The sequence below is a fragment of the Sminthopsis crassicaudata genome, chromosome 1 (genome assembly GCF_048593235.1).
Source record: "Sminthopsis crassicaudata isolate SCR6 chromosome 1, ASM4859323v1, whole genome shotgun sequence".
Lineage (NCBI taxonomy): Eukaryota > Metazoa > Chordata > Mammalia > Dasyuromorphia > Dasyuridae > Sminthopsis > Sminthopsis crassicaudata.
This window is the reverse complement of record NC_133617.1, coordinates 18182317-18304212: the sequence shown is the minus strand read 5'-3', so window position 1 is coordinate 18304212 and position 121896 is coordinate 18182317. Positions and strand designations below refer to the sequence as shown.

Below are 121896 nucleotides of genomic sequence, written 5' to 3'. Positions count from 1 at the left end.
AACATCATGTCCCAGTTCTCACTCCCACTTCACTCCTATTCTTATCCCCATCACCATTATAATTATTCCAGTTATAATCCCCATTTCCACTATCCATCATCCCATTTTCAATCCCATTATCTCAGTTCTCAACTCAAGACCACTCCCATCATTTTTCCATCTGTTTCATTATCACAGTTATCATCTTCATCCCCATCACCTTATCTCATCTTCTGCCTTTCACCTCAGTTCCCATCCCCATTCCATCCCCTCCAGTTTCCATTTCCTAGCTCTCCATCCCCATTCCATCCACATGAATCAATCATCCCTATCAATCATCCCTACTACTATAACCCCAACCCCTGTATCACCACCATCACAACCACCATCACAACAACATAAACTAATATTTATTGAGTACCTGCTCACATTGTCCATTCACCAACCAGAATGTACAGAGGACACAGTCCTTGCCCCCTGAAGTTCCCTGGCCCTTAAGCAAAGCCATTGGCTGTGTCCGTACCATGTTGGCAAGTGGACATTGGGACGTGGGATTGGTAAAAGTAGGACCAGGCTGGGCTCTGGAGCTGGCAAGACCTCCATGGAGGCCACAGTTCTTTGCCTTCTAGTCACAAATTTCCTTCCTGAGCTAGAAAAGAACAAATAAATAGGATGAGAGTCTGACCAAGGCCACAGCAGGGGTGGAAAGTGCCTCCCTGTATCTGACTGGGGGACAGAGTTCCCTTTCTCCATTGGCCACACCATACTGACCAGTAGAACTCCATGGGAGTGAGAGGAGGCTGAGGATGGGCTCTTCCAGGGCCAAAGGGGCTGGGACCTCTGCTGAAAACCGTTTGCCTTCTTTTCCTTGCCTGAACTTCCCCGCTGTGCTTAATGTGAATACGGGTCAGGGTTCATAAGTGAACAAGAAAGGGTCATGGGCTCAGAGGGTTTACAGCTGCACGGTCATCCAGCCCACTCTTAACCTGAGAATGGGAAGTGATTTGGCCAATGTCACTTGAAAGTACCAGAGCCAGGAGGTAACCCCAGATTCTTTAGCTCCGGCTCTCTCCACCGTACCATGGTCTGACCTTCCACACAGCTCGGCCAGAGATACCACTCGGCACTTTCAGTGCCCTCCAATGCACAGCATTGCAGGATCTCTCTTTGTCCAGACCTCTCTGGAGTCAGGGCTAGGAAACTAAGAAGCGCCTCATGGAAGCTTCCTTTGGAAATGCTGGTGAACCCTGGGCCAGCACAAAGAGGGTGCCAAGAGGAAGGCTATCCAGGGAAGAGCTAGGGCCAGGCAGGAGTCAGCAGGTCAGAAGCCCTCTGTCCTTTCCATGCCAATCGGCCATGGCGGGTGCTTGAGTTCCTGGCCGGGCTCTCCCCGAGGCTCCTAGACCCCATTAGAGCGGGGCATCTTCTGTCCTCCAGTTATGAGGGTAGCTCTGTCTCTGAACAGGGGCAGCAGAAGTGCCCAGATGGTCCAATGGCACCACCACATCCTCCGAGTGGGCATTCTTGTTCAGCTCAACAACTCGGGGTACCACCGTGGACCAGCGATCTGAAGGAGGAACACGCACAGAGACAGGGTTCACTGGAATGGGAAGAACAGATCTCTCCAAAAAGGAAAATGAAGGGATCTGCCCTTGGGGGACCAGGGAAGAAGGGGGCAGAAAGCTAGACCAGATGCCAGAGGGAGGCAAAGTCATTGACTCCGAGACTACCGAATGTTAGAGGTGGAAGGACACTGAATGTAAGTTTAAGAGCATAGAATGTAAGAACCTTGAACTTGGAATATCAGAGTTAGAGGGATCTTAAAGCTTAGAAGGTTAGGACAGCTAGAAAGGCCCCTAGAGCATATGACTTAGAATATTAGAGCTGGATGGTACCTTAGAACATAATGTCAAGGCTTAGAACTGAGAAGGTTAAAACATAGAATGTTATGTATACATATATTGTATTTAATTTATACTTTAACATATTTAACATATTGGTCAACCTGCCATCTGGTGGGGCAAGGAGGGGAAAAATTAGAACAAAAGGTTTGTCAATTGTCAATGTTGTAAAATTACCTGTGCATATATCTGGCAAATAAAAACTATTAAATAGATTTTAAAAAACATAGAATGTTAGGCCTGAGAGGGGCCTTAGAACAGGGGATGTCAGGGCTGAAAGGGAGCTGAGAACAGGGGATGTCAGGGCTGAAAGGGAGCTGAGAACAGGGGATGTCAGGGCTGGAAGAGAGCTGAGAAGTAAGAATGATAGATCTTGGTGATCCTTTATCCTGGGTGTTCCCCCCATTTTTTTCCTAGATTCCTTTTGCCAAAGCTGATGAAGCTTACATGCCCTCTTCTCAGCATCATGTTTTTAAATGTATAAAAATATAAATGTATAAAACAGAATACAGATAATTTAGTCAGGGAAAATAATGCTGTAAATTTCTTCCTATCCAACTTGGATGGAAGTAGGTACTCAATAATAATATATATTTATTAGTAGTATTTATTAGTATTAATATTTATTATCAGTTTATGATGTTGATAATGTTGGTGATGCTGGTGGTGATATGGGGATTGGGGCAGTAGGGATGATTGGTAAGGGGGATCACATGGGTAGGATGGGGATGGGGAGCTAGGATAAAGGAAATGGAAACTGGAGGTGATGAAATGAGAATGAAACACCTGAAATCTATCCGTGAACTACTCAGGTGAAGGTCTGTGCACCCCAGGTTAAGAACCCTGGATCTGACCCCTAGTCAGTGGGAAAGGAAAGACCAGAATTGCAGAGGCAGGACACTTAAGCAGAAGAAGCCCCCCGCCTCTTCTTTCCCTCCCCACCCTCGTCTCCCCTCCTTCTCCTCCTGATTCCCTTCTCCTCACCTCGTCGGAGGCGGCCCACGGTGTGCGAAAAGCCATAGTACTGATAAGTCTCGTTCTTGCCTGGATCCTCATTAATAATTCCCAGATTTTGGTTCCAGTGAGACCAGTTCACTTCATCAACCCTAGGAGGACAAAACAGAATGAAAGAGTGGGTGTCTGCTTGTCTCCCCACCCTCCATGTCCATCCAAAAGCCACTTGGTTCCTCCCTGGGACCAATATCCAATATAGATAATTCTCCCAAGACCCTATTGAAGTGAATTCTGAAAGTCTCCTGAGTCTATCGCTCTCCCGAATCTGTTCCTAATTTACCGCTCCTGATTTTACCTTTTCATCTTGCCTGTAATCTCTTCTCTTAAATAAAGGGACTTTCTGACATCCTTGTGTATTTGTCCCACTTGAATTGTCAAGATTTGTCTGATATCATCACTATTAAACAGCATTTCAAGGTGAGTAAAGCTCTTTGCAAAGAATATCTCATTTTATCTTCACAATGGGAGGGAAGGTGGGGCACGAATTTAGGGTTCATTTTACAGAGAAAGAAACTAAGGCAAACGTGAAATGACTTGCCAACAGTTACACAGCTGTATTTGAATCCAGGCCTTTCTGACTCCAGGTGGACATTCTATCCACTGCACCACCAACTTGCCCCCAATAATAAAGGTTTATTGATTGTTTATTAATTGATTGAAGAAGGTCTCAATGGAATGGGAGAGACCACATATAAACAACTATATGGAAACCAGATCCATGTGGTAGCAAATTTAGGAATAGGCCTAGGACATTGAGGGGGTAATACAACTGAGGAGGAAAGGCTTCTCTCAGGTGAGACTTGGAGGCAGAGACAAGGAGAGAGGGTGCTCCTGGGATGGGGCACAGCCAAGGAAAACACCTGGAGCTGAGAAATGGAATGTCATCTTTAAGAAATTGTATCTAAGGATCCCACGAGGGTATGTGGAAAGAAGTAAGGTATGAGAAGACTAAAAAGATAGAGAGGGATTGGTAGAAAGGGGCCATATTGAAGAGCTTTCAAAGCTCCCATTCTCAGGGAATAAAAGGCAAGGCTGGCTCTTTTTTTTTTTTTTTTTTTTTTTGCTGAGACAATTTGGGTTAAGTGACTTGCCTAGAGTCACACAGCTGAGATCACATTTGAACTCAAATCCTCCTGACTTCAAGGCTATCTGTGCTCTATCCACTGCACCACCTAGCTGCCCCAAGACCTGGTTCTTTTAGAGCTGGAAGGATTTGGAAGTCTATTTTCCTCATTTCACAAACAAGGAATCTGAAGCCAGCGAGTTGGTGACTTGCCCACACAGGGAAGTGAATCCATGCCCATCTTCCCACTAGCCACACTTCCACTCAGCTACAAATCTACAATTCTTTCCCTAAGCACAATATCTCTTCTAGGTTCCCTAATCCCAGCTAAGAAGTGGTGGACTACAGGTACAAAGTGGAGCATACATGGTCAAACATAACTGACACATTGTTGTAATTTGTAATAAACTACACTAATGATCAGGTTGGGCAGCTAGGTGGCGCCATAGTGGATTGAGCATGCAGCTCAGGAAGTCTTGAGTTCAAATCTAGCCTCAGACACAGACAGTTACTTCGTGACCTCAGACAAGTCATTTCACCCTGTTTGCCTCAGTTTCCTCATTTATAAAATGAGCCAGAGAAGGCAAAGGCAAACTCCACCAGTATCTCTGCTAAGAAAACCCCAAGGAGTGCCTGAAGAATGATACACAATTCAACTGAACCAAAAAATCCCCTCAATCCTCAAGATAATATAAGCCTCCCTACGTCAGTCAACAGATCCAACAATTCAGTAAGCATGTAGTAAGTACCAGCTGTATGCATGTTCTGGAAGAATAAGAGAAAGGGCTCAAAGACAACTGGCTGTCCAGGTGCATAGTAAGCACTTAACAAACATTCATTGACTGATTCGGAGAAAATTACTTGAGGGGCGCAGTTTATCATGGGATCAATTCAAGGGACAAATTTATGAATCTCCAGACCTTTTTTGGAGACGAGAAAGGACTCCATTAGTTATGTAGACTTCAAAACTTTTGATACTGTAGGGAAGGTCGATCCTTGGGGACAGAGAGGCAGGGAGGAGAGCAAGCTCACTCTTCTCTCCAATAGAAAGCAGAAATGGGTAGAAAGCATCACGCAGAGCATCATGGTGACTCGGCCCACGGATGTGCAATGCAGATTTTCCCAGTCTCCCTCTAGGCTGCCCTGGCAGCAGAGGAGTAGAACAGTTACCTAAAACACCACCTCCGGTCTGGTGTACCATCCGAGCTCTTGCCCACAGTGACCATCTCCCCAGAGCGGAAGGCCTTCCTCACAAACACCGGGAAAGAACGCTCAATGTCCAAGATGGTGGTGGCCCACTTTGAAGGAGGAGAAACAAAAGGAACCATCAGGTCATTATTGAATGGAAGCATCCTTATTGTCCTGGCTTTAATATGCTTAGTTAAACCAGCCCTCCACCCATCAGCTCTACTTGGAAAAAACAAATCAAGGCCAGAAAGAAATGAAAGTGAGGTCCCATAAGACAGCCACACACAGACAAGGTCCCAATGAACAAGAACCGTAAGATTTATGGCTATACAAGCCTTTAACCAAGAGAATGGGGACCTCAGAAGACCTTTATTACACAGAATCAGAATGTCAGAGCTAGAAGGAGCCTCAGAAAACAGAACAGTGAAGCTCTTAGAACATAGAAATATACATCTGGAAAGAACCTTAGGACATAGAATGTAGAATGCAAGAGCTGGAGGGAACTTTATGATAAAGAGCTTAGAACGTTAGAGCTTAAAGAGACTCAAGAATACAGAATAGTAGATGGCCTAGAAACAGATACTGAATGTTAGAACTGAAAGGGATCCTAGAACATAAGTCAGATCTAGAAAAGCCTTCAGAACTTAGGATAGGATATTGGAATTGAAAAAGGCCTTGGAGACTATTTGGTCCAAATCTCTTGATTTACAAACTAGAAAATGAAGCCCAGAGAAAAATGACTCACCCCTAGTGAGGTCTTCTGCCTTCAAATAAGAGGCCTCTTTCCACAGCATCAGGATGGAAGTCATTAGAATTCATAGGGTAGAATTGGGTTTTGTTGAGAGTTAGGGGTTCCTACCTAACAGGAGAAACACCTAAATACACTGGGCCACCTGATCAGTTTAGAAGAGGATACTTGCAGAGAATATTAAGGGAAGGATGGTTGCCTGGGAGCAAAAGATATGACAGCTATGATAATCCACACTTCCACCTTCCACAGTGCTTCTAGCTGAGGAAGATCTTTCCATAGAACATAGACCAGAGAACGGGAGAGCTAGAAGACTTAGAACATAAACCAGAGAATGGGAGAGCTGAAATGTTCTAAGGAACATTGACCAGAGAATGGGAAAGTTAAAGACTCCTTAAAATGAGACAGCTGAAGACAGCTGAAGACTCCTTAGAACATAAACCATAGAATGGAAAAGCTAAAAGACTTAGACTATAGACCAGAGAATGGGAGAGCTAAAAACTCCTTAGAACAAAGACCAGAGAATGAAAACACTGAATATTTCTTAGAACATAAACCATAAAATGGGAAAGCTAGAATATGGACCAGAGAATGAAAACAATGAAAACTTCTTATAACATAAACCATAGAATGGGAAATCTAGAAGACTTAGACTATAGACCAGAAAATGAGAGAGATGAAGATGCTTTAGAACAGAACAGAGAATGAGAGAGTTTTAGATTTCTTAGAATATAGACCAGAGAGTGAGAGAGCTGAAGACTCCTTAAAACAGAATAGAAAATGAGAATTGTAGACTCTTTAGAACAAAGACCACAGAATGAGAAAGCTCTTAAAAACTCCTTAACGGCTGAGATGGTTCTAGTTCTCCAGAACCCTAGGTTCCCCTGAGACATTCCCTTAGAGACATCTTTTCCACTTCTAAATCATATTTCTCTCTTCCCTTTCCTGGGTTCAGGGCAGTGTCCCAGGCACTCCCCAGATCCAGATCCTCAGATACCCAAAACCTGTCTCCCAAAACTTTTAGGATCCACTTCTCCTAACTCCCAGGTTCCAGATCTCCTCAGGCCCAGAACTTTAGACTCTCCAGGCCCCAATCTCCTGACCCCCAAATCCCAAGACTTGAGCTCCAATAGTTGTCCCCACCTGGAGCTTCCAGATGTGCTTGCTCTCCTTGGACACCTGGCCCACTGTCTCCCCCATCAGCGCAATCAACATGTTCAGCAGTAACACAAAAGTAAGGATGATATAAGTGACCAGCAGGATGATGAAGACTACAGGGTACTTGGCGCTGCTCAGCATCTCCAGATCCCCCATGCCTATGGTCAGCTTGAAGAGGTCCAGGAGGAAGGTGCTGAAGGTGTGACTGTCCCGGCAGGACGGGTAGCTGGGGACCGTGCAGTTGGACTGTTCCTTGTTGCAGACGGCACTGCTGGGACACGGATTCAGCAGTGAGACCAGGGCTGAGGGAACAATGAGCAAGAATCAGTGACTAAGGCTCCAGTGGACCTTCTGGATCGTTCCCAAGGGTTTCTGGAGCTCCCAAATACCCACAATTCTCAAGAAAAAGTAGGGAGACCTCAGCCCTGGGCTCCTAACTAAAATTCTCGAGCCAGTCAAGAGAATAATTTCACCGGGTAGATCATGTAACTGGATGGCACTGACTTAAAGGGCACAGATTTAGAACTGGAACGGACCTTAGAGTTCATTTCATTCAGTCCCAACATTACTGCACAAAGGGCTTGAAATCAAGAAGACTGAGACATTTACTGTGTGATCTTAGACCAAGTTACTGAATTTCAGTTTCCCATCAATACAATGAAAGAATTAAGGCTTGAGGTCCCTTATCTCTGAATCCATGATACTATGACATCCAGGTTACAGATTAAAAATCATTCTACAGATGGGGAAACTGAGGCACAGAGGGGTTAAATAATTTGCCCAGGGTCACACAGACAGTAAACAGGCAGAGCCAGAATTTGAAAACAGATCCTCTGATTCCAAATTTAGTGCCCATTCACTTATACCACACCAACTGGCAGATGAGCCAGTCCACAAAGAATTCCCTTGGACTCCCTGTGGTCCCCATCCTTCAAATCACAGCTGGCAACCCAGAGCTTACCTGAAGCATAGCCAATCATGAAGAGGAGATAGACCAGCAGGAAACGGAAAAGGTCTTTGAACAGGATCTGGAGCCAGGATATGAAGGGAAAGAAAGAAGCCTTAAAATTCATCTCCCTCTTCCCCAATTGTACTCTCTCTTACATTGTTCCATTCGATGAGTTAACCAGTGATGGATAATAAGAACTATAGTTCTTATTATCAACCTCACTTGAGGATTGGGGAAACCAAGGCTCACGCAAGCTAATGTGTTCAGGGCCACATAGATAGGAGGAGGATGGATTATCTGAGGAAGGATTCAAACCCAGGCTTTCCAAGCTCCACATTGAATGTCCTTGGCACTCCCCCTCCCCCTCTCCCCCATCAATATGAATTCTAAACTAGCTTGTGACCTCTCAACTAGCTTGCTAAAAACAAACCCATCCAGTTCTTACAATCAATCATAATCAGGTCAGTTTTCCTAGTCTGTCTTGTTAAAATAGAAAGATGTGGAGCTAGAGGTCTCAATCATTCCTCAAAGTTAGTTCTCCAATCTCTGAGACTGTCTTGATTAGCATATCTTTAGATAACTAAACTCCTCCCTGGTTCCTCCCCTTATTCCCTAGATCAGTGGTCCTCAGATTTTTTAAATAGGGACCAGTTCCCTGTCCCTCAGACTGTGGGAGGCCGGACTATAGTAAAAACAAAAGCTCACCCTCTGTCTCCGCCCCTCAGCCCATTTGCCATAACCCAGCGGGCCACATAAACGTCCTCAGCAGGCCGCATCATAGTTTGAGAACCCCTCCCCTAGATCCTGCTCCAGCTCCATCCTTCCCCTGAGATTTTAAAAGTCATTCCCCCACAAAAGCACGCTGCTTAACCACTATGCTTATATGTTTCTTTTGGTCGTATTTAGTTAAGTCCGTGAACTATTTCATGTAATAAATAGCAGACCTTTGTAACCTGTAATAAATGTCTCTGACTTGATTGTTTCAAGTTAAATTGAATCGTTATTCTATGATACTATTTTTATAATATTCTTTCACGATCCTGCTCTCCCAAAGCTACTTCATATTTTAACCTGCTATTATCACCTCCACATGGCTACTCTAGGTTCCAGCTTACCTTCTGGATCATGATGCTATAAGTCCCTGTCAGTTTCAACCCTCGAGTGAAATAGAGGGCATTCATCCAACCCAGGACCAGGGCAAAGACCATCACTGCCAGGTAGGCTTCAATGCCTGCCAGGTACAATGCAGCGGAGACAATCACCAGCACCGAATAAATAAAGCTGGGGGGAAATTGGAGGGAAGAGGATTATAAGAAGATCCTGGACAAAGAGCACTGTGCGTCTATGCCTGGGACATGTTCCTGATCCAAGGAAATAAATCACTCAGACTTAAGAGCTAAAGAGGGTTTGGAGATCTCCTAATCTGACTCCTTCTCTTGTGGGGAAATTGAGGCTCAGAGAGGGGAATTTACTTGCCTAGAGTCGCAGAGCTAGCCAATCTCAAAGCTGGGATTTGAACTCAGCTCTTTTGCCCAAGTCTAAGGAACCAACTCAGATATCTGGGCAATGGAGGATCAAGCTTTAACTCAGGTGAAACTCTGATTACAGCTCCTTTCTTCCCTTTAAGAAATTAGCCATACTCCCAAATGTCCCCTCCTCGTTCACCAGAATGCAAATCTAGTTTCCAATTTCTCATGAAATTAGAAGGCAGTGAGGGAGCCTGGATAGGAGGCATCCTTGACTTTTCAGAAGTCATAAGAGCTGCTATTCCTATGGAAGCAGCTAGGTGGTACTATAGTAAATAAAGCACTGAGCCTGGAGAAAGACCCTCAAAAGTTCAACATTCTATTGGTGGAGGCAACAAGTCAATACAACCACCGTATGGGGAACCGGTGGTCAGAAGGAGTCTCAGAATCCTGCAGGATCCAACACAAAACATCCTCTGGGCCTCTGTTTCTTTTTGTCTTGGTATCCCCAATGCCCTGCACAAAGTAGTATTATTTGGATTGAACTGGAGCAGAGGATACTGTATTTTATCTATATTTTATCCTAATTCTTTGGAAATTGAATATGGTGATTCTCTGCCAACCAGAATACTGGATTAAGCAGTGTTCCCCATCTATGCTGCAAAACAGAGATCATTATACTCCCAAGGATGTCCATTCTGAAACTTACTAGAGCAGCTGGAAGGAACCATCAATGAATAAGGAATTCACCCCTGGACACTTCTTCATGAAGAGGTCTTTGATCTGTGGAAGGGAATTAAAGGCAGTTAGTCAATAAGAAGATTTATTACCATGTGGAAAGGGACCTGTACGTGCCAAAATGTTTGTGGCAGGTCTTTTTGTAGTGGCTAGAAAGATGAATGATGTCCATCCATTGGAGAATGGTTGGGTAAATTATGGTATATGAAGGTTATGGAATATTATTGCTCTGTAAGAAATGACCAGCAGGAGGAATACAGAGAGGCTTAGAGAGACTTACATCAACTGATGCTGAGTGAAATGAATAGAACCAGAAGATCACTGTACACTTCAACAATGATACTGTACAAGAATGTATTCTGATGGAAGTGGAAATCTTCAACATAAAGAAGATCCAACTCACTTCCAGTTGATCAATGATGGACAGAAACAACTACACCCAGAGAAGCAACACTGGGAAGTGAATGTAAACTGTTAGCACTACTGTCTATCTACCCAGGTTACTTATATCTTCGGAATCCAATACTTAACGTGCAACAAGAAAATTGGATTTACACACATAGATTGTATCTAGGTTATACTGTAACACATGTAAAATGTATGGGATTGCCGGTCATCTAGGGGAGGGAGTAGAGTGAGGGAGGGGAAAATTTGGAAAAATGAATACAAGGGATAATGTTATTAAAAAAAATTACTCATGCATATGTACTGTCAAAAAATTATAATTATAAAAATTAATAAAAAAAAAGATTTATTACCATGTGATGAACACTTACTAGCTGTGTGACCTTGGGTAAGTCACTTAACCCTATTTGTCCCAGTCTCCTCATCGTGAAATGTGGAGAAGGAAATGGCAAAGCACTTCAGTACTTCTGCCAAGAAAAGCCCAAATGGGGTAATGAAGAGTCAGAAGAGTGTGTCAGGCACTATGCTAAGTGCCGGGGTCTTAGAAGGAACTTCCATGGGCACAAAGTCCAACCTCCTCATTTTTTTAGATGAAGTAAGTGAAACCCACAGAGATTAAGAGCAGTTGAGATTCCCAGAGTCACGTAGTGAGTATTTAAGGTGGGACTAGAAGCCTGATCTTTCTGAATGTAAATCCAATGTTCTATCAATTACACCACGTTCAATAATAGATAGGGAAAAGGTAGAAGAAGAAAAAGGAGAATTGGAAAAGAGGAAAATTACAAAATTTCAGAACTTGAAGAATGTGAGGGCCATCTAGTCTATGCTATACCTGAATATTTCTTCTGCAACATTCTGGACAACTGGTCGACCACTTATAGTTGGGAAACCCATTATATTTTGCAAAATCTCATAATGGACAGAACTTCATGGTTAACCCATACCTGAAAAATAGTCCCTCCCCTAAAATATTCCAACAAAAGATCATCTAGCTTTTGTCAGAATACCTCTAAAGGGGTCTTATATTTCTGGAGACTGCCAATTCTTCCATACAATTCTTGTTAGTAGTCAACTTTCCCAACATCCAGCGTAGATGTGACTTTCCACACCTTCCATTGTTCCTAGCTCTTTTCTCTTGGGTCAAGCAGAACAAAGCTGGCCCTTCTTCAATGTGACAGTTTTACCCCCCTAAGAAAAAGAATGAGGAAAAGAAGAAGGAAAAGAATAGGAGAAAAAAGAAATGGATAGAAGGGAGAGGGGAAAAGAAGGGGAGGAAGAAGGAAAGAGAAAGAAGAAAAGGAAAGAAGGAGAGGAAAAGGGAGTGTGGGAGGTGAAAGAGAAAATATAAAGGGAGGACAAGAAACAAGATAGGGAGAAGATAAAAGAAGAAGAAATATGGAGAAAGGAGGAGTTGAGGAGAGAAGAGGAATGAAGAGGGAGAACTTTGTACTCACACTTGAGAGAAAGAATATGACTCCAGTAGAAAGGGTGATGATCTCTCCGGCAAGCCGCAGGTGGTCCCCGGTTGTACGGTATGGATATGGGGGCTGGGGAGAGCAGGAGAAAGGCAGACCTATCATCAGACAGCTGCCCCAGCAGCTCTAGCTTTCCCTAGGAACATCGATGTTCCCATGGCTTCTGAAGTTCCTTCCATGATTCCAATTCTCCTTTGCTTTTTCCCTTGCTACTTAACAGCTTGAGCTACCCCAGCTGGTTTTTTGGGCAGGATTGAGGTTAGTTTTAAAAGATCAGAGGTTTAATCCACATGACAGTGGCCTCTTCCAATATTAATGGCAGGACTAGTTGGTTTACCAACAGAACTGGTTGGCCAGTACGACTTGGTTCTTTAACATGACTGGTTGACCAACAAGACTTGGCTGGCCAACAAGTTCCCAGCCCTACCCTGGGGCAGCCTCTAAACTCACAGTGCCCTCCAGGGGCTGATGGTAGGCAGTAAGGGTAAAGATAATCATGGCACACAGATAAGAGACAACACTGATGTAGAAGGAAACAGCTCCAAACTTTCGCCATTTGTCCCGAAGCAGCTCATTGATTGGTTCCACAGCCAGCATCTCGTGGCGGTTCTGGAGAGATGAGGATGGAAAGAGAATCAGGGAAAGGCTGAGACCCTGAGCCATCCCCATTTCCCAGACTGGGGACCAGGCTGGTTACAGCATTCTTGGGATTCTTGAGACACAGGGACCTTCCCTCCCTGGCAGGCCCTTTCTGCTTTTCTTACCCCTTCCCTAAAGTTCTCCAGAGATCTAGTTTGGGACAAGAAAAAAATTCTACACTCCTTACCCGGCCTTCAAGGCCTAACTTCAATGGTCTTTGAGTCCTCTCTCCTACATGTACTGGACACTCCAGCTAAACTGGTCTTCTCAATGGCACACTACAATACTTGAGACCTTCCCATCTCCATTCCTGTGCTAATCTAACCCCCAACTCTGGAATATCCACTACTTTCCTTCTCTTTTCCCTCTCTCCAAATGCTGGATACTTTTCCAGACCAAACTAAAGTTCCCCTTTTTCCATGAGTCAGGAATACCTCCTCCCTCAATTAATCAAGAAGCATCTATTAAGTTCTTCCTATATGCCAGATGTTGTTCTCAGCCCTAAGGAATCAAGGAAAAGCAAGACAATCCCTACCTTCAAAGGGTTTACTATTCCCCCACACACAATTACTCTTTTTTTATTTGTTTGTTTATTTGTTTATTTTTAACACACATTGCTTTATGAATCATGTTGGGAAAGAAAAATCAGAACAGAAGGAAAAAAACCATGGGAGAGGGAAAAAAAAACAGAAAAAAGAGGTGAACATGTGTTGATTTACATTCAATTTCCCTAGTTCTTTTTCTGGATGCAGATGGTATTTGGTATCCAAAGTCTATTGGGATTGCTTTGAAAAGGGGTTTACTTTCTAACGAGCCAAGTCCTGCCTAAGACACTTCCTGATCCTTGCTTCAGGTATCAGAGCTGAAAGCCAGAGGGGCCCTTTGGGGGTGTGGGATAAAGTGAGTAGGGCTGCAGAATTTAGGGATCTCTCACCCCTCATCTTATACTATAGTGCGAGGATGGGCAGGAGAAAGGACAATGTCTCAGAGCTAAGATGTGGCAAGGTCAGGATTTGAACCCAGAACCCCCATAGCCCTCTTCCTCCAGCCTCAGCCCCCAGGGCCAGCATAGTCTCACCTCAATCTTGCTGTTGTACACGAGGATCTCCAGAACTGAGGACTCCTCCCCACAGGTGTCCAGTGAGGACAGGTCGTAGAGGGATGAGTATACCGGTCCGTACGCCCAGTCCTTGAACTTGCGGGACAGATGTCGCGCATCCTCATCCATCACCTCCCGGCGGATGATGTGCTGGAAAATCTGGGAGGGGGAGGAGGGATAGGGGAGGGGAGGGAGATGTTTCCCTGGGACACCTAAGGTCAACCTCCTGCTCACCTTTCCCATACTGCCCTCTGTGTGGGCACGAGCTGGCAGGTACTGAGGGTCACCGGATCCCCCACAATCCCACATGAATGCTGCCCACACACACCACTCCTAGTTCTTATGGCAAGGTTATCGTAATGCTATCAGAGCTTCCTGGTGTTATCGATGATATTAGCTTAAAGTGGTAGAGCATCTAAATACTTCAAATAATACCAATATTATCTCAGAATGTCAGAACTGGAAGGGAACTTAGACCGGAGATGTGAGAGCTGGGAGGGGCCTTAGAACAGGGGATGTCAGAGCTGGGAGGGAGCTTAGAATAGGGGATGTCAGAGCTGGGAGGGGTCTTAGAACAGGGGATGTCAGAGCAGGGAGGGAGCTTAGAACAGGGGATGTTGGGGCTGAGAGGAACTTTAGAACACAAACATACATAAAATGGCAGATGGAGAAAAGATCTTAGCACACATACACCTTTCCACCGAGGTTTCATGGATCCTACAATCTAACTCTGAGGCTGATGGGATTCCTGGACTCAAATCCAACCTAGATGTTTATTAGCCAAGAAACTCTGAGCAGCTCACTTCTTCATTATGAGCCTCGGTTTCCTTATCTGTAAAAGTGGCCTCTAAGTCCCTTCCAGCTCTAACCTTAAAATCCTATCAGACACCCCTGTGATTTCCCAAGCTAAAATTCCCTTCCCTGACCATCACACGCTCATACATGTTGTTTTCCACTATCAGAAAGTAAGTTCTCCAAGGGGAGGGGGTGGTCTCACTTTTGTGTTACATCCTCAACATTTAGCAGTGTTGAACATGTCGTGTGTGATAAGTGCTTCATTCATTCATCCATTCATTCATTCATTCATTCATTCATTCATTCATTCATTCATTCTTCCATTCATCTCTGGCAGCTTAAGGGAAAAGATTTACATCCTTTTGTAAGGTTCCTTGGGTTGACTTTTCGGAACAGCTCAGAATACCAGGAAAAGCCAGAAGGTGGCAGCATTGAACATATAGTAATATAATTCTACATAGAGAAAGATAATTCGAGATAAATATATCATCATATATGAACTGATGAAAGAGTTGGAGTAAGAAATTACAGGGTGAGGGGAGCAAATGAATTGTCAGAGCTGGAGGGGACTGAGAACGGGGGATATCAGGGTGAAAGGGAGCTTAGACCAAGGGATGTCAGGGCTGGGAGTGGGCTTAGAACAGGGGATGTCAGCTGGGAGGGGCTTAGAACAAGGGATGTCAGAGCTGAGAGGGGGCTTAGAACAGGGGATATCAGGGTGGGAGGGAGCTTAGACCAGGGGATGTCATATGACCTCACGTCTTCTTGACTTCTGGCTCAGTCCTCTCCCCACTACACTATCTAGCAACTGTGTGGTCTGGTCTTTTGGGTTCTCTAGCTGTGACCTCTCTCTATATTATGCTCACATCTCTTTTATTTCTGAATACATTCCCTATCCCCTTACCCAGAGAGCCATCCTCTGTGACAAGGACTAAGAACTTGTACGTATACATCTGTACATACATATATGTGCACGCATGTATATGTGTGTATGCGCATATCTCCCTATACCTGCAGAGGAGGTATGTACCATGTGTACATAATGAGGGAAAGTCTTTTACTGTCATTTAATTTGCTCTATTCTGCACTCTGATTGGCAAGTCAAAGCAGCGTGCCGGTGGGGCTTCTGCCCCAGAGTTTTGGTGGATGCTGACCCAAGAAAGCCTCGAGCCTTTGGAGTGGGGCCGTGGGGCAATATACCAAAACCATTCTGCCCCCTCCCCCCCATGCCCCACTCACCCCGATCTTGCCCGTCTTGGCAGCCATCATCAGGGGCGAAAGGCCGTCGTTATTGACCACGGCCTCCAGGTTGCTCTCGGAGAAGAGCTTAGCGCACTTAATGAGCAAAAGGTCGTACATCTTGGTGACGAACTTGGTGTTCTCCCGAGTGTTGTCGGCGATCGCCACCAGGGCGTGCAGCACCGTGTTTCCCCGAGAGTCCTGGCGCCTCATGTCTGCCTTCTTGTGAGGGTTCTCGGTCAGGTAGTTCACTATGTGGGGCTGGTTGGTGCAGGCAGCCAGGGACAAAGGTAGTTCACCTGAAGGGGGGAGGGGAGAGCTCCGGTTTGTGTGTGTGATGAGGGCTGAGCTTCCCTCCCACCCTTCCACTATCCCGGACCCTCCCCAATCGAACCCTTCTTTACCAAAGTAGAAGTAGCCCCCCTCATCTTTGGGCTGGAAAAAGCGCCCTCGAGCCTGGGCATGGACATCAGCCCCCTGGGCCACCAGGAGCTCCACGTAGTGTTTGCAGCGGCGTTCGATGGCGATATGCAGGGCAGTCTGACCTGGGGCCAATGGGGATGTCACCAAGAGCCCGCGGACTTCAGCAGCCTCTCCTCCTCCCCTCATTCCCCACCCCCACAGTGGGGAGCCACAGACCCCAGGAGTGACCTTACAAGTCAAGTCCAATCTCCCGCCCAATTCAGGAATCCTCCGTGGGGTAACCCGGTGGCACACGGCCACCCCAGACTTGGCCAGAATCCCTCCGCTGATGGGAAAAACCCATTACCCTGAATGACCTCTGACTGTTTTTTGTCTATATCTATCTATATATACACATGTATGTATGTATGCATATATATATATGCATTGTGTATGTACATACATATATGACTCCATAAAACATATTGGTTAATTTTTGCTGAACTATTTTCTTCCCCTTCTTTTTTTTTTCAGTCTCTATTTTAGTGTATGATTCACTGGGAAAAAGGAGTGGAAAAATAGAGTAACCCTGTGGGACGTGGCCATCCAGACTTTGCCTGAATCCCTCCGCTGATGGGAAACTCATTACTCTGAACAACCTCTAACTGTTTTCTTTCTTTCTTTCTTTCTTTCTTTCTTTCTTTCTTTCTTTCTTTCTTTCTTTCTTTCTTTCTTTCTTTCTTTCTTTCTTTCTTTCTTTCTTTCTTTCTTTCTTTCTTTCTTCCTTCCTTTCTTTCTTTCTTTCTTTTTATTTATCTATCTATCCAGCTACACTGTCTGTCTATCTATCTATCTATCTATCTATCTATCTATCTATCTATCTATCTATCTATCCAGCTACACTGTCTGTCTATCTATCTATCTATCTATCTATCTATCTATCTATCTATCTATCTATCTATCTATCTATCCAGCTACACTGTCTGTCTATCTATCTATCTATCTATCTATCTATCTATCTATCTATCTATCTATCTATCTATCTATCTATCTATCCAGCTACACTGTCTGTCTATCTATCTATCTATCTATCTATCTATCTATCTATCTATCTATCTATCTATCTATCTATCTATCTATCCAGCTACACTGTCTGTCTGTCTGTCTATCTATCTATCTATATACACCCGTGTGTCTGTATGTATACAGGTGTGTATATATACATGCATGACTCCATGAACATATTGGTTAATTTTGCCGAACTATTTCTTCCCTTTTTTTCATTCTTTATTATAATGTATGATTCATTAAGAAAAGGAGTGGAAAATATATGCAAAAATAAAAGATGTGAACATAACAGACAAAAAACTAGCCATTTTTAATAAGTGCTACCTTATGTTGGACTGAAGTCTGCCTCTCTGCATCATTAATCCACCTATTCATCCGAGCACCTAGCAAGCATTTAGTATACATCAGGCGCTGTCCTGGGTACTAGGTGGGGGTCTATATTCCCCATTCTCTTCTAGATCCCCTACTCTTACCATTTGAAAACATGGTTTTATATGTTCCCAGTGTGTGATGTTGAGGGAATCCCACGAGCAGGCTGGGGAAAGGTCACGGCCTACACCTTTCCGGCATAAGGTCCCAAGGCACAAGCCCAGAGACAGCCCAGTGGCCGTGGTACTGGATGAGTTCCATTCACCCACATTGTAGCATCAGAGATTTGGGTCTAGATGGGGCCTTAGAGGTACCCTTACTGTACCCCTCATCTAACAGATGTGGAAACTGAGTCCCCAAGGTGAGTGAACAACTGAGCCAGGATTGAAACATAGGCCTTTGGATCACAAAACACACCTGTAACTTTCTAGATCCGAGTATCCTGGGATTCACCTAGTCCCTAGCCACTACTCCCTTATATCTATGTGTTCTCCCTCTACTGAAATATAACTTTCTCAAAGATAGCTCTATTTTTGCTTTTCTATTTTTGTCTTCATTATTGCATAATTGGCACTGCCCTGAGCCTCCTTATTCGGGCAGCACTTGGTCAACCCAGAACTCTGATTGGTGATGATCCAGTCTACAATGTAACTGTTACAGCCCATGCCTTTGTATTAATTTTCTTTAGAATCCTACTTGGTACAAAGTATTTAATTTCCTAATTAATTAAAATCATTGTTTTTTATTAATTCATTCACTTATTCATGTACTCATCCATTCATTCATGCCCTCATTCATTCCTACAAATCCTTGCTGCCTCTTTGCTCTTTCTTTCTTTTTTTTTTTTTTTTTTTTTTTGGAAGCTGGGGTTAAGTGACTTGCCCAGGGTCACACAGCTAGGAAGTGTTAAGTGTCTGAGACCACATTTGAATTCGGGTCCTCCTGAATTCAGGGCTGGTGCTCTATCCACTGCGCCACCTAGCTGCCCCTTCTCTGCTCTTTCAACCTTTTCCTTTCTCCTCTTTGGAATCCACTAAGGATAGAGAGCTTAGTTTCACATTGGCCCAGAAAATCTGAGGTTTTAAACGGTCAAGAAAAGTGGTTTGCTGGTCCCGGCCCTCCCACCCCATCCAGCTCGGGGCTCCCTACCTCGGTAGTAGACATCTCGGAAGGGCGAGTTAATGAACTCCCGCATGTTCCCTGTGCGCTCCGCAATGTCCAGGAGCACCGGGATGGTGTCATTGCGTCCACCACTCAGGTTCAGCAGGGCCTTGGGCAGACACGTCTTTCCCGTGGAAGGTTCTACAAAGGCAGATGGGACCGAGGTCAAGCCGTGAGCAGGTGTCCAGAGGTTCTAGTGGGGAGAGGGGCGGTGTGGTAGAACAAAATAAACCCTGCTGAGGATGGGGAGGGGAAAAGAGGGGGGGAGCACCTGGAATCGGGGTCTAGCTCTATCCCTCATTGGCTGTAGGTCCTTCAGCAAGACAATCCAGCCCTTTGAGCCTCACCCAGGCAACCTCATCAAGGGGTGTTGTGTGCTTTGGAAAGCAAGTGCTTTGTAAATACAGGGTATTAATCAGCAGGGAGCCATGGAAAGAGCTCCAGTTGAGAAGTTGAGATCCCTGAGATCTAGTCCACAGATAGAAAGAGATCTCCACAACCCCGACCCAAATAAGAACTCCTACTGGAAATCCAACTTCAGCAAAAGAGCTCCAGGGAAATAGAGCCCACCATTTCTGGGATGTCCCAATCTACTTTGGGGCAACTCATTGGAATACGTGTGTGTGTGTGTGTGTGTGTGTGTGTGTGTGTGTGTGTGTGTGTGTACAGGTGTGCGTTCACACACACACACACACACACACACACACACACACACACACAGAGTCCTGACAACAAACCCAAGCTTGCCTTTTTACAGCCGCACTCACTGGTTGTTCCTGGCTCTGCTCGGGGTGGGGAGGGGGGGTGTGCTGTCAAGCTGAGTCTCGGTTTCTAAGGAGCGTGGGCAGTCCCAGTTATTGCTAAACTGGGAGAAGGTGGAGGACAGGGAATCCCCCCAAAAAAAGGTTAGAGAAGGGAAGAAAGAAGGGAAGGCGCAACGGGAAAGCAGGAAAAGCCCAGCCAGCATCACAGAAGGAAGGGCGTCAGCAGCCCGGAGCTCTGGGTCCATCACCCCCATTCTCATCATGAAGCCCCTTCCCACAGCTCACCCCGAAACTCCTCATCTGTCAGGCGCTTCTTGTGGGTGAGCAGGAAGGAGAGAAGTCCATCCAGGTCAGCAGTGGAGCCCCGGGACACGATGTCAAAAAGAATGGGCCGGTTGAAGACTTTGAGGATGGGGGGTGGATCAGGAGCCGGGGCTTTGGGATTCTGGGGCTCCTTCCTACAAAGGAAAAATGGAGGATTTCCTGAGCCCCCATGGAGGATGTCAGCCGGGTCTCACGGCTCCCACACATAGAGACTCCGCCGCTTTTGGCCTCCACATCAGGAGGTCTGTCCAGGATGGTCTAAGGGAACAGCCAAAGGGGAAGGAATGGGAGACACCTAAAGGGGAAGGAGAGAAAAACAGGAGATCTAAAGGGGGAGAAAGGCAGGATGGGGTAAGCGAGACAAAGATGGAGGCAGAGAGAGATGGACAAAGACTGATAAAGAGATCAAAAGAAAAAGAGAAAGGGAAAGGGAGAAAAAGAGGGAGGAGGGAGGGAGAGAAAAAGAAACAGCATAGAAAGACAGGAGACAGCTAGAGAGACAGATCTAAGGAAGTCAGCAACCCTCATACAAAGTTAGGAAACCCAGATTTTTCCACTACTTATTAACTGTGGCCCCAGGGACAACTGAGTGCACCTCTCTAAGCCTCAGTTTCATTACCTGTAAAGTGGAAAAAAATACACTTATACTACCACAAGCCAGGATCAGTATCATTGAAAAGAAGGAAGAAGGGAGATACAGCCGGGGGCCCTGGCAAAAGCACAAGGTTTGGGTTCGGGAATCCCAGCTCTGTGGGACCTTGAACAAGTCACTTTCCTTTTTGCACTTCAGCTTCTTTCTCTATAAAATGAGGGACTTGGACTAAATGACTGCTGAAGTCTCTTTCACTGTAGGATTATAGAGAGCACAAGATAGAAAAAAAAGAGAATCACACAGGAAGACCTAGACTAAGAAGTGAGAAGGAAGGGAGGGAAGGAAGGAAAGGAGGAGGGAGGGAAGAAAGGAAGAAAAGAAGGAAGGAAGGGAGGAAGGAAGGAAGGAAGGGAGGGAGGGAGGAAGGGAGGAAGGAAAAAAGGAAGGAAGGAAGGGAGGGAGGGAGGGAGGAAGGAAGGAAGGAAGGAAGGAAGAGAAAGAAAAAAGAGAGAGAAAGAAAGAGAGAGAGGGAGAGAGAGAGGAAGGGAGGAAGGAAGGAAGGAAGGGAGGGAGGAAGGGAGGAAGGAAAAAAGGAAGGAAGGAAGGGAGGGAGGGAGGAAGGAAGGAAGGAAGAGAAAGAAGGAAGCAAGGAAGGAAGGAAGGGAGGGAGGGAGGGAGGAAGGAAGGAAGGAAGGAAAGAAGGAAGGAAGGAAGGAAGAGAAAGAAAAAAAGAGAGAGAAAGAAAGAGAGAGAGGGAGAGAGAGAGGAAGGGAGGAAGGAAGGAAGGAAGGAAGGAAGGAAGGAAGGAAGGAAGGAAGGAAGGAAGGAAGGAAGGAAGGAAGGAAGGAAGGAAGGAAGGAAGGAAGGAAGGAAGGAAGGAAGGAAGGAAGAGAGGGAGGGAGGGAGGAAGAAAGAAAGGAAGGAAGGAAGGGAGGAAGGAAGGAAGGAAGGAAGGAAGGAAGGAAGGAAGGGAAAGAAAAAAAGAGAGAGAAAGAAAGAGAGAGAGGGAGAGAGAGAGGAAGGGAGAAAGGAAGGAAGGAAGGGAGGGAGGAAGGGAGGAAGGAAAAAAGGAAGGAAGGAAGGGAGGGAGGGAGGAAGGAAGGAAGGAAGAGAAAGAAGGAAGCAAGGAAGGAAGGAAGGGAGGGAGGGAGGGAGGAAGGAAGGAAGGAAGGAAAGAAGGAAGGAAGGAAGAGAAAGAAAAAAAGAGAGAGAAAGAAAGAGAGAGAGGGAGAGAGAGAGGAAGGGAGGAAGGAAGGAAGGAAGGAAGGAAGGAAGGAAGGAAGGAAGGAAGGAAGGAAGGAAGGAAGGAAGGAAGGAAGGAAGGAAGGAAGGAAGGAAGGAAGGGAGGGAGGGAGGGAAAAAGCATGGTTACTGCAGTAAGAAAGAACAGAGGACAGAAAAGGGAAATAGAGCTAGAGATAATTGGTATAATGATGAAAATGTACTCAACACTAGCAATAATGGCAAAAACAATGCCCATTTTCTCATCTGGTAAAATGTAAGCTCTGTGAGGGCAGAAATGATCTCCTTTTTGTTTCTGTGTCTCACTATGCCAGTACACAGTAGGTGTTTAATAAGTGCTTATTGCTTGGTTTGATCTGACAAGTTAGAGGCTGCAAGCATTACCTCCATTTTTATAGGTGAGGAAATGCCCAGGAAGATAGAGACATGTTAGACCCAAGACTAGGCAGACTCATCCATCACTACCCAGCCTCCTCAGGGACAAAGTAAGCTAGACTGGCTGTGGGGCCTGACATTACTCCCTACACACACACACACACACACACACACACACACACACACACACACACACACACAGAAACATATACATATAATCTCCATACATACAATGCCTATAAATACACATGTACAAACGTACCCATAAACACATACTTAGACATAACACATGTGAACCCACATAAGCTATAAGTACATACATGCATGAAACACACATAAGTGCAGTCCCCACAAAGTGAATGTCCGTATACATATAAACATTCATACACACATTAAACATGTCTATACTCAGCAGTATACAGATCCACCCAAAATGAGGAATAGCAGCTGGTCATGAGTGGGAAGACAGGGTGTCTTTCTCCCACGGGGACACCGCCCCCACACACACAGCCCCCCCCCCCCGGCCTACTCCCCAGTCCATGCCCCACTGAAGCCGAGAGTGGAACTAGCAGGAACAGCCCTGAGCCACCTGGTGTTGGTTCCCAGAAAGCAGTCAGGCAGAGCCGGCCCCGGACCGACACAAAGCTGACCGGGCCACTGGACCCTGGAGCAAAGACCGGCAGGTTAGGAGCCAGAAGAGAGGGGGGGCTCAAGCTTCAGCTTCACTCCCACCTGGCTCTCTAGGCCTCAGTTTCCCCATCTGCTAAATAAGAAACTGTCCTCCCAAAAGTGTCCCCCAGCTGATGACCCAATGGTGAAGGCCGGTCCTGCTCCCAGCCCCCAAACCTCAGACTTGGGGACCTGAGGTCTTTCTAAGAGGCAGCCCTTAGATGTCTCCTTCCCCAACCCCCAGAGTAGCAAAAGCAAACAAGTATCTGTCCCACTCCCACTTCTCCCCTCCCCAAGGGCCCCCCCAGCCTGAAACAAGTGGCCCCTAGCCCAGGGGGCATTCCTGGAGAGCAGTGAAGCAGGCTCCTGAGAGTGTGTGTGTGTGTGTGTGTATATGTGTGTGTGTGTGTGTGTGTGTGTGTGTGTGTGTGTGTGTGTGTGTGTGTGTGTGTGTGTGTAAAACCTAAGCACTAGGCCAGCCCTTCTGCACCGAGCTGGCCCCCAACCTACTGAGGAGGAGAAGCTGGGACATTGAGGGAGAGAAGGGTCCCAGGATGCAAAGCGCCATGCAAGCCTTCATGTAAATGACATGCAAATCATATGCAAATACATGCAGAATGTGGTGCCTCCAAACTGCATCAATTGTTTCTGTGTCAACATAAATGAGCCTGACGGAATGGAGGGACCTTAGACTGGGGAGTCAGGACCCCTGGGCTCTGGACCAGCTTTGTGACTGCCCTGCAGTATAACCTTGGTCAAGGTCCCCTCTCTAAGACTAAGCTTTTCAGTTTAGGTTTTTTCTTGCATGTTTTTTTTTTTAATTTTTAATTACTAAAGTAAAAGGATTGGACTAATAGAGATCCACACTGATTTACTCCTTTAATTAAAACTTACCTGATTTGAAGTCTTTCCCAGCCCTGACATCCCCTGTTCTAAGCCCCCTCCCACTTCTGACACTCCCTGTACTAAGCCCCCCCCCCCCCCCAGCCCTGACATCCCCTGTTCTAAGGCCCCTCCTAGCCCTGATAATCTCGTTCTACGTCCTAAAGGCCCCTCTGGCTCTGCAGGCCCAGAAGCCTTTGGGAAGCTGCCAGCCTCAGAGAGGAGCCGGGGGCTGGGACCCATTGGGTCTCTTCCAGGCCCAGGAGCACACAGGTCTCATTCAGGCTGGAGGCCGACTTGGGCAGGGTGGGCAGCTTCCCAGAGGTGCCGGGGGAGCTCACAAAGCCCAGTCTGTTCTCAGCCCTGGGAGGACCATACCTCGAAAGCCACACGGCCGTTGTCAGGGGTGGGTGGGGACAGGGAGAGGCAAGAGAACGAGCCGCCTCTGTCCTGTTCTGTGTACACACAGGAGGGGGCTCCAGCCCCCTGGGAGTTAACCTCCCAGCTTCTCCTCAGCCTACTACCAGCTTCAGCCTCTGAGAGCGCCGTAGCCTGACCCCACTAGGAGAGACACATTCCTGCCTCGGGACACCAGCTGGGCCTTCCCCCCCACCCCCACCCGGTCAGGGAATCCCCAGCCAAGGGACATTTGGGAAATCCCAAGAATGGTTCACGGACTTTCCCCAATGTCTCCAGATGCTCAACCCCACCCCATCTCAAAGTACCTTCCGTGTACACCTTATGTCTCTCCTATTATTTGTTGTCTCCTTCCTGAGGCAGCTCTTTGTATATGCCAGATTTAGCACAAAGCTTAGTATACAGAAGGCCCTTAATAAATGCTTGTTGACTCAAAGACTGTCTCCCATCTGTTTCTATGTAGCTAAGTACACCCATCTTGTCACCTCCATCAGTCCAGGAGATCTTTAAAGGATGCAAGCTGCTTTACAGACACCAGACATTTACTTATTAAGTGCCTTCTGTGTACCAGGCAGCATACTAAGTGCTAGGGACAGAAGAGAGGTAAAATCCAGTTACCTGGGGCTCAGGGGCTCAGTCTGATGGCAGGGGGGGACCACATCCAGTCAAGCAAGAGAAACTGGAAGTAATTCACAGAGGGCAAGTGCTAGAAGTAAGTAAGAGGGCTGGGAAAGCTTCCTGCAGAAGGGGACATTTGAGCAGAGGTGGGGAAGCAGAATGGTCCAGGTGGGAGGGATGCGGAGCCAAGGGCCCAGGAGAGATGGGGAATAGAGTGAGGGGCTTGGGGATGGAGCCCCAGGAAGGTGATGTCACTAGATTGGGGGGGCAGAGTATGAGATCTTATGGAGGATTTGGAGCTCTAAACCACAGCTTTTCTATTTGATCGTGAAGGCGATAGGGAGCTACTGAAGTTCCTTTAATAGAGGAGTGGGAGGAGATGATATGGATAGATCTGAGATTTAGGAAAACTACTTTGTAGCTGAGAAGATGGGAGTAAGGTCAGTAAGGAAAGACTTGAGATAAAGAGACCAACTAACCTCATGTACTGTAGGTAGGTAGGTAGGAAGGAAGGAAGGAAAAGGAAGGAAGGAAGGAAGGAAGGAAGGAAGGAAGGAAGGAAGGAAGGAAGGAAGGAAGGAAGGAAAGAAGGAAGGAAGGAAGGAAGGAAGGAAGGAAGGAAGGAAGGAAGGAAGGAAGGAAGGAAGGAAGGAAGGAAGGAAGGAAGGAAGGAAGGAAGGAAGGAAGGAAGGAAGGAAGGAAGGAAGGAAGGAAGGAAGGAAGGAAGGAAGGAAGGAAGAAAGGAAGGGGGAAAGGGGAGGGGGAAGGGAGGGGATAGTGTTAGGCTTGGAATCAGGAGGACCTGAGCTCAAATTCCCCCTCAGACATTCGCCAGCTTTGTGATCCTTGGCAAGTCCCTTGCTCTCTCTGGGCCTCAGTATCCCTCTTTGTCAAGTTTAGATGGCTGGACTCAATCAGCCCTAAGAACCTTTCCAGTTCTGAATTGCGGTAACCCCCAGGTTCTCCCCATTGAACCACCTACTGGATGCAACGTGGCCCTCGGCATTCTCACCCAGGGGTCTCCAGAGCAAAGGAGATGGAGCAGCAGCAAAAAGCCCTCCCCCTGCCCAGGATCCTGCCCTCCCTGACTCCTTCCCATGGGGCAATGATGGAGAACATTACTCTCTCACCAAATCCCAGGCCAGAAGTCTAGCTCTGGAAGGGACCTCAGGGGCTGAGTCCGGCCCTTTCCTTTGACAAAAGGGGAAACGAAGTCCCCCGAATCTAAAACTCCAGAGATCAGAGGCCACTTTGCCAAAGTCCCTTATCATCCAAGGGAAGGAGCTAAAGCCAAGGCAGCGAGGTGGCAGAGACCACCCAGAAGGCCCTGGGGCAGGAGGAACACTCACTCCATGATCTTCTTCCGGCGACGCTTGTTGTTGTCACTGGGGTGGTGCCGGTAGGTGCCATAGTCAAAGAGGGAGTCCATAGGGGCCTTCTTGGGGCCGGGCACGACGGAGGACTCGTAAATGGTGGATTCCAGCAGGTCCATGGGGTTGGGCATGCCCTTGCGGAACGCCCCATGGAACTTCATGCGCAGGTTCTGCCGGGCATCCCCCTGGCCCGGCGGACTGCGGCTCGGCTCCCCTCCTGCCGCGGGTGAGCCATCCTCCCCTTCAAACAGGTTGGCCAAGGAGGAAAGGGGGAACGTCTCCGAAGGAGGCCCACTCTCCTCCCCAGGGGGCTCGCCCGCTTCCCCAGGGCTGGCTCTGGGGGGGTCTTCAGGATCCGTCATGTCTGGCACGCAGTCTCTCCCCACCAATGGCTCACTCTACAAGAAAAAGAAGCAAGGTAAGAGGAGGTAGGGTGGGGGCAGAGGGTGGGGGTGGACTTTCCTGGTGAGGGAGGGCCAGACCCAAGGCCACCCAGGGCTTTGGCTGCCAGGCCTGGGACCACCCAGGCCCCCCTGAGAGGGAGCCGGAACTAACGGCCCCCTGCCTGGGCAGCCCATGTCTGCAGACGCTGGGACCAGGCCCGTCGTTGTCTCAAAGGAGCCCTTGTAATTAGAGGGGATTTCAGCCACGGGCCGCGGCCTCTCTAGATGTGGTTGTGCCGACCCAGCCCTTCGAGTGCCAGCGGGCCCGGAACAGGCCCCTCTTTCACAGGGCCTATAAATACCGAATGACCAGGGAAGGGAGCCGGGAGCCACGGAGGGAACGCCAGCATTTAGAGGAGGAGGGGGAGCTCCACCCAGCACCCACTAAAGCCCCCAGATGGGACACTTTCCAAAAAGAGGGAGGAGTGCCCTAAGGGAGAGAGGACAAACCTGGCAGCCAGGGCATGTGTGGGCAAGATGGGGAAGACCCTGAGTAAAATCTGGGGTCAAAAAACCTGGATGGGCCCCTGGAACATGCCCCCAGTCCGGGTTCAAATACTGATTTTTACTAACCAATCTGAGGTGAATTAAAACTTCTCTGAGTCTTAGTTTCCCCAGTTGTAGACAGACTGCATGAGAGGTATCTTGACATAGAGCACAGAGGGCTGAACTTGGAAATGGGAAGACCCAGATTCCAACTCTGCCACAGTCACAGCTCTCTGAGCCTCAGTTTTCCTATCTGTAAGATGGAGGAGGGGGTTTGGGCAAAGTAATCTTTTCCAGCTCTAAGTTACTTCCCGGGGTGAACCTCTATGGTCCTCAGTTTCCTCCTCTGTAAAAACAAGAGGTTGCACTATTTAAATCAATGAATCTATGAAGTTTATGTCTCCTGATAGGTTCTCAAACAGCCTCAGAGAGTGAAGAAGAACCCAGTGAACTGGTTTGGAAGAAATAGAGGTATCTCTAAGTGCCGTAGTAACAATGCTTGACCTGGAATCAAGAGGACCTATGTTCAAATCAGGAAGACATGTGGCCCTGGTCACTTAACCACTTTCTGCCTCAGTTTCCTCAATTATAAAACAGGGATAAAAATTGAATTTATTTCCTAAAGTTGTTGTGATGATCAAATGAAATCTGTCTCTCCTATCATTATGCAATATGCTTTGTATCACTGCTGACATATATGTGTTAAATAAATGCTTATTTGCATTCTTCTGTTAAAAAAAGATAAAAACAGGGGCAGTGAGGTGATACAGTGGATAGAGTAAAGCCTTGAAGTCAGGAGAACCTGAGTTCAAATCTAGCCTCAGACACTTAACTCTTCCTGGCTGTGTGACCCTGGGCAAGTCACTTAACTCCAATTGCCTCAGAAAAAAACAAAAACAAAAACAAAAAAACTGAGCCCTCAGAAGCTGAGAGACTGCGTCAGAGTGTTGAGAGGATAGGAATGGGGGAGACAATCCAGTGAGTGAGTGGGGGCAGGTCCATAGAATCTAGGACTGGCCAGATCCTTCAAAATAACCCAAACTCTTCATTTCACAGATGAAGAAACAAGAGACCTACAGAAGTCAAGACTTGTCCAAGATTTGGGGTTGTTTTTTTGGGGGAGGGGCGGATCTGGATCTGTGAATTTATCAGGGTGAGGCAAAGAGGAAGGGAACAGACTCCCAGTATGGAAATTGCAGCCACACTCACCCATTGGTATCCTTTCTAGGATAAGAGTGGGATGAACCAAGAGTTGCACAATATTGAGAGGTTAATTTGGGGTCAGAAGCCCTGGATTCAAATCCTGACTCTGCTGCCTACTCCCTGAGAGACTGGACAAATTTTCCTGGGCATCTGTTCACTCCTCAGTAAAAATGAGAGGGTTGAATTTATTTTTTTTTTAAATAGAACATAGCTCGATGTAATAATGTGCAGGACGGTTAAGGAAAACCCTGGGAAGGCTTGCCGAACTGTTGCAAAGTGAAGTGAGAAGAACATTATAAACAGTAACATTGTACCCAGTAACAGTAACATTGTACCCAGTAACAGCAATATTATACCAGTAATAGTAACATTGTACCCAGTAACAGCAACATTGTACCCAGTAACAGTAACATTGTACCCAGTAACAATAACATTGTACCCAGTAACAGTAACATTGTACCCAGTAATAGCAACATTGTACCCAGTTTAGCAACACTGTATGGTGTTCAACAGAGAATGCCTCAGTCATCCTCAGCAATGCAACAATCCAAGACACCGCCAAAGGACTCACGAAGGAAAATGGAATCCACACCCAGGGAAAGAGCTGATGGCTCTGAATACAGACCACAGCCTATCATTTTTCACTTATAAAAGTGGGGGAGAGAAGGGGAGTTTCTTTCGATCTCTATCATCTTTCACAACCTGACTCATGTGGAAATACACTCTGCACATGTGTAATCTATATCTAATTGTTTGCCTGATTTTCAAGGAAAGGAAAGGGGAAGAAGGGAGGGAGGGAAGGAAAGAAGAATTTAGAACTCAAATTTTTTTCTAAAAGAATATTAAATTTTTTCCATATAATTGGAAAAAATGAAGTTTTGTGGGGAGGTTTAAAATGAAAACATGAAATTGGATGAGTTCTGAGTTCTCTTCTAGTGCCTGATCTCTGATTCAAGTATTTCACCTGAGCCTCAGTTTCCATATCTGAAAAATGGGGGTTATAAATGCCAGTTGTCCCTATGTCATATGGAAAAAATGAAGTTTTGTGGGGATTTTTTTTTTGTGAAAACATGAAACTGGATGACTTCTGAGTTCTCTTTTAGTGCTCAATCTCTGATCCAAGTCATTTCACCTGAGCTTCAGTTTCCATATCTAAAAAATGGGGGTCATAAATGCCAGCTGTCCCTATGTCATAAAGTTGTCACAAGGATCAAAGGTGACACTTTATAAAGTGCTTGTAATTCGTAAAGTGCTATTAATGGTTCAGCTCTTTTTATTATGGAATTAGAGGAAGGTTAGAGGGCCAGCCTCTGGATCAGAAAGGGTTCAAGTAATTCTTCTGATAGATTTTGCTTGTGCAGTCCTGGGTCAATCGTTCAACCCCTCAGTTCTCTGGACCAGTCTCTAGAACTACAAGTTACAGTTGAATGGCTGATCTGCATCAAGGAAGGGAATTTCCATACTGGGAGTCTATCCTCTTCCCCTCTCCCCAATAAATTCACAGGTCCGGACCCCCCAAAAATCCAGCAACAAAATCTTGGCCAAATCTTGACTTCTGTGGGCCTCTATGAAATGAAATGAAGCGTTTGACTGGATTATTTCAAAGGACCTGGCCAGCCCTCAACCCTATGGGCCTGCCCACATCCTTCCTGGACCATTACTGCCACCCTCATAGCCCACCTGTGGGGGCCCAAGCCAAGATCTGGGCAAGCAGTCCTTTCTGGAAAGAAGGCCTCCTCATGGCTAGGCAGCTTGCCCCTGGGTGTAAATTTCCTGGAGCTTCGAACCATCCCACTTTTGGGTCGTCTAAAAATTCTTTGCTTGTTTTTCTTCATCAGCACAAATACATTCCCCATGTCACTCTCTTCCCCACCAAGAAAATATACACACATACACATAGTCATAAATCAATAATTTGACTTGTTTGCCCTGTGGACAACCAAGGGTAAAAAATTGCTCAGAGCCCCTGGGTCAGAGAAAGTCAATATTCACCCTACGGGTCAAAAGTAGAGAGGAAAGCTCATCCAGGACCGAGTCAGGGTGGGAGCCCTTTAGAGAGGAAATCAGAATATGTTCCCTAACCTGGAAGCACTTTTCCACAGAAAGACAAAGGGAAGGAGGGAAAGAACAAACATTTATCAAGCCCCTACTATGTGCCAGTACTGTGCTAAGTGCTTTACTAATATTATCATTCGATCTTCACACCAAGCCTGTAATATATGTATTATTATTACTATTATTCCCTTTTTATAAATGAAGAAGCGGAGGCAGATAGTAAATTTATCCAGGGTCACAATAATAAGTAATAAGTATCTGAGGTTGGATTTGAACTCAGTTCTTCTTGAATCTTGGATCCACTGGACCACCCAGCCACCAGAATTAACAGGCCAGGAACCACTAGACCTGATGGCCAGTCATTCTGGGAATGGACAAGCCAGTTCTTTGATACACAACCCTCCTCCTTCAGGAAAAGCAAATGGGGATGTCAATCATGTCATTAACAGGAATAACCAGCTAATTACACGTCTCTTCATTTCCTGGCCCGCCAAGGAGAACCCAGAGGGGGCAGTGAGATGTTTAACATAGTCAGAGACTACCCCAGCGGTATAATTTAGATATCCAAGCTCTGAATCCGGGCAAGGCTCCACTCCTGGGTGTGGCCCTTCCCCCTAGATATAAGCCCAAGTTCTCAGGGGCCCTTCATTCACCAGGAAAAACTTCAGTATTCAATATTATATGTATTATTATTCAATTTTTATTCACTTATTCAATATTATATATAAAGTATATTTAGCATAAACTTTAACATATTTAACATGTATTGAACTACTTGCCATCTAGGGGACGGGGTAGAGGGAAGGAGGGGAAAATTTGGAACAGAAGTGTAAATGTTGAAAAATGACCCATGCATATGTTTTATAAATAAAAAGCTATAAAATAATAATAATAATTAATAATCCATGCCATGAAACTCTTCCATATCAATGATATCTTGGGTCTACTCTGTACACATCTTGCAAAGCCCTAGTTATGTACGTGTCATTAGAATAGTAGCTTCTTAATTGCACATGTTTATTTTATTTATATTGGATGACTTGCTGTCTAGGGGAAGAGGTAAAGGAAGGGAGGGAGAAAAAATTTGGAACACGAGGTTTTGGAAGGATGAATATTAAAAATGATCTTTGCATATATTTTGAAAATTAAAAAAAACTATAATTTAAAAAGAAAATAATATAAGCTTCTTGAGGGCAGGCGCCAATTTTGCTTTTTATTTGACCCCCATGCTTAGCATTATGTCTGGTACCTAGTAGATTGTTGATAAATGCTTATTGACTAATAGATTATTTGACTGATGCTTTATAAATTGTAAACTCGTTGTAGGCAGGGGCTAATTTTGGTTTTATTTTGAGTCCCAATTCTCAGCACAGTAACTGGTACATAAGTGACAATTAATCGGTGGCTTGCTTGATCAGATCCTTGATAGAAAGTAAGCTTCTGGGGCAGTAGGTGGCACAGTGGATAGAGCACCAGCCCTGAATTCAGGAGGACCTGAGTTCAAATTTTGGTCTCAGACACTTAACACTTCCTAGCTGTGTGACCCTGGGTAAGTCACTTAACAACCCCAGCCTCAGGGGGGGGGGGAAGTAAGCTTCTTGAGGAAAAAGACTAAATTTTTTTTTATTTTGTTTTCCAGTTCTCAGCAAAATGCCTGGTACATAGATGGCAATAAATTATTTCTTACTTATTGATGGCTTGCTTGATCAGCTCCACAGCTTCTTGAGAGGAGGTGCTCTTTAATTCTTGCCTTGGTATTTCCCAGAACCTAAGTACAGTCAGCCAAGGAAGTCAACAAGCAGAGGAGCTGTTGGAAAGGTCAAAGACTCTTCCATGTGATCCCCAAAGGGGACTCCTTGGATCCCCCCCCCATCTATTCTATCTCAGGACTCACAGTGACATAATCAGGAAGATGAATCTTACCCATTCCAAGCCAAGGAAATTGAGGCTTAGGACAGCTGCTGAGGGAGGGGGGGGGGGGTGTATAGTGCCTAGAGTGCTGGACCAAGAGTCAGGAGACTCATCTTCCTGAGTTCAAATCCAGCCTCAGATACTTACTAGCTGTATGACACTTGGCAAAGTCACGGCACCCTGTTTGCCTCAGTTTCCCCATCTGTAAAATGAGCTGGAGAAGGAAATGACAAATCCCTCCATATCTTTACAAAAAAAAAAAAAAAAAACAACCCACATGGGGTCATCAGAAATCAGCCATGAGAAGAAGAAGAAGAAGAAGAAGAAGAAGAAGAAGAAGAAGAAGAAGAAGAAGAAGAAGAAGAAGAAGAAAAAGAAGAAGAAGAAGAAGAAGAAAAAGAAGAAGAAGAAGAAGAAGAAGAAGAAGAAGAAGAAGAAGAAGAAGAAGAAGAAGAAGAAGAAGAAGAAGAAGAAGAAGAAGAAGAAGAAGAAGAAGAAGAAGAAGAAGAAGAAGAAGAAGAAGAAGAAGAAGAAGAAGAAGAATGAAAAAGTGGTTTGTATAAGCTCCCGGAGCTACCAGTAAAACACAGAATTTGAACCCAGGTTCTCAGTCTGAGAGTCTGTGTTCTATCCCTTCTATCCCTGAGCTTCTGTAATAATGTTCCTTCTCCTTGTTAACTGCTTGATTCTCTGCCCACGTGTAAACACAAACATCCAGTTATTACACACACACACACACACACACACACACACACACACACACACACACACACCCATGCTAAGCTGTCATTTGATTCCAGCATGGAATGTCAAATTACATGGTTGGAAGGCTGGTTTGAACAAGAAATAAGCTGGTAGCCGATCACAGCAGACAGGGCTCCATTTGTAAGAAAAGGATCTTTTCAATGTACGATGAATGAGTCTTTCTTTACCAGTTTCCACATCTATCAATCAATTCAAAAATAGTCATTAAGCTCCTACTACGTGCTGGGTACTGTCCTAAGTTCTGATGAGTCCTCTCCAAGGCCAGATGGGTTTGGCTCATCCAGCTCTTGTGGTAAAGGGTGCAGATGCCACCAATGGGTGCCCTGGGTGCCAGCCAGCCACCACGGGGAAGGACAGCAATTTATTTTTTTTAAATAATTGTGTTACTTTTTTCATGGTTATACATGCTTTGGATCTTTTTTTTTTTTTTTCTGAGACTGGGGTTAAGTGACTTGCCCAGGGTCACACAGCTAGGAAGTGTTAAGTGTCTGAAATCAGATTTGAACTAGGGTCCTGCTGAATTCAGGGCTGGTGCTCTATCCACTGCGCCACCTAGCTGCCCCCCGGATTGCTTTGGATCACTGAACCACTGAGAAGAACCAAGTCTTTCACTTGATCATCACACAATCTCTTACAACTTATTCCTGGTTCTGCTTGTTTCTCTCAGTATTGGTTCATGTAAATCTTTCCAAGACTTTCTAAAATCAGCTTATTCATCATTCTTTTTTTTTATATAGAACAATAATATTCCATTATCTTCACATATCACAACTTGTTCCGCCATTCCCCAGTTGATGGGCATTTATTCCTTTTCCAGTTCTTTGCCACCACAAAAAGGGCTGCTATAAACATTTTTGCACACGTAGGTCCTTTTCCCTCCTTTGTGATTTCCTTGGGATATAGGCCCAGTAGAGACACTGTTGGGTCAAAAGGTGTACACAGTTTGATAGCCCTTTGGGCACAGTTCCAAGTTGCTCTCCAGAATGGTCGGAGGAACAGCAATTTCTCATCCTGGTGCTATTGTTATCCTCTGACTTGGTCCAGTTAAATTCTTGTAGAATGAGCTTGATTTTTCCCATCAGCCTCAGAGATAACAGGGAAACGTGGACAGAGTGATAGACTTGAAGGTAGAAAAGAGCTGGGTTCAAACCTAACCTCATAAACTCATCAGTTATAATAATTGCTAGCATTTATAAAGCACCTACTATGCATTGGATACAGTGCTAAGTGCTTTACAAATATTATCTCATTTAATCCTCACATCGATCCTGAGAGGTAGGTGCTGTTATTATTCCCATTTTACCCTTGAGGAAACCATGGCAAAAGTTAAATGACTTGCCCAAGAGCACACATCTAATCAGTATCTGAGTAAGACTTGACAAAACTCCAGACTCAGTGCTCTGTTCATTGTCTTATCTGATAGCCCCATAAGAAAGTCACTTATTCTGCACCTAAGTTTCCACATCTGTAAGAGTGTGGCAAGATGGCTATAGACCAGACTTTCCAGCCAGAAAGTTCTATTTTTGCCTGTGACACATTTTGGCCATGTGTCCTTGGGAAAGGCAACACTGCCTGATTCTTGACCTTTGACTGAAGTTAGTTGGTGCCTTTGCAGCTCTTTTCAGGATAATGCTTCTAGGTGCTTAAAATAAAACACACAGGATTATAAAAATGATAATCATATTGAGTTGCTTTTATCAAATTATTAAAAAACTGAACCCAGTTTATCAACCCCTGTTCTAAGACTAATTGCAGAAGTGTTGACCTGCACTAGTGAAGTAAGGTCCCTCACGGAGGAGTTCCCCAAATCAAGGAAATGGCAGGCTCAAGCCTTTTCTTCTATTTTAATAATATCTGCAATAAAGGGTGGCTGTGAGAATCGAATAAGAAAATCAACCAGACATTCTTTGGAAACATGAAATCCCCATATACATTTTTGTTATTCAGTCACATTCAATTCTTTGTGACTCTACTTGGGGTTTTCTTGGCAAAGATATTTGAGGGGTTTCCTTCTCCAGCTCATTTTACAGATGAGGAAACGGAGGCAAGCAGCATGAAGTGACTTGTCCAGGTTCACACAGTAAATGTCAAATGTCTGAGGTCACATTTGAACTCGGATCCTCCTGATTTCCTGGGACAATGTTCTATCCACTATAGCGCCACCTAGCTGCCCTATATTAATTTCTTGAAGCAACATTCCAGTCCATCTATTTGTGGATCACAACTTGTTTAGCCATTCCCCAATCTAGGAATATCTACTTGGTTTCCAATTGCCACACAAAAAACCCCTTTGGTGCAGACATACTCCCTCTTTTCATCAATCGATTTGTTATTGTTCTCCTTAGAGTGCATGTTTAATAGTATATTCTCTGGCTCTTAGGACATGCAAGTTTTAGTCGCTTTCTGTGCAATTCAAGTTTGTTTTCCAGAGTGGGTGGAGGAGTCCACAGCTCCACCAACCATGCATTATGCATGATGGATTTTTATTATTATTACATTTTTTTCCTTTATTTTTGTTTACTGTGAATTTCTGGGTGTCTACTATTTTTCTTTCATTTTCCATGGCACCTACTGTGGCCTTCCTTGGTATGTCAACAATTTTCTTTACTTCTTTTTCAGTTTCAACTTCATCTGTTTAGATTGGCTGAGCCAGGAGGATACCCTTATGAAAGCTCTTTTTAGGTGTAACTAAGTTCCAGCCAGAAGTTGATCGTCATTCCTATACTTTTAATCAGTGGGCCAGAGACCTAAATCTTTTTCTGAAACAGCAGTTCTTTTTTTAAAAAAATGCTACCCCATATAAAATTTTTAATGCTTGTTTTTAAAACTTTGAGTTCCAAATTCTGTTCTTTTTTCCTGAAATGGTAAGCAATTTGACATGGGTTTTGCATATGTAAACATATAAAATGAATTTCCATATTAGTCATTTTGTGGAAGAAAACTCAAACCAAAAAATAAAATAAAATGAAGAAAATGAAAAATAGTACATTTTAGTCTGCATTCATATTTATCAGTTCTCTCTTTGGAAATAGAGAGCAATTTTCATCATGAGTCCTTGGATATTGGAGTCCATCTTTATGAGCCTGGAATATAAAGGGCAGTCATTATGATCCAGGGGAAAGAGCATTGGTCTTGGTTCCAAATCTCACCCCTGCTCCTTATAATTACTTTTTTTGGACTCAGTTTCCCCATCTATATAATGAGTTAGTTGGATTAGTTGCCCTCCTCCCAAATCAGATCTAGGATTTGTGAGCAAAAATGTATAGCATGGGGATGAAGTTGTAAAGAGGCCATTTTGTTTGAAGCACACAATGGGTATTTCACAGACTTGTGGGTAGATGGAGGCTGACTGTGGCCATAGTGGAGTAGGCCTAAACTACTGTTTGAAGGACCTTAGAATTTAGGACAAATGTTAAAGTGGAGAACTAGGATTAATAGGTAGAAATTGGAAGAAGGCTAAGGAAAGCTCCTGAGAGCTATCTCCCAGACTGCCTCAGGTTGGGGTGAAAAATCTCCCTCACTGGAGATCTTCAAGTAAACCCTGTGGATGGACCTCCTCATCCTATCAGATGGTTTCTGAGGTCTGTTCACCTCTCACATTCTGTGATTCCATCTTGGCTAAATTACTAAGCCAAGACCCCAAGTTTTCTGATGCCAGGTCCAGTGGACTTTGTGTTCTGGCTGAGTATTTGGATTGTTACTCTCGTAGGGGAGTCACTGGGGCCTTGGAGATGTTTCGGGACAGAAAGAGAAAAAACAAGAATTTTGATCCCTGGATCAGAGGCAGTCAGAGTGGCCAAGAGCTCATTCTTGGCTCGAGAATCAAATCAATCCATATGTTTCTATTAAGTGACTATGTGGTACGCACGTACCTCCATCCCACTTCTTGCTAGCTCAGGTCACCAAGTCTGCTCATGCCCCAGATCCAGAAACCAGCCTAACCAGTCCCCGTGAGAGCAAACCAGGGTCAGGGAAGTGAGATCCCCAGCCTCAAGGCTACTTAAAACGTCAAGAGCTTGTTCCATTTCCCACCTCACTCCAGGGCTGGGGAGTCCTACACCTTTCTAGCCAGAAGGAACTTCAAGGTCATCCACTCTAAAACACTCATTTTACAAAGGAGGAAACTGAGGGAGAAAAGTGACACGGTTCACTCAAGTCTACACAATCATTGGCGAAGCTATGACTGGCTTTCCACTGTAACATCCTGGCTCAAACATCTGGTAAGTCTTTGGAGATACAGAGGGAGAGGGGTCTGTGTCTCAGCTTAGGGTAAGTCTTCCTCAAGTCACAACGGTAATAATTATTATTATCCATATAAGTTTAATATAATATTATATAACTATAATTTTAATGTTATATAGCTATAATAGTGTATGTCATATACTATTATATTATATATTATAGTTATATAATACAGTACACTTATATTATACTAACTATAATATATAATTAATTATGCATTATGCTGTATGATTATAATATTAACATTGATATTAATAACTAATGTTATATAGGTTTTAAGATTTGCAATGTATTATCTCATTTGTTCCTCACAATCATCCTAGGAAGTGTGCCCTTATTATCTCCATTAGGTACAACCAGCCTTAAAGGAAAGGCTTCTTTGCAAAAGGTATCTTTAGTTGGAGCTTGAAAGTCCAATAGTTGATGAGTGGCAGCTTTGGGACTCTCTGTGACCAAGGTGTTCCACAGCATGCTGCTTTATGCATATAAATGTGTCTTGTTTCTATATTAGCAGTGTTCATGTTTTCTCCCATATTGGACTGTGTACTCACAATCAAGGAATTGTTTTTTAACTTTTCTTTGTATCCCAGAATTTAGCACAGTCCTTGGTATACAGTAGACACTTAATAAATGCCTAAACTTGACACAACGTGGTGTAATGGAGAGAAGGCTAAATTGAGAATCCAAGATCGAATCTTGAAGATCAAAAATCCCTGTGTGATCTTGGTCAATTCATTGGAAAATCCATTTCAAGATACATGGGACCTTTGAGACCATGTAGTCCTATCATTTTATTCTAAAGAAACATTAGAATCCGTTACCCTAGAGACATTCATTAAGTCAGAGACAGGAAGGACTCACAGGCCATATTTTGACAGCAAATTCAAGTCTCTTTTCATTTCACCCCACTGCCCCAGCATTCTGGGCTCAGCCACTTCTATCCACATGGCCATTGATCCCTCACTCTTCTCATCTATCAAATGGCCATAATAATATTTGCACTCCCTCACAAAGAAGTTGTAAGACTGAAGTGAGATCAGGAATGTAAAATTTACTTTGCAAACTATCCATCCCTACCATAATCTACTTTATTTTTTTTTTAGTATCAGGCAGCTAGGTGGTGTAGAAGAAAGTTTCTTAAACTGTGGTTCTCAACCCCATATGGAGTCTTGTAACTGAATGTGGGGGGTCATGTAATTATGATTGATTATCAGTCAATGTTTGAGTTGTACATCTATTTTACATACCATTATACCCGGGTTGGAAAAAAGTTTAAGAAGCCCTAGTGTAGAACATGCGAAGAACATGTCTAGAACAAGGAACCTTGTTATGGGAGCCACCTGCTAGTGGCTGCTGGGATTCTAATTCTGAGCAGCAGAAATGTAAGAGACAGTTGTGTTCTCTGACCTCTCTCCTCTTCCTTCTTGCCTCTGATTTATTTTATGCCCAATCTACAAGCAACATCTTCGTCAGTAAAGGCCAATTTGCGATTCCTTCAAGTGTGTTATGATTCACAGCGTTGGGGGCTTTCAGAGAACCCACCCACCCCTTAATGGTAGAGTCCCCTTTAACCCTTTCCACGATTCCTGGGTTTCACACTTAGATATGGTCCTCAACAGGACCTGAATTTGAGAAAACTAGAATTCAAATCCTGCCTCTGACCCAGTAGCTTTGTGATCCTGGATAAATCCCTTAATCTCTCAGTTTACTCATGTGTAAAATGAGTTGAATCTGATTACTAAGCTCCTTTTTGTTCTAAATCTATGATTCTACTTCTTCCTTATTCACCTCAGCTGTGTGAGCCTCAGCCAGATTCCTATTACTGCTATCATTTCAATACTGTATGACTCTTCATAACCCCATTTGGGATATTCTTGGCAAAGATACTGAAGAGCTTTAACATTTCCTTCTCCAGGTCATTTTATAGATGAGGAAACTGAGGCAAATAGGATTAAGTGATGAGCTGGAAAGTACCTAAGACTGGATGAGTTTTCCTGACTCCAAGCCCAGCACTACCTCACTACCTAACTATTCAGCTCTGTATAATACAATGGAATATCCATAGGGTTTTCTTGGCAAAGATCCTGCAGTGGTTTGTCATTTCCTTCTCCAGATCATTTTCTACAGGAGAAAACTGAAACCAAGGGGATTAGGTGCCGTGCCCAGCTAGTAATTGTCTGAGGTTGCATTTGAACTCAGAACTTCCTGACTCTAGCCCCACTGCTCTGTCCATTGAGCCTTGCAACTGCCCTCTGGGCCAGACACTTCATCTCTAAAATGAGGATAACAGAACCTCCATTTCAGGACTATCAAATGAGCTACTCGATGTAAAGCCCTTTGTAAACCTTAAGGAGTTAGAAAAAGTTGAGTGATTATTGTTGATCTTGTTATCGTCAGAACCAGGCCCTTCACAATGTAAGGTAAGGGAGGATGTTGCTGCTTCCCCCTCCTCCACTCTGGCCTAAGCAGAAGCAGTGTGTCCCCCAACAAAGAACTCTCAGGTTTTGTCGATCTCATGCTAATGTTGGCAAGTATTTACGAAATCCCTCTCTCCTGATGATGTGATGGAGAAAAGCTCCTTAAATCAGGGACAAGTTCTGACAAGCCTGGAACCTAAAGGTCCCTGAAGAGAGGAGGATGCCGGAGCTCTGGTCCTTTGCTCTAGGAGGCAGACTCACTAAATTCCTCCAGCCTGCCCACTGCTGGGGGGAGGGGTGATAAGCCTCCCTCCAGAAGGGAGCAGCACACCTGCTCCTATATAACCCAGGTGAGCTCTGAAAGATTATGGGACTTTAGGATTGCTGCCCTGAAGAAAAGCCACGGGATCCTGAATGAGGCAGCAAGAGCTCCTGTACCAGTCAGAACTGGACTGAAATCTCACCTCTGAAATCTCCTAGCTGTGTGCCACAAAAGTGACCTAATTCCCCCTTCTGTAAAACAGGGGCATTAAATCAGATAGTCTTTGGGGTCCCTTCTAGCCTTATCCCTAAGAGCTTATGAGTGAATGATTTAATTTCCCTGAGCTTATTCCCTCATCTGTAAAATAGAGACACTAAATTGAATGAGGTTCCTCCCAGCTCTAGATTTTCTATGATTTTCCAAAAAAGAAAGAAAGTATAGATCAGTGATTTGGACTTCTTACTCCTGAAAAACAGATTGAGTGTAACATTAAAGGGATGGTTAGTGAAAACGCAAAAAGGGAAGCAATGCTCAAGAACCTAAGTATCCAGCATGGCATTGTCAAGACCAATTCATGGAGGAAGAATAGATCCAAAAAGAAAATAAATATTTGTTAGCTGAAAATAATGTGGTTGCTGTTTTAAAATTTTAAAATAATAGATTATGCTAGCTTAAATTCACTGCCTTTTTTGAGAGTATTAAGAGACTGGCAGGTCAGGGGAACGGGCCCCTAATTGGTTCAGTGGATAGATCTAAAGTTAGAAAGAACCGAGTTCAAATTTGGTTTCAGATACTTGCTGGCTGGGAGACCCCAAACAAGTCATTTAACCTTGGTTTACCTTAATCCATCGAAGAAAGAAATGGCAAGCTGCTCCAATATCTTTGCCAAGAAAACCCATGGACAGTATTGACATGCTGTGGTCCAAGGGGTCACAAAGGGCTAGCTATGAATGAAAGACTAAACAACAACAACCTATGAGGAGAAAGCTATAGTTATTATTCACCTGGATTTCAGAACGGCATTTGAAAGTCTCTCATGTACGTCTCATGGAAAACATGAAAAGATGTAGACTTGGCAATAGGATAAATAGATAAATATAGAAGTGGAGAAAGGGTCAGACACAAAGAATAGTCTTTGAAGGTTTAATATACATTTTCCTGACTTTATATCTCTCAGTTCTGATCCCTCTGTGGTCCACTCATTCAGTCCTGTCTTGCCTTATTTGTTTCCTCCCCTCTCAAATCCAATTTCCATATAAGACTCTTCCTAAGGTATATGAGCAACCACACATATGTCACTCCCCTTCTCAAGAATCTTCAGTGGCTCCCTATTATCCCTAGGAAAAAATACAATTTTTTTTTTTTTTTGGTTTGGCACCTAAATCCCCCGCAATCAAAAACCAGTCCACCTTTCCAGATTTATTTCACATTAACACTCCCCTTATGTGAAAGACATTCCAACTAAAGTGGTCTATTTGCTGTTCCCTGTGCATGAACTCTAACCTTTCACTTCACAGCTAACTTCATGCCACCCTGCTCTCCCTTCTCCTTGCTGATCTTTCCTTCAAGACACAACTCAGGTGTCACTCCTAATACTGCCTTTCCTGACTCATCTAACTGTTTTTGGCACTCTCCTCAACACATTAAAATGACTTTGAATTCTGTTATTTTTTGCATCGCCCCACCCCAGCAGAACACACACGGTTTTCATCCCTGTCTTTGTATTCCAAGAGGTTGGCACATCATAGGTGATGAATGAATGAATGAACTAAGAAGGAAGTCTCCTATATGGTACCTCAGGGACTTCTGCTTGGTACTGTGCTATTTAATATATTTCTCTGTGGCTTGGATAAAAGCGGAGATGGCGTGCTGATTAAATATAGCAAAGGCACCAGACTGGGAGGGATGACCAACTCCTTGGATGAGGGAATAAAGAATCTTAAAAAATCATGACAAGTTAAAACAGGGTCTGAATCTAATTAGATTAAATGCAAAAGCGAGATGAAGTCTTACCTTTGGATTTGAAAAAAATCAACTCCACAAGTACAAGATGGTGGCTAAATAGCCATCCATTGGGAAGGATCTAAGCTTTTCAGGGTGCTAGCTCAATCTGGATCAGCTATGTGACATGATCACCAATCAAAGCCATATGATGAGAGACAACACCCAGGAATAAGAAGGTGAGAATCCTCCTATAATCTGCTCTGACCAGACCATATATGGGAGAACTGTGGGCCACTTTTTAGGAAAGGTCAGAGAGTACACAGAGCAATGGTGACCAACCGACCTGGAGTCAGCCCAGGCAAGTCATTTAATCTTGTTTGCCTCAGTTTCCTCACCTGTAAAATAAGCTAGAGAAAAAAAAATGGCCAACCATTCCAGCATTTTTGCCATGAACATTCCAGGTAGGGTCATGAGGGATCAGACATAACTGAAAAATGACTGAACAATAGCTCAGAAGAAGATGACCGGGATTTCAATAAGCGCATCTTAAGTACCTATGTACTCTTATCCTAAAGTCTCTTCTAACTCTGAAGGTCTATATCGTAAGGTCCCCTCCAATGTCCTGTGTTTCATTTAAGTCTCTCTCCTGAGCCCTCTCATCACTTCTCCTGGATTCAGCAACCACTACTGTACATGCAGCTAATTCTCAGTTCTATATAACTGACCCTGGACCCAAGCTCCCAGAATTCCAGTCTCCCATCACCAGCTACTTCAGGTTCATATCTGAAACCAAACTCGTTATTTTTTCTTCTCTTCCCTATTTTTAGGGACCTCCTCCATTTCTGTCCAGGCACCATGCCTGCCTGCCCAGAGTTTCTTTACAATGCTCTAAAACCACCCATATTTAGTTTGTAAAGCCCCTTAAAATCTAGCTCCCTACCTACCTTTTTGGGTTGACTGCACTGCTCCCCTTTAAACACGATTCTAGCCAACATCTAGGATATTTGTTGTTTTCTATATATAACAATCTTATTTCCCACTTCCATGCCTTTGCTCAGGAGTACACACCTGCCTGATATAGAGAAACCAGATTTCCCTTCTCACTTCTGCCTTGGAGAGGGTTCATGTTCTACCTGTGTGCTAACTCTCAAGGAGCTGATCTAAAGCAGGCTAAGGGAACTGACTGGAAGGGAATGAGCAAGATGTCTACCCCAAACTTCCCCTGATGGAATGGGAGGACGAGAATAACTTATTCAAACAGCCATGAAGGCAGCTGAAACAGGTGCTTGCTTGGATACAGAGGACACCCAGTGCATCCTGGGACATCGCTGACCATTCTGATTTTTTGTTCTACCACTAGACTTGGATGACTCAGGAAGAGAGAGGGAAGCTGATGAGGGAAATCATCCTCTCTTAAATCCAGCTCAATCTAAGTCAAGACATCACCCAATTTGTCTCTTCAAAAACAAAGGATAAACAATAACTCGTTCTACTTCTAGTGGTCATTCTAAACTGACCAGGACAAACAAAAACACGTTTGACTTATAATGGCCGTTCTAAACTGACCAGGACAAACTCGTTCAACTTCTGGTGGCCATTCTAAACTGACCAGAACAATGATACGTTTGACTTCTGGTGGCCATTCTACACTGACCAGGATGAACAGTAACTCGTTCAACTTCTGGTGGCCATTCTAAACTGACCAGGATGAACAACACATTCTTTTTCTGGTGGCCATTCTAAAATGACCAGGACAAACAGTGACTCGTTCAACTTCTGGTGGCCATTTTAAATTGAACAGGATGAATAGTGACACGTTTGACTTCTGGTGGCCATTCTAATGAACAATGACATGTTCAACTTCTGGTGGCCATTATAAACTGACCGGGACAAACAAAAATACGTTTGACTTATAATGACCATTCTAAACTGACCAGGATGAACAAACACACTTTCGACTTCTAGTGACCATTCTAAAATGACAATAACACGTTCGACTTCCGATGGCCATTCTAAACTGACCAGGACAAACAAACTGACCAGGACAAACAGTAATGCGTTCTTCTTCTAGTGACCACTCTAAACTGACCTCTTGGATTCCTTGAGCCCCTCTTGTGAAAATTGCTTTGCAAAAATTTTGCATTTTTTTTTTGAGGGGCGAATCCAACTTGCCTTTCTTTTCCCTGAAAGAATGTGGCAAGCTCCTTATAGCCTGGGACTGCCCTATTTGTCTTTGCACTCCCAGCTTCTTCCATATTGCCTGGCACATAAACAGATAAAAAATAATAAATGATGGCATGAGTGAACGAAAGAATGAATAACATCACAGCTACCATCATATGTCTTCGAGCACATTCCTGGGCGGTGTGCTAATTTTTACTAAAGAGATGCCTTAGCTCAGTTATGCTAATGGGAAGAGAGAGGTCAGGTTTCATAGGAAAGGGCAGACATTGAGAATGGAGCACCAAATGGCTCCCTATGCTGAACCCAGGGCCAAGCAAGTTTTTTGAACTGTACAAGTCCTCTCAGAGATGGGACCTCCTGGTGAGGGGACACCCTTTGCCAGTGAAAATCAGCATCTTCTCCGCAGGGTATAGTCTTAGAGGGTTACCTGAAGTGATAAAAAAAAATGTTTTGAGTTCCTGACTCTGAGACCGTCTCTTTGTAAGATCAAAGTTTGGTGATCGACTGATTGATGGCGAAATGGAACGGGGCCATGAGCATTAATACTCAGCTCTCAGAGCCATTTGTTCCTCCCCTTAGAAGGGACTCGGTGACAGCCACCCTTGCCCTTGCCCTTCCTGGGGCATCCTCCTGCCTTTGTTACTTGGGTAGCTGATGAGGAGGAAATGCAGAGGGGAGAGAAGAAGCCAGTAAGTCAACAACAAACATTTCTGGGTCTGAAGAAAGAGGCCGAGTTTGTCACGTCCAAGATGCTTTAAAACTGAAAGGGGAATGGCTGCCCTGGCAGGATGGCAGCCTGGCCCGGGAGCCAGGGATGAGGAGAGCCGGGAGGCTCCATTGGAGGGGCAGGGTGTAGCAGCAACAGGATCACGCCATCCCTGAGCCCAGATTGCCTTTCCTGGGCCTTCAAGCTTATTTACTTAGTGAGGCTCCGTTTCTGGCCGCCCTGGGAGGCTTCCTGCTTGCTTAGACACAGAAGCTGTTTGTCCCCGGCTGCCCGTTACCGAGATCCCTCTGCACCCCGCCCGCAGCCCGACCCTGGACATCCTGTGTTCCCTCCAAATGCCGCTTCCCTCACACAGAGCCCCTGTGTGTGCCCCGGCCCGGCCCGGCCTCTGAGTGCACCTTTGAGAGGGACCAGCCCAACACAAACAGGGCCCTGCCCGGCGCCCAGCTCCAAACTCTCTGAAGCAATGCTGCTATTCTGTGGGAGTGACTCACTGGGATCCCAGCCATCCCAGGTCCGCCACACTGAAAGCTGGGAGCTCAGGGCTGGGCAGAGGCTGACCCAGCCAGGGAGGGAGGCAGGGGGCAGGAAGCTGAAGGAGATGAGGCCATGGGGAGGCCTCTTAGGAGGCTTTACTCCAAATGTCTTTTGCAATGCCCCCCAGCTTCTCTGGGGACCTAAAAAAAGGAGGAGGAGAACAGGAAAGAGGAGGAAAAGAGAAAGAGGAGAAAGAAGAGGATGAAGAAAATGAAGGAGAAAAAGGAGAATAATAAAATGATCATGCTCATGATTATTATGATTATGACAGATACAATTTATCCTGTCCCAGAGACTAAACTTTCAATATAGAAAGTCTTTTCATTTTCCCCTAGGATTTCCTTTGTCATGGATACCAAGTACCTGCTGCCTCCGTACTGAGGCTTCTCTCAGTTCTACCCAGAAAGGCCAGGCAGAAAAAAAAAAAAAAAGCTAATTCCCCTTCTGTAGGAGAGCCCTTCCCTCATGAGCTTTCCCATCTCTCCATCCCCTAGTCTTCTCTTCTTCTTGTCCTCCAGATTCTAGTCCCTCCACACTCTGATTGCCTTCCTCTGAATGATCCCCACCAGGGGAGACAAAGATGTATGAGGGGAAGGAGAAAAGGAGAAAACAAGGGACAGAATTTACCTAATTCCCACTCCTTTCCTCCTTCCCCAGTCCTGTGTCATTGCTCTCAACAGAAGTGGGAAGGAAGGCTTTAGGAGAAGGAGCCATTGAAAGTCAGAGTTAAAGGGGTCTTGTAGGATCACATAATCCAACCCTCAATTTACAGAAAAGGAAACTGAGTTCTCCCTGGATTATTGGAATAGTTTCTTAATCAGTCTCCCTGCCCACCCTTTTCCCCAGAGCTGCCAAAAGATTTTCCTTATACCAGATCTGTTCCCTCTTACTCAATAAACATCTGGGATTCTCCAGGTGCTGTAGAACCAAATACTTATTCCTAGTTGACATTTAAAATCCCCTCTGAAAACCTGTCCATGTCCTGCATCCAGCGGAACAGATCTCGCTGCTCCTCCCATGAGGCACCTTCTCTCAGCTCCAGGCTGTCCTGGAGTCCTGTCCTGGTGGAATGGGCTCCCTCCTCACCGTGCCTCACAGAAACCTACTTTCCTCCAAATTTCAGCCCCTACATGAAGCCTGTCCTGTTCTTCCTGGCTGAGGAGGCCTCCAGCCAATAATGCATCAAATGTATTCTGTATAGACTTAGAAATAACCTATTTCGGGGGCAGCTAGGTGGCGCGTGGATAGAGTACCAGCCTTAAATTCAGGAGGACCTGAGTTCAAATCTGATCTCAGACACTTAACACTTCCTGGCTGTGTGATCCTGGGCAAGTCACTTAACCCCAGCCTCAGAAAAAAAAAGAAAAGAAAAGAAAAAAAGAAATACCTATTTCTCCTCTCCCCTTGTGTTTTCTGAGGCTGTTTCTCAGTCTGTCCCACCCTACACATACCTGGCTGGGATCAGATAAGGCCTTGAGGTCGTAGGCTAGATCAGGGCTTCATAAACTTTTTCCTTTTTCTCTTTTCACCTGAGAAATTTTTATGTGACTCTGAGTTATATATAAAATAGATATGCAAATAAAATATTTCCTGATAATGAACCATGATTTTGCAACTTTTTATAAGACCTCACATGAGATCACAATCCAGAATTTAAGAAGCTTCGGGCTAGAAAACCTTGGGAAAAGCACAATGTATATAGTGGGGCACATTGGGTTTTAGGCTTTCCCCTAGGTCCACCTAGGTCACAGAAGATTTAACATACAGGTGGTCTTGAGCTCAGGCAGAGCAGCTGACTCCCTACATTGTATGATTGGATAGATACCAAAGGGTCCTCCAACCAACAATATCCTACCATGAATGCCTAAAATTCTTCCCCTCCCCATAGCTCCCCACCAACTTACCTCTCCTTCAAATTTCTGGGGCTGCCATGACCCTTCTAGACATTGAAGTTTGAATCTGTCATCCTTGCCTTCTCCTTCACCTTTAACTTCCATACTAGTCAGTCACTAAGTCCTCTCATCTCTATCCCTACAGAGGCCTCCATCGATTGCCTTTTCTCCCCTCACACAGCCATCCTCATGAGTACAGGCCCCATCACCATCTGCCTGGACTACTGCAAGTCTCCCAGGTGTAATTCCATCTTTCTCTTCTCTCTCTTCTCTAATCTATCCACCACACAGATACCAAAATCATCTTCCTAAAGCTCAAATCTAACCAAACCAGTCTCCAGCTCAAGAAAGTTCGGGGACTCTCATCATCTAGGATAAAAACTAAACTTCTCTGTCATTTTAAAAAATCCTTTGCTACCTGCCCCCAGCCTGCCTTTCTTTTGGGGGTATACAATATTCCAGTTCAGTGGTATCACAGAAATGGATCCCTGTGGGCTGCATATTGACTTAGATAATCACAAATTAACATTATCTGTATTTTATTGTAGTTTATTTATTTTGTTCAATATTTCCTGATTATAGTTCATTCCGTTTCAGAATGCATTGGGGAGAACTGTGTTTGTTAGGCTTCTGTTCTAAGCAAATTATGAGATTTACTGGATTTAGAACTTCCATTTTCTGCCTCCAGCCTTTTCATTAGCTTTTCCCTCTACATGGAATGCATCCTTCCTGAAAGCTCTTGTAGCTTCAAAGCTCATCCTGGGTTCCAACTTTTTATGGGGAGTATTTCCTAATTCTCTTAGTTATTAGTGAGCTCTGTGATCCTCCTCAAGGTATAGATTTACAATCTATTTATCTGATCTATTTCTGCCACGGAATATAAGGTCTTCGAGGGCAAAAGACTGTTCTTCATTTTTTTTATCCTACATTTCCAGTGCCGTTCACAGGTAGGAACTTAATAAATAGGTTGGATTGCAATAAAGTAAATTGGATTGGATTGAATTGAGTTGGACTGGGCTAAATCTGGACTGAGTTAGCTAAGAATGAGTTGTTAGACTGGACAGAATGAGGTTGGATTGGGTTGAATCAGATCAGGGTTAGAATTGGCTGGGACGGGATGTATTGGATGCAACTGAGTTGAACTGGATCACATTAGGTTGGGTTAGAATGGATTGGATAGAATTGGGTTGAGTTGGATTAGCTATGGGTAAATTAGAAGACTGGGTTGAGTTGGATTAGACTAGCTTGTATTAGATTGGTGGGTTGGCTTGGCTTAACTAGGGTGATACTTGATTTGGTTGGGTTAGATGAAATTGGCTTGGATTGAGCTAGGATGAGTTAGATTGTATTGATCGGGATTAAACTAGGTTAGAATTAGATTGAAGTGGGTTGATTGGCTTGGGTTAAGCAGTGCTCTTTCTCCACCAGCCTTTGTAAAATGTAAATGCCCCTAGAAGGAAGAATACAAAATAACTCCCAAACCACAATGTGAATAAGTTGCTCAACCGGTTTCACTTATTTAGCTGTATGGCCATGGACAAATCAGATCTCTCTAAACTGTTTTCTCATCACAAAATAGGAACAAGAGCACCTGCAGTCTTTAGTTCACAGAGTTATGATGGAGGTTCATATAAAATGTTGGAATAGGTTTTGGAAACCTTAAAGTAATAAATAAATCAATGCCAGTGATTATTACTGTTACTATTATTATCCCACTTCCCTGAAGTTGTGGCCGTCTCATTAGTCCCACCTCACTGAATGTCCCCACAACTACTCAGGCTAACTGTTTCAAACAAAACTAGGCAGTGACATCACCGACCCCTCACTGGAGAATGATCTGTCTGTGGTCAGTTAACACCAACTCTTCTGTCCACTCCACCCTGTGTGAGACATATACCTAAGACTAGACAGCAGTCCTTTGTCCTCAGGTAGCCTGGAAGGAAAGGGCAGTTCCCGTTACTCACTGCCAGAGTCCTAACAAGTATTTCATTAAGGAACAAATGACCAGACTGCCCTCAGACTCAGTTCAAGGAAACATAAATAATATACCAAGTGTGCTCCTCCCGGCCTCAAAAGGCGCTGCTTTCAAACTTCTATGACCTACAGTAGACATAGACTTCATTTCCTTTTGGGAAATCACCTTCTAGAATAAGGATTCCAGTCCATCCAGTCCACTCTAGGGCACTTCCCAGAAAAGCAGAACTCACCCTCCCAAAGACAGAGTGGCTAAAGCCAAGAGGAAGCTGGGGTCCCAGTCTGGGCTATGCTCCTGACTCACAATGAAACTATAAGCCACAGCCCCATCACGAAGAAGAGACCAGTTCATTCTCACACCTCCCCACTTCATTATGATCTATGGTACAGCTTTGGCCATAATGTCTGGCACAGAACAGGTGCTTAATAAATGTCTTTTTTTTTTTAATTTGGAGTCAGAGGACCTGTGTTTAAATGCTTCCTCTGCCACTTACTACCAATGTGACATGAGACAACTTGTTTTTCTTTTCTGAACTTCTGTTTCTTCTATAAAAAGAGTTGGAATATTAATGACCATAATTTATGATTCCTTCTAGCTCTCATTCTACTAATCTAAAAACAAAACAAAACAAAAAAAAAAAACAAAAAAACAAAAAAAAAACTACTGGACCTGGAGTCATATAAATCTGGATTCAAACCCTGCCTCAAACATTTAAAAATCATGTGACCCTACACAAGTCCTTCATCCCAGCTGCCTCATCTTTCAAATGGGGCCATTAACAGTGATATTGTCTATTTCACAAATGCCATGAAAAGAAAAGAAAATAATGTTTTAGACACTAGGTTATATGTGTCCTGGGCTCCTGAGGGAAAGGTGCCAGCCAGGTCCCTGAGCAAAGGGGAACAAAGGTAGCTCTGAGGCCTCCTGATCCAAGCTATAAGGACCTGACTTTATGACTTCCAAGAAAGATGGTTCCTCAGATGATGAGATCACAGGATGAGGCTGCTAACATCCTTCAAATGTTCTAAGTCAAGGGTAAAGGGCCCTGGAAAAAAATTGTCAGAGCTAGAAGGGGCTAAGAAAATGAATGACAGAAGTAGGATATGTCATGGAACAGAGAGTGTGAGACTACACAGGAGTCATTTGTCCTCAGGTAGCCTGGAAGGAAAGGGAACTTCCCATTATTTAATGACATAGGGAATGTCAGGGTGGGAAGAGCCTTAGAACAGTGACTGTCAGAGCTGGGAGAGGTCTTAGAACACAGAATGTCAGAGCTGAGAGGGATCTCAGAACAGAGAATGTCAGATCTGGGAGGAGTCTTAGAACAGGGAATGTCGGAACTGGAAAGAGCTTTAGAAGAGGGGATGTCAGAGCTGGGAGGGGCCTTAGAACAGGGGATGTCAGAGTTGGGAAAGACCATAGAACAGGGAACTTCAGGACTGGGAGAAAGAAGTCTTAGATACTAAGGTTGAAAAACAGGAAATGTTTTGCCAAGAAGCAAGCAGTTCATACGTAGCAAAGAGCTAAGACTTAAACTGAGAACCTCTGATTCCCAGCCCAGCACTCATCCCACTGTTCCCTGGCTCCCCTCTTGACTGTCCACTTTTCAAGGCAATTTGGGGGCATCCAGACCAACAACTTAAAGCCAACTCATTTGCTACCACAAGACAAACAGGGACAGAGGGCTGCTGGAATGCTACTGGGCTTGTCCAAGGGCCTCCAAAAGCTTAGTACTTTGAAGGGCTCTATTCAATTTCCAATCCTCATTCCAGAAGCTCTGCAGCTTGTAGTCGCCTAAGAGGTTCAAACTCTCCTCTCCAAACTCCAATGGACTCCCCCTAACACTCACAAGGCCTCCTTGAGTCCCCACTCTCTGGTACTCCTATTAATCTGTCCTCCCCATGTTTACCTCTCCTGCCTGGAGTGGAAATGTGGGACTGACCAGCACTGAGGATGCTCTAGTCTCAAGGATGGGATGATGGACAGAAAGGCTCCCAGGGGAGTTCCAGGTTTCAAGCCAAGGAACAGAGTAACTCTGGAAACCACTGCTGCCCATCTGAGACACAGAAAGAATAATAAAAACTTCTGGCATTTTTATAAGCCTTTGAAGCAAAAAAAAAAAAAAATCACTTTAGATAATATTTTATCTTCACAATGACCCTGTCAGGCAGATCTATAATTATTCACATTGAATGAGAGGTCATGTCATCTGCCCAAGATCTCCTAGTAAAGATGGTCTGGACAAGGATTCTCACTTTTGATGATGATAAAGCCTGTGCTTTCCACCCCCAGGTAGGATAATGGAGACAGGAGGATAATAGAGCTGGAAAGGCTTTAGGGGCTGGATAGTCCAATGGTGAGGAAAATGAGACCTGAGAAGCAAGAGTGACTTATCTACACTGGTGGCCACCAGCAGAGGTAGGATTCAAACAGAATTCTTGCTACTGGATCCCTTGTGTGAATGTGTCTCGACCCTTGCATCTTTTGAGTCCGCTGCCCCTAGGTTTCTTCCTCAACATGCTGGACAGATCCCTTATATTCCCCTGAGGTGATTGTGGGCCTGGGCTCAGTATAGCTCACGTGCCTGGACCTTTCATGGGCATGTTGATGACTGGTAGCCTCAGGAACCACAGCAACCTGGTCCTGGGATCTTCCTTAGAAACCCTAATGTGTTTCTTGCTCAGAACAGATGATATTAGGCCTGTCCCCCAACCCAGGCCTAATCCATAGGCTGGAAGGCCATGTAGGTGAATCTCTTCATTTACAGAGGAAAAACTGAGACCAGGGGAGGGGAAATCTAGTCAATTCAACAAGGATTTATTAAAAATCTCCTATGTACCAGATACTGTGTTAGGACCTGGGTTTGTGAAGGCAAAAAACAAAATCTCCTCCTCCTCAAAGAGCTTATATTTTACTAAGGGATACACCACATTCAACACTAGCCAATTCCGTAAGCATTTATTAAGCGCTAATTATGTCCATGGAGGCAACCAGCATGGAATAGAATACCAGGCTTGGAGACACGAAAACCTGAATTCAAATCCAGCCTCAGACATTCACTAGCTGTGTGACCTGAGCAAATAAATCACTTAACTTCAGACACTCACTAGTTGTGTGACTCTGAGTAAGTCGTTTAACCTGCAGGAGAAGGAAATGGCAAACTAATCCTATATCTTGGCAAGAAAATCCCAGGAGAGCATCTGAATGACTGAACAGCAATTATGTCCCAGGCACTGAGAATATAACAGGCAAAAATGACAGTCCCTCTCTTCTAGAAGCTCACATTCTAAGCTCTTTCCAAGAGAAAATGGTTTAACGTTCCGTGTACCTACAAATACAATGTATTCCTGCCAAAAAGAGAACTCACACATGGCAATCGCCCACAAGGTGGTCAGAAAAAGTGATACAAGGACACTCTCAAGGACTCTCTTAAGAACTTTGGTATTGACTGTCTGACAGGAGACACTGACCCAAGACCACCCAACATGGTGTGTTCTCATCAGGAAGAGCTGTGCTTTATGAACAAAGCAGAATTGAATCAGCTCAGAAGAAACATGAGATGAGCAAAGAAGAGGCTTCAAATGTTCCTAGGGATTGTTTGTGTCCGAGCCGTGGTAGACCATTCTGAGCTCATATTGGTCTCATCAGCCACAGTCGGATGTGCGTAACTTTATTCGAACACAGTGGGGTCATTTGGACCTCTTCGAGAAAAAGGACAACAACCAACTTACAAATACAATACAGGGAAAATAGGGCGAGCATGGGGTGTCCCAAACATGGTGAGTCCTTAAAAGTGTTTATTGAGTCACTCCTAAATTTCTGCAGCCTTCTCCAACGTGTCTCCTGTGTTTTGTGTTAAAAGAAAATCAAGGAATCTCTTTGAAGAGCAAATTAAGAGAGAGAGAGGAAGGGGCAGTGGGATAGAGTGCCAGCCATGAAGTCAGCCATGAAATCATCAGGAGCTGAGTTCAAATGTGACTTCAGACACTTAACACTTACTAGCTGTGTGATCCTGGGTAAGTCACTTAACCCCGATTGCCTCAGCAAAAAAAAAAAAAAAAAAAAAGACAACAACTCAAAGTGAAAATCATGGAATTTCAATGAACAAACTTGGCCCAAAGCAGAGCTAAAAGTCATCTCCCACTCCACTTCTCTGAGAGATGGAAGGCTATGGCAATGGAACAATACATAAAGTGTCAGACGTTTCCAATATGTTGGATACACTTTACTGTATTTTTTTAAACTACTCTTTTTTCATTCTTTCTCACAAGAAATAGCATTCAGAAGGGGGAGAGGGAGAAGGTTACATGAGTAAAGGTAGGTGTTTTCAAAACAAAAGATCCAGAATTTATGTTTGAGAGGGAAGAGCATGGAGCTGTTTGGGAATAGAGAATTTGAACCTGGCTCCCTCATTTCTACCATACTTCCTTAAACATTTGGCTATTCTCTATCTGCTTTAAGTGATTTGTATATGTACTCACATATTGTCTCTTCCCCACTCTTCACCCCTGAAATCTTCCTAAGGGAAGGGAAGGGTTTGCCTTCTGCCTTTGCATCCTCAGAGTTTAACCCAGCAGTCCCTCATTTATAAAATGGGGGGAATCAGAAGAAATCATCTCTAAGGCTGCTGAAGAGCTCTAAGGTGCAAGAGCTCTGAGTTTGGGGTCCCATGCCCATGGGCGAGCTCTTTGTGAAGTGAATAAAGCACGCATGTCTGGATGTGCCATCTCTTTACCTACTTAATTTCTCTTTTTATGTTGACCTATAAAAGTTCTCGTTTTCTCCCAGAGACAGAAAGTACTTGGGGACAAGAAGCTTTCATTTGGATCTTTGTACAGAGTCGATCTCACAGTCACTATTGGCAAATACATTAGGTTTCTTGTAAGATTCATAGATCATTCAGGGGTCAAATGACTTGTCCAGAGTCACACAGTTGGAATGTGTCAGAAGATAGGACTAGAATCCAGGGTCTCATAGCCAGGAAGTTAGCAGCCTGTCTACTTTGTAACCATTTTTGATATATGTATCGGTCTTCATTTTGTTTCCCCCTAGAAGAACGTTTAGTTCTATTTGTTTCATTTCATCTCTAGTGCAAAGGTCTGGTACCTAGTGAGTGCTTAATAAATGTTTATTTAATTGACTGGAAATGAGTTGTTTCCCCAGGGCATAGATCCTCTCCTGGATTTGTTTAGGCTTGTTCTTAGTTCTTGTGACTTCAGAGGTTAGGGCAGGGTGCCAAAGAAGGCAAAATGATGTGGGGCCCCTTGCTCCTCTGCTCCTTGGTCCTGTTCCTGATCCTGGACAGCCTTTTCATAAATGCTTCCAGATTGGCGAGGGAAGTGAGGTGGGAAGGGGCAGGGGGGGGCAGCTCAATGTAAATCCACCCTCAGTGCTATAAAAACTGTTTTAGGGGCAGCTAGACAGTGCCGTGGATAGAGCGCTGACCCTGAAGTCAGAAGGACTTGAGTTCAATTCCAATCTGAGAAACTTAACACTTCCTAGCTGTGTGACCTTGGGCAAGTCACTTAACCCCAAATGTCTCAGGAAAAAAAAAAATTTTTTTAAATATACATCTGATTGGTCAGTGGGGTGGGGGATGGGAAGATGGAGAGCTTTTCCTATAAAGGCATACATGTTTACATTGTATTCTGCACACTGAGGGAAGGGATAGCCACCTCCAGTTACTTTCATGTCTGTGAAGGTCACCTCATCCTGGACTTGTCATTCCATCATATAGTGGAAGCTTGGACAGTTCTTAGAACAGAAATTGTCAGATCTGGAAAAGGCCTTAGAACAGGGGATGTCAGGGCTGGAAGGGACCTTAGAATAGGGAATGGCAGAACTAACAGAAACTTTAGAGTCTTTCTAATCCAACCCACCTCTCTCTCTCTCTCTCTGTCTCTCTGTCTCTGTCTCTGTCTCTGTCTCTCTCTCTCTCTCTCTTTCTCTCTCTCTCTCTCTCTCTCTCTCTCTCTCTCTCTCTCTCTCTCTCTCTCTCTCTCTTTCTTTCTGCCTTTTTTGCTAAGGCAAGTAGGGCTAAGTGACTTGCCCAGGGTCACACAGCTAAGGAAGTTTAAGTGTCCTCATGACTTCAGGACTGGTGCTCTATCCACTGCACCACCTAGTTGCCCCCCAACCCACTTTTCTCAAAAATGAGAATAGTAACGTTTGCACTCAAATCCTCCTTAGAGTAGTTTTAGGGGAAAGTCTGTAAGCCCAAAACCTCTGAAATGGAGGAAGCTCTTAGCATTAAGCAAGGCCCAGAGAGGGGAGGAAGGGCTTGTCCACCTCAAGAGCATTGCCCTTCCCAGAAGTCACTGGGAGGAAATTCTATTTTTACCTAATACTATACAAAAGCATTTTAAGAAAAACTCTTGTTTTCCCAAGAGGAAAATTACTAATCCTGATGCAGTATTTGTGAATTTTTCAATGTATTTTTTTTCTTTATCTCCACTTTCTCTTTGTTACTTAGGTCCCTAATTCCCCCCCAAAAATGGAAAAGTTAGAGGTGAATTTCCTATTATTATTCAAATATAGATTATCTTTGTCTGCAGAATTCTAAAAAGGAATTGCCAGCTTCCTTCAGCCCCAAATACCCCTTCTCAACCAGTCATTGAGTCTAGTCATTGGGTCTAGAGGTGTCTCTAGGGTCTCTTTGGGATCATCTTGAGGCCATAAGGGCTTTAGGAAGTAAGTCACCCAGGCCCTGCCCAACCTCCCTGAGCCGGCTAAGTGAGCAGCAGGGTCTAGATCCCAGACCTTCCATCCCCTATCCCGTACAGCCAAACAGGATTTATTGCACAGCCCTATTATGTCCCTTCCCCATGTCCCCCAACAATATCCCACCACCTCAAAGGGATTTTCCTATAATTCCTCCCTCAAGCAAGGGCAGAATTTTCCTCATAGTAAAGCATTTATTAAACTATTCTCCTTCCCCCAGCACCAATTCATAGCCTTTGGGCCCGAGGTAGTCTGGGAGCTAAGATAGAAGGAGTAAAGGATCATGGGTTTATAGAACTGGAAAAAAACTGAGCCCCAAGGCTGTTAATTACCTTGCCCAAGATTATAAGCAAGTGCTAACTTCATTTTGTCCCCATTTTATAGAGGTGGAAACTGAGGTCCAGAGATGTTAATGATTTGCCCAGAATTACGATGATGAACCCAAATTCTGACTTATACATCCAAAGTGCTTTTCCCTCTTTACCTGTACTGCAACAGGTAAGGTCTGCTACGGGGAGAGCGTCCATCCTGCAAACTGGACTCCTTTGAAAATCCGAAAGGGATCCATGAAACTGCTACATGATTTCTAAAAATCTGTCTCTGGGCCCACAGCTTAGAGAAGGATTCTGGTACGACTCCCAGTGATCCCAAGCTGGTGACATCACTAGTGAGGAGAAGATTATGGGCTTGCTCCCAGGCCCCCTGCTTCCACATCAGTGAGCTTTCCACACCACTGACTAACGAGGCCCGGAGGCCCAGGACAATCAGGGGTCGAAGGTTCTCCAGCCTTTTCCCAGAGCCCATCCCGCTGCTGGTCCCCTCCAGGCCCCTCCCCTTTCCCAGCTCCCCTCAGGGGCTCAAACCGGTATCCAAAGAGGCGGCTTCTCTCCCTGACTTCAGGCTCTTTGCTGGTATCTCAGCCTCAGTCGTCGAGGCCCTGCCAAACCTCAGGGGAGGCGGCCGGCCCGGAGCAAGAGAAAAAAGGCTAAGAAAAGGCTCTCTGGCCACCAAAGATGCCTGTGGCTAAGAACTAGGGAGAGGCCGCAGGGAAAGGGACCAGGAGGAGGCTGGGAAATCTGAACAGCTCCCAAACACGGCCCGTTTTCCCTGACTTTTCCAGCGTTTACAGAGATGGTCTTTGGAATGGAAGTCAATAATCACAGTAACTCCCATTTTACAAATGGGGCAACTGAGGTTCTACCAAAGGCAAAACAGAGCACTTAGTAGGCGCTTAGTGCTGGGAGCCAGGCACGGGGCAAAGCCTGGGGATACAAACCCACGCCCTCGGGGCGCTATCCCAGGAGTTCCCCCCCCCCCCCCCCCCCCCCCCCCCCCCCCCCCCCCCGCCGAAGGTCCGTTCCACACAGATAGACCCTACTCGGCTCGAGGAGGGAAGGCTCCAGCGCCTGGCTCCCAGCAAGACTTGCGGCAGAAGCAGCGGAGCCTCGAAGGAACCCAGAAAATTCTAAGCGGCAAGGAGGGGCGCTCCGGGTAGGAGAGAAAGGGGCTAGCCCCACGGCGGGGGGGAGTTAATAAACCAGGAGCCCGGTGGGGGGGCTTCTAGATTCAGAGCCCGGTTATCCACCCCACCCCCTTCCCATTTTCCAAAGAAGGCAGCTGAGAGAACGACCACCCCGGGACTCCAAAGCCACCGTTTTCCGCGCGATACCAAGAAGCCCTGCGCCCGAGGTGCCTCCTGCCCCGGAGAGCGGGACTAGGACGGCCCCAGCCTCCTGCTCCCCACAAAGCTGCCCGGGGGGGGGGGCTCGGGGAAGTTCCCCCGGGGTCCCGAGCTCTCTCCCCACCCGGAGGAGTTCCAGGGAAAACCAATGGGGAGGGAGCCCCCCAGCCTGGAGGAGGGGGGAAGAGCCAGATCCTGTTCTTCGCAGATGGGGAAACTGAGGCCCGGGAAGGCGCAGCCCCAGGGCTGGTGCTAGAACAGGGGCAGCATTTGCACCCAGACCCCTCCGCGCCACGAGGCCAGCCCCCGTTCCTCAGAGCCCTTACCTGCGGCACTCCGGAGGCCCTCCGCGCCGGGGCTGGGGGCAGCAGCTCGCGGGGGTTCAGCGCGCCGCCCCGGCGGAGGAGAGGGGCCACCCCGCCCCCGCCCCGCCCCGCGCAGGCCCCGCCCCCGCCGCGCCGAAACTTTTCTCCTCCAGCCCAGGTCTCCCGGCGCTCCCTCCCACCCTCCCCGCTCCCACCTCCGGGACCGGGCGACCCCCCCCTCCCCCACTGACGGGCGGGGCCGAGAGCCCGGCCCCCGACGCCCAGGAAGCCCGAGGAGGCAGGAGAAGAAGGGAAGGGGGGGCCCGGCGGTGCTGGGGCAGCCCGAGCCAGCCCAGCCGCCCTCCTCTCCTGCCGAGTCCCCGCTGGTGACCTTGGGCCGCCGATCTGCCCTCTCAGCCTCAGTTTCCTCTCTGTGAAAGAAAACCCTGGGACCACAGGATTCCTCCGGGGCCCCTTCCAGCCGAGGCCGCCGTCCATCTGTCCTCTCCTCCTCCCCCTTCTCCCTCCAGGCACTCACCCTCGGGAGAGCTGGGCACAGCCACTTCAGGCCGGGAGGGCGCAGACTGTCTCCTGTCCCTTCCGAGTCCCGAGACTCTCAGCCCGGCCCCTCCCCCCCCTCCCGCCCCCCGCTCTCCCTCCCAGGCTCGGGTTCCAGCCCCGGCCCCGCCCCGTCCCAGCAGGGGTGGGCTCCTCCCGCCAGGTTCCCCCGGCGCCTTCTTCCCGACCGGGGAAGCCGAGGCTCCTCCTCGCCCCTGCCCCCTCTCCCGGGCTCCTTCCTAAATCTCCTCGGCGACTCCTCCATCTGGGGGGAAACTGAGGCACGAGGAGAAGAGGCCCTATTGCTATCTGGGGAAGGGCTGTCCCGAGGAACTGGCGTCAAGCTTGTTGGGAGCACAGAACTGGGAGCTCGAATGGAAGCTGCGAATGAGGCAGATTTAAGTCTGATAGATGGGGGAGGAAGTCCCTTCCTAGTCATTAAAACTGCCCCCCCATGGAGAAGGTTGTACCTCCTCGCTGGAGGGCATCCCCAAATAGACTGAGGTTCCTGACCCTCTGGGATCCTGAAGAAGGGTCCCACAAGGGGTGGCCAGGGTTCCGGCCTACAACAGGTAACAGAGCAGGAACAATCCAGGTCTGCTGCTCCCCACACACTGGGTGTAGCTTGGCCAAATGACTGGCCCTATTCACAGATCACCTCCTCCCCACCCTTCCCCACGCGGATGGAAAACGTGGGCCTCCCAGCCTTCTGGAGGCCACCGTGATCCAGGGAGACCTCAGGCCCGCCTTCGCTGGAAAGGAGAAAGGAGGGGACTTTCCCCGTTGGACATCCTCCTCCCTGGAGCTGAGGAGAAAGTGGGGCCCACAGGATGGCCCGGCTTCGGCCCCCACCTCTGGGAGGGTATCATCCCGTCTGTTTATATATATATAAAGCACGTTGTCTCTTGGGCCGCAGATCTGCCCTCTCAGCCTCAGTTTCCTCTCCGTGAAAGAAAGCCTGGGACCAGGGTTGTCTCTGCCACTAAAACAGGAGCTCCTTGGGAACCAGACCGCTCCAAATTCGAATTTTTATCCAATTAGTCTTTAACAAATGCTTATTGACTGACAATGGGATCCTGGTCCATTCACAGCCTCTTGGAGGAGTCAGAGATTTAGAACTGAAAGGCCTTAGAGGTCCTAGAATCCACCAGGAGCGTTTATTATGTACCTGCTGTGTGCCAGGCTCTGTGCTAGGCCATGGGGATGCCCTGTCCCTAGAAGCATGAATATAAAGTTAATGAGTACTTGTAGGCGCACCAAATAGTTAAATATAAGCTAACTTGGGAGGGAGGAAAGAAGGGAGGGAGGGAGAGAGGGAGGGAGAGAGAGAAGGAGGGAGGGAGAGAGAGAGGGAGGGAGAAAGAGAGGGAGGGAGGGAGAGAGGGAGGGAGAGAGAGAAGGAGGGAGGAAAGACCCTAGCAGTTGGAGGGAACTGGGAAAAGCTTCCTGCAGAAGATGGTAACTGAGCTGTCTTAATGAAGAGGAGGACTCCTCAAGATGGAAGCAAAGAAGGAGCACATTCCGGGTGTGGGAAAAAGCCAGGACAAAGGCAGGGAGGCTAGAGATGTGGCTCAAAGAAATCAGGTGACTTGACTAGGCTCACTGGGTGAGTGTCTGAGGGGCTTCCTGACTCTGAGACCAGCTCTACCTCAAGCTCATCTTTCACGTCCCCCTTCTTGACTTCCAAGTACTTCCCCAGATCTGGTGTTCTATAGTCTGATTTTTAAGGTGCCTCGCTCACCTGGAAAATTAGGAAATTTGACTTGGCCAAGGACTCTTCACCCTTTTATGCATTCTGGACCCCTTTGGCAGTCTGATAAAGCCTTTGGATCTCTCTATGGAATATTTTTTTTATTTATAAAATCAAATATGTAGAATTACAATTATATTGAAATGCAATTATCCAAAATGCCTTACAAACAAGTTAAGGGACCTCTGCTTGAGAACTCTAGAAGAGACGGTCTCTATAGTTGCTTCACAGGCACCTAATTAACTCATAATAATGAAGGTATTCTTAAATAATCAGTATTCAATAAGTAATTCCTGGGGGCAGCTAGGTGGTGCACCAGCCCTGAATTCAGGAGGACCAGAGTTCAAATCTGGTCTCAGACACTTAACACTTCCTAGCTGTGTGACCCTGGGCAAGTCACTTAACCACAATTGCCTCCGCAATAAATAAATAAATAATTCCTAAAGTCAGGGAGAGAAGAGCTAAAATTCATCCTCTGACACTCACTAGCTGTGTGCCTTTGGGCAAATCTCTTAACCCTGTTTGTCTTCATCCACTGGAGAAGGAAATGGCAAACCATTCTAGTATCTGCCAAGAAAACCTTACCCAGGATCAAGAAGAACCAAATGTGATTTTAAAAAGGGGCAGCTAGGTGGTGCAGTGGATAGAACACCAGCCCTGAATACCAGAGGAGTTGAGTTCAAATCTGGTCTCAGACACTTAACACTTCCTAGCTGTGTGACCCTGGATGAGTTAAATTACTTAACCCCAATTGCCTAAGCTAAAAAAAAAAAAAAAAAGGATAAATTGAACAACAATGGTCTCTTCTAGCCCCAAATCTTCTATTCTCCCTCCTTTCCCCCATCTTCTTCATTCATTCTTTGAGGACATAGTCTGTTTCACTTTTTTTCCTCTTCTTCTCCTCAGCACCCAGCACAGTATCTAGCACATCAAAGGCATCCAATAATTATTTGTTGACTAGAACAAATATTTATTCAGTACCCACAGTATGGAGTGCTGAGTGCTGGGGCAGAAATCAAGTCCAGTCAGTCAACCAAAGAACATTTTATTAAGTACCAAGATGGCAGACATTATGCTAAGTGCTGGGAATACTAATTAAAAAAAAAAAAAAAAAATCAGGGGCAGCTAGGTGGCGCAGTGGATGAGCACCAGCCTTGAATTCAGGAGGACTAGAGTTCAAATCTGGTCTCAGACACTAGCTGTGTGACCCTGGGCAAGTCACTTAACCCCAGCCTCAAAAAAAAAAAAAAAAAAAAAAAAAAATTCAGACACCTCCTGAGATCCTTCATGGAGTTTATAATTTGGGGGAGGAGGAAAAGAGACTAGTAAAGACAATAAAATGGAAACTACTACCTGCTACATTTGTAACAGAAGTTTGAAAGTCTTAGCCCGTTTAGGATTCAGAGGGAGCAGCCCAGGGGGCAGCCAGGAGTTTCTATAAAAGGTAGTGTTTTTGTTGATCTTTAAAACAAGAGGAAGAATTCAATGTGTGAAGGAAGAAAAGAACTGGCCCTATTCAGAGATCACCTCCTCCCCACCCCTTCTCACATGGATGGAAAACATGGGCATCAGGAACTATCTTCTTAGGCAGGAGTAAAGGGAGTGATTGATCTAGACAGAACTGTCAAGTTATGCTAGAGCTTTTTTTTCCCCTGAGGCAATTGGGGTTAAGTGACTTGCCCAGGGTCACACAGCTAGGAAGTGTTAAGTGTCTAAAACTACATCTGAACTCAGGTCCTCCTGACTTCAGGGCAGGTGCTCTAGCCACTTCACCCACCCAGTTGCCCCTTGCTAGAGCTTCTTAGTATGAAAAGGGAAGAAACATGAGCTACTGCTAGAAAGGTAGGATGTAACCAAATGACAGGGAGTTTTATGGAAAAGGGGAGTGAGTGCCCCCACTGAAGACCTTCTTTAACACTGGCACTGAGAGCCTTGTGGGAATAGCTATTGGTGCTATCACTGAATAATCTTTAGTAATCTAAAAATTACTTTATTATTAAGTAATAATAATCACTTAATAATCTGATCTGATTTAAGTAACTTTGAAAGTCTGAATGGGACCTAGCTCACTAAACTGGAAGTCCTGGAACAATCTTCCTGCACATACTTGGACAGGAAACCTTGTCTCCAGATCTCCCAGCACCTGGTAGTCCTACATCCCAAACTTCTGTCAGGCAGGGCTGGGAGAAGGTGTTAATCTGGAGTCATTGAATTTTTTGCATTTTGACAGCTAAAGTTTAATAGAGTTGGTTTTCTCTGAAATCCTAAGTATTTTATGCATTTAAAAACATTATCTTGAGGAGGGATTCCTAGGCTTACCCAGAATGCCAAAGGGGTCTATGAAGCAAAAAAAAAAGGCTAAGAACTCCTGCATTGGAGTATATATAAAAAAGATATACCTGTGAATTCACTGGCAAAGGAAAGGTTGGGATCTGCTCAACAATTTAAGAATCTTGGATCGGAGAATTTCTGGATCAAAGATATGGAGCTGAAAGGGAACTTAGAAATCCAATCCAACCTTCCAATTTAACAGACAAAGAAACTGAGATGAGAAGTGACTTCTCGAAGTCCCACAGTTAATGGCTAAGGCTAGATTTGAACTCAGATCTTCCTGATTCCAGATCCAGTATTCAATTCACTGTATATAGTTTAGCTGCCTCTATCTTAATATCAGCGACAGTACCCAGCATTTATATGGTACCTACTCTGTGCTAGCATTTATATGGTACCTATGGTACTAGACAGTATGTTGAGTACCTTACTAATATTATTTCATCTGATCCTCACAACGACCCTGCAACACAGGTCCTATTATTTTTCCCATTTTACACACAGAGAAACTGAGTCAGACAATGGTTAAATGATTTGTGTCTCTGTGTACATTTGAACTCAGGTCTTCCTTACTCTAAGACCTGTAATGTTCTGGTTGATTTTCTGGAGGTCTCTGGACCAGCCTTCATTTCCGTAATCACCACGAGAATAGCCAGACATAAAGTCCAAATTCTTTGTCTCCTTCACAGTCTGTCTTCTTGCCTGGGGCCGGGCTAACTTTCTCTTGGCTTTCAGCTGGGCCTTGGCCTCAGTGGGGGAAGCAGGAGGACAGGCCAGCCACCATGAGGCTGATGAAGATGGAGTGTCTCCATCCTGAAGTCTCTTTTTGGCTGTTTGTCCCAGCTTATATACTCTATTACAATTACATCATTACAGTACATTGAGTATAAACCAATCATTATATCACTAGGGAACCATCATTTGTTGTAAGATTAAATCATTCATAATGAATAAGAGAACTCTCGTGCTAAGCTAGATAATTATTGTCTTATCAATTCCACTGAGTTAACATCTTGTAGGATTAAAACAATCATGCTGAGTTCCTGCCAGCTTTCTATCACTGGACCACCCACCTGCCTCAAGTTGCTGTGGGACTAGGCAAATCCCTTAACCTCTCTGTGTGCCTCAGTTTCCTCATCTGTAAAATGAATTGTAAAATATGGTGTTTTCTGAGGTCCCATCCATTCTTCATCTATAATCCTATGAACCCAGGCCTTTTGACCACGGGTCCACAATTTCAGAGTCCCCTGGGGCATTGCCTAGAGTCACACAGCCAATCTTGACCACCTGAAGCAGAATTTGAATTTGGTCTTTCCAATTTTGAGGCAAATTTTCTTTTTTTTTTTCTTTTTTAATTTTAAAGCTTTTTTATTTTCAAAACATATGCATGGATAATGTGACAATATATAACCTTGTGTTCCAAATTTTCCCCTTCTTCCCCCCACTCCCTCCTCTAGATGGCAAGCAATCCAATATAAGTTATACATGTTAAAATATATGTTAAATTCAACATATGTAAACATACTTATATAATTCTCTTGCTGCACAAGAGAAATCAAATAAAAAAAGAAAATAAATAGGAAAACAAAATGAAAGTAAACAACAAAAAGAGTGAGAGTGCTATGTTGTGTTCCACACTCAGTTCCCACAGTCCTTTCCTTGGGTACAGATGTCTCTCTTCATCACAGGATCATTGGAACTGGCCTGAATCATCTCATTGTTGAAGAGAGCCATGTCCAAAAGAATTGATCCTCATGTAATCTTCTTGTTGCTGTGTATAATGACCTCCTGGTTCTGCTCACTTCCCTCATCATCATTTCATGTCAGTCTCTCCAGGCCTCTCTGAAATCATCCTGCTATTACAGAATAATAATATTCCATCACATTCATATACCACAATTTATTCAGCCATTCTCCATTTGATGGGCATCCACTCAGTTTCCATTTTCTGGCCACACAAAGAGGGCTGCCACAAACATTTTTGCACATACAGGTCCCTTTCCCTCCTTTAAGATCTCTTTGGGATACAAGCCCAATAGTAACACTGCTGGATTAAAGGATCAAGGCCAATTTTCTCTCTGTTCAAAAGCATATCTCATAAATCTCTTCTTACTCAGCCTCCATTCCATTAAGATTCCATTCTCTTACCCAACATCTCATTTGATCCAAAAAGATTACTCATTCACGTGTAGATGAAATGGTCTCTTTACTACTGGAAAAAACCAACAAAATCCCCCAACTCCCCAGTACGCCCCCTAGCAAGAAGTAGAATCTCATTTCCCTCCCCCCATCCTCACCCAGTCCTCTGCTCTGGTGCTCCCCAGACCTGCCCGGGAGCTTTATTACTAGGGGCTCACACATCTACAACCAAACATTTTGGTCTTGGAGTAGAAGGATATGGCCTGCCTTCTACTTTCCCTCTATCCAGCCACCTACCACCATCTGATAGAACTTGGGATGACAAACCCTGGACAGTGACCCGGACTCCTCAGCATTTTTCTACCCCTCAGCTAGAGGAGGCCCCGATGCAAGGTTGTCCCCCCAAAGTCTCTGGCCAGCTGCCCACCTCAGACACATTTCTCTGGAATCCTCTCACACTTTCTCCCTATAAAGGGCAGAGATTTTGTCTTCAAACGTCCTCCTTAGAATTCCATATTAAAATCTGACTAATAGCCCAAACATAACTATTAATCCCTTTTTTACAACTCAGCCCCACACTATCCATCTCTTTGGGGGTAAAGAATAGCAGAGAGCACTTTAAAGTTTGTAAAGATGTGGTTTAATCTGTATCATCTTAGTCAACCCTCTTCCCATCCCTGTGAGGGGATAATGAGCACATCCCTGTGCTATTACTGTCCCTATGTTATAGATGAAAAAAACATTTCTGTATCCCCAACACTTAACACAGTATCCGGCCCATGGCAATGGCTTAATAAATGCTTGTTCAAAGATATGTATCTTTTTGTGATGACTAAGAAGTGGAAATCAGAGGGCTACCCACTGATTGGGGAATGGCTAAACAAGCTGTAGTGTATGATTGTCCCAGAATATTATTTAGCTATAAGAAATGATAAGCAGGATGACTCCAGATAAACCCAGAAAAGCTTACAATAACTGATGCGATGTGAAGTGGACAGAACTAGGAAAATGTTGTATACAGTAACATACCGTTTGATGAAGAATTGTGAATGACTTGAATAGAGACTAAAGCACATTTGTCACTTTCTTTCTTTTTAATTGTCTTCTTGTATAAAGTGACTAATTAGAAGTGTTTTATATAATCTCACATATATTACCTATTTCTCACAGGAAGTGGGGAGGGAAGGGAGGAATAGAATTTGGAACTCAAAACATTAAATAAAAATGTTTTAAATTTTTAAAAAGAGAAATGTTTGTTTTTAGCAATTTAACAAGGTAAATGGCTTTTCCGAGGTCACACAGCTTATATTTAAAGCAAGATTTGAACCCAAGTCTCCCTGTTGTAAGTACAGAGTGTTATCCACTTCATTGTTTGGGAAGTCTCTCAAATATGGAGCACCTGTAGCTATTATTACAGGCTGGCTCTGGGCAGGTGCTACCTTCCATAAGAAGAGGGAGCCATGCTAGAATGACAGGGAAAGATAATGCACAATGTTGGAGGGGATGTGGGAAACAGGGACACTCATACATTGTTGGTGGAATTGTGAATACATCCAGCCATTCTGGAGAGCAATTTGGAACTATGCCCAAAAAGCTATCAAACTGTGCATACCCTTTGACCCAGCAGTGCTACTCCTGGGCTTATATCCCAAAGAGATCTTAAAGAAGGGAAAGGGATCCACATGTGCAAGAATATTTGTGGTAGCCCTCTTTGTGGTGGCCAGAAACTGGAAACTGAGTGGATGCCCATCAATTGGAGATTGGCTGAATAAATTGTGGTATATGAATATTATGGAATACTATTGTTCTGTAAGACATGACCAACAGGATGATTTCAGAAAGACCTGGAGAGACATATAAACTGATGCTGAGTGAAATGAGCAGGACCAGGAGATTGTTGTATAGTTCAACAACAATACTGTATGATGATCAATTCTGATGGACATGGTCATTTTCAACAATGAAATGAACCAAATCAGTTCCAATAGAGCAGTAATGAACTGACCCATCTACACCCAGCGAAAGAACTCTGGGAGATGACTATGAACCACTACATAGAATCCCTAATCCCTCTATTTTTGTCCGCCTGCATTTTGGATTTCCTTCACAGGCTAATTGTACACTATTTCAAAGTCTGATTCTTTTTGTGTGAGCAAAATAACTGTTTGGACATATATACATATATTGTATTTAATTTATACTTTAATATATTTAACATGTATCTGGGGGGGGGAGGAGGGAAAAAGTTAGAACAAAAGGTTTGGCAATTGTCAATGTTGTAAAATTACCCATGCATATATCTGGTAAATAAAAACTATTAAAATTTTTAAAAATAAAAATAAAAAGAAGAGGGAGCCATGGAAGGCATTTGAGCAGATGAGTGAATATTTTCTACTCTTATGAACACATTTATCCTGTGTCTCAGAAGACCTCAGTTTCTCAGTCTCAATGGGAAAGTTGCCTCCTTAATGAATGAAAAGCATTTATAAAGCTCAATCCAGGCTAAGCAGTGAGGAAAATATACAAGCCAGACAGTCCCTGCCTTGGAGGTTTCTTTTATTCTAACATTTATAGTGGAGTGGTGGCTAGGGCAGAGACCTCTGGCAGCATGAGTCAAGCCACAAGGCACTGGAGCAACATAAATTTCCCAGAAGCTACGGCATGGCTAATTTTATTAAGTGAGATGGTACAGCCAGGGGAAAATGGGATGGGGGACTGGAAGCACAGTCTGATGGGGGCTAGATCTGCTCCACAAGTTTGTCTTCACTGACTCAGGAGTGAATCGGGACCGATGGACCCTGGGATGGGATGCAGGAAAGCATTATCTTGGAAGATTCAGTGGTAAAGAGGAAGGGACGGGCAAAAAAGAGGGCAAAGAGATGTTGCTTTTTAAGCAACAGCTTATTTATTAACGTTTTCAGGGAAATTTATGCCTAAGCACTTTTAAGACTAAAAGGAATGACTCTCTAATAACAGAATCCCAGACAAAGTTCAAGATTTATTCCTAATACAGGAAAGAGGAAGCAGTGATGATGATATAATGGTTAGTCCTTTGAACCAGAAGTCAGAGTTCTGCTACTGACTACCCTTTGTGACCCTGTCAAGTCACTTCTCCCTTGTAGGTCCCAGTTCCCTCATTAAGAAGTAATAGAATTTAGAACTGATAGGGTTTAGAAATTGGCCAACTCTCTTAATTTGACAAAGGGGGAAACTGTACCCAAAGAGAGCTGTGACTTGCCTAGGCCCACCATGGTGAACAAAACAGTGCTTGGAGTCTTGCTCCAAACCTGTTGCACTTTTCTCCCCCCGTCTTCCCCCACACCTCTATCTCCTCACCCCTCACCTGGACTAGTGCTGTAGCCCGCTGCCAGGTCTCCCTAACTCAGTTCTCTCCTTGCTCCAAACGTTTTTCAAAAAGCTGCCAAAGTATGCTTCCTAAAGCACAGGTCTCATCCTGTCACGCTCCCACCCCAACACAATAAATCTCACTGATTCCCCATTCCCTCCAGGATCAGATACAAAGCTTGGAATGTGAAGCTCTCCACAATCTGGCCTTTTTAACATTACTCCTTCTGTATACTCCAGGGTTCAGCTACACTGGCTCATGGGGCATTCCTCACCCATGGCCTCCATCTCCCACCTCCCCAACTCTTTGCAGGTCATTTCTCAAACATGCCTTGTCTCCCGGAATGAACTCTCTTCCTCATCTCCACCCCTTCGTTTCCTGGATTCTTGGACTTAGCTCCACTCCCATGTTCTGCAGAGGTCTTTCTTTCCCTTTCCCCTGAACTCCTAGACCCTTCTGAGATTACTCTTGGTCTGCTTTGTACCTAATTTCCTATACTATTATGTAGAAGTTGCCTCCCCCATTGATTTCAAGCTCATGGAGGGCAGGGACAATTTTTGCCTGGGTACTCCAGCACTTACCACGGTGGCTTGTACACATTAGGCACTTAATAAGTGCTTGTTCTTTGACTGACTTTACATTATACCACACTGAAACCTCTTCAGGATATCACACCAAATGGTCACAAATTTGTAGAATTAGAATTAGGAAGGATCCTGCAACAATGTCAGAGCTGGGGACAGCAGGAGCAGGGGCTTAAAATTACAGGGACTAGATATAAGGGGCAGGTAGGAGATGCTATACTGAGTAGCTGCCAAGCCTGTATTACCAAGTCCTGTTAATTTCACCTTCATGTATATTACCAAGTCCTGTCAATTTCACCTTCATGTGTATCACCAAGTTTTGTCAATTTCACCTTTGTGTCTGTTGCTAGGTCCTGTCAATTTCGCCTTCCTGCTGGGTCTCCTTATGTCCCCTTCCCTCTAACCTCCCTGGGACAAGGCCATATCCACTCACCCTTGGACTATATTGCTGTAGCTGCTGGGGGAATCCTCCTGCCCCAAGGCTCTCTCCACTCTAGTCCATCTTCCACTCTAATCTTTCTGTCCTGCAAGTTTGACCATGTCACTCTCCCCTAACTCCCCTTCCATTCACTTTAAGTGCCCCCCCCAAAAAAAACCCCAAAAAACCAGAAAAACAGCAAACTTCAGTGTCTCCCTATCACCTCCAGAATCAACTATTAAATCTCTTTGGTGTTTAAGATCTTCCCAAACCTGCCCCCTCTCCAGTCTTATACTTTATATTCCCCCCCGCCCCCCATGTACTCCCATGGCGTGATCCAATGACTTCCACCTTTGGACTCTGACCATTTTTCTTGGCTGTCCCTCGTGCCTGGAATGGCCTCCTTCCTCCTCTCTGCCCCTGCCTTCCATCACATCTCAATCAAAATCTTATCTTCTGTAGGAAGCTTTTCTTGAGACTCCTTAATGTCTCTGTGAATTATTTCTCTTCCTTCCAAAGTTATCTCAAACTTGTCTGTCTCAAAGTTTGCTAGAACGTGTTGTGTCCCCCATTAGACTGTGAATTTCTTAAGAGCTCATGCTTTTACCTTTCTTTGTACCTCCATATCTTAGCACAGTATCTGGTACATAGTAGGTGCTTAATAAATGCTTATTGACTAACTTACTGATTGATAGTCTTACCAACTCCTTATTCTATGTCCCAAGCTTGGGGGAAAGAGCATACTGGCCTTTCCAGGAATAACTTGCAATTCTGGATGTTAATTTTTAATTAGAAAAAGGCTCTGGTTCTGGTACCATCTGAGGAGAGTGGGCGTGTGGTTCCAATATGAGATATCTGTGAAGGAGGCAACCAGTGCCAGCCCTTTGGAAAAGCAAACCCTGGCCTGGCCTCACCTCTTCAGAACAAGACTGTCTCCCAGAAGCCCTGGGTGTAAGATTTCTGGCAGAGAAGTGTAATTTGTTTATATTTTTACATTCCTCCAACAGATTTCTCTAGTTGCCTTTGATGCTTTCATTTGCCCCAAGATGTTTCCTGGACTGGAGACCCCGGGAGAGGCTGTTAGCAGCTCCAGAAAAAGTATCCATCAATCATTCTTTAAATAAACCAAGCCAAGTCCAATGTTATAAGGTATCTGCTATAGGTCAGGGGTGGCTAGGTAGAGCAATGGCACATCCGGAGTCAGAAAGATTTATCTTCCCAAGTTCAAATCTGGCCTCAGACGCTTACTTGTATGACCCTGGGCAGGTCACTTATCTCTGCCTCAGTTTCCTCACATGTAAAATGATCTGGAGAAGGAAATGGCAAAGTACTTTAGCACCTTTGACAAGAAAACATTATCTCTCTGGGAAGCAATTTCTTCATCTGTAGTAAGAGGCTCTTGGGGTCCCTTCCAGCTTGAGGAGCAGGCTAGCTGACATCCCCTGGTCTGCCCTGACTCAGGCAGTCACCCCCCAGAGGACCATTCTCCTCCAATGTGGACATTTCCAGAGTCATGCCAGACACAGATCAAGGATTGCTTCATGCTCCCTCATCAGGGAAGATAATTTTTTTCTTAAGGGGAAAAACACACAATAAACCATGGAAATCTTTAAGCTGGTTTTGAAGGGCCTTGAACAAATATGGGCAGAGCTCAAGAGTGGCTCTGATGCATTGCTCAGATTCTCAGCATCCTAGATTTAGAGCTCAGCCAAGTATCAGGAAAGGGTTGGATTTGGAATCCGAGGCTCTGGGCTTCACACTGACCTGTGGAGCTTCTCTATATATGATTACACTGGATGACCTCCCTTCTGACTCTTTACCTGTGAGTCTAATCTAATGGTATTTAATAGACAACATTTATAAATATTTTAGGTTGGGGGAAACCTTTTAATGATAATAATGGCTATGAAAGTTTACAATGCACTTTGTATAGGTTATCTGTAAGGTAGGTACTATTATTATTCCCATTTTACTGATAAGGAAACTGAGATTAGGAGATCAACTTGCCAAGGTCACACACAAGTTATTGTTATTAAATGTCTAAGGCAAGATTCAAATTCAGACCTTGTTGATTTCAAACTACCGAATGCACCTAATTTGGCATCTAGGTGTATCCACCTAGATAGAGCACAGACCATGGAATCTGGAGGACTTGAGTTTGAATTAAGCCTCAGCCACTTAAAAATTATGTGAGTCTAAGCAAATTCCTTTATCTCTCTTTATTAGAAATAAGGACAGTCGAGATACTTACCTCCCAGGATTGTGAGCATCAACTGAGAGAATCTCTGTCAAGTACTTGACAAATCTTAGAGTTCTTTAAATGCTGGCTGAAGTTGTCATCTGACTCAGGCCCCTTCATTTCCCAGAGAGAACAGGCCCACAGAAGTTACAGAGTGACTTATTCACAGGAAATAAATAGCAAATCTGGGGTTAAAATCAAGGTCATGAGTTTATCGAGCAGCTAGCTGACCTAGTGCAGACTGCTGGGCCTGAACTCAGGAAGGTTCATCCTCCTGAGTTCAAATCCAGTCTCAGATATTATGTGAATCTGGGCAAATCACTTAATTCTGTTTGCCTCAGTTTCCTCATCTGACAAAGGAATTGAAGAAAGAGATGGCAAACCACTTTAATATCTTTGCCAACACAATCCCAAAGGGGGAATAATTGGATACAACTGAAAAATGATTCAATCATGTAAATTTATAACTGAAATTCTTATTTCTTTCCTTGGAAGGGAAAGGAAATAAGCATTTATATAATGCCTCTGTGCCAGGCATTTTGCTAAGCTCTTTTTTTACAAATATTATCTCATTTGAGCCTCACAATAGCCCTAAGAAGGAGGTACCATTATGATCCCTATTTTACAGTTGAAGAAATTTAGGGAAAGATGTTATGATCCATTTTACAGATGAAGAAATTGAAGCTATAAAAATCTAAAGGACTTCCCCAATGTCACACAAAGCTGAGATTTGAAATGAGGTCTTCTGGAAATCACAGCTGTCATGTTTTTTTTTTAACTGTATTCATCACTTAACCCAATATTTGGTATATAGTAAGGGCTTAATAAGTGTTTGTACCATCAGGCAAAAAAAGCAAGTATTTAGGGCCTACTGTGTGCCAGACACTGAAATAATTGCTATGGGTAGGTACAAAGAAAGCACACTGCTTTTCTAAACCATGTTGGACACACTGGTAGTTAAGTGACAGGCTCATAAATCTAATTGGACCTTAGAGGTCCACCTCTTCTTATCCATGAGGAAATTGAGACCCAAGCAAATAAAATGACTGACTTACAACTAGCAAATAGCAGAGCCAGAATTAACATCTAGATTTAGAACTAGAAGGGATCTTAGAAATCATCTAATCAATGTCTTCATTTTATAGATGAGGAAACTGAGGCCAGAAGAGATTAAAATGACTTGTTTAAATGCTAGAAATAGCAGAGTTGAAATTAACACTAGGCCACAAGATCACAGATTTAGAACAGGAAGTAATCTCATTTAATCTCTCTTCAAATATAGGGCTTTTCCACTGTAATTGCCACCCCTCACCCCTGTCTCATTGCCATTTCTCAAAATCCTCCCATTAAAGTTTGATTTTCATGGAAAGGTACAAAAACAGTTGCTTTGTAACCCATCTCACTCAAGTACATTAGCATTAAGGTGTTAAAAACAAAACTTTGTTCATTCTTCCGCCCCAAAAGGAAAGACAGTTGGCTTCTGCTAACAATGATTCTTTTTCTAATTTTTATAGCTTTTTCTCCTTCAATTACATGTAAAAACAATTTTAATATCTGGATTTTTTTTTAATTTCTGAGTTCCAAATTCTTCCTGTCCTTCCTTTCCCTCCCCACTCCTTGAGAAGTCAAGCTTTTGATATAGGCTATATGTATACAGTTATGCAAAACATATTTCCGTTATTAGCCATGTTTCTTTTTTTTTTTTTTTTTTTTTTTTTAATTTTTTATTTTATTTTATAATTATAACATTTTTTGACAGTACATATGCATGGGTAATTTTTTACAACATTATCCCTTGCACTTACTTCTATTCAGATTTTTTCCCTTCCTCCCCCAACCCCCTCCCCCTGATGGCAAGCAGTCTTATATATATTAAATATATTACAGTATAATTTAGATACAATATATGTGTGTAGAACCGAATTTTTTGTTGCACAGGAAGAATTGGATTCAGAAGGTAAAAATAACAGTTTACATTCATTTCCCAGTCCTTTTCTGGATGTAGCTGGTTCTGTCCATCATTAATCAATTGGAATTGGATTAGCTCTTCTCTATGTTGAAGAAATCCACTTCCATCAGCATACATCCTCGTACAGTATCATTGTTGAAGTGTATAATGATCTTCTGGTTCTGCTCGTTTCACTCAGCATCAGTTGATGTAAGTCTCTCCAAGCCTCTCTGTATTTCTCCTGTTGGTCATTTCTTATAGAACAGTAATATTCCATAACATTCATATACCATAGTTTACCCAACCATTCTCCAATTGATGGACATCCATTCATCTTCCAGCTTCTAGCCACTATGAAAAGGGCTGCCACAAACATTTTGGCACATACAGGACCCTTTCCCTTCTCTAGTAGTTCCTTGGGGTATAAGCCCAGTAGTAGTATGGCTGGGTCAAAGGGTATGCACATTTTGATAACTTTTTGGGCATAATTCCAGATTGCTCTCCAGAATGGTTGGATTCTTTCACAACTCCACCAACAATGCATCAGTGTCCCAGTTTTCCCACAGCCCCTCCAACATTCATCGTTATTTGTTCCTGTCATTTTAGCCAATCTGACAGGTGTGTAATGATACCTCAGAGTTGTCTTAATTTGCATTTCTCTGATCAATAGTGATTTGGAACACTCTTTCATATGAGTGGAAATAGTTTTAATTTCATCATCTGAAAATTGTCTGTTCATATCCTTTGACCATTTATCAATTGGAGAATGGCTTGATTTCTTATAAATTAAAGTCAATTCTCTGTATATTTTGGAGATGAGGCCTTTATCAGAACCTTTAACTGTAAAAATTTTTTCCCAATTTGTTACTTCCCTTCTAATCTTGTTTGCATTAGTTTTGTTTGTGCAGAAACTTTTTAATTTGGTGTAATCAAAATGTTCTATTTTGTGATCAATAATGGTCTCTAGTTCTCCCTTGGACACAAACTCCTTCCTCCTCCACAAGTCTGAGAGGTAAACCATCCCATGTTCCTCCAATTTATTTATGATTTCGTTCTTTATGCCTAAATCTTGGACCCATTTTGATCTAATCTTAGTATGTGGTGTTAAATGTGGGTCCATGCCTAGTTTCTGCCATACTAATTTCCAGTTTTCCCAGCAGTTTTTGTTAAATAATGAATTCTTATCCCAAAATTTGGGATCTTTGGGTTTGTCAAAGATTAGATTGCTATTTTTATTCACTATCTTGTCCTGTGAACCTAACCTATGCCACTGATCAACTAGTCTATTTCTTAGCCAATACCAAATGGTTTTGGTGACTGTTGCTTTATAATATAGCTTTAAATCAGGTACACTTAGACCACCTTCCTCTGACTTTTTTTTCATTAGTTCCCTTGCAATTCTCGACCTTTTATTCTTCCATATGAATTTTGTTGTTATTTTTTCTAGGTCATTAAAATAGTTTCTTGGGAGTCTGATTGGTATAGCACTAAATAAATAGATTAGTTTGGGGAGTATTGTCATCTTTATTATATTCGCTCGGCCTATCCAAGAACATTGAATGTCTTTCCAATTATTTAAATCTGACTTTATTTTTGTGGCAAGTGTTTTGTAATTTTGCTCATATAATTCCTGACTCTCCTTTGGTAGATATATTCCCAAATATTTGATACTATCGACTGTTATTTTGAATGGAATTTCTCTTTGTATCTCTTGCTGTTGGATTGTGTTGGTAATGTATAAAAATCCTGAGGATTTATGTGGATTTATTTTGTATCCTGCGACTTTGCTAAAATTCTGAATTATTTCTAATAGCTTTTTAGCAGAGTCTTTGGGGTTCTCTAAGTATACCATCATGTCATCTGCGAAAAGTGACAATTTGATTTCTTCATTTCCTACTCTAATTCCTTGGATCTCTTTCTCGGCTCTTATTGCCAAGGCTAGAGTTTCTAGTACTATATTGAATAGTAATGGTGATAGTGGGCAACCTTGTTTCACTCCTGATCTTACAGGGAAAGGTTCTAGTTTATCACCATTACATATGATGTTTACTGAAGGTTTTAAATATATGCTCCTTATTATTTTAAGGAATAGTCCATTTATTCCTATACTCTCAAGCGTTTTTAGTAGGAATGGATGTTGGATTTTATCAAATGCCTTTTCTGCATCTATTGAGATGATCATATGGTTTTTATTAATTTGATTATTAATATGGTCAATTATACTAATAGTTTTCCTAATATTAAACCAGCCCTGCATTCCTGGTATAAATCCCACTTGGTCATAGTGTATTATCCTGGGGATGATTTTCTGAAGTCTATTTGCTAATATCTTATTTAAGATTTTAGCATCAATATTCATTAAGGAAATTGGTCTATAGTTTTCTTTCTCAGTTTTCGATCTACCTGGTTTAGGTATCAGTACCATGTCTGTGTCATAGAAGGAATTAGGTAGGACTCCTTCAATCCCTATTTTTTCAAATAGTTTACATAGCATTGGAGTTAGTTGTTCTTTAAATGTTTGGTAGAATTCACCTGTAAATCCATCTGGTCCTGGGGACTTTTTCTTAGGAAGTTGGTTAATAGCTTGGTCTATTTCTTTTTCTGAGATGGGACTATTTAAACTACTTACTTCTTCCTCTGTTAATCTGGGCAAGCTATATTTTTGAAGGTATTCTTCCATTTCATTTAAGTTATCGAATTTATCGGCATAAAGTTGAGCAAAGTAGCTCCTAACTATTGTTCTAATTTCCTCTTCATTAGTGGTGAGTTCACCCTTTTCATTTTTAAGACTATCAATTTGCTTTTTCTCTTTCCTTTTTTTAATCAGGTTTACTAAGGGTTTGTCTATTTTGTTGGTTTTTTCATAAAACCAACTCTTAGTTTTATTAATTAATTCAATAGTTTTTTTACTTTCAATTTTATTAATCTCACCTTTTATTTTTTGAATTTCAAGTTTTGTGTTTGTCTGGGGGTTTTTAATTTGTTCCTTTTCTAGCAATTTTAGTTGTAAACCCAATTCGTTGGCCCTCTCTTTCTCTATTTTATGCAGGTAGGCCTGTAGAGATATAAAACTTCCCCTAATTACTGCTTTGGCTGTATCCCACACATTTTGGTATGATGTCTCATTATTGTCATTTTCTTGGGTGAAGTTATTAATTATGTCTATGATTTGCTGTTTTACCCAATCATTCTTTAGTATAAGATTATTTAGTTTCCAATTATTTTTTGGTCTATTTTCCCCTGGCTTTTTATTAAATGTTATTTTGATTGCATTATGGTCTGAAAAGGATGCATTTACTATTTCTGCCTTACTGCATTTGATTTTGAGGTTTTTATGCCCTAGTATATGATCAATTTTTGTATAGGTTCCATGAACTGCTGAGAAGAAAGTATATTCCTTTCTGTCTCCATTTAGCTTTCGCCAAAGATCTATCATATCAAACTTTTCTAGTATTCTATTTACCTCTTTGACTTCTTTCTTATTTATTTTGTGGTTTGATTTATCTAATTCTGAGAGTGCAAGGTTGAGATCTCCCGCTATTATAGTTTTGCTATCTATTTCCTCTTGCAGCTCTCTTAATTTCTCTTTTAAGAATTTAGATGCTGCACCACTTGGTGCATACATGTTTAATATTGATACTGCTTCACTATTGATGCTTCCCTTTAGCAGGATATAATGCCCTTCCTTATCTCTTTTAATTAGATCAATTTTTGTTTTTGCTTGATCTGAGATGAGGATGGCTACTCCTGCTTTTTTGGTTTTGCCTGAAGCATAATAGATTCTGCTCCACCCTTTTACTTTTAGTTTGAATGTCTCATCCTGTTTCAGGTGTGTTTCCTGTAAACAACATATAGTAGGATTCTGACTTTTAATCCAGTCTGCTAACTGCTTCCTCTTTATGAGGCAGTTTGCCCCATTCACATTTATGGTTAGAAGGACTAATTCTATATTGCTTGCCATCCTATTAACCCCTGCTTATGCTTTTCCCCTTTCCTTCCCTTTTACCCTCCTATCCAGTATTAAACTGGTAAACACCACTTGCTTTTCACAGCCCTCCCTTTTTAGGATCCCTCCCCCACCTTAAAGATCCTCCCCTTATTTTACCCCTTTTCCTCGAAATTACTGTATTCCCTTCCCCTTAGCTTACTCCTTCCCTTTCACTTTTCAATGAAGTGGAAGAAGTTTCACCATAAATCGAATATGTCTATTGATACACGCTATGTTCATCTCCCTCCTTTCTTTCTCTCAGATATAATAGGTTACCTTTGCCTCTTCATGAGATGTAGTACCACCACTTTGTACTTTTTTATGATATAATCTCCTTTCCACCTCTATTTTCTAAGACAAATTGTACATATGTTCTTTACATATTTTTTTGACAGAAGTATAGTTCTCAAGATTTCTTTTTACCTTTTTTAGAAGTCTCTTGAGTTCTGTATTTGAAGATCAAACCTCTTATGTAGGTCTGGTTTTTTCATCAAAAATAGATGGAATTCATTTATTTCGTTAAATGTCCATCTTCTTCCCTGGAAAACGATGCTCATTCTTGCTGGGTAAGTTATTCTTGGCTGCATACCAAGTTCCTTAGCCTTTCGGAATATCATGTTCCAGGCCCTGCGTTCTTTTAATGTGGACGCTGCTAGATCCTGTGTTATCCTTATTGTGGATCCTCCATATCTGAATTGTTTTTTTCTAGCAGCTTCCAATATCTTTTCCTTTGTCTGATGGTTCTTGAACTTGGCCACTATATTTCTTGGCGTTTTGATTTTAGGATCCCTTTCAGTAGGTGATCGATGAATTTTTTCAATGTCTATTTTACCCTCTGTTTCCAAAACGTCTGGGCAGTTCTCTTTGATAATTTCCTCGAAAATGGTGTCCAAGCTCTTTTTTTCCTCCCATTTTTCAGGGAGTCCGATTATTCTCAAATTGTCTCTCCTGGATCTGTTTTCCAGGTCTGTTGTCTTTCTGGTAAGGTACTTGACAGTCTTTTCAATTGTCTCATTTCTCTGGTTTTGCTTGACTCCCTCTTGGTTTCTCCTTGAGTCATTCATTTCTACTTGTTCCAGTCTAATTTTCAATGATGTATTTTCTTCACTCACTTTTTTTATATCTCTTTGTAATTGTCCAATTGAGTTTTTATCTTCTATGGAATTTTTTTCCATTTTATCCATTTTATTTTTTAGAGAGCTGATTTCTTTTTCCAGCTCACTAATCCTGTTTTCCTTGGAGTTGTTTACCTTTTCCAGCTCACTAATCTTGTTTCTCAATGATTTGATTTCTTTATCCATTCTGTCTTTGAATGCATGGGATGACTTCTCCAGGCTCTCTTGCCAAGCTTCCCTTTCCTTTTCCCATTTCTCTTCCAGCTCTCTTGTGAGAGCCTTTTTTATTTCCTCTATGAGGTTCTTTTGTATTGAGGAGCAGCTTATATCCCTCCCAGGGGATACATCTGGGGACATTCTGTTCCTAGTCTCCTCAGCATTTGAAGTCTGCTCCCTCTCCACACAAAAGCTGTCAATGGTTAGAGCCCTTTTGAATTTTTTATTCATTTTGTCAGAATCAAAGAAAACAAACTGACAAGAGAAGCAATTGGTCTGTTTTGCGGGGGATAGGGCTGGATGTTATTAATGGGCTTCCTCTACAAACTGGGGATAGGGCAGCAGAGAGCCACTAACAGAACAGCAATGACTGTACTGAGTCTGCGCTCTGAGGCTCCGAGAACGCACCGAGTCAGTCCAGGTGGGGGTTGGGGGTGGCCGGGCTCTGAGAGACGCTGGCTTTCTGGGGTTTTAATCTTCACCGGAGATTACACCCTCTCCACCACTCCTGGCTTGCTGCCAAGACGGAGTATCCACACTGGGGTAAAAGCCCTTTCGCAGAAACTGCAGAGATCACACCCCTCCCCCTCCGGTCTGAGCTGTGTGAGCTGCCTGTCTTGCTCTGGCTGTCTGCCCTCAGTCTGCGCCCAGTCTGATTGACCCTCCCCCGAACAAACACAGACCTTTTCTGGCGACTTTCAAGGATGTCTTCTCTTGGTGATAATTTGTGGATTTCTTTCTGGGTCAAGCATTAAGTCAGAGGCTTGTCATGAAGTAAGTTCTGAGAGAAAGCGAGGAGCTCAAGCAGCTGTCTGCCTCCACGCCGCCATCTTAGCCCATTAGCCATGTTTCAAAAGAACACACACATACAAAAGAAACAGAAAGTTAAAAAAAAAAAAAAAGAAGTAAATTTTGCTCTGCAATCAAATTACGAGAATTTTTTCCCTAGAGGTAGATGGTATTTTCATCATGGTCTTCAGAGTTGTCTTGGATCATTGTATTACTGAGAATAGCAAAATCATTCACAGTTGACCATCATACAATGTTGCTGTTACTGCGTACAATCTGGTTCTGCTCATTTCACTTTACATCAGTTCATCTAAGTCGTCCCAGATTTTACTGAAGCCATCTCCTTGTCATTTTTTACAATACAATAATATTCCATCACAATCATATACCCCATCTTGTTCACCCATTCCCTAATTGATGGTGATGGTATGCTCTTGACTGGTGATAATGCTGGAAAAGAATTTTGCTCATAAATGAGAGAGTTGGATGAGAGGATCTTATAGTCATATAGACTATAAATAAGTCACTCAACATGACTGAATCTCAGTTTCCTCATCTGTACAATGGAGATAATTTCTATACTTTACCAAGATGATTTGAGGGTCAAATCTGATGAATTATGTAAAGCATTTCCCCCATAGAAAGAAGTACCAATGTGGGATAGATATCCCAAAAGTTTCCATTCATTTTTAAACTGTTAAAGCTTTTGGAAGACTCTGTGTAAATGTGAATGATCAAAATAGAGTAGATATTTCCAGGGCGAACTTTAACAGACATTTCATTTAAATATACTAGGGAAGAATTATTGCCTTGTGTCAGGAGCTGAAATCTGGGGTCTAGATTCAGATCCCAGTTTTGAGTGCGAATCCTGAATTTGACACATAGCTGTGTGATCTTGGGCAAGACATTTCACCTTTTCCTGCTCCAAGGCAGCTCTTGTAAGATTTTAAATGGCAGACAAATGCAACTTGTATTGATAGAGAGACTTGAAGTCACAGATCCAGCCCCCCTCTTCCTGCTGATGCCGTCCATCTTCTCCAGGTCATTCTCTTCTCCTGTGTCCTTCTCTCCCAATTTTCTTTGCTCTTTTCCCACTTCTTTCTTTGCAGTTTGACTCTCTCTGGCTGGTACCAAAGGGCTAGGGAAAGCTGAGCCTTGATGGAAGACTAAGGTCAGTGCCCTGTGTCGCTGGCGCCACCCAGTGGCTGTCATGGTTATTTCGGGCATCCCTGGTCACTTTTCCCTGTCCTAGGATAGTTCCAGGTCTCTGGACACATTTCATTAATTTAGATAAGGAGAAAATTTACATCTTTATTTCTACTAACTTTTAACTGAATGTAGGCGACGAATCAAGGCTTTATCAGGCTACCAAAGGCGTCCATGGTGCCAAAAAAAATCATACCCCCAGATCTAGCTCCATCTCATTTTGGAGGCATCTTCGATTTATTATTGTTTTCTTGTGGATTTTTAATTCTGTTTTTTTGTTTGTTTTGTTTTATTTGTTTGTTTTTGTTTATTTTTATTTATATGTATATAAATTTTATTTATATTATTTATTGATTTATATTTATATAAATTATATTTATTATATTTATATATATTTTTTGTTTTTGTTTATTTGTTTTGTTTGGTTTTATTGATCTTTTAAATATCTCCTTCATTGCTGAATATATTTTCCTCTGCTCTCCTCACTAGTGAGCCTTCCATTTTAACAAAGTTTCAAAGAAAAAGAAAAGAATAATTTCACTGAAATCAACTGGCACGTTGACACTGTCTGTTAGCATATACAGCATTCTGCACCCATACCTCTCCACCTTGGATTGGAAGGAGGTGGATTTTCTCACTTCTACTGGTGCACGTTTTGTCTTGTTTTCTCCTCTTCTTGTTAATGTTGTCATCATTGTATGCAAAGTCACAGTGAAGTTTTAGGCAATTAAAGCTTTGGGGATCCTCTGGGATGCTGCTTTTCCAAATCTGCTTACTTTATTCTGTCTCAGATCTTTCTGAGCTTCTCTGAATATTCTGTGCTTCTTCCTATGGTTTAAGAATCCCAAATCTGGCCTGAAATTGTAGAGAGCCGACCTTAAATCCCACCTCTAACTAGGTGACCCTGAGTAAATGACTTAGCCTCGGACATCACAGAGAAAGGTGCTATCTGCATTGATGGAGAGAGTTTCCTCATCTGGGAATTCCCTATATCTATGAAATCCTTCCCAATCAGGATATTTCAGCCCCCAGAGCAGGGCTTTAGACTTCATCTAATCCAATCTTTTCATTTTACAGATGGAGAAACTGAGTCTGAGAGAGGAGCAATGATTTGCCCACAGACACAGTTTTGCTCCCAATAAGTCAAATAATATTTCTAACCAGTAACAAGGCTATTTCACCTACAAGTTCTCACCAGGTGTCTCCCTGGCTCACTGTTCCTCGCAGTGGGGGGATGGAAAAAGGCCTAAAACAAAAGATTTGTTTGTCTGCCGACTCAGCTGGACCAGACCCAGAGCTGGGCCCCCTCTACGTGCCTGTCTTTGTTTGGGGGGCAGGGAAGAGACCACACCCTTCCAGCTTCCCTTTGAAATGTCTTCAATGGACTCTTGAGGAATTCTCCGAGGTGGCTGAAACTTCAGCCCAAGTACTGAAGTCCAGAGGTTGGTTTCCATGGACACGGCAATTTTGCTGATGCCCGAGAACTCTGCGGGGATTAAGTTCCCTTTCACAGCTCAGGGGCCTGGGGATGAGAACTTCGGCCATTCTATCCCAGTGTCCATAGGGGCAGGTCAAGCCTGGGGATGACTACAAAGGACTCTACCTTCTCTGGAGCCAATTTCTTCTGAAGAATTTCTTTCTTTCTTGTCCTTCCTTCTTTCCTTCTCTTTTTTCCTTCCTTCCTTTTGTTCTTTCTCCCTTTCCTCCTTCTCTCTTTTCCCTTCCTCTCTTCTCTGCTTCCTTCCTTCCTGCTTTCCTTTTCTCTGTCCTTCCATCCTTCCTTACCTCCCTCCCTTCTTGTCTGCTTCCCTCCTTCCTCCCTCCCTCCCTTCCTTCCTTCATCTGTTTCCTTCCTCTTCCTTTCCTCCTTCCCTCCCTCCCTCTTTCCTTCCTTCCTTCCTTTCTTCTTTTCTTTTTCCCTTCCTTTTCTTCCTTCCTTCCTTAATGCTTGAGAAACTGAGGCAAGATAGAGATTAGAGAGTTTTTAATATTTTATTTGGAAGGGAAAGATTTACTGGAGGCAGAGCAGAATCCTTTGTGTCCAGGGCTGAATGAGACTATCATTTCCAAGAATCCAGCACCTAATGTGTGTTTCCCATGAAGTATACACACACACACACACACACATCCAGGGTAGACTGAGGCAGGGGCAGAGTCAGAGTACTATAATTGGGAATCAATCTGGTTCTGACAGGGTTGGGGGAGGCACCTGACATTCTGCTAAGTAGGAAAGGGCTGGGGTTTATAATCTTAGTGTAGCCAGCCCTAAATTATATCAGTTCTAATGATTAGGAGGGAAGGTTGGTATTTGGACCTGCAGGATTGAGGCAGAACAATTAAGGGTAACTGAGGCAGGACAATTAGGGAAACTGAGGCAGGACAATTAAAGGGAACTGTGGCACAACACTTCCTTTCTTCCTTCCTTCCTTCTTTCCTTTTTTCTTCCTTTCCTTCTTTCCTTCCTTTTGATGTCAATGATGTAGACACCAGATGATGGCAGGCACCAAGAATTGGGGTTCGGTCATGTGAAGAATTCACAGTGGCCATTCTCTTTGGTAAAAAGTAGATTTAATTAGGGGAATAAATTACAGACAAAATGAAGGGATACAATATATATTGGGAATGGTAAATGGGAAATAGAGTGGGAGAGCATATAAAAGACCAAGTCCTCAGAGGAACTCACAATTACCCATTAGAAAGGGAGCACCCCAGAAGGTTGGGGCAGAATAAATCCTGAAAGGGTCTTGGTACCCTAAAAGAGTTAGGTAGGGATTGAGAAGCATAGTGGAGTTAGAAGAAATATCACCTGTAATGGGGAAGCGGAAAGGAGGAAGACACCACAAGGCAGACTCTGGTGGTAAACTGACCCAAAGGAAGGCAGCAGCCATGGGATGACTCATCATTAGATTTTATACTGATGGGATTTCTAACAGGGTGTGGGGAGGGGAGAGTACAGAGGGTGAGTCTCAGGGGTCTGACATGACTGGGATTTCAGACTGAACCATCTCCCCAGAGGCTGGGACCATGGAGCTAAACTGATCTTATCAGTCCTTCCCTGTCTGGCTCAGGGATTAATTTTTATCAATTCCTCTGCTAAACACATGGAACATGGAAGACCTCATCCCTTTCCTTCCTTATCTGAGTGGGCAATTGTAGGACTATCCTAAGGCCGGAAGACTTTAGAATCATTGACAGATGGATTTTTAGAACAACAGCACTCTAAGGTCTGGGGACTTTAGGACTTCCTTTCCTTCCCTTCCCTCCTTCCTTCTTACTAAATGAGGAACCCTTTAGAAATAACAACTTATTTAGTGAATCGTATGTTTTTATATTATTTCATTTTATTAATTATTCATTACTAATGAAGTTATTATCTATTAGTATTGTTTAATTATTATATTTTATTTATTATTATATTTATATTATCCTTTTATTAGGTTTATTTTATTCATTTATATTACTTCCAGCTCTCTGCTTCTCATTGTGTCCCTATCTGCTTCTTTTCCTTTCTCTACTTCTTTTCCCTCTCCCTGCTCTCTTCTGAGAGCATCTTGCATCTCTTTTTTCCTTTCCCCCCACTCTCTTTTCCTGTCATTTTCTCTTATTCTTTCTCCTCTTTCTCTTTTCCCTTCTCTACCCTCCTGGTTTTCTTTCACTCCCAATCTTTCCCTCCATCTCTTTTTGTTTTTGTCTTGACTGTGTACCTCTATCTCTGTTTCTTACACACATATATACACACACACACACACACACACATACACACACACACACACACACACACACACACACACCTATCAGAATAACAACTTTTAAAAACAAAGAAATTAAAACTCCGTTAAGCAGGGTTTTTACTCCTAGTAGTATGAAAAACACACCAGACTGGGATTTGAATCCCCATTCTACCACTAAGTCCCTTATTCTCTCTGACTCTTGTTATTTTTCTCATTTATTAAATGAGATAATTGGACTAGATGATCTTTGAAGTTTCTTCAAGGTCTAAATCCATGATCCTATAAAAAGCACCCATGACAATGTGTACACCATCTCATACCCACAGTCCCCCACCTCTCTGAAGAAAAGGAAGCTGCTTCATTATACATTCTTCCCCTCAGCTGTAGTTGGGAGACAATTACACACAACCCCATTTGAAACTCAAATCCCTCTTGAAAAGGCTTTATATATTTTTATTATTTTTTAAAGAGGGAACATAAAATCCTAGAGAGTTAACAGTTAACTTTAGTTCTGGAACATGAAATCAACTGTCATGGAGCAAGAGTCCGAGAGAGACCATGAGAGTTTTTGGTATTCTCATTCGTGAAGGACTTCTGACAATTTTTGCCTCATGGACCCCTCTGGCGGTCTGGTGAAGTCTATAGATTCCTTCTCAGTCCGGTGTTTTTAAATGCACAAAATAAAATACACAGAGTTGCAAAGGAAAAACAATTATGAGTTATCAAAAAAAATTTTAAGTTTGTGAACCCTGGATAAAGAACCCCATAGGTTGAGGGGACTAAACTTGTTATTTTTTAAATAATAGCTTTTTATTTTCAAAACACGCAGTTTTCAACATTGGCTATTACAAAACCTTGTGTTCCAAATTTTACTCACTTCCTCGCCTCTCCCCAAAAGTAATACAATATATTTAATTATTATTCTGTGGAGAAGACATCCTACAAAGCGACAGTAAGTCCCATCTTGAGAAAACTGCAATGAGGATTTAGAAGTCAAGGTTATCGGTTAGACATGGCTCCGGCTGGGGCTTTTCTCATATTTACTTGTGCCTTTGTGTTGTTTGTCTGTTCATCAGTGATGTAGCCAGTAGCACTGATGTTTATCTAAGCTTGTGAGCTGCATTCGAGACAGAGAGGAACGAAAGTTGAAGCGATTTCTCCATTTCTTAGAAACCATGATTGGGGCTTGGAGCACACTGGGCAATAGACTTTTCATTTTTCATAATTTATGAAGAGATTTAGTTGTGATATCCTTTGAGCCTCGTGTGGAAGAATGAATAAAGTCAAGGAGCCCCTGACATCTCCCACCTTCAGAGTTTGCAAACCTCCTTCCCTTCCTTCCTTCCTATTTCCCTTCCCTTCCTTCCTTCCTTCCCTCCCTCCCTTCCTCCCTCCCTCTTTCCTTCCTTCCTTTCCTTCCTCCCTCCCTCTTTCCTTCCTTCCTTTCCTTCCTCCCTCCCTCTCTTCCTTCCTTCTCATCTTCCTTTGTCTTGTCCCTGATGTAGGTCCCACAAAAAGCCCACTTTAAGCCAGGCCCTGGCTCACCACTTGACAGTTCATTCTCCCCAATTCTCTGTCTCTGGGCCCCCAGCTCCAGTCGGCCTCACTCTTCCCCATCCCCCTTAAGGCCTTCCCTCCGCCGATTGTCCCCATTTCACCGTCTTTGGCTTGTACCCAGTAGCTGTTCCATGCTCTCTCCCCCAGTAGGTCCTCGTGGGGACAATTATTTGCTTTCTTTGTATCCTCAGCACTTAGTGGCAAGGTCTGGCACATAGTAGGTGCTTATCATGAAACACTGTAAGAGATGGCTGGTGCGCGCCCAGGGTGGACAGCGCCACTTGCTGGGGACACTGAGATGGCAGGGGGAGGGGGAAAGGAAAGAGCACAGGGCTTCTGAAGCTTAGTGCCCCAGCATTGCAGCTGTGACTTAGGGAGTCCTTTCCTCCCATCCTCCCCAGCGGGCCCTGTGGATGAGAGTGGTGATTACATTATCCTAAGGTCCCTCCCACCTTTGCTTTCTCAGGCTCCAAGAACCATCCCCCTTACCTCAGAGGCCGGTTCCAGAAGCACTGGCTTGGCAGCTGAGTGCAGAGTCTAAAGACAGGGGACCTGGATTCAAATTCAGCCTCAGTACTTACTAGCTGTGTAACCCTAAGCAAGCAAAATAAAGGCAGACAGCACCTGGCTCAGAGAATTCTGCTAACCATAAAAGTCACAGGGATGTGGGCTTCCGATGGGTGGAGGGAAGGGGGTCCGGACCTGTGCAGACAAGCTCTGGTTCTAGGTGGCAGAAGGGCAGCTGTGAGCTAGCGATAATCCTATTTTCCACCTAGATAAGCGTCAGACTTGGCCAAGAGAGGGGCCCTAGGGTCCTGCCGCTAACATAACCAATGCTCCCAAGCCCCGGGACCATGTCAGTTGGACGGCCCCAAACCCAGGGTCTGGGGAACCTGAAAGACAGATGAGGGACCGACCGGGCCAGAGACGAGCTTTGTGTCCGTCATGTCGGGGGTGAGATGGAAAGGCAGATCCAGGGCTGGGCTCAGATCAAGAAAACCAAGCGAGAGGCCAAATGCAATTTCAAAATAGAGTTTTAATAAGGATCATTCTGTTGTTTTTGTTTTTGCAAAGTCCCCCCAATTCTCCAAGTGCAGCACAGCAACTCACTCGAGACCAAAATGATTTTAGATCCCAGCTTACAGGCTCCCAAGGGCCACGGTTAAGGCAAAAGAGGGGGGAGGGGTGTGCTAGATCCCAGCAGCACCTAAGTTCCCCCCCAGCTCCCCCCAGGATGACACGAATCACAAGACTAGGCTAGAAATTCTGCCCCTGAAGGAGGAGTTATCCGGAGGAAAGCAGCACGGGGCCCTCTCCGAGAAAATCTGGGCCATTATCAAAGTGAGCGTCCCTGGGTTCGAGTCAGAGGCTCATGGGTCTTGCTGGAGGTTTAAAAACATCTGGCCAGAGGTCAGAAGATGAAAATGGCAGCGGCGGCGGCAGCAGATGCCAGCAAGAGGGACAGAACACACTTTTTTTTTTTTTTAAATCCCACATAATTTCAAATCACTTTTCATAAATGTATTTAAAAAACACACGGAGAGCACGTGCCTCACATCTAAAAGCGAGCTGACATGTTGCACGTGCTGGTTTCCCCCCTAATGGTACATGGTTTCCCTAGAGTTCCGCACTCTGCAAAATAATAACGATAATAAAATAAAACAAAAACTATTTAGGACCTGATTGGTTAGAAACGTTAATCGGCTAGATCACACTCAAAGGGAATTAGGAAGACAGTCTAGATCTCCTGAAATTCTAAGGCAAAGTGGAAATGGGATGGTCAAATCTTATTGCTCTGTTTGTATAGAAAATCTCTTAAAATTGTGTATAATTTAATATAATATAATATATATATATATATATAGTTAAAAACAGGCTGTTCCTTAAAATTCCAGAGATGTTTACTAAGTTGCTGTCAGACAGCAGTCCTTGAATTCATTTCACAGTGATTCGGGTACTTGTTAAGAGCGGGGGGCTCGGGACGGTGTCTGGTCAGGGGAGCCCCAGGCCGCAGTTACACCTTATAATTGAGCTCGGCGTTCATCTTCGTGTACATCTCGTAAATGATGTCGATGGTGGCTGTGAAGTTCACCAGAAACAGGCGGACCTTTTCCAAGCACTGATCTTCTGGGACGTCCTGTCCTTTGGAGAGGGCCTTGAGGAAGTCGGACTTGTACGGGGCAGCGTACAGCGCTCCCTGGGAGGGGACGAGAGAGAGAAGGGAAGGCTCAGCAGGACACCTTCCCGATGGTCGGACACGTCGCCTCCCACGGCGGGGACTCCCCCCAATCGATCACCGAGCACTTTGGGAAGCATGGCACCAGGGCCATCCCTGCCCCCACGGGGCTGACGTTGTACTGGGAGAGGGGGGGTGGAGAAGATCTAATACGGCCCCAGAGAAGGGTGTCTCTGTACACACACAATATATAGTTACATATAATTATATATATTATAATAGATGGTTTTGAAGTTTGCAGAGAAGGCTGCAAACTTATCAGTGGCAGGGTCCCACAGACCCAGAGCTGGAAGGAACCTCAGAGACAGATAGGACCCGCTCCTTTTACAAATGAAGTCATTGAGGCTCCAGGAGCTCCCTGCCACCCATGGGGCCCTCACCTGAAAGATCTTCTGCACCAGCCAGCCGTGGTACTTCTTCAGTGCCATCTCGTAGGCTTTGGTCACGTTGACGCGGATGAGATTGGGGCGGTTCTCGTCCCGCTCCCCGTCACAGATGCTCTGCAGCAACACCTGGATGAACCTCAGGCCTCTGTGGGAAGGAGAACAGCCAGAAGATATTGTGAGGACTCTGGGGTCCTCCTCAGGTCATCCCCCCAGGGATGCCCCAGGGTCCAAGATAGCAGGACTTCTGCCTGGGACCTCCACTAGAACCGAGCCTGGCCTGGCTGGCGCCAGACGGTTTCAAAGTCCGACCTTTTTACAAATGCTTCCTTGTCTCCCACTTCACTCTAGATCTTACTTCCTCAGTAGCCCAATATAGCGGAAATAATAATGATGATGATGATAAAACTACCATTTAGTCAGCGCTTTAAAATTTGCAAAACACTTTCTATTGTTCCCTTTGCTTCCCTACAGGGTCTTGGTCCTCATCTGTCAAATGGGTTGGTTAATACCCCATACTGCTGCCGCCTGGGGATGCTACAGGAACCCGGAGGAGGCTCGCATGCACGCGCGCACACACACGCGCGCACACACACACACACACACACACACACACACACACACACACACACACACACAAACTCTCGCTCTCTCACCTTTTCAGCCACATCAACGCCAGTGTGGCCCCAACCTTCGGCCAGTCGGCTCCATACATCTCCTTCTCGACTTCTAAGATGTTCTGCAGGGTTCGGAACTTGGCGGGGTCTGTGTCGTAAACAGCCCGGATGGTCTGGAAGTGACAAACACAAACGCCCAATTTGTTTACAGGTTGAAAGGCTCCGTCCCCCACAGGAGGCCTTCAGAGACAGGGCCCGCCACCTCTGTCCAAGAAAACGGAGCCGCTGTCACCTCCCTGCCTCCACCCCAGGGATCACGGGCTTTTCCCTGCTAGGGTCCTAGAATAAGGAGGAGGGATTTGGTGTCCCTGGTGGAGTTGAGGAGATTTGGGATCTCAGGAAAAACCAGGAGAAGTTCAAGGAGGAAAAATCCAATGTGAGAGGAGGGCTCGGAGGGCAGTGCCACGGAGCGGGCGCTCAAGGCCCAGCTCTCCCACTCACTAGCTGTGTGACAAGGGGACAATCAAAGTGCTTCCTCTGAGCTTCACTAATGTTATTTATAAAATAGGAATAATAATAATTTTACAAATCACTTCTCAGGGCTACATGAGGAACCTACATAAATATGTTCAAGTATCCACTATATGTAGCAGGGGTTGTGAATAATTACTTAGGCAGCCGCTTTATTGTGGTTCAGCTGTTAATAAACAGTAAAGCTGATGCTTATTTAAACCCAGAAGATGGGAGGGATGAGCTAAAAGCCGAAGGGAGGGGCAATTTCTTCAGTTTATCAAATATTGCTTAATCAACCAGGGTGAGGGCTCAGAGCTCATTCATTAGAGACTTTGCAATCTGAGCAAGGAATAAGGAAATATCCAAACTTGCTCTGGATTGCCTTAGAACCTGGGATGAAAATGAATCAAGAAAAACGGGATCACAGCAGGAAGAGAGATGTGATTAGGGGATCTCCCAAAGACAAGTTTTACATATACTTTAACATATGTAACATGTATTGGTCAACCTGCCATCTGGGGGAGGGGGGAAGGAGGGGAAAAGTTGGAACAAAAGGTTTGGCAAGGGTCAGTGTTGTAAAATTACCCATGCATGTATCTGGTAAATAAAAAGCTATTAAAAAAAAAAAAAAAAAAAAAAAAAAAAAAAAAAAAAAAAGACAAGTTTTAAAAACACAAATGAGAATGGAGCAATGGACTCTGTGTGTGTGTGTGTGTGTGTGTGTGTGTGTGTGTGTGTGTGTATACAGGTGTGTAGGTGTGTACGTGTAGATTTATAGACACTGGTCCAGACTTGCAATTTCATCAGTACAGGGGACCCCTACAGCAAATGTAGATGGACAACTCCTCCTCAGTGACCAGTCTCAGAGAGATGTCAGGAATTTTGGCCAGTCAAAAAATTTATCCGAGATGACACATGTGCGTGTGCCAGAAACAGGCCTTGATCCCAAAGCTTCCTCTCTATCCTTGCTCCAAATTAGTTGACATCTAGTTTAAATGTTTACTTAACTGCTGTTTCCCCTGAATAGAATATAAGCTTCCTGAAGGCAAAGAAGTGTTTTGCTTTTGGCATACAGTAAGTACACAATAAATGCTTATTGAATTGAATTACTGAGTCTTGGGCTAGCCCTCTGCCATTTCTTCCAAAGTTATATATAATAAATATGTGCAGCCAATTTCTTAGTATAATGGAAAACAGAAATAGCATTAGAAATGGAATCCATTTTTTCCCCTGAGGAAATTGGGGTTAAGTGACTTGTCCAGAGTCACACAGCTGGGAAGTGTTAAGTGTCTGAGACCAAATTTGAACTCGGGTCCTCCTGACTTCAGGGCTGGTGCTCTATCCACTGCATCACCTAGCTGCCCCTGGAATCCATTTTTTAAAAGTACTTTTTGCTTTTAAAAAAAAAAACAGGTCCATACATCCAGGCTCATTAAGGGTCTTGCTAGATACTGTGCTAAGTGCTGAGGATGCAAAAGGAAGAGATCTAGAGCCTCCCCTCAAGGGGCTTTCTTCTGTGGAAAGACTGACATTAATTTGGGCGTAGTGTCCAATGATCAGAACCACTGAACTTCTCCTGGATAGTGGGGATAGGAAAGGAGAAGCAAGAGCTATTCATTCAACACCCTTCGCCACGCCATGAACAGCGCCAGGAAAGGATCCCACTGTCCATTAACAAGGTATCCCCCACTTCAGCGGCCATTCTCACCCACGCCTGGACTAATGGCGCCTTGAACACGGACTGCGTTCGCCAGAAATGTTGCTGAAATATCGAGAAAGGAGATTCTTTGCACGTACCTTGATGTTTCCGCTGATATCCGCTTTGATTGGCGTGAACACAGGTGACCCAAAGCAATCTGGGGACAGAAAGAAGAGGCAAGATTTCAGGGCAATGACAAAGAAGGCAGAGCTGGGAGGCCTGGAAAGGCCTTAAACTCCCTGCCACCAGCAGCATTCTCTGCTTCCAAAACCTAAACATCCCTTCATGTCTTGTTTCTATATCTAAGTAACTGTCCACCCTGGGGTGATTTGGAGTTTCCCTCCTCTGGAGAAGGAAGAGTCTCAGTTTCCTTTTCTGTAAAGCAAGAGATAGTGGACACGTATCCCCTCGTTGATTTAAGGGGTTTGCTGGAAAGTATGTTATGCTGAAATCAAATGTTTCTACATCGCTCCATTTCAATATATAATAATTAATAATCAAACAATTAATTAATCAAATTAAAATCTAGAGATCTGATTCAATGGGCAAGGTTCCTTGGAGCTGCCATGATCTAGAAATTCTATGAAAGGTTGCTAACATCAAACTGAAATTTAATTTTCAAGTGACAAAGTGCCCGGCAAAGCACTAAACACTGGAGGTACAAAAAGAGACACAAGGCAGTCCCTGCCCAAAAGGAGCTTACACTCTAACAGGGGACACATCGTGCTGACAACTACACAAGCTATTTTAGCCTCCCTGAACCTTATTTTCCCCATCTGTCCAACATAGGACTGAACCAGACAACCTTCCTTTTAGGCTCGAGATCTGGCCCACTACATCCCTTTAGCTCTGTGCTTCTATTTACTCCTTTGAAAAATAATGGCATGCATTCCCAATGGTAAATGCTTATCAAAGGATAAGCAGACAATTTTCAGATGAAGAAATTAAAGTCATTTCTAGTCATATGAAAAAAAAATCACTATTGATCAGAGAAATGCAAATTAAGACAATTCTGGGATACCACTACACACCTCTCAGATTGGTTAAGATGATAGGAAAAGATAATGATACATTGCAAAGGGGATGTGGGAAAACTGGAATACTGATACATTGTTGGTGGAGTTGTGAACGGATCCAACCAATCTGAAACTATGTCCAAAGGGCTATCGGACTGTGCATCCCCTTTGACCCAGCAGATCCCAAGGAGATCTTAAAGGAGGGAAAGGGACCCACATGTGCAAAAACATTCATGGCGGCCCTTTTCGTAGTAGCAAGGAACTGGAAACTGAGTGGAAGCCCATCAGTTGGGGAATGGCTGAATATATTATGGTATATGAATATTATTGTTCCATAAGAAAAGATCAGCATGATGATTTCAGTATCCCCGATTCAGAGAGGCCTGAGAGATTTACATGAACTGATGCTGAGTGATATGAACAGAACCAGGAGCCTATCATACGTGGCAACAGCAAGATTATACGAGATCAATCCTGATGCACATAACTTTGTTTGTCTTTATATCTCTAGCTCTTAGCTCTATACCTAGCATGCAGTAGGTATTAATAAATGTTTATTAACTGTTTCCTAAAAACGCAGAATGTTGCTCAGCCCAAGGATCATAGGAACAGCCAGCAGATCCAAAGTCGGGCCCCAGATTCCAATCTGAAACACAGCAGAATGAGCTGAGTCCTGTGGCCCCACAATGCCTAGGCACCATGAGAGAGGGAACGAGGGAACAGAGGAGTCATGGGAACAGCGCTTCTTCCGTGGAAGAGGTGGGGGACTACTAGGACAGAGCACTATGTCCACCCAATCTGTGTGGAGGATGTTTGTACTTAATCCTTCTTCTTGGTCACAAGGAAGCTTCTATCCGGAGGTAGGCCGTGGGGAAATAAAGGGCACTCACTGAACACATTCTCTGACATCAGGAACAAGCTCCTGCCTCCAGCCCAAGGATGGCCCGCCTTAGACCCTTGGGACCAGAGATTCAGAGCTGAAAGAGCAGGGGGGCAGGGAGGATCAAGGCCAACCTCCTTGTCTGCCAGAGGGGGAAACTGAGGCTCAGAAAGGGTGAGGGGAGGAGAGGCAGCCAGAGAGTGGCTAAGGCAGGACTGGAACTCAGGGCCCCTTCCTGGGAGTCCTTGGCAGCAAGATCTTGTTCTAAGGGGAGATTCTGGGCTGCCCTGTATAGACTTGGAGCCCAAGGGCCTGGATTCCTAGCCTGGCTCCAAGTAACTTCCTAGAGTGTGGACAGGGAGAGTGGATAAGAGCCTGGAGCTGCAGAGTTGGAGCCAAAGTGGGCCCAGGGCTCCTCAGCCTTCTGCAGGCTGGAAGGCCTAGGCTTTGGCTTTTCCTGTCTTCCTACCCAGGGCTGGTACCTAGTAAGTGTCTGAGACCACATTTGAATCAGGTCCTCCTGACTCCAGGACTTAGTTGCCCTCAGGGAGGGCTATTTCTGAAGTAGTGACCCCTCACTGGGTAGGAGCCCCCAATCACAAACACTTTCCCATGCCAGTGACTCAGTGTGGGCCCCGCCCCAGACCTTCCTGGATGTTCGGGCAGCTCCTTGGGCCCTGTGGGCACACCGAGGCCTGGGAATCAGCAAGGCTGGGAAAATGCTCCCCTGACTCTCGGGGCCACGTCAGGCCTCCACTCTCCTCCCCTGGCTGGCAGAAGCTGCCAAGCAGCCAGAGTTGGCGCTGGGGGTGTTGCTCGGCAATTAATGACTTAATTAGGAGGACACGCCTTTCACCTTGCCCATGGGTCTCTGGATCTTATCGCAGGGATGCTAACTCTGAAGGATTGCTCATCAGGATGGGAATATTGTCTTTCCCAAGGGATGGGCTCTCCAGTCAAGCTCTGGGTAGAACTGTTGGCAGAGCTGAGCTGGGCAGCCCAGGGGCATCCTGGAACAACGGAAGGAACTGGTAGACCAGGGTTCAAATCTCACCTCTGCCTCTCGCTCCCATGGAACCCGGGTCCTCAGTTTCCATGTCTATAAGATGGGAGGTGAGCTCTGAGGCCCAAGGATCTCAGGATCCTATAAGAGATTTGGGGTCCAAACCCTAGCAGAAACCTGCTGCCTGCGGGACAATGACCAAGTCATTGCCTTCTCCAGGCCCAGAGGCAGCTTCGAGCTCTAAACCAGACCCGTAACCTCTCCTCTTCAGTTTGAACCCAGGGCAAGAGCAGATGATGAAGAGGACCTTGGCTCTGTGTGTGGTTGTTCAGTATCATGGACACAGAGATGGGCCAGAGAAGGGGGCAGGAAGGCATCGAACCAGGACCTTGGGTTCCAAGAGCTAAGACTGAAGCCGATTCCACTCCGAAGCAAGGGGACCATTCCAAGGATGAGCAAACCGACACGTGGATTAAAGCTCATCCTGCTAGCCCTGAGGATGGTTACAAATGAAGAAGCTTCCTTCCCAGACCATCCACCTCCACCACATTTCTCACACATTAAGTGAGGTTTTAATTCTCTCAGTGCAGAAGACACAGCCCACCCACTGAACGAATGAACAAATGACAAACCAACAAACAAATGAACAAGCAAACAAATGAACGAATAAGCAAACGAACGAACAAATGAATGAATGAATGAAAAAAGAGCACTCAGAGCCTCTCCCTCTGAGCTTCTGCTAGGTCTCTTCCAGTCCTTAAGGATGAGCCCAAGACCCCAGTACAGCCTCACTTCCCTCTTCTATAAAGTGGGGACAAAGACGCCCAACTCTGCTATATCCTAGACAAGTCAGATAGTGAGAACACCAGTGAAAGAGAAGTTGTTGTTATTATTATCATTACTATTAAACCCAAGGAGAGGAAATTAAGAGGCGTTTGGTGACTCCGTCACCCCCAAGTCAGTTATTTCATTGGTCTGCCTCACAATTATATAAAGGGGAAAAGGTCAATTTTGGTTGCTCAGAAAATCCATGACTCACATTTCGGGGGGGAATAAAGGGCCTATTATATAGCCCTGCCTTGTGGTAGGGAAAAAAGGCTTTTTGTTCAAGGTTTCCCCATCAGAGTTCCAGAATGGCAGAGAACACGGCCATTGTGAGCTGACTGGGAGGCGAGAGGGGGCAGGACAGCATCCAGCCCCATGGGACATGGGCATCAAAATGGAGCCTAAGTGTCCAATCTGGGCCACATCAGGAGGGCCGTACGAAGCTGGAGGAACCCGCTTCTGAAGCCTGGGAAAGGAGGGGAATGACACAGCCAGGGGGCAGAAAGCCTTCTGGAGCTAGGCTCTGCCCCCCTCATCCTGCAGAATGCAGACGTGGGAGGGAGAGGAGACAGACACGGACAGAGACAGGAGATGCCCCGATAACACGGGCCCAACTGGATTCCACAAGGGAGGAGGGGAAAGGGCAGCTGAGGGTAACGGGGGGAAGGGGTATCTGGGCAGCCTGATGAAGATCAAACAAATAAGTAAGGTCCAAAAGTCTCACATAAATTCCAACTAACTTCCCCAGCTGGTCCCGCGGAGCCAAGACCAAGGCAAGTCAGGGGGCAGTGGCGCCGGCTTGGCAGAGGGCCTTCGAGACACCTCTCTGTACAAAGGAGACATCTGGATTTTTAAGGTGGGGTCCCCCTGCCAGGTTCTACCACACATAGTGTTCCAGGCTTGGAGTCAGGAAGGCTCCTGAGTTCAAATATAACCTCAGACACTCACTGGCTGGGTAACCCTGATTGACTTTACCTGGTCTGTCTCAGTTTCCGCATCTGTAAAATGGACTGGAGAAGGAAATAACAGACCACTCCAGTATCTCTGCCAAGAAAACCCCCAATGGGGGCAGCTAGGTGGCGCAGTGGATGGAGCACCAGTCTTGAATTCAGGAGGACCCGAGTTCAAATCTAGTCTCAGACACTTAACACTTCCTAGCTGTGTGACCCTGGGCAAGTCACTTAACCCCAGCCTCAGGAAAAAAAAAAAAAGAAAAGAAAAAGAAAACCCCCAATGGGGTCACTACCAGACTTGGACAGGACTTTAATGACTGACCCGCTAGCCTGGCAGAGCTGCAGTAGGCACACTTCTCAAATTATAAGCCTGATTGTCCAGCCCTGCCCAGCCCAGCTGGTTCTCCTTGATGGCAGGGATGGAGTTTTGCCTTTCTTTGCAGCAGAAAAGGCCTGCCTCCATTTAGCGGCACATGTCCACACGCCCTACACTCCCAGAGCACTGAAGGCAGCGCCTGTTTCCCATCACCTCCCATGCCCGCAGCACATGGAGGTGCTTAATAAATGCTTGCAGACTTGAGGGATCCATCACAAGCCCTGCTGACTGAACCCCAGCAGAGGAGCTGCCCCTCCCGAGTCTCTGGCTTGCAGTTCTGAACGGAGGGCCTCCCTTGGGCTCCCCCAGGCCCACCTTTCACACAGAATGCTGATGCCCTGCCCCGAAGTACCACCCGGGCTCGTTTTACTAGTTTCACTCTTAACCCAAACCTGTTTGTTCAAACTAGCACTCACAAACTAGCAGGGCAGGGTGGGTCAGTGGAAAGCTCTTACTGTGCAGGGGTCAAGAGACAGGGGCTTAAGCCTCATGACTGTACAACAGTGGGCGCTTTCTCTCTCAGCCTCTCCTCCCTCTGCCTCCTACCATCTGCTTCCCAGGGTCCTAAGCCTATGGGCTGAGGGATGGAGTGCTGGCCTGGGGGACAACAAGGCCCAGGCCCAATCCCACCTCGGCTCCTTAGGAGTAATGTGATCTTGGATGAATTACTGCCCCTACTCAGAGCCTCAGTTCCCTCATCTGTAAAATGGGGGGGAGAAGCTGAATTTGAACTCAGGTCTTTCTAGCATATAATAGGTACTTAATAAATGCTTGGCCTGAATTATGCAAAGGGAAAGGGGATGGTATGCTGGGATTCCAAGTTCACAAAAAGGCCCTGGTGTCCAACCCTAATTCCTTTTACAGATGAGGAAACTGAGGCTCAGTTTGTGTACAATAAGCATAAATAAGTTCTACCGAGGGCATCAGGGCCTCGGTCACAGACACTCAGAGTCAGAAGGGGTCTCCTGAATAGAGACCCCCTCCATGCGCTTCTCCCCAAGATGGTCTATCTTTGTTGGCCAAGCTTTGGACCATCTCCCCAGGGCCCCAGCCCTCTCTGTTTCCCATCCTTCTTGCCTCCTGGCTCAATTCCGGAGAGAAAAGGCTGTCAGAAAGGCGAGGACAGTAGCTCCTTTCATCTTTCCTCCCAGCCTCAGTGGAGCTGGAGAACGCCCATCATTATGTTACAAGCTATTTGGAAATCCTTCTCTCAAACTGCCCCGTGGCACCTCGTCCTTCAAGACTATCCCCATCTCCTACCTGGCAATTTTCTAAAGGTCGGGGGCAAGGTAACAATTTGCCCTGCCCAACCCACCCCCAGCTTCGTCTTGGCTCCAAGGAGAGATAATACGCCCCGCTTCACTCCCAGCCTCATTTCCAGCTTGGATGACTCAAGATGGCCTGACAGGAGGATGAGTAGACCACACCTCCGCCGGGAGATTGGCAATCTGGCCCAGAAGGGCTCTGACTCAAATCCCATTTTTCACAGGGTCAGAAAATAAAATTCGGCTGCAAAAAGAACTAAGGCAATTACCTCAACAGCTCCTATCTCAGAGGAACCTGAGGCTGGCTCCGGACTCAAGTTACTTCTAATTAAGATGAATCATTTATTAATCCTCTGTTAGGTGGGCTGGGTGCTGGAAGGCAGGAGGGCGAGGGCTGACAGAGGACAGAACCAGTTCATGGAGGAGCCGAGCTAGGGGCTCCTGCCCCTCACCTAACCTAGGTCTAAGGGGCCAGAAGAGAAAGAATTGAAGAGTTGCCGCCCAGGCTGATGTGACCATTTAGGTTACAGAGTTAAGAGAATCAGGATTTAAACAGCAAGAAGTTGTTCTCGTTTTTTAACAGGCTTCAAGAACACACAAGCAGTGTGCTGAAAGTTTTACTAAATATGCTCCAAAGGGGACTGCAGAGACCCCTTCTGTACCCGGAAGGAAACTGAGGCTCATTACAACAAAGGGACCGGCACAAGGGCTACATAGCTGGGAAATATCAGATTAAAATTCTGCAATTCTTGATTCCCAATCCAGGACCAGGGTTCAAATTACACCTCCGATGCCTGGTATTTGAATGACCTTGGCCAACTGCTATGACCTCCGATGGCCTCAGACTGGTCTAGATAATCTTTAACCTTCCCACTCCAGCTCCAGGAGCCCCATGAATATTTCATGTACTGCCAGACTTGGCTAGCATGTTGTCTGATTTTGCTGACCTGCTCCCCTCTCTACTCCCTCGTTTTTTATCCTTCATAACAAGGGAAGGGGGAGTGAGGATTGGGTATATTTGGAAAAGAAGAGAGCAATTTTTTAAAAATGCTGGCTCAAAATGCCCTGGGTACCTGCTGGGCATAGCCTCCATCAAGATAAAGAAACATGTGTTAGACTCCATATTGAGCAACTGCTGGCTAGAGGCAAGGGTGTAGACTTTGTCCAATCAGGAAGAAGTACTATGTGAACAAACCAGACCCAGATCATATCACTGAAGGACTCAGATACACGGAGCCATTTTTAAAAGAGACAACACTCACCTTATGTTTCCATACTCAGACAACCTGGGGCCTGGGAGAATCAACAGAGTAGAAGTGGGAGGAAATCAAAGAGACTTAAGATCTTAGCTTCAGTAGAAGGAAAATGTCTTTATGAGGGAACTATTGAACCAACAATGGTCTGGGCTGTCTGCTCCAGAAAAAGAGGATTCTTCCCCCTCTCTTTTCACTATCAAGATTTTAGACTGCACTGAAAGGAACCTCTGTAATTGATCTACCCTGCTCAGACTCCCCAAAAAGAAAACTGGGTTCTGGTTAAGCAGCGCTGTTTAAGAAAGATACAGATGCCAAGAAGGATGGTAAAATTAGATTAACAAGCATTTACTAAGCACATGCTATATGCCAGGCAGGGGACCTAAAAAGATAAGAAACAAACTAATTTTTTGTGTGGAAAGTGTTTTGTAGTTTTGCTCATATAATTCCTGACTCTCCCTTGGCAGAGAGATCCCCAAATATTTTATACTATCGACAATTATTTTAAATGGAATTTCTCTTTGTATCTCTTGCTGTTGGATTTTGTTAGTGATGTATAAAAATGCTGAGGATTTATAACAAGCTAATTTTTAGTAAAAAAAACGAGACTGAACTCAAAGAACTTAGTTTAACAACTACACACATACAGAATCCAGTCAGAATGAGCCAGAGAGAATCTCAGAAGAGAGGCTGGCAATAAAGAATGAGAAAGTCTTCTTACAGAAAGTGGGACTTTATCTGAGGCCTTGAAGGAAGCCAAAAAAGGCAGTAAGCTGAGATAAAGAAAGAGTTTCAGGCATGGGGAGAGACTGGAGCCCAGAAATAGAGGGTCTTGTTCATGGCCAGGAGGCCAGAATCACTGAAGGGAAGAGTATATGAAAGGTCCTAAGTATAAGAAGGCTGAAAGGTATGGAGGGACCAGATCAGGAAGGCTGTGAAAGTCAAATGGAGGATTTTATACTTGGTCATTGAGGGAAAGGCAGAGGTAACATAGCTTTAGACCAGCACTTTAGAAAGAATAATTGGACAGCTATGAAAAGGACTGGAATGGGGAGAGACCTGAGCTGGACAGATCCCACTCCCAGCAGCTATTGCAATAGTCCAAATGTGAGGTGATGAGGGTGGGAGCAATGCCAGAGGAGAGGAGGAAGCATATTTGAGAGATGCTGCAGAGGTGAAACTGGTGAGAGATGCTGCAGAAGTGAAAGTGATGAGAGATGCTACAGAGGTGAAACTGGTGAGAGATGCTATAGAGGTGAAACTGATGAGAGATGCTGCAGAGGTAAAACTGGTGAGAGATACTATAGAGGTGAAACTGGCGAGAGATCTTGCAGATGTGAAACTGGTGAGAGATGCTGCAGAAGTGAAACTGATGAGAGATGCTATAGAGGTGAAACTGATGAGAGATGCTGCAGAGGTGAAACTGGTGAGAGATGCTATAGAAGTGAAACTGATGAGAGATGCTGCAGAGGTGAAACTGGTGAGAGATGCTGCAAAGGTGAAACTGGTGAGAGATGCTGCAGAGGTGAAACTGATGAGAGATGCTGCAGAGGTGAAACTGGTGAGAGATGCTATAGAAATGAAACTGATGAGAGATGCTGCAAAGGTGAAACTGATGAGAGATGCTGCAGAGGTGAAACTGATGAGAGATGCTGCAGAGGTGAAACTGGTGAGAGATGTCACAGAGGTAAAATTAATGAGATGCTCCAGAGGTGAAATTGACAGATTCTGGCACTAATTGGATATGGAAGGTGAGAGACAGTGAGGAGTCCAGACTCCTAGGTTTCAAGCCTGGGTGAATGGGAAGATGGTGATACCCTTAACAATAGTAGTGAAGTTTGGAAGTAGGGAAGAGATGGAGAGAAAGATAATGAGTTTTGTTTTGGATATGCTGAGCTTCAACTGTCTATGGTTCATCCAGCTTAAAGATGTGTGAAAGGCAATTGGAGACGGGAGACTAGTGATCTCCGACCTCACAGATAGGTTAGGGATGGAGCAGAGCAGAGATGATAATTGAATCTATGGGAACTGATCAGATGACCAAGTGAAACAGAAGAAGGACAGGGCCCTTGGGGGATACTTACAAGCCCCAGCAAACAGAGAGAAAGAGTGGGGATGGGGGTAGAGAGAAAGGGAGGGAGGGAAGGAGGGAAGGAAGAAAAGAGAGAGGAAGAAGGAGAGAGAGAGGGGGGGGGAGGGAGGGAGAGGGAGAGAAATATGCCAAAAACCTAGAGAGGATCAAGGAGAGAATAATGGACAGTATCAAAGGGTAGAGAGATCAGGGAGAATGAGGACTGAGGAAAGACCACCAGATAACACTGATAACTTCGGGTGAGACTGGAAGTCAAACCACAGAAGTAAGAAAAGTGTGGGGGTAGAAGATGTTAGGGTCCTATTGGAGATGACATAAAAGGGAGGAGATAGGCCAATAGTTCAGGGATGGGTGCATCAAAGGAGGGGCTTGGGGATGGGGAGACATGGGCATGTTTGTAGGCAGTAGAAAAAAAGCAGGTAAAAAAAGGAAAAAGAGCAGGTAAATACCAGCTACAGAGAAAAGAGCTGGCAGGTGATCTGAAAGAGAAAGGGGACTGGGAAAAGCTTTTTGGAGCAGGCAGCTCAGCTGAGCCCACAGGGAAGCTGGGAGACAGAAGGGAGCAGGAAAACCTTTCCAGGCTCATACAAAGGCAAGTCAGGAGAAGGAGGAGGGATGGAAAGGGAGCAAGAAGCCAGCTTACAAGAGCTTTAAGTACCAACCAAAGGACTTTATACTTGAGCCTGAGGGCTCATTGGGCAGAATGACAGGGTTCAACCCTGGCCTCTGGAGGAGGGTAGGTAGATTAGGAAGTCTTGAGGGAGGAGGACCAAGATGTAAGCACTTTCATATGAGGTGAGAAGGGGATGGAGGGCAGAGCCATTGGGAAGGGGTACAAGCGACAATGAGGAGGACATTGGATCTGGGGGATCATGATGGTGCCCTGGACATAATAAGGACGCTCTGAAGATGGGAGAATTGGGGGGGGGGTCAGGGAGGTGAAAGATAACGAATTCAGTTTTGGACATGAAATGTTTGAGCTTCTTCCTGATAGAGATGCCCAAGAAGGAGAGAGACTAGGGCCAGAAATCCAGATCTGGAATCATCTGCACAGAAATGCTGGAATCTTCTTTGAAAAGGAGGCTGCTGGGGGAATCCAGGCAGCATGGTCTGAGCAAATTCTGGCAGGAACAGAAAGCAGCATAAGACCAGGGACTCCACACGGGCTGTTTCCCTGACGGGACCAGAATAATTGTGCCAGCCTGTCCACTGGGAAAGGAGCAAAGCCAACTCTCCACACCATGAGATTATCAACTGAGCCTACTTCATTCACTCAATAAACATGGGTGAAGAGCCTGCTGGCAATCTGGATAACAGAAAGAATCGGCAACTCTGATCCCAAAGAGCTAGACTCAATTTCCACCTGATCTTCTACTCGCTGTAGAACCCTGGATGACCCTAACCCTGAATTGTTATCTATAAAATGGGATTACTAACCCCACACGAGAGGTGCAAGGCTCAAATGAAAAAGCATATGGTAATGAGAGCCAATCAGCAAGATTTTGTCGAATGTTGAATGTTGAAAACTGTCATTATATGTATTTGGAAAAATAAAAAGCTATTTTAAAAAGACCTTCAGAAAGACTTTTATTAAGCTGATATTTTAGGAGTTTGTTTAAGGAAAGGTTAAAAATGATGAAGTAAAACTGTGGTTTCCATCATTCTGGGAGGCTAGGCTATGTAGCCTTTTCAATTAACTATTTAAAGAAAGTTATTTAAGTTATCAATGATAGAGACTTAAAAAGAAAAAGAAAGAAAAAAGAAAAAAAAGACAGCCAATCAGGTACCCAAAGCTGTGGATTTCACTTCCTCAGAATATTTCCCATCTGTCCCCTCTTCCTCACCATTTTCACCTTCACCAGCCTAGATCAGACTCACTGGGCCTCTGCCTTGGACTACTGAAAGAGCCTCTTTCTCAGCCTCCCTGCCTCCACCCTCTACCCAGCTGCCAGAGGAATATTCCTAAAGCACAGGCATAGAGGCTGCTCTGCTTGACGCACCATTAGGCCGTAAGCTCCATGAAGGCTAGACTATCTTTTGCTTCTTTTTGTATCCCTAGCACTTAACACAGTGCCTGGAACAAAGCAGGCCCTTAATAAGTGTTGAATGAATGAATGAATGAATGAATGAATGGCTCCTTTTGCTTATTAGGGTCTAACACAAATCCCTCCGCTTGGTATTTAAAGGCTTTCAAAAACTCCCTCCAAGCTAGTTCCAAACTAAGTTCACAGTATCACTAATTGTAATGTACACACATATACACACACACCCCTCTGTCTCCCTCACCTGTCTCTGTTTTTCTGCTTGTTTCTGTCTCCCTCCCTCTTTGTCTGTCTACCTCTCTCACCTGTCTCTGTCTCATCTGTCTCTCACCTGTGTTTTTCTACCTCCTTTTCTCTCTCATTTGTCTCTGTCTCTCTGATTTCTCTCTCTCCCTCTCACCTATCTGTCTCTGTCTGCCTCCCTCTCATCTGTCTGTCTCTCTGATCTCTATCCTGTCTCTCTCTGTCTCCTTCTCATTTGTCTGTCTCTCTGATCTCTCACTTCTCTCTATATCACCTATCTCTGTCTCTCTGATCTCTCTCTATCTCTCTCACATATCTGTCTCTCTGGTCTCTCTCTCTCTCTCTCACCTATTTATCCTATCTGTCTTTCGGATCTCTCTCTCTCTCTCTTCTTTCTCACCTATCTCTGTCTCTCTGATTTCTATCTCTCTCACCTGTCTGTCTCTCATCTGTCTCTCTGATCTCTCTCTATCTCCCTCATCTGTCTGTCTCTGTGTCTCTCCTCTCCATCCCCTGGCTGTCGGCCACGCCTGGAACGCTCCCCTGGCCCACCTCACAATCTCTTCAGGGCTCTGAGCTCTCCGCCCAAGGCAGACAGCAAGAGACTCCGATTACTGGGTCACAGAAGCAGGAGGCTGAGTCAAGAAAGACCTTTGTCCTCTGGAGGATAAAATGAAAGCAGCCCGGTAAGGAGATGGGAGCCTGGCAAGAAGTCAGGGGAGGAAGGAGAGGAGGAGAGGAAGGACTCTGGAGGAAGAGCTGCTCTCTTAAAAGACAAGCTGGCACCAGGGAGTTTTGCCTTAGGTTGCTGAAGGGACAAAGCAACCAGTGAGATCACAGATCCATTAACGAGCAGGAACCAAGCCTAAAACGGTTTTTAACGAGCCCATTTTATAGATTAGGAAGGGGAGCCCCGCCCAGGATCACCCAAGCAAATAAGAGTTAACAGTCAGGATAAGAAATGAGGAGGATGGCGGACAGCTAGGTGGTGCAGTGGATAGAGCCCCAGCCTTGAATTCAGGAGGACCCGAGTTCAAATTCGAGTTCAAATTCGAGTTCAAATCTGGTCTCAGACAATTAACACTTAACCCCAGCCTCAGAAAAAAAAAAAAAAAAAAAAAAAAAAAAAGAGAAGAGAGAGAAATGAGAAATGAGAAAAGAGAGAGAAAAAAAGAGAGAGAGAAATAAGGAGGATGGAGGACTGAGCAGAAAACATGGCGGCTTTGGAGTCCCAGGACCCTTCACCTTTCTGGGGCTTGTTTCCTCCTCTGTAAAATGACAGGGTGTGGTCTCAGTGTAAGGCTTCATAACCATAAGCCTTCCCCTTCCTGGGCCTCAGTTTCCCTTTCTGAGGGGGCTGGGCTCCTGAGATCTCCAGTTCTGTCCCTCTGAGGCTAACTACAGAGCACTGTCAGAGACTCTCTGACATGGGGGTTGTACTTCTCGGCCTACAGTCACTGGGCTAGCACCAGAGACAAGACTCAAACCCGGGTCTCGCCTGACTCCCGATCACATCCCCCACTGTGCTCCTGCCTCTCCATGGGCAAACTCCCATTAAAGAGAGTATGAAGTGCTTCTGCCCCAGAGCCCAGGGACACAAGAAGCGCTGAGGGAGCAGAGGCAAAAGGAAGGAGCCCGGCTGCTCGGGCTCTCCGGCTTCTCGATGATCTTAAAGGCAGTTTAGACAAACCCATGGAGGGGGGGGGGGGGGGGGAAACGACATCTAGCTGGCCCTAGGGGGGAGTTTCTTAAAGGGAGGGGGTCTTTTTACAGGGGAAAGGAGACAGGTTCTTTCCAGGGGAAATCCCCTTCCCTTTTTAAAGGGAACCTTCAAGAGAGGTAGATTTCCCTTTCCAAGGAAAGGGGATTTCTTAAGGGAGGGGGGGGCGTCTCTTTCCAGGAGGGGGCTTCTTAAAGGGGAGGGAGTGCTGTCTTTCCGCGGGAGGGGAGATTCTTAAAGAAGAGGGGCTCTCAATGAAAAGGGAGCTGTCTCTTTCCAGAGAGGGGGACTTCTTACAGAGGAGGGGGCTCTCTTTCCAGGGGAGGGGGCAGTCTCTCTGGGGAGGGGGATACCCCCTCCCGGGGGAAGCGAGGCTGCTTTCACGGGGACGGGCTTCTTTCGGGGAGGAGAGGGGCGCTCTCTTTCCGGGCCGGTGAGGGGAGGACGCGCAATCCGGAGGGCTGCCTGGAGGCGGCGGCGGGCGCACTCACCGAAGAAGGGCGGCAGGTGGGCCACGGCGTCCAGGAAGGGCCCGGTCTCGATCTGCTTGTCCGCCGGCAGCGGTTTCAGCAGGTGCTCCGCCAGCAGCGCCATGGCCGGGTCGGCGTTCGGGCCCAGCAGGAAGGCGGCAGCGGCCGCCGGGTCGCGCCCCCCCGCGGCGCCAGGGCCTGCGCCTGCGCCTGCGCCGCCTCCGCCCCCGCCCCCCGCGGCGTCCTCGCCGCCATCGCCTCCTCCTGCCTCCGCCACCGCGCCGTTGTCCGGAGTCGCGCAGCCGAGCCCGGCCTCCCGCCGAACCAGCAGCGCCGCCCGCCGGCCTCGGGCGCAGCCTAAGCCATTCGAGCGCCCCGCCCCCGGCGCCGCTGCGCCAATGGCCGGCCCGGGCCCCACCCTGCCCGCCCGATTTCTCCGGGAGGACACGCCCCCGGCCCCGGTGGCGTCTCCCACTGGCTGATCCCGGGGTCCCGCCCCGCCCACTTTCCGGGAGGGGGCGGGGGAAGGATGACCCGGCTCCGGTGGGCCCTGCTCCAGAAGGGCGCGGAGCCCCGGGTGAGGGAGGCTCGCTCGGCCGGCCACCTCGCCCAACCGGAACTCGCCCCCTCCCTGTGCTTATTAAGAGTCTGTCCTCCAAGCGCCGGCCTAGAGCTCTCCATCAGCCAGCCGGCCTGCATTTATTAAGCACCTACTGGGTACAGGATGACCAGGCTATGCGTGGTTCCCTCCTTTACTCAATTTAACCGAGCGCACTGTTCGAGAGTCTGACTGGCGGCCCGGGAGTCATTTACCGCGGGGCGGGCGCTGGTATAAGTCTCGGGGACATAAAGACAGGCAGGTGTCCGGTTCTCCAGGAACGTCCCGTCTAGCGCAGGAGACAAATGGCCCTAATCACGTGGACTCGTTTTCATTGTGTCCCACACTCTGTGGCCCCACCTGGGGTTTTCTTGTTAGAGAGAATGGAGCTGTCTTCATCTCCTTCAACCCATTTTACAGATGAGGAAACTGAGGCCACCAGAGTGAAGCGGCCTGCCAGCTAGTCAGGTTTGACAAGGAGTCTTTCTGACACGGGCTTGGCTGCCCTCTTCATCATCATCATCTTCCTCATCACTTTCATTTATATCCCATGTGCCATTTGCCGATCTCGGCCAAGGCTTCCCTTCATGCATTCAACAACACTTTATAAGCTCACTGCTCATTACTCTGCCCAGCCCATTTCCTTCGGTCCAGCTGCCTCCAGGAGCCTCCGCCACCCAGACCCCCAGGCGGGCAAAGCCCTTCCTCCTCTAAGACTTCGAAGACAATGTGCAATTCTGGGCAGAGGAAGGCAGGGTGGCAGCTCCCTGACTTGCCCCAGGCCTCCCTCCATGTACTCTAAAATCCTATTCATTTTCTGGGGCGCCAGGTCACCCAGAGGTCACCAGCCTCCATCACATCCATGCGCTTATCATCTTTTATTCACAATCCAGGTAAAAATTCACCTGAGTAACCTGTGACCCCCAAACCCAGCACCCAGTTAGCCCAAACAGCCAAACTTTTGAATAAAGTCATGGAAAGCACATTAAATTTGGAATTGGGAGAGGACTAGGTTCAAAACCAACCTCTACCTGTAACTTTGAGATCCTGGGCAAATCATTGACCTCACTGAGACTTCCCTTTCTGGAGCTGCCTCCGCCACCATTGAATCTGCTATTTAACTTGGAGTAAAAACACTTTTTTCCCAAACCTCAAGACTCCTTAGGATGGAAGATGACTGGGTAGATGTAGCAATCTTTGTCCCATTTTTCTACCCACAGTTGAGGCTCTGCCCTCCCCCGTGGCACCCATAAATCCCGTCATACCTCCTCCACAGGTTTCTGGCGAGGCTTAAATGAGATAATGTATGTATCCCTCCATCTCCCATCTATGACAGGAGCTGAGTAGGAAACAGCCCTCGTTTCTCTTTTTTCCCTCTCTGCTCTTTAGAGATGTTGACTGGGTAGATGTAGCAAAAATTTAAAACAAATTTAAAACAAACATGTGTGTATTTTTTTAAGCTAAGGTCTTTAACAAATCTCAGTGTGGAACCTGTTCGCTTTAAATTTTTTTTTTTAATTATAGCTTTTTATTGACAGTGCATATGTGTGGGTAATTTTTACAACATTGTCCCTTGCACTCACTTCTGTTCCAAATTTTCCCTTCCTTCCCTCCAGCCCCTCCCCTAGAAGGCAGGCAGTCTCATACATGTTAAACATGTTAAAATATATCTTAGATACAATATATATGTGCAGATCTGTACAATTCTCTTGTTGCACAAGAAAAATTAGATTGAGAAGGTAAAAATAACCTAGGAAGAAAAACAAAAATGCAAGTAATCCACACTTGTTTCCCAGTGTTCCTTCTCTGGGTGTAGATGATTCTGTCCATCATTGATCAGTTGGAACTGAATTAGATCTTCTCTTTATCGAAGATATCCACTTCCATCAGAATGTATCTGGTTCTGCTCATTTCACTCAGCATCAGTTGATGTAAATCTCTCCAAAACTCTCTGTATTCCTCCTGCTGGTCATTTCTTACAGAACAATAATATTCCATAACATTCATATGCCACAATTTACCCAACCATTCTCCAGTTGATGGGAATTGATTCATTTTCCAGTTTCTGGCCACTACAAAGAGGGCTGCCACAAACATTTTGGCACATACAGGTCCCTTTCCCTTCTTTAGTATTTTTTTGGGATATAAGCCCAATAGTACACTGCTGAAACAAAGGGTGTGCACAGTTTGATAACTTTTTGAGCATAATTCTAAATTACTCTCCAGAAAGGCTGGATTCTTTCACAACTCCACCAACACCAACTCCATCAGTGTCCCAGTTTTCCCACAACCCCTCCAACATTCATCATTATCTTTTCCTGTCATCTTAGCCAAGGTGTGTAGTGGTATCTCAGAGTTGTCTTAATTTGCATTTCTCTGATCAATAGTGATTTGGAACATCCTTTCGTGTGAGTAGAAATAGTTTCAAATTCATCATCTGAAAATTTTCTGCTCATATCCTTTGACCATTTATCAATTAGAGAATGGCTTGATTTCTTATAAATCAGAGTCAATTCTCTATATATTTTGGAAATGAGGCCTTTAGCAGAAACTTTAACTGTAAAAATGTTTTCCCAATTGTTACTTCCCTTCTAATCTTGTTTGCGTTAGTTTCGTTTGTACAAAACCTTTTTAATTTGAAATAATCAAAAATTTCTATTTTGTGATCAATAATGATCTCTAGTTCTTCTTTGTCACAAATTCCTTTCTCCTCCACAAGTCTGAGAGGTAAACTATCTTGTGTTCCTCTAATTTATTTATAATCTCATTCTTTATGCCTAAATCATGAACCCATTTTGATCTTATCTTAGTATGTTGTGTTAAATGTGGGTCCATGCCTAGTTTCTGCTACTAAATTCCAGGAACCTGTTTTCCTAAATCTCCAGAACCCTCTAACCCTAAATATGTCCATGATTTGTTTTTTGTTGTTCTAAATATTTGCACTTACTTTATTTTTAAATATTTGCACTTACTTTTAAATTATGGTTATTTTTCTGTACACATGTTGTTTTCCTACACATGAAATATGCCTCAAAAAGAGGGAAAAGATGGACCCTACCTTTAAGGATTTTACAATTTAAGAGGGAAACAATATAAAAATAAATATATACAAAGCAAGCTTTGCAGAGAATAAAAAGAAAATATATTTCAAAGTCCGATTCTTCTTGTGCCGCAAAATAACTGTATGGATATGTATACATATATTGTATTTAATATAAACTTTAAGATATTTAACATGCATTGTTCTACCTGCCATCTGGGGGAAAGGGTGGGGGAAAGGAGGGGAAAAGTTGGAACAGAACATTTTGCAAGGGTCAATGCTGAAAAATTACCTATGCATATATCTTGTAAATAAAAAGCTATTAAAAAAAAATCCAGGTTAGCAAGATATAGAAGAACAAAAAATAAATAACTAAATAAAAAAGATCCCTGACTCTCAAAAAAATAAAAAAGAATAAAAAGAAAATAATCAACAGAGAGAAGGCACTGGAATTAAGAGGGGTTGGGGAAAGCTACCTCCAATCAATGATTAAGAATAGGTAAAAAATGAGGCAAAGAATGGTCTTTTTTACCTAATTAAAAAAAAAATCAATCTGATAGGAAAAGTTCTCCAGGGTTTCTGGCCAAAATAGAAACAGTTGCTATATACATACACTGCTGGGCTATAAGAAATGATGAGGAGGATGGTTTCAGAAAGATTCACATGAACTGATATGAAGTGAGCAGAACTAAAACATTGTACACAGTAACAATCATATTGTAACAGTGATCAGCTGCGAATGACTTAGCCATTCTCAATAATGCAATGATCCAAGATAATTCTGAAGCAAAAAAAAATAATGGAATCTTAATGCAGATGGACACATACTATTTTTCACTCTGTTTATTTTTTTTTTTTTGGTGGTTTTGTTTTTTTGTTTGTTGTGTTTTTTTTTTTTTTGTTTTGTTTTGTTTTTAGTAGGGAGGGGTTGTGCAATCTTTCACAACACAGCTATTATGGAAATATGTTTTGAATTACTCCACATTCATAATCTATGTAAAATTACTTGCTTTCTCAATAAAGAGGGAGGGAAGGATGAGATAACATGTAATTCAAAATTAAAAAAAAAAACCCTAATATTAAAAAATAAAAAAACTAATATGTTTTTATATGTAATTAGAAAAATAAAATATTTAGAACAACAAAAAAATAAATCATGGACATATTCATGGGTAGAGAGTTCTGGAGATTTTTTTTAAATATGTGCATACATATTTATATAATGAACTTGCTGCACAAGAAAAATCAGATCAAAGAGGGGAAAAAAATGAGAAAGAAAATAAAATGCAAACAAACAACAAGAGTGAAAATGCTATGCTGTGAACCATCCTCAGTTCCCACAGTCCTTTCTCTGGGTGTCAATGGCTCTCTTCATCATAAGATCATTGGAACTGGTGTGAATCATCTCATTGTTGAAGAGAGTCATGTCCATCAGAATTGATCATCGTATAGTCTTATTGTTACCATGTACAATGGCAAGTTCTGCTCATTTCACTTAGCATCCGTTTATATAAGTCTCTCCAGGCCTCTCTAAAATCATCTTGCTGGTTTTTTCTTACAGAAAAAGAATATTCTATAACATTCCTATGTGATCATAAGTTATTCAGCCATTCCCCAACTGATGGGCATCCACTCAGTTTCCAGTTTCTTGACACTACAAAAAGGGCTGCCACAAACATTTTTACACATGTGGGTCCCTTTACCTCCTTTAAGATCTCTTTGGGATTATAAGTCCAGTAGAGACACTGCTGCACAGTTTGAAAACTTTTTAATCATAATTCCAAATTGCTCCCCAGAATTGTTGGATCAGTTCACAACTCCATCAACAATGTATCAGTGCCCCAGTTATCCCCCATCCCCTCCAACATTCCTCATTATCTTTTTCTGAGATCTCAGCCAATCTGAGAGGTGTATACTGGTATCTCAGAGTTGTCTTAACTTGCATTTCTCTGTTCAATAGTGATTTAGAGCACCTTTTTATATGACTAGAAATGGTTTTAACTTCTTCATCTGAAAACAATCTGTGCATATCTTTTGACCATTTATCAATTGGAGAATGGCTTGAATTCTTATAAATTTGAGTCATTTCTCTATATATTTTGGAAATGAGGCTTTTATCAGGGGTTCTGGAGATTTAGAAGAACAGGTTCCCAGAAGATCATTATACACAGCAACAAGACTATACGATGATCAATTCTGATGCATGGGCCTCTCTTCAACAATGAAGTGATTAAAACCAGTTCCAATTGTTCAGTAATGAAGAGAGTTATCTACACCAGAGAGAGGACTGTGGGAAATGAGTGTAGAGCACAACACATAGAACCTTCCCTTTTTTCTGTTGATGTTTGCTTGCTCAGGTTTTTGTTTTCTTTCTCAGGTTTTTTTTTTTCCTTCTTTACTCGATTTTTCTTGTGCAGCAAGATAACCGTATAGATAGATAGATAGATAGATAGATAGATAGATAGATAGATAGATATTGGATTTAAACTGTATTTTAACATATTTATCATGTATTGGACTACCTGCCAGCTAGGGGAGGGAATGGGGGGAAGGAAGGAAAAATTTGGAACAGAAAGTTTTGCAAGGGTCAATGCTGAAAAATTACCCATGCATATGTTTTGTAAATAAAAAGCTTTAATAAATGTTTTAATCTAAAAAAAAAAACAAAACAGGTTTTAATGAGAGAAGCAGAAAGATACAGCAAATGTTAGGAAAGCCATTATGGTGGAAAGGACTGATCAAAAAGTTAGAGGAGATTCTAGTTTGGACTAGAACACCAGTACAGAAGGAGATGAAATGTAGAAAGCTCCAATTCCTCTACTTTCTGATGAGGTTTGAGGATGACTCTCCCAGAAGACTGGATCAATGTTGTTACTTAATACTTTTTTTAAGTCAAATGCATCCTTTGTGATCATTCTATGTTTAGTATTCTTTTTCTGTGCAAGAAGAAATTACTTGCCTCACACCTAATTCATATTGTACAGTGAGTACTTTTTAAGGCCCTCCCTTTTCAGAAAACCTTAACCATAACCTAAGATATAAGTAATTCTTTCCCCAGATACTGGAGGGGGCTGGAAGGAAATTAAGCAAAGGGTGAGAAAAAGAAGTTTAATCCTGACTATTAGAGGTAGACTCCCCAAGATTGAACTGAGTCCAAACCACATGCCTGGACAGTGATCAGGGAGTGCCATGGCTTTAGATTAGACTGATATGTATACATTTTGAATGTAAGCCCTTTGATCATAGAAAGTATTTCGTTTCTGTCTTTTTTCATCCTTAACATCTACATGGTAGAACTCCCTGATTTCCTTTAATTCCCCTGTAAATTCCCATCTCCTACGGGAAGCTTTCCCTAACCCCTCTCAACTCCAGTGCCTTCTCTCTGTTGATTATTATTATTTTTTTATTCTTTACACAGCTTGCTTTGTATATATTTGTTTTTATATTGTCTTCCCTTTAAATTGTAAGGTCCTTAAGGACAGATTCTATCTTTTGCCTCTTTATCTTTATTTATTTGTTTATTTGTTTTGCTGAGGCAATTGCTCTGGGTCACCCAGCTAGAAAGTATTAAGTGTCTGAGGTCACATTTGAACTCAGGTCCTCCTGACTTCAGGGCTGGTACTCCATCCACTGCACCACCTAGATGCCTCCCTTTCTTTCTTTCTTTCTTTCCTTCTTTCTTTCTTTCTTTCCTTCTTTCTTTCTTTCTTTCTTTCTTTCTTTCTTTCTTTCTTTCTTTCTTTCTTTCTTTCTTTCTTTCTTTCTTTCTTTCTTTCTTTCTTTCTTTCTTTCTTTCTTTCTTTCTTTCTCTCCCTCTCTCTCTCTTTCTTTCTTTTTTTCTTTCTTTTCTTTTTCCTTTTTTTGAGGCACAGGAAAACAATGTGTATACAAAAAAAATCACAATTTATAACCAAAGTAAGTGCAAAATAATTTTTGGGAATGAGCTTTAGCATCTGAGGGAATTGGGATAGACCTTATAAAAAGAGGCATTCGAGCTGATCCTTGAAGGAAGCCATGGATTTTAAGGGCAGAGTTAAGAAGGAAGAAAGTACCAAGCCTGATGAAACAGCCTGTGCAAGTGCCAGTGTTGGAAATGAAAGTCAGGACAGAGAACAAATGTGTAATAAGCCAAGAAAAGACAGCTGGAGCCACGCTGAGAAGGGCTTTCCAAGGCAATCATTAAATTGACAAGCATTTATTCCAATCAATCAATAAACATTTATTAAGCATCAGGTTCTAAGCTAAGTGCCAAGGAAAGGAGAAACCGCTCCAATATCTCTGCCAAGAAAACCCCAAATGGGGTCATGGGAAGTCAGCGATGAATGAAAATGACTGAACAACAATGACAACAAAAATATGTGTTAGGCATTGAAGGAAGAAATATAAAATATAAAGAATATAAAGAATGAAACAGGAACTCAAGGTAATAGCCTGGCTAGAACAATAGAATACTGTGTTCAATCCTGGACACCATATTTTAGGTGGGGTCTTAATGAACTGGATGAGCATCCAGAGGAGGGTCACCAGGATAGGGAAAGGCATCAAGATGGTACCACATAACAATAAGTGGAAGCATGGTTAGTTTGGAGAAGAGAAAATTTGGGGGGAATAGTACAGAAGCTGTTCTCAAGGATCTGAAGGATTATCATATGGAGGAGGAAACAGACTATTTTTCTGCTTAGTCTCAGAGGTTAGAAGCAAAAGCAAGAGGTAGAAGCTACAAAGAGGAAGATTTAGGTTTGATGTCAGGAAAGAGCTTACTAACAAGGAAAGTCATCCATAAGGGGAGTGGGCTGCCTTGGGAAGTAGTGAGCTCCCCATCAGTGGAGATTTTTGAGCAGAGGCTGAATAGCCACTTGCTGGGAATGATATAAAGAGGATTTCTGTTCAGATCCAGAACACACGCTATTCCCTCCCTCATTTCCCAGTCCAAAAGACATCCAGTTTCTTTTTATTTTGTTGTAAGTATTTCAATATTTCCAATTTAATTTAATTTTTTGGAACTTTATAATAATCAATTTTCATTTTTTCCAAATACCTGCAAAGATAGTTTTCAACATTCACCTGTGCAAAGCCTTGCGTTCCAAATTTTTCTCTCTGAAAGAGGGAGAGAGAAGGAAAGCTTCTCTTCCTCCCTCCCCCTCTCCTAAACCAAAAGCAATCCAATATAGATTTTAAAAGATATCTAGTTTCTAAAACCCACACCTTACATGTCAATAAGATTATAATTTTTTTTAAATACTAGGTCAGAATATGACACATCATCAGCAACTAGCATCTCTGATAAAATACTGGCCAAGCCAGTTAAAGACTTGCTGGGTGACAATCCTTCCCACCAATCAAAGGAACCAAGCACCAACATGTCAAGATGATTTCACACTCCCCAGGGAGACACATGAATAGATCACAGCCTGTGGACCAATTCTCCCTATCACACTAATGATGCTGTCATCACCCAAGTTGCCCCCATCATCAATGGCGCATCATTGCTACAATCGTGAAATGTAGTCACACACATTTGTATTCAAAAAGTCAACCTTATGAATACCCAAGGGAGGATACGTGATTAGATAATAATTCCTGTTTAGAAAAAAGAGATCCGGGGATTTCAATAGGTTATAAGCGCCGGCGATAGAACAGCTAAAAAGCTCATGCAATCTTCAGTTGCGTTAGCAGAGACAACACTGGAAAAGAGATAATTCCTCTGTACTCTGTGGTGGATAGGACTGTATCTGGGATGTTGCATTTAGTCATGGGCACCATATGTTAGACAGGACATTAATGAACTAGAGATTTAGAAGAGGGTGATCAGGATGGTGAAAAGCCTTCACTTTAGACTTAATGAGATTTAGTTGAAGGAACTGGGTATGTTGTTGTTGCTATTATTTTGCTGTTGTTTGTTTTATTTATTGTTTTGTTTATTTTATTTATTATTTTGTGGAAGTTTGTTCCCCAAAAAAGGATCATGACACTCATCCAAGTGAATTGGATTGGAGGGAAGAAGGGCTGTGCAAGATCACCTGCCTCACTTCTTCCTCCGGAATCATCTGGATGCAATGGCAAGATATGGATCAGGACAACTAGAGAAGGCCCCAGATGTAATGGGAAATCTTGGTCTTTTTTAAGCTAAAATCTTTAATCAGTCTCAGTTTGATTGAGGCAACGCCGATCCGTGATTAAGGCTAGGTAAGAAATGAGGTAAAGGATGACCTCCTTTGCCTAGTTAAAAAAAAAAAAAAAATCATTCGAAGAGGGGAATTTTTTTTGACAAAACAGGAACTCATTGGGCAACCAGAGCCCAAACAATGACCAATTGGGAGTTGGTGTGGGACTTATTGGTTTTTTTTTTATTATTTTTATTTTATTTTATAATTATAACATTTTTTGACAGTACATATGCATGGGTAACTTTTTACAACATTATCCCTTGCACTTACTTCTATTCAGATTTTTTTCCCTTCCTCCCCCAACCCCCTCCCCCAGATGGCAAGCAGTCTTATATATGTTAAATATATTACAGTATATTCTAGATACAATATATGTGTGTAGAACTGAATTTCTTGTTGCACAGGAAGAATTGGATTCAGAAGGTAAAAATAACAGTTTACGTTCATTTCCCAGTGTTCCTTTTCTGGATGTCGCTGGTTCTGTCCATCATTAAACAATTGGAATTGGATTAGCTCTTCTCTATGTAGAAGAAATCCACTTCCATCAGCATACATCCTCATACAGTATCTTTGTTGAAGTGTATAATGATCTTCTGGTTCTGCTCGTTTCACTCAGCATAAGTTGATGTAAGTCTCTTCAAGCCTCTCTGTATTTCTCCTGTTGGTCATTTCTTACAGAACAATAATATTCCATAACATTCATATACCATAGTTTACCCAACCATTCTCCAATTGATGGACATCCATTCATCTTCCAGCTTCTAGCCACTATGAAAAGGGCTGCCACAAACATTTTGGCACATACAGGTCCCTTTCCCTTCTTTAGTAGTTCCTTGGGGTATAAGCCCAGTAGTAGTATGGCTGGGTCAAAGGGTATGCACATTTTGATAACTTTTTGGGCATAATTCCAGATTGCTCTCCAGAATGATTGGATTCTTTCACAACTCCACCAACAATGCATCAGTGTCCCAGTTTTCCCACAGCCCCTCCAACATTCATCGTTATTTGTTCCTGTCATCTTAGCCAATCTGACAGGTGTGTAATGATACCTCAGAGTTGTCTTAATTTGCATTTCTCTGATCAATAGTGATTTGGAACACTCTTTCATATGAGTGGAAATAGTTTTAATTTCATCATCTGAAAATTGTCTGTTCATATCCTTTGACCATTTATCAATTGGAGAATGGCTTGATTTCTTATAAATTAAAGTCAATTCTCTGTATATTTTGGAGATGAGGCCTTTATCAGAACCTTTAACTGTAAAAATTTTTTCCCAATTTGTTACTTCCCTTCTAATCTTGTTTGCATTAGTTTTGTTTGTGCAGAAACTTTTTAATTTGGTGTAATCAAAATTTTCTATTTTGTGATCAATAATGGTCTCTAGTTCTCCCTTGGACACAAACTCCTTCCTCCTCCACAAGTCTGAGAGGTAAACCATCCCATGTTCCTCCAATTTATTTATGATTTCGTTCTTTATGCCCAAATCTTGGACCCATTTTGATCTAATCTTAGTATGTGGTGTTAAATGTGGTCCTTGCCTAGTTTCTGCCATACTAATTTCCAGTTTTCCCAGCAGTTTTTGTCAAATAATGAATTCTTATCCCAAAATTTGGGATCTTTGAGTTTGTCAAAGATTAGATTGCTATTTTTATTCACTATCTTGCCCTGTGAACCTAACCTATGCCACTGATCAACTAGTCTATTTCTTAGCCAATACCAAATGGTTTTGGTGACTGTTACTTTATAATATAGCTTTAAATCAGGTACACTTAGACCACCTTCCTCTGACTTTTTTTTCATTAGTTCCCTTGCAATTCTCGACCTTTTATTCTTCCATATGAATTTTGTTGTTATTTTTTCTAGGTCATTAAAATAGTTTCTTGGGAGTCTGATTGGTATAGCACTAAATAAATAGATTAGTTTGGGGAGTATTGTCATCTTTATTATATTCGCTCGGCCTATCCAAGAACACTGAATGTCTTTCCAATTATTTAAATCTGACTTTATTTTTGTGGCAAGTGTTTTGTAATTTTGCTCATATAATTCCTGACTCTCCTTTGGTAGATATATTCCCAAATATTTGATACTATCGACTGTTATTTTGAATGGAATTTCTCTTTGTATCTCTTGCTGTTGGATTGTGTTGGTAATGTATAAAAATCCTGAGGATTTATGTGGATTTATTTTGTATCCTGAGACTTTGCTAAAATTCTCAATTATTTCTAATAGCTTTTTAGCAGAGTCTTTGGGGTTCTCTAAGTATACCATCATGTCATCTGCGAAAAGTGACAATTTTATTTCTTCATTTCCTACTCTAATTCCTTGAATCTCTTTCTCGGCTCTTATTGCCGAGGCTAGAGTTTCTAGTACTATATTGAATAGTAATGGTGATAGTGGGCAACCTTGTTTCACTCCTGATCTTACAGGGAAAGGTTCTAGTTTATCACCATTACATATGATGTTTACTGAAGGTTTTAAATATATGCTCCTTATTATTTTAAGGAATAGTCCATTTATTCCTATACTCTCAAGCGTTTTTAGTAGGAATGGATGCTGGATTTTATCAAATGCTTTTTCTGCATCTATTGAGATGATCATATGGTTTTTATTAATTTGATTATTAATATGGTCAATTATACTAATAGTTTTCCTAATATTAAACCAGCCCTGCATTCCTGGTATAAATCGGTGTGGGACTTATTGTTGCCCAGTCAATGAGATCCAGAGTGATCCAGAGTTTGAGGTCAGATCCTTATGAAAAATCTAGCCCCCAGATCCCAAGATATCTTGGGAGGTTTCCGTGAACAAAATTATATTCCTTTGGGTAGAGCATCCACAGGTAAGTGTATGATACCCGGTGTAAATAGAAGGAAGAAGAAAAAGAAAAAAAGAAAGGGAAGGGGAGGAAAAGGAAGGGGAAGAAAGGGAAGGGGAAGGACCTGGGAATATCTAGTCTGAAGAAGAGAAGACTCTGGGGAAATGAAAACTGTCTCCATTTATTTAAAGGGCTGCTACATTAAGGAAGGATTACCCTTATTCTTTTACATCTTAGAAGGCAAATCTAGAAACAATAGGTAGAGAAACCATAGAGAAGATTTAGGCTTGATAGGAGTATAGGAAAAAACCACTTAATGATCAGAGCCACCATAGAAGATAGCCAGATTTGTTCTCCAGAAGTCTTGGATTCAAATCCTGCCTTGTACTCATACTAGCCCCTAGGCAGCTCTCTATATGACTAACTGATCTTCATTGATAAAAGGAATTTCCAACCCAGAATTTCCTCACATGGATGAAATCCTAGGTCTAGATACAATATACAAACAGCCCTCCCCCACCACTATCCTATTCTCCTTAAGGGGAATGGACTACCTGGAGAGATTCTAATCCAGCAAAAGTTGATTAGGCTCTTCAGAATAGCACAGACATCTCAGTGGTTCAATGGCTAGAGCTCTGGGCCTAGAGTCAGGAAGAGTTCAAATCTGGCCTCATGAACTTGCTAATTATGTGACCTTGAACAAGTCATTTAACCTGTTTGCCTCAATATGCTCAATTGTAAGATGGGTATAATCATCATACCTACTTCATAAAGTTGTTATAAAGACCAAATTAGATAACAATTATAAATGTGTATATATTTATAAACTATATGCTTGATATATAATTGATGCTATTTCAATGTTAACCATTATTGATACCAATAATATTAATTATTATTACCAATATTAATACCAAGTATTATTCCCAATATTAATATTAATTAATTAATACCAATGATTAATATTGATTTATTGATGTTGTTAATAATAGTTAACTATGAAATAGTACTTTACATACTTTATCTCATTTGATCCTTATAAAAGATAGATGGGGAAACTGAGGTTGAGAGTAGGTAAATAATGCTAGTAAGTATTACTTACGAATTAGATTCATATATTCGTAAAATATTATCAGTCAGAATTCAAACGTCTTAATTCCAAATCTAGCACTTTCACCACTAATGCCACTTGTTGGGATGTAAGAGGAGTAACTCAACATGTCCAGGGGCTTCTCATTCAGATGCAGTCATTGATCCTGGCATTAAATGAGCTCATGGGCTACCGATGATCCCAGCCAGGGTGACTGGCTTCATGTAGGTAAATTCTAAATGTGAAGCTAGGATCCACATCCAGAGAGAGAATATGAAGACTGAATGTAGATTGAAGCATAGTGATTCACTTTGGGGAATATTTCTAGATTCTCTAGAGAATATTGCTTGATTCTCTGACATACATTTTCTTGGATTGTTCAGAAAAATGGCTGTTTCCCTTTCCCTCCCCCCCCCCAATGCAGAGTGACCTTGCCTCTTTGGGCCATGCGATTAGACCCTTGAATTCTTTGGGTCGTAGCTTGGACCTACATCATCTCCAATTTGCCCTGAAATTTATGGCTTTTAAAATAAGATCTAGGACAAAAACAAGATCAGGAAGCTTGGGGGTCCCCGGAAAGAAGCCTGGTTTTGGAGTCAGAAGGATTGCTTGCTACCTAGGAGACACAATTCCTGGCACAATTTTTCTTTTAATTTGACCTGAAATTTCATCAGTGTAGAAAACTCCTTACAAAGAAATCCCTCCAGATTCAGAATGGCCACTGAGCTTAAAGAGCTGGAGACAGGGGTGAGGGTGACTGCCCAGAAGTACACAGACTGAGCAAACACAGATCTCCACTTTCCAAATGAACCTCTATCCATTATCCCAAGTTAGCTCTCTCTCAGCACATAGAAGGTATTTAATAAATGTTTTGTTTTGTTTTTTTTCCCTAAATTGAATTGTCTTAAATTTACCCTTTTCCCCCCTCTGGTCTCAGTTTTCCTCCTCTGTAAAATAAGCCTGTTGAACCACATGATCTCAAAGGTCCTTTCCAGCTCTAAATCCTATCCTTAATGTTCCATACGCTTAGGGTCAAGGTCACCCATTCTCCTTGTTACATACTGGTATCAGCTTGCCTTATAGGGTTAACAGGGTTGAGGTTGACTCAGCAAAGCTAAGTAATTTGTTCACCTTAAAGCACATCATAATTTTCCACTCCACCCAAATTTAATAGCTTCCCCTCGTCCTTAAAAATCTTGCTTTACCCAATCCTGCTTATCCAGCTACCCTAACTTAAGAATTCCAAACCAAATGGAGTTGATAAAGAATGATAAGTTAATAATTTTCTACCAGCTTACCCAATAGTAATCAGTTTTCTTAGCTTGTAGTCATTGATCCTGGCATTAAATGAGCTCATGGGCTACCGATGATCCCAGCCAGGGTGACTGGCTTCATGTAGGTAAATTCTAAATGTGAAGCTAGGATCCACATCCAGAGAGAGAAATATGGAGACTGAATGTGGATTGAAGCATAGCATTTTCGCCTTGTTTTGTTTGATCGTTTCCTTTTTTTTTTCCTCATAGTTTCCCCCCTTTTAGTCTGATTATTCTTGTGCAATATGACAATTATGGAAATATGTTTAAAAGCATTATACATGTTTAATTTATATCAGATTGATCACTGCCTTGAGGAGAGAGGTAAAGGAGGGAGAAAAAAATTGAAACACAAAATCTTTACAAAAATGAATATTGGGAGAGATTGTATTTAATTTATACTCTAACATATTTAACATGTATTGGTCAACCTGCCATCTGGAGGGGGGGAGGAGAGGAAAAATTGGAAGGAAAAAAAAAGTTTTGGCAGTTGTCAATGTTGTAAAATCACCCATGCAAATATCTGGTAAATAAAAACTATTAATAAAAAAATGAATATTGGGAATTATTTTATATGTATTTTGAAAAAATAAAATACTATTGTGAAAAAAATAACAATAAATGTGGAGGTAGATGGAGCAATGGATCAAATTCAGGAAGTCCCCAGCTCAAATTCAGCCTCAGACACTACCTTGGGCAAGTCACTTAACTCTGCCTCAGTTCCTCATCTGTAAAATGGACTGGAGAAAGAAATGGCAAACTACTCCAGACAAGAAAATCCTAAATGGGGTCATGAAAAGTCATACACAAGTGAAAATGACTGAACAACCGTAACAGGTAAATTCTCCCAATGTCAGCCTTCAACAGAAATCCATTATACTGAACTAACTAGCAATCCACCATCTTCTGGTGTTAGCAGCCAACTTAGTTGATTGTTTCAATTAGCTTCAGCTGCCAATTCAGATAGACTGGAGAAGTCCATTTGTCATCTTAATATTTAACGGTACAGCTCATTTAAATGTTTCTCCAATGTTTTGAACATAATATTTCAAAGACACAAGGGATCTTTGGAAGGCATCATTCCTTTGACAGGGGGAGAGCAGTGATCATCTATAGGATAAAATGAAACCACCACCCCCCCTTCATAGAGTGTTTAAAATTGGCTATGATCTCTCTCCCACCTGCCTTTCCAGTCTTGGTCCTTTCTCTGAGTCTCCAGGTTAGCCCCCATTGCTTCAGCCAACCCAGTAGCATGATCTTAAAACCCTTCACCATAACAGCAGCTTCCCCATTTTTCTTTCCCCATCCCTGAAGCTCTTGAGCTTATCAACATCCTTCATAAAATGTGTCCCCCTCAAAGATTGAACAAAATCACTAATAAAAGATAATTTTCTTTCCTCTCTTACTCTCTTAGAACTCCAGAGATATAATTCTTCTGTCTCAGATGGATGCCCAGTCATGAAGTAGAATACAAACTTCTTATACTAGTATAGATCAGAATAAAGAATACA

General features: G+C 43.9%; 2 protein-coding genes across 3 annotated transcripts; both read right to left on the bottom strand.

Moving 5' to 3' along the window:
* Positions 1 to 369: 369 nt before the first annotated feature.
* TRPV4 (transient receptor potential cation channel subfamily V member 4) lies at positions 370 to 58476 on the bottom strand. 2 transcript variants are annotated; one of them, XM_074295380.1, is made up of 16 exons: positions 58400 to 58476; positions 26089 to 26510; positions 19906 to 20078; positions 18845 to 18997; positions 16261 to 16401; positions 15857 to 16155; positions 13802 to 13981; positions 12535 to 12693; positions 12064 to 12156; positions 10176 to 10249; positions 9116 to 9281; positions 8013 to 8079; positions 7037 to 7353; positions 5128 to 5255; positions 2865 to 2986; positions 370 to 1546 (listed from the first exon to the last, which is right to left on the bottom strand). In XM_074295380.1, the coding sequence occupies exons 2-16, from the start codon at positions 26472 to 26474 to the stop codon at positions 1389 to 1391; spliced, it is 2616 nt and encodes an 871-aa protein (XP_074151481.1). In that variant the 5' UTR covers positions 26475 to 26510; positions 58400 to 58476; the 3' UTR covers positions 370 to 1388. The 2 variants fall into 2 exon arrangements, with proteins under 2 accessions (XP_074151481.1, XP_074151491.1); XM_074295390.1 differs by lacking the exon at positions 58400 to 58476 and adding an exon at positions 57883 to 57983.
* Positions 58477 to 86792: 28316 nt separating this feature from the next.
* GLTP (glycolipid transfer protein) lies at positions 86793 to 105573 on the bottom strand. The gene is made up of 5 exons (XM_074295364.1): positions 105384 to 105573; positions 91323 to 91381; positions 89052 to 89185; positions 88393 to 88543; positions 86793 to 87973 (listed from the first exon to the last, which is right to left on the bottom strand). Exons 1-5 carry the CDS (start codon positions 105484 to 105486, stop codon positions 87791 to 87793), a joined length of 630 nt encoding a protein of 209 aa, XP_074151465.1. The 5' UTR covers positions 105487 to 105573; the 3' UTR covers positions 86793 to 87790.
* Positions 105574 to 121896: the final 16323 nt, after the last annotated feature.

Coding starts and splice junctions, on each gene's coding strand:
- TRPV4 (XM_074295380.1), bottom strand. CDS start 26,474: ATGACGGATCCTGAAGACCCCCCCAGAGCCAGCCCTGGGGAAGCGGGC. Junction 20,079..26,088: donor CGCCGGAAGAAGATCATGGA/GTGAGTGTTCCT, acceptor TTTCCTTTGTAG/GAAGGAGCCCCAGAATCCCA. Junction 2,987..5,127: donor GACCGGAGGTGGTGTTTTAG/GTAACTGTTCTA, acceptor TTGTCCTCCTAG/GGTTGATGAAGTGAACTGGT.
- GLTP (XM_074295364.1), bottom strand. CDS start 105,486: ATGGCGCTGCTGGCGGAGCACCTGCTGAAACCGCTGCCGGCGGACAAG. Junction 88,544..89,051: donor GCGTTGATGTGGCTGAAAAG/GTGAGAGAGCGA, acceptor TCCTTCCCACAG/AGGCCTGAGGTTCATCCAGG. Junction 87,974..88,392: donor TGGTGCAGAAGATCTTTCAG/GTGAGGGCCCCA, acceptor GTCCCCTCCCAG/GGAGCGCTGTACGCTGCCCC.